The 141,984-nt window shown below is 51.1% G+C and overlaps 1 protein-coding gene across 11 annotated transcripts; it reads left to right on the plus strand.

Moving 5' to 3' along the window:
- The first annotated feature begins 2,205 nt into the window (after positions 1-2,205).
- BCOR (BCL6 corepressor) lies at positions 2,206-116,070 on the plus strand. Of its 11 annotated transcripts, none has more exons than XM_033106784.1 (15): positions 2,206-2,545; positions 91,144-91,269; positions 92,607-92,685; positions 93,639-96,479; positions 97,142-97,195; positions 97,673-97,859; positions 104,225-104,485; positions 104,945-105,187; positions 105,858-106,183; positions 106,466-106,720; positions 111,586-111,752; positions 112,740-112,885; positions 113,326-113,403; positions 113,621-113,777; positions 114,901-116,070. In XM_033106784.1, exons 2-15 carry the CDS (start codon positions 91,184-91,186, stop codon positions 115,190-115,192), a joined length of 5,172 nt encoding a protein of 1,723 aa, XP_032962675.1. In that variant the 5' UTR covers positions 2,206-2,545; positions 91,144-91,183; the 3' UTR covers positions 115,193-116,070. The 11 variants fall into 11 exon arrangements, with proteins under 11 accessions (XP_032962675.1, XP_032962684.1, XP_032962652.1 ...); XM_033106761.1 differs by having other exon boundaries at positions 2,525-2,545; positions 104,843-105,187; positions 114,901-116,067; XM_033106737.1 differs by lacking the exon at positions 2,206-2,545 and adding an exon at positions 31,551-31,701 and having other exon boundaries at positions 104,843-105,187; positions 114,901-116,067.
- Positions 116,071-141,984: the final 25,914 nt, after the last annotated feature.

Consider the following 141,984-nt stretch of genomic DNA (forward strand, 5'->3'; position numbering starts at 1 on the left):
ACGCTCCTCTTCCCCCAGGGAGAGCACAAAGCTGTTGGAAACAATAAAAAGCAGCCTGTGTAAAGGGGAGACTTTTGTCTGTGCAGTCAGGGATTGCTGCACCCGTGACTTCCTGCAGGGACATTCAGCAGCTTTGCAGATAAATAAATGCTCACATTCAGAATGACCAGCCTAGAACACTTTTATGAGCCTTTTCTCCTCCCCAGGCTATACACAGATAATAAATCAAATTAGCATCCTGAACCTCCAGTGCAGCATCACTGGTCTCCAGGCCCCCCTGAACAAGAGGTACACGAGTTTCGGCAAGGCTGTTCTCAGCTACTATCAAGCCAAGTCGGATTGAGGCCTGTGGCCTCCTTGGAAATCATCTGATGCTTCTAACCTTGGCTAGCCACACGCTGAGGCCACAGGGTCCTGCTGGTCATTCCAGACCAGGCTGTAATAGAGGCGGCCAAAACCCCAGCCTTATAATCAGGATTGGATTGTTACGTAGAGAGGAAATAAACATCTTCATTTCTTGATTAATAATGGTAGGAACATGAGCAAAATAGACAACTGTCAGAGAGAGAGAGAGAGAGAGAGAGAGAGAGAGAGAGAGAGAGAGAGAGAGAGAGAGAGAGAGACAAGAAGAAGAGGGGGCAAAGGAGGGAGGACAGACTATATTAATAATCAGAAACAGAGACCAGACATTTTTCCTCCTCTATATTCTGCCTAATGTCATGACTTATGTCACAGAGGCATTCATTCAACAGATGTTGGAGGAATCAAGTTGGAAAGGAAAAAGTTTACTTTCAGGTAACCTGAAGTGAAATTTGTCTTCATTTCAGATTGTTCAATTAGTGACAGAAGGAACAACTGATTAGGTTTGGAAAATGAAGGGGGAAAAGATAACAATACAGTATACCATGTTTCCCCCAAAATAAGACCTAGCCGGACAATCAGCTCTAATGCGTCTTTTGGAGCAAAAATTAATATAAGACTCAGTATTATATTATTATATTATATTAAAGACCCAGTCTTAGTTTACTATAAGACTAGATCGTATAGTAAACTAAGACTGGGTCTTATATTAATTTGTGCTCCAAAAAATGCATTAGAGCTGATTGTCTGGCTAGGTCTTATTTTTGGGGAAACGCGGTAGATGTACATTTTATTAGATTATCTAAATGCACAATTTTTTAAAATTGCACCCTCCCTTGAGCCACCAGCAGGGTTGGGACAGTACAGAGCACCAACAGCAGCTCTCCAAATGGTAGCTGTGGTCCCACTGACCAGCATCTCAGACCTGTTGGTTCAAGGTAGATGACTGCTTTGCGAGAGATGTGACCTCACAGCTGGTGAGGGCTGCAACTCTGAAGCAAGCTGCAGGGATGGTGGTGGTCCTTATGTGGTCCCTTAAAAACTAACCACTGAGTTGCAAGCCACGCTCTCCCCACCCCACCCCGAAGCCAAAGAGCCATGTCTGGTGTGGGTCCACTACTCTCTTCCTGCTCTATGTTCAGAATCACTTCAAATGCAGTTCCAGTCTGCCTGACCCTGAACGGAAGCCCTACAGAGAAGGAACAGGGCTGGGGGAAAATGGCTGAGACCAAGTAAAAGCTGCTTTGGGTACATGCCTCAGCAAGTTCAAGTGCTGCCATGCTGATTGGCTGGGGCATAGAGATGGGAGGTTAATATGTATTTTGACTAAGTTTCCTGTTACCTGCAAACCTTCAAAAAACAGCTCGAGATTGTATTAAGGTAAAACAATCCTCTTAGAAGAACAATGGTTGGGGCTGTTTTCTCTAAAACCACTTGCCATCAATGATTCTGTCAATTATTTATTCAGACACCTATTCATTCCACCAATATTTATTGAGTGCCTACTATGTGCTAGCCACAATGCAACATGGAAAATATATAGCTCTCAAGTGAACACTAAGTTTTGTAGACGGGTCTGTACTTTGATTCAAGGTGAGCACTTTGGGCATAATGTTTAACCACCCTAGACCCTGGGAGACCTGGGTTCAAATTCCCACTAAGTCATTTCACTAGCTGGGTGACTATGGGTTACTTAACTGACCTTTCTCGATGCCTCAGTTTCTTGATCTGTAAAGTTAGAGCACTTGCAAAGTACTCAACAAAGACCGCGGAAGTCACTGTTATGTAGTGCCATCCCTCCACCCCAGCCCAGCTCTGCTCCGGTGCCACAGTCCACCGCTTGGTGGTATTTACGAGACTGGCCAGGCCCCCTGGCGCTGTGACCCTGGAAATCGGTCAAATACTAGTCAAGGCGGCGCGCGCGCGCGCGCGCGTGTTAGGGGTGGGGGGTGGGGGGGGTCTTTGCGCGCGGCTGCTAGAGTTTCCCTATGACCTCCGGGTAGTCTAAAAACTCACTTCGAAGGAGAGGAAGGACTGTGAAGCGGCTCTTTCGATCTGAAACACCCCCTCCCGGAGAAAGCACCCCTCCCCCCAGCCCAGCGTGGAGTGAAATCTTAGAAGCTGCCGCTGCCGGGTTTGAACGGAATGCCGGAGTCGGTGGAAGCCGGAGCTGGTCGGCCCGAAGGTCAGGGAGTTGTTTTGAGTTCTCGTACCCGGAAGGGGGGGCAGGGAGGAGAGGACGCCAGGGCCCGAGAGACCCCGCGCCAGAGCAGAAATTGTTTGTGCTCCGGAACAGGCAGCTCAGCGGAAGCCGCGACGGGGGCGGGTCACGTGCGGCGGTGGCGGCGGCACAGCTGGCGGGGGAGCGGGGCTGGGACAAGGGCTGGACCGGGCGGGGGTGGCGCGAGGCGGTGGCTTTCGCAGCCGAGGGTGGAACCGGCGTACTTGGGGTGCTGAGAGCGAGCGGCGCCCCGAACCTGGGACGAGGGAGGCGCGCTTATGGAGGGGTTGGGGTAGAAGCCAGAAAGCTCGGCGCTCCGCGTGGTGCGACACTGGCGGGACGAGGAATTCCTGGTGGGTGGCGTGGGGGTACGGAAGTGGGCCTCCCAGGCCAGAGTGGCGATAGCGGGGCCGACCCAGAGACTGCGCGGGCGTCTGAACCCCAAGAATGAAGGCGCAGCTCTTGTAGTCGCTGGCCTTGTTTTCGTCTTAAACGCAAATCCCGGAACGACCGGAACCGCCATCCCTCTGCCAGTGTCCCACGGGAGCCCCTTTACGCTTGGGGGAGGCTGCATCCCGTATGGCGACTTCGGGTGGGGATCGGCCGAGGCCAGGGAGGGCTGCCAAAGTGACTCCGTGGAGGCTGCGGGCGGGAGCCATGGTGCATGCACACGACACGCACGCCTCCCCCGGCATCGAGGGAAGGCGCGGGCCACCTCTGGGGTCTCCCCGGGGGTGTGTGGCCGGGCGGGGGCTGCAGAACAGGAGAGGATGCTGTACAGAAACCGTTGCTCCTACGTAAAAGACAGGAGTGGCCTTGTGGCCGGGGATGAGGATCTCACGCTTCCCTAAAGTGGAGCATTTCTACTCCATCGTGGGAGGGAAAGGACACAAACTTAGCCACCACGCCAGAGCCCTTGAGGAGGCGTGACTTTGGTGTCCCCCCTCCCATAGTCCACGAGATTCAGGTCCAAGGCTTGGAAGAGTGGGGGGGGTGTGGCCAGGCTTCGGACGGCAAACCCACCAACGTTCCTCTTCCGTGCCACGCGGGGAAGGCGCGGAACAGTTGTCTTGCAGTTTCCTTCGGCCCCGCCCCCCCGTCGGAGAAGGGCAGCTCTTCCGGAGGTGGGGGCAGGGGAATGGCGTCGGAACGGGGAGTGGTGCTAGTTCCTTTTCCCGCGCGCGACCCTGGCGCAGGAGATGAGCACGGGCCTGCAGAGTGTTCGCGAACCGAGTGGTAGCGCTTGGCCCGCTGCGACGTTGTCTCGGAGTCGCGGCAGTGGGAACTGTGCAGACTCTGCGACGACGCCAGACTCCATTTGCATCCCCCCTCCCTCCTGCAGGTTGGCGGGGGCGGGGGTGTCGCCCGCCGCGGAAGCGTATTCCTGGCAGTGACACTGATTAGATGCTGTGTCGGTACGTGCACAGAATCCGGGTGGGCCTTCACCTCTCCTGTGCTCGTACACTTTCAGTTGGAAAAGTTGTGGGGTTCCACCCCCCACCCAGCCACACAGCTGCTGTCTCCAGGGCGGAATTAGGCGAGCACGTTTGCTCTGCCGGTGCAGAGAGGATCGCGCCGGCGCGGACAGGGCGCCGGGCCCGGGCTGCTAAAATCCAGCCCTGGCTTTACGTCGAGCTGCCGAACGCGGCGCTTACGCGGGCCGGGCCAGCCGAGGCCTGGTTTCCATCTGCCCCTTTTGCCTCCGTGTTAAGTTCGCCGGGGAAAACCCAATGATCCGTGCAGAGTCCCTCGGAGGAGAACCCCCGCCCCCCCGCAGCCCGATTCTGACCGATGGAAAAAATGACAGTATAGGTCAGGGCAGGCTCCCCGCGACTATTAAATGCAGCCTCCTTCGTTCCCGGTGCTTGGGAGGATGGGCGCCTCGCCAGGAAACCGCCGAAGGAGGAGCCACAAGGGCCGCCTGCCCCTTCCCGGGCTAGAAAACCTGGATTCTTAGAGAGACCAGACAAATGTGGTCAGACAGCTGCCCATCTATAAATACGGGTTGTCTATCTTTCAAGCAAGATCAATCTTTTTTTTTTTTTTAAGTCAAGTACACGTTCAGTCAATTATGAATACTGCGAGAACTGGTGAATAGGTAGATGAGGACCTTGCTCTCTGCCTGATATTCAACGTGTGTGCCGGAGATGCCGGCCTGAGCAGGACGCATCTTGGCACCGCCCACGTGTCTTAAGACGGGGTACTCTTTGCACTCCACCTTCGAGGTCTTTTAACATAATTTTAAAAGAGAATTTATTTTAGTTATATTTCGGGGGTTGGTTGCTTCTTGCAAACTCTTCCTGGGGTTGTTTGTACTTAGTAGTAGATGGTCCTGGGTATCAGTTTTTGTAGCTCACGTTTTTCTCTTGGCTTTTTCTTTTCCTGCATACGTGCTGCTGGGTACAGAGAGCCTTCCTCCCCACCCCCCACGTGTGCTGCCGCCGCCCTCCGACTCTCGCTGGCGCGCACCACGCGGCCCTTAAATAGAGGAAATGTAAATTCTCCGGGTGGCGCTCGAGAACTGGAGTTCTGACTTAGAGCAGCGGGTTTGTTCCGGAGGCTGGCCGGCAGCGGCTTAGGGGCCAGAGGCTGGAAAGGGGAAGCCCCGGAGGTGACCCTGAGGCTTCAGGAGCAAACCTTTTCGCGAGGCTGGCAGCCTGGCACGCACAGTTCCGATAAGGATCAAGAGAGCGAGAGCGCTCCGCCAGCACATTTCAATGATTGGGCGAACTCCGGCAGGGACGTTAGGAAAAGGCCATTTGCGTTGTCTTTGAAAAGGAAAAGGCTATCCCACCTAATGAATTATGAGTGAGGTGGGAGAGGCCAGGCCCGGAGTGAGTGGCGCCCAGGCTTCCTTAGGCCCTTCTTTGCTCAGACTCCTCCCCATTGCACAGGGAAGACCATTTCAAAGGAAATGGGAAGCTTTTTGACATTAGAAATCTGATGTATTCTATTTACATAAGTAATGGTGCATTTTTGTGTCCCTAAAATGAGGCCCACCAACAGCCCAGACACTAGGCCTGCCACATGCCAGCCCCAGACCAGTGTTAAACTCTGGCTATAGTGTACCCCCAGAGGACGTGGCTTTTGCTCAGTGCCTCCAAGAACTGATTTATAGATGGCCTTGAGCCATCAAAAAGCTTGGCCTGGGAGAGTCAAGTGGAGGTCCTCTACACCAGTGCTGTTCACCCAAGGCCTCAGGGAGAGGATGGGTAATGGTGCCTGAGCCCTGGCAGGAGCTTCCCATTAATCCAGTCTAAATGAGCGCCATTAAAGCACACATTCCCTTCTACACCACCACCTGCGCAGGCCTTTTAGGGAAAGGCCAGCAGAGACAGTGTGAGCCCATTTTGCTTTAACATTTCTTGTGGGTGATAGTGCCCTTCCCCCCTGCTTAAACCCCTGACTCTACTGGCCTAAGAGCTTAAACCTAGACAGACGTTTTTTCTTATCCTCTGTGCACGCAAAGGTGAGAGAGGATTGTAGCACTGTATGCAAGGCAAAGTTCTAGGCACTTTATGTATTAACTCATTATCTTCAAAACAACCCTATAACTTAGACGCTATTATTATGGGCCTCGTTTTACTGATGAAGACATTGAGGCCCAGAGCTGTTAAGCGGCTAGCCTAAAGTTGCACAGCTCGGGATAGGGCAGGGATTGCACTAAGGAGAGAAGTAGGATTGTGTTGCCGCTCCAGTGTTGTGTAGTGAAGGCTAGCTATTTGGGGGTGTTGGGAGAGGACTGTCTGGACTCCCACCTTCCAAAGTTAAACATTATAGGAAAAGACGAAAAGGCCCAACATTTGGCCTTTATTTTGCAAAGGAAACTTCCGGAGCGTCGTACAGAAGCACGTTGTTGTGGTTCCGCGGCGGAGAAAGGGTCAGGGAAGGCAGTGCAGAGGCCCCTTGCCCCACCTCGCCGCATAGCATCCGGCGGTCATGTCCGCCGGAGGTGACTGGAGACTGGGGACAGCGATTGCCGAGGAACTCCTTATCGCCGAGTGTCAGTGGTCCCGGGAGGCGGATCTAAACGGCCGCCTGCAGGGGCGGCTGGTTCACACCGGTCCCCCGGCGCCTGACGCGCCCCCCGGGCTCCTCCCGCGGATCTGGCCAGACGCCTGGTAGCGCCTTCCGCAGCTGCGGGCTCCCCTCCGCTGGAGCCGCAAGCCCTGAGCACGGAGTCTCAGGGCCCAGGGCCCTGGAGAGGCCAGTCAGCTCCGGTTGGGACGGCTGTTCGCGGGTTGCTCCCAATTACCCTGCCTCCCCTAAATACTTGTCTCCCTTTCCGGGGGCACGCGCGCGCACACACACACATTCTCCTTCCCTCCCCCCACTCTTGTTCCCAGCGCTCAGCCGGCCTCTGGGCCTCCGCCTTCCCTTCCTCCTCCCCGCTCCGGCACTTCGGAAGCCCGTGGCGGTTGTGTGCCGCTCGAGGGTAGAGTCGGGGTGGATGGGCCGGGCTGCCCTGCTCCCCTGCATTCCTGCGCAAGCCGGCATTCTTGGGGCGTGCAGCGAGGCCTGAGGATCCCACCCCCACTCTGGGAAGTGGCCGCGGCTAGCAGGGACCTGGGCGCTGTTTCCTGATGGCACTGATGGCCTTGGGGTCAAAGGAGAGGTCCAGGCAGTGGGGCCTGCGAGTGGATGGGGTGGCGATAAACCCCTTCTCCCGCGAAGGCTGGCTCGGCCTTCTGGCCACGTCTAGCTGGAGTTGAGCCGGCAGGTCTTGTATTGGCCGCAACTTGTCACCCTGTGTGCCCGGATCGAGTGTGGGTGTATGGGGGTGCGGGGGAGTGGGGATTCGTGATCCGAGATGGCGCTGGATGATCAGCTCCCCACCTCGCCGAGCCTTTACTTTTAGCTCTCGAAGATCCAAGGAATCCGCTGCCCTTGCCACCGCCGGGGCCCGCAGAGGGGCAGCCGGCGGGCCTAACTGCAGTTGCGGGCGTTGAGAGGGGCTCGGTGAGCCGGGCGGGCCGCCCAGCCGAGGGAAGGAGGGAGGGAGCGAGCGCAGCAGCCCGCGCGCCTCCAGGCAGAACACACGCCTTTCCCGGAACCTTGAAACCCAGGGGAGCCGCTGCCATCTTCGCGTGACGAGCAGCGAGACGCCGGTGATTAAGTGTTTCTTTCCGGCTCCCTCCCCGGGTTGCGGCGCTCCTCCTTTCTACAGGGCTGGAAGAATAAAACCTGGGGAAAAAACACAACTGCGCTCTCCACTCGAACTCCATGTCCAAACTGGTCTCCCCGGGTGCGTCCACGCGGGGCGCGGCGTCCTCTGTCCCCCTACACCACGCCTCGCGGAGGATCGAGACTTTGGGGGTCCAGGGCCGCCACATGCCTCAGTTTCCATCTACTTCGGCTTAAATCTGGGAGCTTAACAGGGAGGGGGCACATATTGCCGAAGCCACCCGACCCCCATCTCTTAAAGGGATTAAACCTTAACACGGGAATCCCCCACCCGCACCGGGGACTAATCCTGCCGCCCCTCCTGGGATTAACTCGGCTCACAGGTCCATAAAACACTTCCGGCGCGGCCAGAGGGTCTGTCTGCAGAAACACTTTAAAATTGTCCTCCCGGGCCTGGAGTCGGAATTGACCCGCTGGAGGGAAGTGAGTAAACAGACGGTTGTAAGAGACGCTTGGGGCCTCCGAGCGGTTTGCAGGCTGTGGAAGGAGCTGCCTAAAATGTGGGCGGTGGGGGCTGCCTCAACTCAGAGGGTGGCCCGGGCCCCACTAGGTACATCTCAGAAAAGGATGCAGCATATACAAATGACATTAATCTGGAGAAGGGCAGATGCGGGAAGGAGCAAGCGGGTTTCACCGGGCTCTGGCCCCAGTTCAACGAGGAAGGCTAGATTCGTGAAATTTGGAGCGGAGGAGGTGCTCAGTCCCTCCTGTCATCTCTACAATGGGAACAATAACACTTACCTGACCCCCTCAGGTGGGATTCTGAAAACTAAAGTGTTAAAACACTTTGTAAGCGGGGCATGACCTTTCCACTTTACTGTGATTAATGTTCAGTCTCACCCTAGAAAACACAGTGACTTGCTGATTAAAAAAACAAAGTGAAAACCAGTCCTTCCTCAAAATCCATGCAGAGTAAACCAGATAAAGGGAATCCAAAAGCAATTTAATATTTTGAATCTCCTTTTCTATCACTTCAAATTAAGTTTCTGAAGTAATGGGAAAATCTTTGGAATGCTCTTAAAACAAAAAAACCTCCCTGTCAAAAATTGGGGGTTAAAGGAAAAGAAAAAGGACCTCTCAATTGGGCCAAACCACATTTTAAGGAGAAGGAAATCAGATTAAAAATATATAAATTCGAAGTAGCTTTCTAGCTGTGTACCCTTCTGTTAGTCTGAAGAGCAGATGCCCTAGATAGCCACTCCACCCGACCCCAGGACCCCGGAAGTAGGCCCTGACTCAGGCTTGGTCAGCTAAGTGCGAGGTGAGGCGTACAGGGTGGGGACAGTGAGGAAGGGCAATAATTTGCTTAAAATGCACATCAGAAGAAAGACGTAGGCCTGCTTCTGCGTCCTAAAGGCCCAGAGCTGCTAAAACTGTGTGTGGGAGGGAGCGCCCCGTGACCTCCTTCCCCGCAGATGGACTCACCGCAGCGTGACCGGCCCCAGGTGGCGCCCAGGCGCGCTGGGGATAGAGGCCCAGACTGCGCCTTCACCCTGCCTCGCAGATTGCGAGCGGGGACCTCTAGCTGGACCGCCCACCGACCTTCCTGGCCCCGAAGCCTCCGGGCAGGGTCTACTCGCCTCCACCACACTGCTCCTCGTGCTGTGCCCTCCCCTCCCTGGCACCCAGCCCGGATCCCGAGGCCTTCCCCGCCCCGCAGTCCCCGTTCCTCCCTTCCTGATTCAAGTACCTAGCAGCGGTGCAGAAAGCCTGTTTACCTCTGCAGCCCAGGGCGACTCGATCTGCGTAAAAAGCCCAAACGCCGGCGCCGACCAGTAGGGGGGGATTGTCCTATAGATTATTTCTCCTCCTGGGCTTTTTTTTTTTTTTTTTTTAAACGCAATGGCTCGGTTGGAGAGGGGGTGGGGTGGCGCGTTGCTGCTGTTTTTTAGAACACAGTATTTGAAAGAGAAACAAAAGCCGTTTCGGAGGTGGCAAGGCTGTTTTTACATATAAAAGTGCAGCGAATACCTCGGGGTCCCCAGCAATGATAAACTAAATGGTTGGCCTTTTTAGACAATTAGCAGTTAATCTGTTATCTGCGATCTGCAAACAAGTTTTGAGGCTCGAAGGACAATGGATTCCGGTTCTAGTCGTTAACGGTGTGGTCAGATCTGTGGGATACCTCCGAAGCTCCTAGTTTCTCCAAATGCGAATCCAGCTTCCGCAAACAAGGGTTTCTCGAGTTGGAGGACAGGGTTGAGCTACAGAAAATTCACTTGGGCAGCCGACTAGTCCCCGCATGCATCGCACCCCCCGGGGCCCGACCTTGTATGGTTCCTATTTTTTTCAAATTGGTTTTTACCCCACCCCCAGTTTCGCGAACCTCCTAATTTTGCACGTAGTAGGCCTCCAACAAATGTAGACTGAATGGCAGAAACTAAAGTGAGGCGCTCCGCCTGGAAGGCAGCCTGGTGAGCGACCTCGCCCTCGGAAACCCCATTCCTGTGCTCAGAGCCCCCAGGCCGCGACAGCCTGCGCACAGCGTCGCCCTGCGCGGGCCGGGGCGGGCGGGGGAGGCCGGGAGGCACGAAGCGCCTGGAGCCTGCACGATGATAAATATTGCGCAGACAGCCCATAAATAATTTGCATTATGTTCAGCTGACAACGCAGGGCGATTAATTTTAATAGCTACATATTTGCCTGGGCTGCTGCTTTCGTAGGCCCGGTAATGAAAGGCGAGAGGCCGCCCTGGCTCCGTGCTCGCGGTCCCGGAAGGCTGCCGGGAGGTGCGGGAGGGCGGGACGCGGCGTCTCCTCTAGGCAGCCCCCAGGGGAGCCCCAGCCCCTAGGCCCCTCTTTCGCCTTCCGCGCCAAATAAGGGTGGGGTGCGCCCGCAGTGCCGGAGCACCCCCGGGGCCTCGAGCAACAGGAGCCACCATAATGACACTGCATATTTGTCTGTAAGGGGAGAGCCACTTGTGGGCCAGGAGACCCTCCCTGAGGCAATACTCCCCCCCGCCCTGGGACCAAGTCCTAAGTGAACTCAGGAGAGGATTTCACGTTTCAGTTTGGTGCGGGGATGCTGGTGTCAGCTGCCGCCAACTCGCAGGTGGGCTCCTGCGCGACCGAGGCTTTTCCGCCCTCGGGACTCCGGCAAGGGGCCGAACAAAGCCCAGTTGCCCATGCATCCTGAGTTCTGCTGCCCCGCGCCCCGCGGGAGGTCCCCCCAAAATGCTTTCCGAGCTCCTTGATTAAAAGGACCGTACATATAAAGGACGGAAGAATGGGTTTGGAGGAGCTCTTAAAAAGAAGGGGCGGAGAGAGGAGCGCGGCGAGGAAGGGCACGGCGCGGTAGTCGCCGCGGTCCCGTGGTGGCCGGGTGCGCGCGTGTGCGTGTCTGTGTGTGCGTTGGGATGACAAAGCCCCGCCGCCGCCAGCAAGCTCCTGGCTGCTGGAGCACTGGAGGCGGAGGGGGATGGGGAAGAGGAGGAGGGGAGCCAGCGCTTGCATAGGTAGCGGGGAATCGAAGGTTCCCTGGAGAAAGAGTTCATTCATGAGCTGGAGGAGGCCTCCTGGCCGGTCCAGGTGGAGCCACCTGAAGCCAACACCTGTGTATTTTCTTTTTTGGAAAAGGCCGAGCGCATCGATTATTACTATATTTTAATTGCCTTTCGCAAAGGTCGTCTCTAATTATGGGTTAGGAGGAGTGTTGGCCAGGGGTGTGTAGCCTTTTAGAATGTGTGTGTGTGTGTGTGTGTGTGTGTGTGTGGCCGCTGAGACAATGCGCCCAGCTTTTATCGAAATGCCAATCCGAGGGTGTCCATGCGCGCCTGCGAGGCGGTCGCGACGTGCTGGGTCCACGCAGACAGACAAGGCTGCGTACACAATAAAAGCCGAGCAGGCGGTGAAGGGCCGCGCAGACCCACGGGTTTTCTTTTTAGAAACGGTGGTGCTAAGAGACTTGACAATAATAACACGCAGCAGGATCAAATCAGGGAGGGAATAAGCAAATGCATTTTCGTTTGTAGAACCGTAGACTGTTTAACCCATCCGATCCCCAAGAGCTTTTGGTGCCCATGTGGACTCAAACGTAGGAACAGGTGGGGGGGAGGGGGGGTGCGAGGGAGGGCTGAGCTCCGGACTCCCTGATGACATTCTGGGATAGCCACTTTATTTTAATATTAATTTCTTCCTTTAATTCAGCATGGTGGCGGCCCCCCCACCCGTAGCTCAGTTGGTTAAGCGCGATGCTCTTAACAACAAGGTTGCCGGTTCGATCCCCACATGGGCCACTGTGAGCTGCGCCCTCCACAACTAGATTGAAACAACTACTTGACTTGGAGCTGATGGGTCCTGGAAAAACACACTTAAAATAAAAAATAAAAATTTCTTTAAAAAGTTAAAAAAAAAGAATAATTCAGCATGGTTGTCAGTTACAGTGACGTAGAATCCTTGAGGAGGTCTGTTTTATGGGAAAGGATACCCCGGTGGTTGAAAAAGAAAATGTTGAGGGTTTTTAAATTTTTAAAGTCTGCATTTCCTTACTTTTCATCACTTGCGAAAACCCTTGAGGCAGAAAAAGCCTATTTTAACTTGGTCTGAGGAAGAAGAGCAGTCAGGAAGGTTGTTGGAGGGTCAGGGTTCTTGGGAGGATATTTTGGAGATGAGGGGGTGGAGATTAGTGAAGAGCTGTGGGTCAGGGGTGGGCAGCAGCCACTCTGAACTTGACTTTCTCAAAGGAGTCTGGCATCTCTTAGCCACCATGCTGTTTCTGGGTGTCCCACGTGGCAGAGCTAGGGGCTGAGGTCAGGAGCCTTGGAGAGTTGGAGGATTTTGTATTGGCTCTGCTTCCTGCCTGCCCCCCACACCTGGCCTCCTGGCCTCGCCAGCAGCCAGCTCTGACCCTAGGAAGGCAAAGCCAAATGACTGGTCCAACCCCCGAGAGACCGCCTGGCTTTCTCCTCCCCTGTAATCAAAACCAGATGCACTTAAGCGCCTTTCATCAGAGGAAGCCCAAAGCCCTTTAACAGGCTTCAATAAAAGCCTTGCTAGGGCCTACCAGCTTGCTCAGCGTTCTGCCCCTGTGCCCATTTCCCAGCTGAGGAAGCCTGGGGCTGCAGTCAGGCTCTCTCTCCTCCCCTGGGGCTCCAGAAACCAAGGACATCTACCAGACCAAGGCAGCCTTTCCAGGCAAGTAGGGTGCCAGGATCTCTGCCAGGTGTGTGGGTACAGACCCCATTGACAGGAAAAAAGAGAGGCATGGGAGGGAAGTCAGCTACTAGTGCCTAAGGAAGGACTAGTGGGGCTAAGTGAGTAGAGGTGAGGTGGGAGGGCAATGATGATCAAGATATTCTGAATGGTACTCAGAACCCCTTTCCTGCTGTATTGCCCTGTTTGTCTCCAACGTTAGCCTATGAACTCCCCAAGGGCAGACACTGTTTATAAGCCTGGCACAGGGCCTGCCACAAAATACATGATCAAATGTTTGGGAGATCACAGGTATGGTAGAAAGCTCTGGAGCAAGACACATTTGGGCTTAAGATGGGAACTCTGCCTCCAGTGGTTGTGTAAACTTTCTGAGCCTCAGTTTCCTTGTCTGTAAAATGGGCATGAGAAGGGGAAAGAGTAGATGAAGTCATTGCATGTACAGCACCAGGAAGGTCATAATCATATTTTAATAAATGTTATACCGTTGTCCTTGGAGGAACAAGGGAAGGTTTGGCCTGAAGTATAGGAAGAAAGGTTCATAGGAGGACCCAGCTGGAGACAGGTCTTACTGGCCTGGGATTTGGCTCAGAAGAGAGAATTGCTTCTAAGATGTGTGTTCCTGTTTTCCTGGAAATTGGAGCCACAGGACCCTGCTGTCTAGCGGATACAAGCATCCCTAGGTGGTGAGCTCGGGGAGCTGTGCCAGCCTTTAGACTCAGGCTCTGTGGAAGGGGCAGGTCCCAGGCCCTTAGCCCAGTTGGTGCTGGCTTTCTGTGGTAAGGGGGAGAACTCCCTTCAGCTTGACCTCTGTTCCTGTTTCCTGGCTATATCTTTGGCAAGTTCATCCCTTGGCATTTGATGGTACAGGGAGGGAGTGTTGCCTATTTCTCTTTGCTACTGGTCGCATTCTGGCCTGTTCAGTAGCTCCCCCCTTTTCCTCACCCACCTCCCCACACACACACAGTTTGGCCTATTTTTCTCCTGTTCCCTGGCTGCCTTGCTTTTTTGGATGGGGGCTAGGACCTGGGCTCCCCACATCCCCCTCCTCAGTCCTCCACATTCCAAATGTCTTGCAGCTCTTCCCCAGGTCACCCCAGATTTCAGCACCTCCCCAGGAGGACAGGCTGTGAGTTCAGGTCTGGGGTTGCCTGGGCAGCAAGGGCCTGTGCATGCTTCCTGCAGGGAAGGGAGGATGGAGGAAAGGGGGAAAGGAAAGGCCAACAGCTCTGCTGGGTGATTCTGTGTGTATGGCCTAGCAAGTGTGACTCCGAATATTGTGAATGAAAATGCGTATGTCTGGAGTGTGACACAAGTGGGGTAGTTGGGGTCCGGGAATGCAAAGATGTGGGGTTTGCGGGGAAATTGGGAAGAAAATGAAGTAAGCTGACAGTCCTTCCATATTCTATCTCTCCCCATCCCTGACATGAGAACCTTCAAAAAGCAGCAAGGAGGGCCGGCCCGGTGGCTCAGGTGGTTAGAACTCCATGCTCCTAACTCCGAAGGCTGCCAGTTCGATTCCCACATGGGCCAGTGGGCTCTCAACCACAAGGTTGCCAGTTCAATTCCTCCAGTCCTGCAAGGCAAGGGATGGTGGGCTCCGGCCCCTGCAACTAAAATTGAACACGGCACCTTGAGCTGAGCTGCCGCTGAGCTCCCGGATGGCTCAGTTGGTTGGAGCGCATCCTTTCAACCACAAGGTTGCGACTCCCGCAAGGGATGGTGGGCTATGCCCCCTGCAAGTAGCAACGGCAACTGGACCTGGAGCTGAGCTGCGCCCTCCACAACTACAACTGAAAGGACAACAACTTGACTTGGAAAAAAAAGTCCTGGAAGTACACACTGTTTACTTTTTTAATAAAGTAAAAAACAAATAAATAAAGTAAAAAAAAAAAGTATTAAAAAAAAAAAAGCAGCAAGGAAAATACAGGGAGAGAAGAGAATAGATGGGAGAGCCAAGCCAGCCCTCTGGAAATGCTTGGTTCCTTCCTTCTGCCCAGTGAACTGGCTCCTTTGTGCAGCCAGTGTAGATCAAGAGGGAACAACAAATAGGGTCCTTACAACCAGATCCTTCAGGGGAAATGTGAGCTCAGATTTGAGGAGGAGACAGGTCACTGTCCTACAGGGATTCCATAAAGAACAAGATGTTGTTATCAGAGGTGGAAGATTTGGGGAGTGATCAAAAATGTCCTGCCCACCATACTTTGGTTTTTAGTCCAGCTCACTTTCTTCCATGGATTTAGCAACATGTTATAAAACTGATCTCCCCTACTTACTATGACGAAAAGAAGGGTCATAGCATGTCAGCAGCAAGGGAGCTAGCTGGGAAACAATTGCATTCTGGTCGTGGATTCTGTGGGTCCGGAATTTTTGGTGGGAAGACTCGAGAGCTGGGGGCTGGAATCATCTGGAGGCGGCCTCACCCACAAGGCTAGCTGCCAGTTGGGACCTCAGCTGTGTCCCACAGCACAAACATGGGCCCTCCCTATGGCCTGGGCTTAAGGGCCCTAGGACTTGAAGTTACTGGCAGCTCAAGGCTTCAAAAACAAAGCATGGCAGCAAACAAGATGCAAGCTGTATCACCTCTTCTGACCCACCCTCAGAAGTCACACAGCAACTTTTGTTTGTGCTATATTCTACTGGTTACAGTGACTCACAAGTCCAGTCAGATTCAAGGGAAAGGGACATAGATCCTACCTCTCAATGGGAAGAGTGTCAAAGAACTTGTGGCCATTGGAGAAAAAAAGAAAAAGGGAGGGAGGGAGGGAAGGAGGGAGGGAGGGAGGGAGGCCGGCCATGCTAGGCACTCTTGAGAACTAAGCTTAATTAGCAGTGGCTCTAAACAGAATAGTCTGTTATAATAGGAGCTTGTACCCTCTAGAGGCTGCATAAATTATATGGGGGGGGGGGGGCGGGTAGAGAGCTAAAATTAGGCCAGGGTAAAAGAAATAGAGCCACAAAGCAAATATAGATTTTATGAAAAATAAAAGATATCAAAGGACAGCTCTTTCTGTGAACTTGTGAATTGTGGGAAGGACTGAGGAAGAATTGGGTGGTGAGATCGGATGGTTTTAGGCCCTTCAGCATTGAAAGGGAAAGCAGGTAGGGGACAGGATGTGCAATTTGGCTGCCACCATCCTTCGCCCATTTTGGGGAGAATCTGTGGTAACCCTTCATTACTCCAGGTAACATTATTTTCACTATTTGCTTACAAATCACTTTATTTCTACACACAGATATCTTTATGTGGTTCAAAGCTGGAAATGTAGTCAATGCATTTCCTAAGAAAGTGTGGAAAAAATAATACATTATTCTAATAATAATACTTAATGTATTATTAATGTTTGTCCTCTACCCCCAGGTGTGGTTTTAAATATCCAGCATGGATACTGTTGTGACTGAAAGGGGGCTGGGTACATCTCTGGGGCCCCAGGTTCCCATTATCCTTGTCTCTAACCCCTGAATGGAGAGTTTGACTTCTAATTTCATGCTAGGGGTTTTGCAGGCAACATAATTGTATTTGTCTCTGCCTTTGATCTGCTGTTTCATTGTGGCTTAACTAGGAGACATAGATAGAAACATGGTGGAAAAACATGATTCTGTTTTGCTTGAGAATCAGCAGTTATTCTTTTCTCTGGCTCCCTCAACATGACACACCTTCCCGAAATCTGAAATCTAATCATTTTTCCATTTCTGAAAATCCAAAAGGCATGTGCACCCTCTGGCCTGCTTTCCTTTTGGCTCATGAAGATTTCATTTTCAGCCAGGCTTTGGGGCATGAGGCTCATGTTTTAGATCTCAATGAAAATAGAAGTCCCAGAGTTAGTGGAAAGCTCCTGGGTGAACTCTGACCTACGTGCCCCTCTCCTGACCTCACCAGGACTTCCCAGGATGTGCCCGGTTCACTCCAGCCTCCCTTCAGGTGATTTGAGTCCGTAGGGCTGGGCTAACTGTTTCTATGCTGGAAACCAAAGAAACCCAGATTCAGCAGGAACCTTGTGGGTCACAACTAAGCAATGTTCATGGTGGCCTCTGAAAATAAGCTGGCTTCTTGGGCAGGACCAACGCATCAGGTTGTGCAGTTTGTGCACTGCACAAAGGTCCCCAGCCAAGACAGGGCGTGAGGGCTGGAATTACAGGCCCATGGGTACCTTTCTCCAATTCTCACAAAGTCACTGAGTAGGCTAGTGGAAGTTCTGTTCTTGGGGCAGAGGATAAACAGATTCTCTCTCTGATCAGAAAGAAAAGAGATGGTGACATAGGGTAGGATGGGGGTCAAAAGGGCATCTTGGGAGTAGAGTGGGCCAGCCTAAAGCTGCAGACCAAGCCAGTGTTGACCCAGCAGGTTGGAGCAATAGGCCCATTGACTCACTTTGTTTAGTCACCTTTCATCTGCAAGGTCCAGCATTCATAAATTAATGGGTCCCTCCTAGGCTTTATTTAGAGTTAAAAAAAAAAAAATGACTGGGATGTCACCCTACCTAAGTGTCTTATTTAGCCAGCAAGGTGGGATTTGGGCGGGGGTGGTGGGGAGGGGGGTGGTGGGGGAGGGATATGTTTTCTTTGGTTTTGAATGTGAAGCCTTTAGCCTTTTAAGGGATGTTGTTAACTGTAGGCCTTTCTGTGATGGATGTAAGGCTGTTGAGTGTAAGACCCTAACAGGTGGTGCAATAGAGTTTGACATCTTAACAAGTTACCTGTGAACTAAAATTCACACTAGCGTGTAATGGATGAAGAGAATTTGCATTTAAAAGTGGAGGATCATCCGGAAAAAGCAATTCCTAATCAAAATTAACTCCAAAGAGGGACTCTCCTGGTGTCAGCAACAGGCCGGTAGTGGAAGCCTTTGGGAGCCTTGTACATAAGCAGTGAAAAGCTTACTCTTGTTCACTCTATAGTGGGTGGTGTTGCTATTTGAAATTCCATTAATACTTGGAAAGGTATTTTCACGGTAAAGCCATAAATGGCATGTCTCCTGGGGAGGGCAAATTGAGATGATTTGCTCTTCCTGATAACCAGGAATGTACAGGCCAGGGGCCCCAAATCCATTTACCTCTCTGCCTGTTTCTTTCCACACTTTGGGTAATTTGAGTTGTGTATGTTGAAGGAAGATAGTTTCAAAGGACATCAGTTACATCATTGGGACTGTTTGGGAGTTCTCAGAGTTTTATTTTTCTAAGTCTTTGTGTGTTTAATTTAAAAAATTAATTTGTATTTCTCAGCAAAGGAATGTTTGCTCAAAGTTTATGAAGCCAAATAATATGTGAAGGCTTGGTGCAAAAAAGCAGTTCCCTGCCTGTTTCTTCTGGAAGATATAATTCTAAGTAATATGTAGATGTGGCCTTCTCTTAAATAATCCATGGTAACTATCATCTGTTGACTTCCTAGTATGGTAGAGGAGGATTCTCACTTTCTGCATCATACTTCCCCTCCCCCATTCTCACACCAGTGCTATATTGTAATTTGTTATTAAATTCATAGCCAGTGTTTACTTTGTGACCACATATGTATTGTTTATTGATGAGGCAAATGAGCTTCGGTGATTGCATTTCCTTTCTTGTACTGATTTTTTTCCCCTAGAGTTAATAATTGCCTCATTTTTTTATTTGCTTAAGTTTCTTTGACCTGTGACTAATTTCCCCACACTCTCCAACCTCTGTACAAATCATCTTGGGACAGTGTTCTTCTGCATGTTCACGTCTTGGAGAGCATTTGCGAGTAAGCTCTTTTTGGTTTTGTGTGTTTCTTTTTTTAATTCCCATTTTTCTTTAAGTCTAAAACATTTTTAGAAGTTTCTAATCTTACCTTTAGTTTTATTTTCTAAAACTCTTCTTTTTATGAAGTGTGGTGGGAGTTCTACTGATTTCAAATGGGGGTATTACGTGTTGATGGAAAATTGTATCTCTACCACCCTGCTAATGTCAGGAGCTGAGAAAGGAATCCACGTTTCTGATTCTTGGTATTTTGCTTAGTTTAAATAAACTTTCACCATTTTTCCTAAACATCAACCTTTCAGAAGTGATGACTGTTATTCCTTGGAATCCTGGAACTATCCAGTGTTAGTAAATTTCTATCCTCCCTTCTCCTCCCAGAACAGATTCTACATTTTTAGAAGTAAAGGTTATTTTTAAAATAATTAATTGGCCCTTCCCCAGGCCATGTACTGCAGGATTCATGCCCATAGTTTACATTCATTTCATGATGCTTTTTATTTTTGTTTAGTTAGTTATTTACAAGTCTGCCTTCCCAGCTAGACTGTACATTACTTGAGGGTCAGGGGTGTAGTTTTTTAAAATTCACTTTTGTACATTTGGATTCCCTTAGGATCTAACACAGTGCCTTGCCCTTAGCAAGCTCTCCAATAAACGCATGCCCAAAAATGGACGAATAGAGGAACGGTCTTCTTCAATCAAGATCCCTTAAAGAGAGGTAACTTTCAAATCCTCTCTTGCCCAGAGACTTAGAAACCGTTTGCATGGTGCGGGACTGAGCTGCAGGCCTCGCCCTACCCATGCTGCCTCCGCAGGTGGCAGTTGGGGACAGCTGCCCAAGTTCCGGGGTGCGTGGACAGGCCGCTGTGCACGGAGAGGTGATAACGTGTCGACCGGTGCAGGAGTCCGGGCACAAGAGGTCGTTTCTCGGGGTTGAAATCTGCTCTGGTGTTGCAGTAACGACAAGCCGCGCTTCAACTAGGAGTGGCCACCCGGGGCCGGGGTCCGCCGTGAGCCGCCTTGCGAGGGGGCTTCCGAGCGAGCGAACGCGGCTGCGGCTCTGCGGTCCCACCACCGGGGGCAGCACCGCCTGCGCCAAGATGGCGGCCGGCATGCAGCCGCGCCGACCGCCCGCTCCCGGGGGACAGGGAGGCGGCAGCTCCGGGGGGCCAGTGCACTCAGCTGTGTCCTCCACCGTGGGGGCAGGCCGCTCCTCCTTGGCCCACAGAGACCCCCGAGGACCTGATCCTATGTTTTCCCCAGACAAGCGACCTACCTGGATGGTCCCTAAAGGCATGTTTATCACCCAACTCCCCCAGACTCCTGTACGAGGAGGTAGGGACAGGCCTTGGCTGAGATAAAGACTGACAGCACACGGTGGACAAAGGACCAGCGGGTACCAACGGGGTGCAGGCCTCACCCCAAGCCGTTTCCTCCCTCCTTGGCAGCCTGGCAAGTAAGCTTTGAGATACTTTTGGGGCACAGTTCCACAACACCAGTGACCGCAGGTGGGGGATCATGCCCACTTAGGACACAGGGCTCAGAGCTCTTGAAATCAGGAATGTCTTGGAAAGTCTGGTACATCTGGTTGTGAAATCCATAACATTATCTAGTAAAGGCTATAGAATGTGTGCCGCCCATCACATTTGCTCTGACATCGGTATGCGCATTGTGTAGGCTGCTTTCCTCCTAGGACACTCCAAAACCTGAGGTCCAATTTACCAGAAATGGCATTGATGAATGCGGTGCATTCTGAGTGATCTCGCCTGGGGCTCTCAGGTTGGGAGGTCAGAAGGGGCCCCCTAGGGAGCAGCTGCTGCAGGTAGAATCACAATGGTGGGAAGAGAGAAGTACCCAGAAAAGCTTCCCATTGCCCTTTGTAAACTGCAGCTTACACTTCCCTTTGGTTCAAGGTTCCTTTCAAAGTTTGCATGTTGCTTATCATCTCAGCATGAGGCTGAATGTGAACTTTTTGGTTGTTTTGGTGAAATTAATTCTTTCTGCATAACGTTTGCACAGGCTTGTTATTCTTAGGGAAAACACTTCCTCCACCCTTCTAGGCAGCAGCCACGCCAGCCTTTCTTTCCTTCTGCTGCCCCTCTTTTAATTACCTCTCTGTTGCCCCAGTTTAGGCAGCCCCCGGTGCTTTATTCAAGTACAGCAATAAACCCAAGACTGGGCCTAATCCTCCCTGGTCCTGACCTTCTAGTGAGCCTGGAGCCTGGTGGGCCCTCCTGGCCCTCAACTGATTAGGGCCAAAAATGCTGCTTGTTCTGTTTATGTATTTTCTCCCCTCTGCACACTTGGTACTTTTCAGACAGACTGCTTCACCAAAAAAGAAATCGTATACAAGAAAAAGTTCAAAGCGGCCTTTTGGAGCCAGGCGTTCGCGAGGTGTGGTGGGGGGGCATCCTGCCACCCAGCCAACCATCTGATTTCTAAACCGTAGCCAGCGCCAACGGGTTACCGCTGACTTTACGCCCACCGAATTCCTCTAGTACCGCTAGGTCGGGTGGCCCATGTGTATCCACCTCCATCCAGCCCTGTTCAGCCCCCTTGCCCTTTCCGGGAGGCGTAGTAACCATAAACTGCACGACATGCGGCCGGCTAAGCTGGTTCGGTGAGGACTCCTAGGAGACCGCCGCCTTGAGCGGCAGGCCCCATCTGCAGTGCAGCTGAACAAGTTAAGCTGCCCCGACCGTGAGCGACCCGGGGTGAGGCCTGGACAAGAGAGAACCGGTGGGAGCTTGGGCAGCCTGGGCCTCAGGATCCCCCAGTTACAGAACTGGGTGGACCTGACTCCGAAGGGCTGCGTGGGAGGGCCGGAAAACCCGGGTCAGGGGCTGGGGAGGCGGCCTTGGAACTGGGTCCAGTGAGAGGCTAGAGCTGGGGACCTTGGAGACGCAGGCGAGATACGTCCTCAACGGTCCCCCGGGCGGGGAAGGCACTTCTATGCCGAAGTAGCAGCGAGGAGCTTCAGCAACCGGCCCTCAGGCTCCTGCGACCGAGATGTGCTCCACAATACAGGCGGGCAAGGGAGGCGCAGCTCTCCGCGCAGCCCCAGGTGCGCTAAGGTTACTCGCCACCTCCGGGACGCCCGCCCCCTCCGTGCCACCCCTGTCCTCTGCTCTCGGGCCACCGCCCTGAGACCGCCAGGCTCTGCCGCGAGCGACTCCGCCTCGGCCTCACAAAGGCCGCGTGCGACTGGGGCAGTTGAGAAGCGGCCACCACTCTCAGATCTTTAATTACGGCCCTACCCTTCCCCCCACCCCATCATCGGCTTCCAGCCCTTTAATCAATTTCACGATATTAAATATTAATTTCCCGCCAGCCAGGCTTTCTTGGAGGAGGGGGGATGCAGGCAGGGTAGCTCTGAAGAAGGGACGGCTTTGTGGGGCGTGACCGCGTAGTAGGGTGCGGAGGACGCGCGGGCTCCTTAGTGACCTGCGCGGGGAACTCGGAGCCACCGGGTCTGCGCTCTGCGACTGGGGAACTTGGAGAGTTATGAACGTCAGGGTGCAGGCCTCCGGGGGGGAGGTGGCAGCGAGGTGCGCGGAGAGTCCCAGTACACTGGGCGACCGCCTTCCGCTCCAGGCCGCCCCCCCCCGCCGGCCCCCAGCCCCGAGTCAGCCTCACGCGGGCCCGCGGCGCGCAGCGATGATGGATCGCGCCTGGCGGGGGTGATTTGGTGTTGATCGCACATTATCACTGGCAGGTTGGACTGGTTGCTGATGGACGACTTCTAGCGGCGGCAGCAGCAGCGTCTTCAGACACCACGCGGGGACTCGCTTGCTCTGCAAGGGTCTCTCTCCCCCCGCCCAACCACCTCCTGCCCCACTTCCCGGAGTCAGGAGGACCTGAGAGTCCGAGCGGGATCTTGCCGCACCCAAGGCCGCCCGCCCCCGTCCGGGTCCCATTGTGGGCCGTGGGCCGGGCGAGGAGGGGAGCCAGGACGCCTCTCCCACTTCCTCCCATTCCTTTTTCCCTTGCCGCCTGCTCCCCCCGCTTCCTTCCTTCTTCCCCATCGAAACCGGGAGGGCCTGGGTCACTTGCCGGGTGGTTTCCCCGCCGCCGAGGTGGTGGGGGGGGGGCGAGCTCTCCCGCCCGGCGGCCCCAGGCCCTCTCCCAGGGCTCGCAGCACCGCGGCGCTGCGGCGCGCCCCTCCTCGCCTCTTTTTCTAAAGTGCCTGCAGATACAAAAGCAGTTTCGTAATGCCTTCCGTCTGGGAGAGCCGGAGGACCTTGGCTGACCTTTCGGAAACTGATTGCAACTGCCTGTTAACAGCCCTTACTGACCGCACCGAGCGGAGCGGAGGACAATCATTTAAGTGACAGACGGCGAGGTGGCCTCAGCTCAGTCGAGCGGCCTGGTTAAGCCCGCCCCGCCCCTCCCCCCGAACCCCCCCCTTCAGCTTCGGGCGCACTGCGGGCTGTGGCGGGCGCTCCAGCGGGCGGGGAGGGCTCGCCACGCGCGTGTGTGCCCGCGATTACCGGCCTACGGGTTAACCCTTAGCCGAGCGGTCGGCCCCTTTGAGTCCGGACGCTGCCGGCTTAATCTGCCATCTGTAAAAAAGGAATAAAAGGTCCGCCTCCGCCGACTTTCCCTAATGGGTAAACTGTCCCCTCTCTGCGTGACCGGGGCTGCGCCCTTGCTGCTGCCGGGGAAATATCCCGAACCTCGGCTCTTCCGGCATGTCCCGGCCCCCTTCCTTTCCCGCACAGACACCGACATAGGGAACAGCACGCGGACAACGCGAGGGGTCCAAAGGCTCCGGAAGACTAGCGGTGCAGTGGATGTGGGTGTTCCGGGTGTTTTCTGTTTTGGAAACTGGAGGGAGGTGGGGGGTGGGCCCGCAAGGAGAAGGCGAAGTGGGGGAGGGGAGGCTGGTGACAGGGCACCTCGGGCTGCGCTCGTTCCCTCTCTCGGGAGAGATCGCCAGCTGCTCTCCAACAGGCAGCGCCCTGAAATCTATTTAAAGAGAGGGAAAGGGGAGGAGAACAAAGGGGGAGGAGGGGGGCGGCGAGTGGAGCCTGGGCGAGAGCGAGCGAGCAGGGAGGATCCGCCGCTCCGCGGGCACATCAAGCGCTCACATCTGTACACTCCGCGATCGATGGGGAGAATGGATAATATTTGTCAGCTGCAGACCTTTCTCTTCCCGGTTCCAGAGGAGGGGAGGGGGCGAGCAAGGGGGAGGGGCGGGCAGACCAAGCGAGAGAGTCCGCCTCAAGGACAGCGCGCTTCCCGCTGCAGCCACACGGAAACCCAGAGCCATGAAAGCCTGGGGATTTTTCTCTTATTATCATTATTAATTATTTTTTATTATTCCACGGCAGCCAGCGAACGCTCGGCTGTGCCCCTCCCCCGCTCACCCGCCGCCTGTCTTTGTTGATTCTCAGCTGCGAGCGCGGCGTGCCCGAGCCGCCACCGCCGCGGCTGCCACCACCGCCGAACACGATCTGCTCTTGAGCCCTCGGCCGCAGCTGCGGCCCAGGAAGCCGGGGCAGCGTTCCCGCCCCCCGCCCCCCACGGCGCGGCAGCTCCCGCACCCCCGCCCCGCTGCCGGCCACGAGGCTAGACCAGGCGCTTCGCCGCTTCTCGCCGCGGTCCCGCGTCCCCAATGCCAAGCGGAGGCGCTGGCTGCTGTCGCCCCGAGCCTCGGGCCGCGCGGGGGCCTTCGCCCCCCTCCCCAACCCGGCGGCTGCACTCTGATGCCGCCGTCCCCACACATGGTCTTCATTTCGCACACTAGCGGCGTGCTTCCTCTCGGCTCCTCTCCTCGGGGCTTTTCGGAGCGAGGAGGGAGGTTTAGAGGAAGTTAGAAACCCAGCGAGCCCAGGGGGAAGGGGGAAAACCCTCGCTCTCGGTCTGAGCTTCCGAGGCAGAGGGGAGCGCCCCGCGGGGGTGGGGCAGAGCCCCTTCCTTAGGTGCTGAAAGGGCGAATGAGGGGTGGCGGCCGGGGGAGGACAGGGAGCTGGAAAGCAAGCGAGCTCCAGGTTTGCCTTCGCTCGCCCCCTTGCCCGCTCCTACCAGCCTGGGTAGAACTGACTCGTCCCCTCAGAAAGGCACAGCCGGCCTGGGAGCTGAACGGATTAGCGGTCATCAAATGAGACCAGACACTTAAAGACTGCCCCCCACTTTCCGCGCGGGGGAGCTCCCTGGGCCTTTGCCCCCTTTCTCCTCCAAGGTTGAACGCCCCGAGCCTACGCCCCACAGGCCCGGGGTTCAGGCCCACTCTGAGGGTGGGGTGGGGGTGCAGAAAGTTCTAGTCTGGGTTTACTTGTGGCTTCGCGCCCCCACCCCACCCGCCCTGCGATTCCCGGCCAGCTTGCGGCGGCGTCCCCGACTGCTCCGCGGTCCTGGGCAGGGCAGGAAGCTGGCACGGCCGCTGGCTGGGCCGGCGCCACTTGGCTGGGCCGGCTGCTCGCTGGAACTCGCGCGGCACCTTCGCGCCGAGTCGGGTTCCCGGGTCTCCCGCCGGGTCACCCTGAGCGGCTTTCTACCCCACTCCGTTTGTCGTCCCCTGTCCGGAGTCTGCCTGCCTTCACCCGCCCTCTCAGCTTTTCCCCTCCTCAGTCTGTCTCGGGAGCCCCGTAGCGCAGTCAACCGCCCTTCCCGAGATTCAAAAAGAAGTTTTGTGTTTCCCCGGGGGCAGCAGCCTAATGCTTCCCTTGTTTTCCGGAACAAAGCAGACATTCAGTGGGGAGGGGGCAGGCGCTTACTCCTTCCCCTCCCCGCAGCACCCCGCACCCCTGCAGGTTCAGAACGCTCGCTCCCGGGCCCCGGTGGCCTGGGGGTGGGGTGGGGGCTTTCTTTCCACAGATTCAGCTACAAAAGCCTCGCCCTCCGCGCCCTCCTCCCCCCCCCCCCCAGCCTCAGCTGGGAGCAGGAGAGAAGGCGACAGGGTGTTTGGGTGAGGTTCCCAGCCCGAGCGGGGAGGGCGCGCACGCAGCTGTTTACGGTGTGCCTGTGCTGCTGGGAGCTCACCCGCCGCCGCCAGACTGCGTGGGGCACCCGCGCGCTGCCAGCTCGGAGGAGGCGTGCAGTGGCGAGCACTCCGCCGGAGGCCTCCGCAGCCCTGGGGTCGGGGCGCGCAGGGAAGCTCTAGGTCTCCAATCGCACGTTCCTCCTCTAGCCCACAGACCGTCCCCCCGACCCCCCCATCAATGGCCTGGATCGTGTAGTATATCAAAGGCACTGGGGGGAAGAGGGGCGGAGCTCACAAGGGGCTCTCAGAGCAGACGTTGCGCTAAGGTTCTGAACAGTCCTTCCTCTCCCAGGGGTAAATTCTCTGGCCGGGGTGAGCAAAGCACTCCACTCTTGCGACTCGGATTTGCTTCGCCCACCAGATCGCGCCCCACCTGCCCCTGCCTACCCTGCCGGATGGGCTTCCCCTCGCCCCACCCCCAGGGTCCGCTGCACTAGCTATGCCCACGCGCGCCAGGCCTTCTTGTCCGCGCAGCTCTGCCTTAGATCCCGCTCCAACTCTTCCCCTCTCCCGAGCCTGTGGCCGGCCCCCGGCGCCTCCAGCGCGGCCTGAAACTTGATCCGGTGTCGGAAGGACAGTGTGTAAACACCAGGCGCGCTCCGAGAGCCCGCGGGAGGGGCCGGGCGAGGGCCGCCCCGGCAGATCCGAGGCCCCGCGCCCCCTCCCGCCTGCTCGCCCGGGGCACGATCGGCAGGGCCGCCGCCTTGCTCTCTGCTTTCCCAGTTGGCTCAGCTAATTGGAGCCGCCGCCGCTACCATCGCGGCGGCCTCTTGTTGAATTTTCTAGATCGCAACCGTTCAGTCGTGGCTGCCTGCGGCTCCCCTCCCCCTCCCACAGCTGTTAACTCGACCAGCAACTTGTTGGTAGTGGAGACCGTCCGTCCGCTGACCCTGGCCTCAGGTTCAGTGTTCATCCCAGCAGTTCGGGGTTGTTTTTCGGTTTGGGGGGGTGTGCTTGGGACAGAAGGTAGCGTCTTATCGGAACTGTGAGGTTTCGCGCCAGAATCTGAGGCTCCTTGTGGTGAATACTATCTAGGGGATCTCTCTACAGAAAGCCATCGTCCTCGCTGCCTTGCACCAGGAGGTAGCGACAGTCCTGGAGAGGCTTCAGGAACAACTCCACTAGCAACTTCAGTTCCTTCCAGGAAAACCTTATTGAAGGTTGGGGTGGTGGGAGGGGAGAGGATACCTCCTCTCTCCTGCTCTGTCCCCATTCCCTCTTGGTATTTGGGATTTGATGTGTAGGTCTTTCATATAGCAGCACTCTACTACACCTTGGGACTAGCCACCCAAATGGGACAAGGCCACTTTCCCTGTAGGTTTGAAGTACCAGGTGGGCCTAGGGGGGATGGTTGTGTAGGCCTCAGTGGTTTCTGGAGGTTCACCTCCTCCAGGCTGGGTCAGCCCTAAGCTTGTTGTGCCAGGAGGCCCTTCTGGGCCTTGGGTCCCCCCAGCTGAGCCTCTCTTCTCTCTTGGCCAGTCATCTCATACCCTAGTCACATGTCCTGGCTAGGTGCAAACTGTCAGGCCTGCATGGGTCTGTAAGAGGCCCAGAGCCTGGCCCCATGGCCAAGGTAGAAGAAGTAAGGCGGTTTGGTAGTGCTGAAGGACTCAAGAAGACGTTGCTGATGCTGCTGGAGCAGTTGCTCTGTATCCAACATCCACCTTAGAACATCTTTTCCTCTGAGAACTTTTGCTAGTGGGTTTCACAGGCCTAGGGCCCAATGTTATAAAAGTGGCTGCACCCTCAGCCTAGAAACGCATAAATACACACAGGCAAACTCCCAGAGGGCTGGGGCTTGGAACCACCACCCAGAGGATCTGTAGCAGCCAGAGTGTCAGCTTTTCCTGTTAGGGTTCTAAGAAAGGTGACTTTTCCCTCCCTTTGATGGTTAGGGAACGAAAATGCAAGGCCACTGGCTTATTAACTGTCATTTTCCAACACCTCTTTCATTCTCTTCTTTTGCCCAAATTGCCACTTTGGGGTTTTCCTGAGGTGTTCTCTCGATCTATTTATAACCAGAGCAAAATTTCCAACTCAATCCATATTGAGTTAAGCTGTGATAAAAAGGGAATCTGTAAAATTAATATTCTAACTTGGTATCTAGAATGGTACTTCTGTAGGTCAAGTTCACCTAGTTCTTTGGCATCTAAAAGCCTCCAGGCCCATTCAATCAGATAACCTAAGAGTGTCTTTTCTCTTTCTATAGTGGAAAAAAAGAATCTTCTCAAAGATGTTTATTTTCCTTCACCCCTACCTGACCAGTCTGTGAGAACCTTGTTTATGTGTAGGGTAAAGTGTATTGATAAAGAAGAGAGTAATTTGTGTTCCTCCTCAGGCCTGAAAGATAATTGTGTACAGGGAGCTTGCTCTTCTCCTGGCTCTTTAAACAGACAATCTGGATTCTCATTCTGGAGCAGAAGTGCTTCGATGTCCCAGCCTCCTTCTTACAGTAGTTGTTCCCTTCCCTCTATCAGTGCGCACCCATCACCAGGCCCGTGGGCAGGTCATTTGGCCTGAGGGTTTGTCCTGAATGCTCGTGGTGCCTCAGAAGACCCTGTATCTCTGAGCCTGGTATCAGGCATTCACATTTTACTGTGCAAAGAATATTATGAGCCATTGGAATTCTTGTTCCATCTCCTTGAAAGCTTATGCCAAGAGCTCCCCATGGGGCCTATGGTGATGGATGTCTTGAGGCCCGGGGAAGGAGCCATCACGGTGGGAAGAGTTGGGTGCTCGCCTGTAGGACCCAGACCTGAACCAAACCAAAGTATAAACTGCAACAACAAAAAAAGGCAGCTCCATCCACCTGGTAGCTTGTTCCGGACATAAATCCTACCCACCCCCCAACTAGTAAAGCCTGGGGGCATATCATTGCTTTGGCCTCCCTTTAGCTGGGCTTAGGAATGGTGCAGTTAAGCATATCAGGAAGCTGAGAGGCATCCACTACTCCTCACTTCCCCTGGTGCTGGGCTCAGCTTAGCTGAACTTGCCATCCCTGTCTTTTTAGAGGAGCTGGTTGTGTTCCCGAAGCAGGATCGCACTGTGCTGCCTCCCCAGGGGTCCTCAGCTATTGATTTTTAATATCCGTATTCAATATTGTGTATTAAATATTGAATCCATGCACGAGAGGATGTGATGCAAATCACCAGCCGTGCCTGAGACTTTAATAGTTGTTTTATTGCCCGGAAACCACAGTTGGACGCAAGGCATCCTGCAGCCGAGGCTGGGGGCGGGGATGACAGGCAGAGAGGAGAGCTGAACAGACAAGCAGAGCGGGGCCTCCCAAAGATACAAGACCTCTGGAATAGCCGTTGCAGAAGGCACAGCCAGGCACTGACAACTCACCCCTGGGCTGGCGGCACAGTGTTCCCGGGCTGCTATGGAAAGTGCAGGGGCTGTTGTGTGAGACCTGGATAAAGGAAGAGGTGTGGGGCTGTGTCCTTCCTTCCTGAACTTCCCTAACTGGACTGTTCATTCCTATCCGGCCATCCCGTTCCCCTCCACACAGATCTGCGGGGGTCGGGGGAGTGGGGAGCGGGGGGGGGGGGGGGGGACGCGCACGCGCGCGCGCACGCACTATTGAACAGGAAAGTGAACTTGGGGGCAGGAAACCCCAGGCCTCAGGCCTCCTCCACCACTCTTAGCTCTACCACTTTGGTACAGACCTCTCTCAACCTCTCTGGGCCCCATTTCCCTCCTCTGCCAATGGGGGTAATGCTATCTGCCCTACCTCCCTCACAGCCCGGTGGTGAGGCTGGTGCAAATGAGATAATGTTCAGGGGAAAGGCTTTTGTAAACTGTCAGGCCCCAAATAGGCAAGCTGAGGGATTAGTGTTGGCTTTCTCTTTATACTTTCCCTCTCCAGCGGGCTGTCTCCGGCTGGCCTCTTTCTCAGGCATTATGAGCCCCCCCCCCCCCCGCTCCGCCTCCATTACAGGCCCTATCCTCTCCCTTGGCCACCTCCACTCGGTCTTCCAGGCTCCCAGCTCAGCCGGGACTCCGCACTCAAGCTAGGCAGTCAGGTTTCGAGGACGCCCAGCAGGGAGACAGGAAGGGCGAGAACGAGTGTGAGTGTGTGTGCGCGCGCGCGCGCGCGCTCGCGGTGGGGATGGGTGCAGCGAGTGTGCGCAAAGCCAAGAGCCGCGGGAAAGCTCTCGGCTTCATTCCAGGGAAGAGAGGCGCGCTCCACGGTGGCTGCCCGGGGCTGCGGAGCCCGGAGGGTGGGGGGTGGGGGAAAAACAGTGAGAGGGGGGCGCTACTGCTGGGCCCAGTGTGCGGGCGGTGGGAAGCAGCGACGGAGAACCTGAGACTGGGGGGTCTCTTCCCACATTGCACTGTTCCTCCTTGCGGGAAGTCCAGTCTCGATTCCCGATTGTTGGAAAGTCAGGGCGTGGGCTGTGCCGTAAGCGTCTCGCGGTCGGGAAGCTCAAATGTTAATTCGGTGGAGGGTGGCGGCCCTCCAACTCTTCCAAGTCAGATAAACAGTTGCCCGAGGCTCCCCAGATCGGAGACACGAGCTCTCCGAGGGCCGTGCACCTCTAACCCACTACCTTTGTCCAGGGCTCAGGGAGGGGTGGAGACCAGAGGGATCCCTATTGGTTAAGACCACCCCAGGGACCCCGCCATCTGCTGGGGGAGACCCAAACTGACTCGTCAAGCCGGCCGAGGCCCAACAGAGACCAGCTTTGGCAGTAGGCCCCCCCTGGAATCCGCGTCGTTGTCCCTGGGGGCCCGAACCGGGGTATGCCGGGCAGGGCCTATCTGCACACGCTTCCGCGTCGGGGCCCGGGCGTCTGCTGCTGCCTGCCTTTCTGGGTCTGCCGCGGAGCCTCCCCGTCTCTTTCCTCCCGCTTTGTCTCGCTGCCAGTTTCTCGAGAGCCTGCCCTCACCAGTCTCCTGGGTTGGCGGGTCGCGCTCTGCCTCTCCGAGAGCGTCGCGGCTTTTACGCTGCCACGCTATTTGCGCACGTGCGGCCGCCTTCCCTCCACCTAGGCTTCGCCTGGCCTGTTCCCGCCGGCGATTTAGCACTGCCTTAGGATCAATACGGGTACCCACCCCTCCTGACCCCCGCTCTAGGCTGATGCATGGGGGGGGGGCTCGATGACCTCCGAGGCTGAAACGTCTCTCAGGTTGTGGTTTAGCAAACCCAGCAGGGCTCTGAGCATCCCTCGCTGCGTTTACCCTTGCTCCCAGCCCTAGGCAGCAGCTGGGGTGGGGTGGGGAGTTGCTTTATGAGACCTACTTTGCAGAGGTGAAGGGCAACACTTCTGTGGCCAACCTCGCGCCGCCTGTGGCGTTCTCTGAACTCTACAGACTGTAATCCGCCGAGAATTTGAGTACATGGTTCTGCCGCTGCCCCAAAAGTTGGCCAGACGTGTGGGTCAGGGGTGTGTATGTGTGTGTGTGTGTGTGTGCCCGGAGTGCATGTGCCGATTGCAGGGACTCTCAGTGGATGAGCCGCTACAAAGGGGGAGTAGGGGGCGCCGGGCTCAGGTGCTCGGGTTTGGGGCCAGCCAGGGGCCTGCGTACACTCTACGTATCCGGGTATTCCGAGCCTGCCCTCTCTCTCTGGGCCGGCATAAGGCCGGCCTTTGAGGTGGAAACCCTGTCTAACTCCTTGAAAGTAAACTTGTCGCGGGGGGAGCGCAGGAAGGAGGGGACTGGCTGGGGTGTCTGCGTCGGGAAGGCTTGTGTCAAGTTTCTGCCCCTGACACTCGGTGGCAAGGTGCCAAGGCCCTGGGAACGGCGGTGGGGGACAGGGCGGCGGGAGTCGGGGTGAGAGTGACCGCGCAGCGGGGCCGGACTAGCGAACCCCGAGGCGCACGGCGCGCGCTCTGGCCGTAGGCGGACGGGGGGCGGGGGCGGCGGGCGGGGAGGGGGCGCAGGGAGAGCCGCCGGAGCCGAAAGGAGCGCAGGCATCTTCCGCAATCCATTCATGCACTGGAGCGCGTGCAGAGCTGCTGATCGCTGCCATTGTTACTCGCGGGCGGTGTGGGAGCCGAGCCTCCACTCTGGCGAGAGATAAATGGCCTCTGACAGCCCCTCCTCGCCAAGAGAGCTCCTTGGATTTCACCGCGCCGCGGCTCTCAGGTCTGTGCCTTGCTCGCTTCCCGGTGAGAACCTTTAAATCAGCCTCCCAGCCCTCCCTCCTCCCGGACGCTGCCCCCCCACCCTCACCCCCCTCCTGCTCAGGCCCCGACAGGGCCCCTGGCGTGCCGCGCGCAGTCTCCGGCCTCCTCTCCACCCGGAGGGGACAAGGTGGGGAGCGCCAGGGGCAGCGGGGGGAGGCGGCTGGCGCCCCCCGCCCCGGTTCCTCACCTCCTCGGGAGAGGAGCCCCGCGCCCCGCCTCCGCGCCCACAAAATGGATCAGGCTACCGTGCGGAGAGCGGGCTGTAAATATTTAAAAAGTCTCTCGCGCGCCGGCGGTAATGGCTTTCGCAGTCGGAATGTGTGCTCGGAGAAGCGAGGAAGGGCGATGTGGGTTCACTGCGTTGCAATGTGGGGGAATTGTACCTGTGCCTTCCCCCACCCAGTCCCGGGTGGGCTGCGCGTTCCGCCTACCCGATTTCCCGCCCTCCGCCTCGGCCACCGCGTCCCACCGTAGCGTCGAGAACGCCAACCGATAGGGAACTTAAGCATGGCAGGGCGACCGGGGCCTGGGCGAGGTGACCTAGAGCCACTCTCCCCTTCGGGGTCTCCCAAGGTCCTAGGCTGCGCCTGGCCCGAGATCCCTGGTTCAGGTCCACTTCTCGCACAGGGGAGGGCGGGAGATGCACAGGTTGAAGACCCCTGAGTTTGGGTGGTCGCTGAAGCCTGCGCTAGGGTTTCCGTAGCGGGGACCTGGGCCCAGTTTGTGCCTTTGCTCTCCTCCCCATGCCTCGATCCACTCTGAAGGAGAGCCCTCCCCACCGCCCTCCCCTTCTGAATCTGAAAGTAGCTTTGTGGCTGCAGTGACCGAAACCTGGGAGGAGGCAACGCAGAGAGATGGGGGGGTGCCTAGCGCCCAGACTTAGTGGAGGTCACACGTGGATGTGGAGGGGGATCATTTGGTTCTCTGGCCCGGGTGGGCCTAGGATCTTTAAGGCCGAGCTCAGCAGGATGGAAGAGGTGGGGGAGGGGGTTCCAGCCTTCTCGGCTGGGAGAGGCTTAATGGGCCCACCACAGGGTGTGTGCGGGTGAGGCTGTCGCCTTTGCCATTGGCCCCTCCCTGGCGGGGCAGGGGCGCCGAGTTGCCCAGAGCTGGGGCGGGCCGGGCGCTGCGGGTTCGCGCGAAGGCGGTGTGGGTCCAGGCTGGGGCTGCTCCCCTGCACCCCTTCGGCCCGCCCACTCGGGGACTGGCCAAATTGTGGGTGCTGGCGGCGTGTCAGGGCGCGCCAAGGCTGCTGTCCGCGTTTGAGCGCGTGGAGCTCCCGACTCCTGGCAGCTCCGCGCACTCGGCTTCCAGGGACTTGTGCTGCGCCTTACTCGCTTGTTTGTCTCGTGTGAGTCTCGTAAACCTCCCTGATTTATTACCCAGACTAAATGCTTAATTTGTGAATATGAAACAGATTAAAAGGGGCGGGGGGTAGGGGGCTTGAGGTCGGCATATTTTAGCAATCAGACCAAAGCAGCCCGGCAGATGTTTCAAATTTGTCGACATTTTCAGGCTCATGTGGAAAGCCAGCCAGAATGGTCAAGAGGTCCTTTCTCCTTCCTTCAACCTGAGAACTTGGCAATGATCAAAAGGAGGTGATTAGTAGCTACAGAGAAAAGACACCAGCAGGCAAGGAGTTAACCGAGGCTGAGCCCTTCACCTCCAGGGTTGGGATGGGAGTGTGTGTGAGAGCTGGTCACAAAGGCTAGAGGGGTCCTGGCTAAAAAGGTCCTAGAAGCCAACTTTAAAGGACAAAGTAGAGGATCCATTAAAAGTTAATTTAGTAAATAAACTTTATTGGCGATAAAACAAACAAGAAAGATGGAAATGCCAACTTAAAATAGCTGAAAGATATAAAAATAAATAGTTTTGATGTGGCATAAACATGTGCGCACTCCTTTTGGCAGGCAGGTCCCTACTGTGCTCCGCCTGACACAGGCCTCTCAGGAGCACCCTCTCCCTTTGAAAAGCCCCCATGTATACAGGCAATGTTTTTTGGCATTTCTCATTTTTAGGCAACTTCACACATCAAAGGCGAGCTCAGTGTTCTTTTCAGCTCCCTGGTTCCAGCCGCCCAGTAAAGCAGATACAATTTCTATAAATTGGCCTTCTCCTCTGGGTTTTGATTGATCATCACCATATGAGATTATTGAAAGTCTAATGTCTTATTTCACTTTCTCCAAGGGGTTAGGAGGGGAACAGTTTATTGGAAGTCAGGCCACGTGAAGACTCTGGTGTTGTGCAATAGTAATTTCTATTAGCCTGTGTAGATCAGCCTCCGGAAACTCCCATGTATCTCCTGCTGGGTCCTTGTACAACCCTCCCCTTCCCCCTCCAGGTCTCAGCTTTAGTCGTTGTTAACAGGTACAGGACAAACTAGAGCCTTCTGGTGCCTTTGTAGTTGGAAGGAGAAAATTGTTGATTAAAAATAAGGCAACAAAAGATTAATTTTTAAAAATATCTTTATAACTCCAGAATCTCCTTTTGAGGATTGTTTCCCACTCCAAACTTTTTTGTTTCCCTTTTGCCTTGATACTGTATTTCATTTTATTAAAGTTGATTATGGTTCCCCTGTCTTGTCCTCAGCTAGACAAAGGCTTAGGGGAAGTCAAAGAACGTGTTAATTATATGTTTCTTGTAAACTGACTTTTCATTTTCCCCTAACACATTTAGTTGGCTTGGTGTTTAGTTTAACACTCAATTGCTGCAAATACACTGCTTAAAAATGCTGTCCTTATTAAAACAAATAAATGAATGCAGAGACCTTTCTAATTTCAACTCGCGTGGGCTAGAAACAGAAGAGAAAACTGAAAGCAGGGAGGGGAGAGAAAAGAGACCAGGAAACTCACGCGCGTGTGCACACACACACACAGACGCAACATTCCTTCTGCCAGCCCTCCCCCCAGCTGTGTTAAACTGGTCCGTACAATTGTCCCTGGCTGCGCCCTGCAGCTCGCCAGCCCTCCTGGATTTTCCATCATTTGATGCCTAAGGCAATCATTAGCTGAGAATGGACAACCCCTACCTCCTGGCAGCCCATCACTTACCAGCCTGGAGAGGCTGTTGCAGACTCCTGCGCTGGGGCTGGGCCCCATTTGTTCAACCTGAGAGGGGTCCTTACTTTTTGCCCCTGGGTGCGTTGGTGCCTAATTAAACTCTATCCAAGGCAACGTGCACTAAATATAAGGAGGCTGAGAGGCAGCTGGGAGGCAAAGGCCGTCATTACCTGGGCAGAGAAAGTGACTTTTCTAAGAGAGGAGGAAGGGATTCCTCTGATGGCACTTTCTGTTTACCCGCAGCCCAGCCCCTGAGTGCAGATTAACTCCCTTGCTGAAATCAAGGAGAAATGGAAATTAGGAAGGAAAAAAACCCACAGCGCACACTTAACTAAACAGGGCCTGTGTCACCACCAGGCAGGAGGGAGGTCTACCAGAGCTCCAAACAGACAATGGTGGCTGCAGAAAAATGACTCGGGTGCCCTTGTGGCATTGGAGTTATTGCTCATGTGCCACAGCCCCGTCACACGCAGGAGCCAGAGCTGTATAAATGGCTGTGAGGACAGAAGGGAGCAGATGCGTCAGGAGCCCAAGGACCAGGTGTGTGTTGTGAAGCTAAACAGACACCGTGGAAAAGCAGGGAGAGAATCTTCCTCTGAAGGCCAGGGACCTCACTAAGACCGGGGCGTGGGCAGGATTGAAATGGCCCGACCTGGGGATAAAATGACAGCTGGCAAACAGGAGTGTGTAGAGATCTCGGAGAACGGCTGCCCGTGCTTTAACTGAGCCTCCATTTAACCCAGCTGAGGAAATTGGTTTGGAGGGTGAGAACACTAGCTCAAGGTGACAAGTTAGTGGCATAAGTAAGACCAAAACCCAGAGCTCTCTACTTTGAGTAACGAATCAGAGGAGGAAAGTGACTTCTGGTTAGAGAAAGATCCAGGGTGTTCTTGGTCACTGAAGAAGGCTCGTGTTTTAGTCATTGAGCATTTATTAAGCACTTGCTGTGTGCAAAGCACTATGCTGGACATATGAAGCCACAGTGCCATGAGCCCTCAAAGGACTGAGCAGGGTGACTAGGTGTTTCTGTGCCTGGTAACAAAGACCATGAAGGACAGTGGGTAAGAGAGCTGGAGAAGGGAAGGAGGAAGCCAACCACTTGCAGGGTTCTGCTTTTAAACAAAGCCCACTGTGAGGTTTACAGGAGGGCAGCCTGGACATGAGACTGTTCTCCCAGGGGTGGAGGTACGAGAGAGGCCATCTGGGTGGGCCAGGGCCCTTTGTGCCACTTTCTTTGGAGGGCCTGACTGTTTCTCAAGGCCAGCCAGGAAAATGAGTCTAATGCAAATAGAGGAGGCAACTTGTCTAGCTTGAGTACTCATTGCAGTCTTCTCTCTTGCCCTGGACAAACAGAAGAGTGTAGCTTATCCCCAAAGCTCCTGGACAAATGCAGGCTCTCCGGGGGAGCTGGTAAGGGAATACTGCCTCCCTCAACAAAACAAACCCAAGACTCTCCAAGGTTTAGCACTGGAAACGGAGTCTCCCAGCAGAGAATGGGGGCTGGCTTCATTGCTCCCTGCTCTGTGCCCCCCCAGATTCCACCTGCCCCTTGGGGCACTCGCAGTGTGATCACAGGTACCCTCCCTGCAGCCATCTGGCCTCAGCCCAGCCTCTGCTCTTGGTTTCCCTAAGCAGAGGCGAAATGCTGGAACCTTCAAAGCACATTCCTAAACACTAAGGGAGAGCTGTGGGGAAGTGAAAACAAAGAGGCCAAGGAGCGTTGGAGCAGTTCAGCTTACAGAGTCTGTGGGCCAACAGGGCTGGCCCACGTTCAGTCAGACTTCCTGGCTGTGGGCCAGCCTTAGCTGGCAGCATGCCCTTCCAGCCCACCACTCAGGCCCGTGCTGCCCCCCAGTCCTAGGCACACCCTTGTACTCAGCCCAGGCCCCAGGAAGCCCTGCTGCCCCTAAGTCCCCCTCTCCCCATTTAGGTTACTAGTTCCAGAGCCAGAATGGCCCCTGCAGTCCCTTAACCCAGCGCTTCCTAAGACTGAGTGGGCTGCCAGTGGGCCAGCCCCTCAGGGTGGCCTGGTGTGTGGGGGGGTGGCCCAAGTCCCCTGACTGGTAGCTTCAGGCCTTGAGCAGCCATGTTGGGCAATTGTTAACACTTGGTCACTGTTTACCGTGTGTGCCATAAAGATATTATCACCTTCTCTGTGTGTCAAGACGGAGAAGCACTGCTAACTTGTGATAAGTGTGACATAGGCCCCCAGAGGTAACCACACGTATAATGCGGAGACTATGAGGCCACATGGCCCTTTACGTGTCAGTCATTCATTGAACAAGCATCTGATCCAGCCCCCTTGACTGTTGGGCACTGTGCTTGCAGCCTGGGGAGACCCCAGGCTACCAGGCCCCGGGCCCCTCCTTATAGAATTTAGTCTCACGGAAAGAGATAAGCTCCACAGGGCTGAGAACCTCCATGTGCTCACATTAACTAAAGCCAGGAGAAACAGCCGCCCTCGCTTTCTTCCTCAGGCATATATTTTTCAAGCCAAAGGGCGGATGGTGTGTTTCTGCCCACTTTCCACTTACAACTGGATAACCAAAGAGTCCCCCAAACTCCGAGTGCTGACTACTGAATAGGGACTTGGGAACTGGGAATTCTCTGCTTTCTTTCTCGAGGTTCCACCCAGAAGACATCACATTAATGGCAGACGTTATGAGTAACACCTGCATGTGGCACACCGTTCTAAGGATATCAGAGGGAGTGCCAAGGAGAAGGAAGCCTCTCCAACCCCTTCTTCAGTCACCCAGTTTGCCTCTCTATGGCCAATCACTGCCGCTGGATTCTGGCTTACCCTCCCCAAGATAGTCTTTTAAGACGATGTGGGGACAGAGCCAGGAGTGCAGTTTCCAGGCTCTCGCCCTCACGTGGAAAGGTGCTGGCTTAGGTAGTAAATGGCCATCAGCTGTGGCTAGTTGGCCGTCAGCTGTAACCAGTGAGCCATTGGCCACTGATATAACTGCCGTGGCTAGGCTAGCAGCGAATGGGGGCTAGCAAGAAGATGGTGGCTGAGCCTGCAAGAGCGGATTGCAGAGAGGCGGATGCCGCGAGCGAGAATATAGTGATATGACTCCCCTACTTATAGCTCCGTGGGTGTTCCTTTTTGGCCTCACCATGTCCTGCTTCTTATGTGGGGAGCGGGAGCAGAGACCCCGCAGGCCGCCCCGCACGACAGGCGATTTCTGAAAAAATATATATATTTTTTATTTTGAAAACTCCCAATCCCACAAAAAAATCGAAAGAACAGTACAATGAGCACCCAGTTAAGAAGGCTAACTTCCAAAAGTACTATATTTATTCAACATGCCTACCCTTGGAAAGAATTCAAAACCCCTTCCAAGATCTGATTTAATTGAACTTTATCTTAACATGTTACTTAGGAATACTTTGCTCTCGTAGATATGTTCCTTGTTCATACTCCGTCCCCTCAGCCCCCAGCACCTTATCAGTGTGCCTTGTTCACAGTAGGCATTTAATAAAGGTTGTGCATTCAGTAGCAAAGACTGCGCAGTAGTTGGTAGGGTGGAGCCAGACTGCCCAGGTTGTGAACCTCGCTCTGCCACTTGACTAGCTGTGTGGCCTCAGGCAGTGACTCTCGGTGCCTCACTTTGCCCCTCTATAAAATGGAGGGTAATAATACCACAGATTCCAGAATGTTGGGAGAATTAAATTAGTTGATGGACATAAAGCACTTAAAATTGTGCCTGGCATATGAAAGGTCCTTAATAGGTACTAGGGAGACAAATACATTTGGTATCAACCTTGCTTTAGTGATTGCACGTGAGTCATTTGGCCCTGAGTTCATGGCTTCCGAGTTTTCTTTGGTAACCGCAAGAGAGGCCTGAGGAAACCAGGAATGTGGCTTCATAATCCTTCCCCGCCTGAGAGAACTGTCTGCCCTCAGCTCCGCTCAGAGCTGAGGCAGAGTGGCATCTAAGTGGCAGGGGCTTCCTGGGGACAGTTTCCACACTCATGGAGAGTTTCTAGCCGTGCTTATTAAAAAGACATTTGGAGGGAAAGTTTTTTTTTTTCCTTCCCATTTTCTAGCCTGGTTAGTTGCTGCCCTGCTGATAGAACCATCTTTGAAGAAAGAACTAGCATTTACTTTAGGGACAGAGCCAGGAATGAATAGTCCTTCTCCCTCAGGGAGATCCAAGCTCACAAAGGCCATTTTCAGGCTTGAGTCGAGGGTCAGACGAGCAAGTGGGTGTGGTCCCAGGAGCCTGCCTGTCTGACAAGCTAGAGAGGGTCTTATGAACTCCCCAGACAAAGTAATCTGGAATGCTTTTCACACAGGAATGGAAGAATGGATGTTTTAAGAGCCAGAGGCAAGAGAGGACACAGGAAAGATAAAGAAATTTGTTTAAAGGTATACTTTGCTCTGTGCTATAAAATACTGCTCCTAATGTTAGGTTTTGACTGCTGTAATATCTGACCTTGACATTGTAGTGTTTCTGCCATATAATTTAATTAACGTGTGATGCTGGCGTGATGCCAGAGAGTCAAACGTTCTGACAGTTCTTGGAAGCCACATAAGTCCCTTTGAAGTTCCCCCCAGTGAACTGACACATGGAGAAATCTCCTAAGGTTGAGGACAGCCCCTGATAGAGGGTACAGAAATTTTGCTGTGTTGCAGTTACACTGGATGGCACTGGCTAAGTCACCTGCTGACTTGTCACAGTTCTGGAGACCTGCTGTAGTTTCTGAGGGCCCTAACCACTGTGAGAGGCTCCTTGAGGAAGAATAAGTCATCCCTCATCAGGGACAACATGCGGAGGTCTCCTGTTTGCAGATTTTTCTCCACAAAATGTTTTCTTCTTCCCCAACTTTGCCTTTCGCCACGTGTTGAGCTACACACAGGAACATAAATTAGATAAGAGACATATTAACTAAAGACCAAAAGGACTATATACATTCAGTCCACACATTAGTATTTAACACCCACTACGTGCACCTACCAAGGCTTTGGGCATTTATAGCAGAGGACAAAGCAGTGTCTCAGCCATCATAAAACTTCATTTTACTGGAAATAGAAAGAGAATAAATGCATGCGCCACATATATATATATATAATATATACATATATTTTTATATATGTGTGTATATATATATATTTTATATATGTATATATATATATATTATGTAATGTATATACTGAGGGTGCCAAAAAATGTATACACATTTTAAGAAAGGAAAAAACTGTATTAAAATTGTAATACTCAATATATACCGATAACAAAAGATAAATACAAGTCATGTGTATACATTTTTGTGGCACCCCTGGTGTGTGTGTGTGTGTACACACACACACTATTTCAGGTTGCAATAAATGCTATGAAGAATTAAGAAGGGTAAGGGGTTGGAGAGAGATGGAAAATCCTTTTAAATGGTAGATAGTGCATTATGAGTCTTGGGTTGATGGAATAAAGTGCGTAGGTGGTTATCAGTCAGTGCTTGCCACAATAAGGCTGTATAACAAACCACCCCAAAACTGAGTAGCTTATATCAATAAGCATTTATTTCTCACATATGTGTTGTGGGTCACCTGTGGTTAGTTGACGTAGTCTGTGCTCAGCTGGGCTTGACTCTAAGTGTGGGTTGGGTCCAATCTGCTCCATGTGTTTCTCATCCTCTGTGGACAAATGGACTATGCAGGACATGTTCTTTTCATGGTGATGGCAAAAGTGCAAGAGAGTAGAGTGGAAACACAGTGACTCTTAAGTCCTAGACTTAGAACTTTCACACTGTTACTTCTTAAGTCCTGGACTTAGAACTTTCACACTGTTACTTCTGCTTACATTCCGTTAGCCAAAAGACGTCCTGTGGCCTGACATGATGGGATGGGATGGGGAGATACACTCCACCTCTAGCTGGATGAATTGCAGTCACATGGCAAAGGGCATAGATATAGTGCAGAGTGAAGAACTGGGAACAGTAATGCAATCTGAAACAGATGGTTCAAACCAAAACTATGTATCTAGCTGTGACATTTATATATACAAATACATATATCAAATGATAAAACCGCCTTCGCTGGAATCTTCTGTTTTAGATTATTTTAAATAAATCCATGCAATAATTACACATTAGCGTCCCTAAGGTGGTTTATTATGGGACCAGAGGCTTCTGGGTCATGGCCACCAACTTCAGGAAACCTGGGAAGATGGACCACAGGCCATCCCAATGCTGAGAGAGAAGAAGGCCACGATGGAGACCTTTCTTCCTGCATGGGCTTCCCATGCAGGGATGGTGCAGGTGGGAGAAACCAGAGGAGACCCCAGACCCAGCAAGTGTCCTTGCTGGTCTCTGAGCAGGTCTTGGAGTGACACAAATCTGTAATAGGACCCAGGAGGTGTCACCACTGGGCCTCACTCTACTGCAAACTAGACCTATAGCTAGTTTCATTGGCTGTCTAGGACATACCTTTCATGCATTGTATAAGGGTGTAGGTCGAAGATTCCAGCTCTTTCTTGCAGCTCCTTACCCCCTAGTCCTACTCTACCTTTCTTATGCCGTCCTTGAGTAATGTGGGTGGGATCCATAAGTGCCTCTTCAGAAAGTGATGATGTTTAAAATCTGGCCTCCCTTCCATGAATTCCTCCAGGGCTATGCAGTCAGCCAAGTTCTGGAACCTGGCCCTTTCCTTTGGGAAGGAAAGCTTGCTGTTCAATTGATTCCAGGGGTTAATGGAATCTAATCACCTTTGCCCAGAGTGATTCCAATCAAAGGAATCCACCATATAAAAATTAAACGTGGCAGCATCTTGTAAGCAGAGAGAATGGAGCGCTGGGCCAAATGTTTAATGTGGGGCCCCATGGGGATTTAGACCATCTCTTTTTTGGGGGAATTCTGGCTCCTGTCTCCAAAGGGGTTCAAGGTGATCTATCTTCTGGAACTAATCCTAGCCTAGAACTGGAAGGGGGACCCCTTAGACCAGTCGCCACTATGGAGTGTGGGTTGGGTAATTCCTGAAACTGCAACTTCGTCTCTGATTTCACTGGTGACTTGACTTGATTCACTGGGTCCATCTTGAACTTCTCCATGTTTGAACTTCCCTCAGTTTTTTTTCTTTGTCACTCTCAGTGTAACTCTCTTCACAGCTCCCCCAGAGGCCCTTCTGTGCTTTGCCTTCATTCCCCATTAGATGATGATGATGATGATTTACTTTTTACTGAAGCAAAATAGCTGCACAGAAAAGCACACACATCGTAAGTGTAGGGCTTGAAGAACACACCCATATAACCAGTACCCAGATCAGGAAACAATACTCACTAGCACCCCGGAAATCAACTCATGCCCCCTTCCTAGTACTGTGGCCCCAAAGAAAACTGCTATCCTAACTTCTAATAGCATTGATTTGCATGGCCCGATTTGGTACTTTATAGAAACGGAATCTACAATGTGAAGTATTTGTGTGACTGGCTTCTTTTGTTCCACATTGTGCTTATGAGATCCATGCATATTGTGTGCTGTGGAGCCCATTCATTCTCTGCTGTGTAGTATCCCACTGTGTGAATACACCACATTTTATTCTACTGTTGATGGGCATTTGGGCAGTTTTGCTTTGGGGCGATTACTAATGTTGCTGCTATGAACACTTGTGTACATGCCTTCTGGTAAAGAGATGGATACATTCCTGCTGTGTGTATGTAGAACCATGAGTTGAATTGCAGGCCATAGGTTGGGCCTGTGTTCAGCTTTAATAGATAGTGCCAAAGTTTTCCAAAGTGGTTGTGCCAATTTATATTTCCACAGCCGAGTATGAGAATGCTCCTTGTCAGCACTTGAAATTTTCTTTTATTCCTTTTAGGCATTCTGGTGGACCCTGTTAGATTTCAAGCTCTTAAAGGGCAGAAACAAAGTATTTTCCTTCCTTGAAAATTCTCCCAAGTGTCTTCTGGGGAAAATGCTAGCTGACACCCTGGGAAATAAAAGCCTGTGGTTTTCTTTTCATTTGCAGGAAAATCTGAAATTTGGCCCTTGATCTTTAATGACAGTAGCTTTTGGAAACTGAGAAAAATAAAAATTTGGATCCAGCTTCAAGGCGTCCTCCCCTCCCCCCCGCCCCCATCTGGTCCTACTCTGTTTTTCACAATCCACAAGCATACTCACTGGGCAGCCCAAGGCTTCCTGGTGTCCACCCATGCCCTCCTGCCTGCTCTGCCCTTCTGGGTCCCCATCTGGAGTGACATCCTTGCTCTCACCCTGACGCCCAGGTCCAGGCACACCTCCTTCATGGAGCCACTCCCAAACTACTGGTTGAAGTCTAATTCTTTGTACTTATTGTCACAGCCACAAAACTTATCATTTAGTTGCTCTGAAATGAGTGATACCTTATCTCCTGTGTTCAGTTGTAAGTTCTTAGAGGGCAGGGACCACAGAGCCTCGCAAGGTGTCAACACACACCTTGCCTACAGCATTGCCCATAACGTACTTATTGATCTATTGATCGGATACGCTACCATTAGGTTCTGTCACTTAGTTGTGTGGGGCTGGAAAAGACTTCTCAGATGTCAGGGTCAGGAAAGTCCAAATTTAATCAGATGAGCACATACCATGAGTGATTTCCTGACACTGGGTATATTTTAAAGAAAAGCTGGCTGGTCCCTTCTAATTGTCTGCAATAACCTGGCTGAGCAGCAGGGTCCTCTAGCTGGTTCACTCACTGACTGTGTCATTGTCACCTGGGGTGTCAGTATAGAATGCAGAATCCTGGCCCCACGCCTGAAAAATCTGACTCAATAGGTCTGGGTGGGGCCTGGCAATCTCTATCTTTAACACTCGCCACAGCTGACTCTGACGCACAGCCAGGTTTGGAAACTAGTTTAGTCTGAAAAGAATGTTCTCTTCTAGGAAGTGAGAAAACATCAGGGGGCACAGTGAGAAGGGGCTGTGAAATAATGTTTTGGATTTAGAGAGGCTGTGTTTGCATCTCAGCTCTTCCACTTCTGAGGTGTGTGACCATGGGCAAGTCACTCAACCCCTCTGAGCCTTCATTTCCTCTTCTGTGATGTGGAAACAACACAATGGATCTGTTTCGTTGCAACAAATTACCCCAGATTTGTTGGTAATTTACCAACAAATTACATCTCCACTTAAAACAACTGCTTTATTTTGTTCACAATTCTGTGGGTCAGGAATTCTGAGAAGGGCTCAGCCGGGTGGTTCTCTCCTGGGTTTGCAGGGGCTGCAGCCATCTGAAGGATATCCAAGATGGAGCACTCACTTGGCTGTCAGTTGATGCTGGCCATTTTCTGGGAGCTTGGCTGGACTGCCAACTGGGGTATCTATCTACCTGTGACTCCCCAGCATGGCAGTTGACTTCTTTCGGACTTCTCCTAGAATAGGTGCCCCAGGAGAGCCAGGAGGAAGCTGCGTGGTCTTTTTCTGACTTAGCCTTAGAAATCTCACAGGATCGTTTCTGTTGTGTTCAAAGTGGTCACAAGACCCCTCAGATTTCTAGGAGTGGGGACATTGACCCCACATGTTGGTGGGAAGAGTGTCCTGTAACCTTCAGACATGTTTAAAACTGCCACAGTATCTCATGGGGTTGTTGAGGATTAAGTGAGATGATTTCTTTGAAGTGCTGGACAAATGTGAACTTCCCCTTTAGTTTGAGTCCTGGGACCTCACAGGGCAAAGTCAGTGCCAGATGCCAGACTTCCATTTGCATTTGGTCATGTCTGTAGGGATGGAGTGAATCTTTCTCAGTTTCTAGTCATTTCTAGTCCCTTTGGATAGTTTGCTTGTACAGGGCAGCAGTGAGGTACCTTCTCATTTCCCATTGGAGGTTGTTGGGTACACAAGGAGTTGGGTACACAAGGTCTCCCATGATTTTCTGCCACCCCATGTCAACCCTGCCATATGCCTGGAAGCTCTTTGGGCTCCGAATGGAAACACCCAGGTGAGGACACAATGTCAACACATTCAGGACACCCTGGAGTGGGGCCCTCGTGGCAAAGTGTTGGGATGGTGAACTGAATGGCAGCTGGAGAAAAGGCAGTTGCAGCGCTGCTTTTGTAGGCATGGCTCTTCCACCTCCCTTTCAGGACTGAGTCCTTTCTCTGGCCTTGTTTTCTTTACCCCAGGTCTGGAGAGAGTCGGGCATCTGAGGAAAAATCAAAGGGAGACCATTCAGACCAACTTTTGCGCTCCCAAGGGAAGGTGGGGGATGGGTTGCCTCAGGATGAGGCAGCATTCAAAGGGCGGCTGGACTCCAGTTGGTGCCAGAGTGGGTGGGTTTGCACAGTAGGCTGCCTTGGGAAGGCAGTACAGAACAGGGAGGCGCCATTATGTGTCTGCTACAATCTGCTGTCATTTGGGAAGCGGGTGCTTGAGAGCTCTCTCTGAGAAGAGGGCCCATGTGCCCCTCTCACTCACACTCTTATTCCGGAAAAAGGCAGTGAGGCCTGTGTTTGGCCGTCTAAAGAAGCTGCTGTCTCTGATCCTCCTGCTTTTCCTTCTGGGGCTCCTTCACCTTCCCCATCACCACCATTAGCCTCACGTTGGGCAACTGTGTTATTCAGAGTAGGGTGGGGTGAGGCTCCAAGCTACACAGGAATGTAACAGTTTCGCTACCAGAGCTCACAGCATGGGGCTCCTTCTATGTGCCCGACCCCGTGCTGAGGGTGAGAAATGGTCCGTAGACCTCCATGGTGCCAGGCAAGGAGCATACACCACGTGCCCAAGGGAGTGACACACGTATGTGAGCACCTCAGGAATCTATGGCAGGCCAGGTCTGGGAGGACCGCGGAGGCTAAGAGAAGACTCCTACACGGAGTAACTAGGCAAGGCCAGACTGCAGGCTGCCCATCCTCTCACAGCTCCGTGCCTTAGTTTCCCCATCTGGAAAATGGAGGTAACAAGGTACCCACCTCAAAGTGTCTCCATGAGAATGAAATGAGGGGCTACTGATAAACACTCAGCAGGGGCCCAGCATAGTCAGCCCTTAATCAGGGTATTCTTCACTTGTGGGGGATTTGCATAAACAGGAGGGAAGAAAAAGCCTAGGGGTGCCTGGGGGGTTGCTGGGAAGGGTGGAGTCCTTGAGAAGCCAGGAGGCCAGAGGGAAGGTCAGGGAGGGACAGCCTGCTCCAGGGGTGGATTCTGTACATCTGGCTGTTTGGGGGGGGGCCGGGGCCCCCCTCTGGACAGCATTAGAGCTTCTGCCCTCACCCCTACCCACACCTCCCCGAGGCCTCCCAACGCCTCCCTCCCTCCCTTCAGACTGGTTTACCTCCCCGAGGCATTTCCTGGCAGCTCCACCCAAGGTTCTGCCTTCTCACAGACCTGGCCTGGCTCCAGCCCCACCAGTGAGGCTTGGTCCTACCTTTATAAGACCAGCTCCTCAAATTTCACCTCACTGGGGCAAAAATCTCCATCCTCCTTATATCACCCCCCCCTTAATTGTCAAACCTTGGGGGAGAGGAAAGACCATCAGTTTGGGAGTCTAGACCCACACGCTTTGTGACCTTAGGAGAGCTACTTAACCTCTGAGCCTCAGTTTCCTCATCTGCGCAAGAGGGTAAGAATTGACTAGTGCCTTGTTTCTGACCATCCTTCCATGAGGATTAAAGAAGTGAATGTATTAAATATATACTTTGTACTTAGTGAGTGCTTACTAAATGGTGCCTATTTTCATAGTGATTCTATAACTGTATCCAGAAGGTATTTGATTGACATGTGGGGATTTGACTGGTATAGGTGGCCACTTGTTCTAGCGGGCAGAGAGAGACATGAAGATCTTGTCTCTTGACCATTCAGGGAGAGTGCTCCCTGCCTCCTTTCCCTCCTTGGAGGTACCCCACGCTGTGCCCCAGAATTAGAAAGTGCAGGCTCGGTCACAGTGGGGGTCTAACCCAAAGGTAGTTGGGAAGCCCTGAATGGAGAAATAATTCTAGATAAAGGTTTTTCCCATTTAATGGACGGCTTTGCCCAATATTCACAAAAACATACTTCTAAAACTTTTGGATGGAAACCTTTCTGCAGGATGTTTCAATGAGATGTATCAGTTTATTGCTATGTAACAAACCATCCTAAAACATGGCTTGAACAATAGTTTCTTCTTCCTTGCTGTTGGGTGGGTTGTCTAGGCTCACTCCTGCAGCTGCAGTCAGCTAGAGGACAGCAGGGGAGGCCCAAGATGGCCTCATGCACAGTTTGGCAGTTGTTGGCAGCTCTTGGCTGGAGTGAACTACGGCTCTTCTCCCTGCCACCTTGCATCCTCTAGCACTCAAGACTGGCTCCCTTACGCGGCAGTTTCAGCACTGCTTGAGAGGGTGAAGCAGAGAGCTATTATACAAGGCTTTGCCTCAGAAGTTACACAGTGTCACTTCTGCCACATTCTGTTGTTCAGAGCAAGTTACCAGGCCAACCCAGATTCTAGGGGAGGGGACACAGATTCCACCTTGTATTAGCTTGCTCGGGTTGCCATAAGTACCACAGGCGGGGTGGTTAAACAACAGAAATGTACTGCCTTATAGTTCGAGGCTGGAAGTCTGAAATCAAAGTGTCATCAGGGTTGGTTTCTTCTGAGGCCTCTCCCCTTGGCTTGTAGATGGCCACTTTCTTACTGTGTCTTCACATGGTCTTTCTTCTGTGTGTGTCTCTGTGTCCTTATTTCCTCTTATAAGGACACTAGACATAGGATTAGGGGCCACCCTGATGACACCGGTTTAACTTAATTACCTCTTGAAGATCCTATCTCCATATACAGCCACATTATGAGGCAGGACTTCAACCTAGGGGTTGACTTCAACATATGGATTTGGGGGGGAAGGGGACACAATCAGCCCATAATACACCCCCTTGATGGGAGGAGCTTCAAGGAAGTTGTGGCCATGTTTACTATGGAAGATTATACAGTGCCCGACCGTAGTAAGTGCTCAAACATGCCAGCTGCAAGTGTTACTGTTTCTGCTATTTTATTACACTGTGGGGTCAGTGAGGAAAATCTCCAATTCTAGGTCCTCAACCCTCTAGACTCACTCTCTCCAGCAAACACATTCCCCAGGGCAGCTGCCCGGAACACACCATTACTGGGCACACAGCAGGCTGCAGGGACCTCACCTGCCTTAGCCACCTGTCTTCCCGTTCGCTCAGCTGGCCTTGAGTGGACTGTGGGGTACCCTCTCAGAACAGGACAAGCCAGGCTGGCCCCACCTGCCTTTATCACCGCCATGCAAACCCCTCTATCTTCTGTCTGACCTGACATTGCCCACCAGGAGGCTGAGTGTCTCTTCCAAGGCAGTCTCCCTTTATGAGCACACATACTCGTTCCCATAGCACCTGACCTTTGCATCGGGAGTGCTCAATAAGCATTGGTAGAATAGGATTGATTTCAGAGTTTTCGTGGTCCTCTTAAGCTCCTAGCTCAACAATTCCCCCCAAGGCCTCAAATCCCAAAGTCACAAAGAGCCCATTGGGGATTCAGCAGGTTTCTCCTAGCACAGCTTCTCTGGTGCTTATTACCCCACCCCTGAGTCCATTCCACAGCTGCCTTTCCTCACCACGTGGCACCCTCGAAGACACGGAGTTTTGACATTGAACCTAACTTTTATCTGCTATGGATTGGTGGAACCATGGTGCTGGGAGAGGGGAAGCATTTCTGCTCCCCAGCCCCCCTTTACACACACACACACACACACACACACACACACACACACACCAGGGAGCTGTCCTCCTCCCCATCTCGCACTTCCAAAGCTGTGGCCCTACACTTCCAGAGCCAGAGAAGTGAAGGAGAGAAAGACACAGCTGCAGGTACAGCCAACCCAGGAGAAATGAGAAAGTGGGGGGAGAAAACAAGAAGAAATGGAATGGAGTTGGGAGAAGTCAAGTGCCATACTATTGGCAGCTCTGATGGCTGCACAGTGCAGCTCAGGGACACAGCGGGGGTGGCAGCCCAACAACAGGCTGACAAAGCCAATACCCACTGCCAAAGCCTCGGCTCTGCAGCGCAGTCAGGCTAGGTCTATCTCTGGACACCATTATGAACTGATGATGAATATGCAGAAACTGTCCCCCCAAAATGCACTTAACTGACTGCAACCCCCTTACTGACTCTACACAGCCATCCCCGCCCATGATGCGCTGGTGGAAGGTCCCCAACACCCTCTTTCAATCCCCGTCCCCACCCTGCCACTGCATATAGCTAGCTTGGTGGCAGGCCAAACATGACATTGCTTGAGAGTGGGAGAAGTAGGTTCATCGAGGAGGGGGATTCACCCAAGGATTGATTTCAGAAAAGGGCCAAAATGTGGATTTCTGATCCCCATAGCCCCTTTTTTTTAAAATCACTGTTTGACCCACAGTGCATGTATTGAAACCTCTCTCTATAAAGGAATGTTAGCAAGTGTCCCAGACTCTCAGGCCTCAGAGTTGCCCCAGGGCCTAGGAAAGAGGTCAGACGTGCTAACTGCCATGCTGTGGCCAAAAGGTCCTGCGGCGTGGAGCAGTTCTGCTAAGCCAGACCATGTTTTCCAAGCAGTCTGGCTGGCTAGTCAGGCCCAGGGCAGCACTGGGCAGCAACAGGCTAAGTGTGACACTGGGCTGTGGGCCTTTCAAACAAGCTTCACTCAGCTTCACTCTGTATTCTGAGTTGCCTTCTTGGATAGTGAGAACATCTCTGGCCTGGCGGTGAGGGATCTAAGCCCTGGTGACAGGGGAGTTGAAATTCTCAGGACGGTTGGCCAAAGGCTGCTAAGAATATCCAGCCACAGGCCTGACCACAAGCCAGTTAACGCCCCACATGGCAGCTTCTGTGGTCCTTGGGCATGGGAGAAAGGAGCTTACTGGGCTGCCAGTGCTCGTGGAGTCCCTCAGTTGGAAGTGTGTTGACACGGAAGTGAAGAATCAGGTAAAGTAATATTTAAAAAACCCAACAAGCGCATCCCGCCCTCAAGGAATGTATAAACTGAGGAGGGAGGACATCCCTGCCGTGAGGGACTTACTATATATTACAGATAAAAGCAAGGACACTCATACAGAAGGGGCCAGAGGTGCACCACCTCCCTTGAGGCTGTGAGGCTGCAAACGCTAATGACAGCCCACACTAGCGTCCTGCAGCTGGAGCAAGTGGGTCTTGCGGCCTAGCAGCTGGTGGCTTGATGGGCGGCTAGGGATATGCAGTCCCTCCTCCCGACCTCAGTTTCTGCATCTGCAAAGTGAGGGCTTTGGATCACTGTTTCATAAACTTTTTTGAGGGTCAGGTCTCAGACCCTCTGGAGCACTGATGCGTGCACCCCCAGGAACAGGGACACAGACACCGAGGTCACCATTTTCACACCATTTCAAGGGGTGGCCCAGACCCACACAGACCAGCCACAGATCTCAGGTGAAGGCTCTGAGGTTTTGGTTTGGGGGAGGGAGTGTTCTTGGAGGTCTGGAGAGGGCTTGGGAAGAGTTCACAGAGAAAGTGGGATTGAAGGAAGGGCAGACCTGAAATATCGACTCCTTTACTCAACAAATGCAATGAGTGTCAACCATGAGCAAGCACAGTGGGTGCAGCTGCAAAGAAAACACAAGGGGTCTTGGGTCTTGTGGGACTGTCATTCTAGCTGGACAGACAGCTGTCATGCCGGAGACCCTGCTCACTGCGCCATTTGTCGTGTGGGGCGGCCTGTGGGGTCTCTGGTCCCACTCCCCACATAAGAACACAGGATATGGTGAGGCCAAAAAGGAACACCCACGGAGCCAGAGATAGGGGAGTCACACCACTATGTTCTCTCTAGCGGCCAGGCGAGACACACACAGTAGTAGCCACACGATTCGCAGTCTAGTCATTCACGTCTCTGCCTGCCAACCAACCAATCAATCAATGCAGCCCCGCAGTTACATCAGTAGCCAATTGGCTAACCGGTCACAGCTGACGACCAACCAATCACAGCCGGTGGTCATTCACCACCCGAGCCAGCACCTCCCCACGCCAGGCCGAAAGCCTGGAAACTGCTGTCTGGGACTCTGTCCCCACACAGCCCATTCGGCTCCAGCCATACAGGCCATCCTTCTCTTCCTGAAATAGTTTGTCAGTCCGACTTCCGGGCCTGTTCACTTGCGCCTCAGCTTCCTGGAGCACCCTTTCCTTCATACTCATACAGCTGGCTTCTTCTCAGCTCAAAAACTCATCCCCTGAATGAGACCTCCCCGGCCATCATGGCTAAAGGTGCCCCTCGCAGCCACACTGCCCTGTTTCATCTTCTTTGTAGCGCATAGCATCATCTGATGTTATCTTCTTTATTTGCTTTCTGTTTATGGTCCATCTCCCATAGGATAGGGACCTTGTCGGTCCTGTTCTCCATGGTGCCCTGGCACCCAGGGCAGTGTTTGGCACAGAGTAAACACCTGTCATAAATGTGATGAACCAAATGAACTAATTATAGACTTAATGATAGATTGCTGTGAACTGGTAAGGCCTGTGGTGTAGGGGAAGGGCAGGGTGGTTTGAGAGGGTGAAACTGGGGGACTAACCTGGTTTGGAAAAGGTATCTTGGAGGAAGTGTTGTTGGAATAGAGCTCTGAATGACTAAGCAAAGGGAGTGGAGTGCATTCAGGGCCGGTTCCTGGCAAGGCCCTAATGTGGGAAGGGGCTGGAAACAGACTCCGAGAGCAAAGGTGCAAAGGGCAGGGCCTGGTGAGCTGGCTGAGGGTTTTCATCTGAGCTATCTTGAGAGAGACAGTTGCAGGAGCACGATTGCTCTGGCTGCAGGAACTACCCTCCATGACTTCCCTGATCCATCCTCCTCTTTTACACTCTGGAATCCTGGTTGTGTCTTACTCACTGTAGGCACTCTCCCCCTACAGAGCCTGAGCACTGGCTATGCCTCTGCCTGCAACTCTCTTCTTCCGGAAATCCTTTAGACGCACTCCCTGACCTCCTTGGAGTCTTTGCTTACATCTCACCTTCTCAAAGAGACCTCTCCTTATCACCCCTGAATCCTGCAAACTTCTCCCCACCCCCTGCCCTCCTGATGCCCCTTACCTGCTTCCATTCTTCTTTCCATGGTGCATATCACTAGCTACCTGCTGAGGTAACTTTATGACCGATTACCTTTATTGTTTATCATCTGTCTCTCTCCTGCTGCAATATAAGGGCCTTGGGGGCACGCGCCGTTCTGTTCCCCAGAGTGCCCCGAGGGCCTGGAAGGGTGCCTGGCACCTCGTAGCAGTCGATCTTTGCAGGGGTAGTTGCTGCTGTGCGGGAAATGGACTGCAGAAGGGCAGGAGTGGATGGAGGGGTACCAGTTTGGAAGTCAAGGCCATGGCTTAAGCAAGAGGGAGAGGGCATGCTAGGCAGGTGACGGAGACAAGGGAAGGGATGACTCCTGGAGCTGCATAGAGGAAAGAAAACAGGATTCGGGAATGGGTCAGGGTGGAGGGGTGAGGTGGTCAGAGAGGTCAAAGGTGACCCCCAGGTTTCTGAATGGTATTTTATACATAACTGCATACCGTGTTTCCCCGAAAATAAGACCTCGCCAGACCATCAGCTCTAGTGCGTCTTTTGGAGCAAAAATTAATATAAGATCCGATCTTACATAATGTAATATAATATAATGTAATATAATATATAACACCCGGTCTTATATTGATTTTTGCTCCAAAAGATGCATTAGAGCTGATGGTCTGGCGAGGTCTTATTTTCGGGGAAACACGGTATACAGCTTGAGGAATTTTCACAAACTGAGCCTACCCATGCAACCAGCATCTAGATCAAGATGCAGAGTATTCCCAGCCCCCCAGAAGCCCCTGGTGTGCCTCCTTCCAAGGGGTATGCCCCACCCTGTAGTCCCCCTTCCTCCACCGCGGCCCCTCTACTGACTTCTGACACCTCACATTGGCTTTGCCCATTTTAAAACTCAATGTAAATGGAATCAACTTGTGCGTTTTTTTTTTCACTTACTAGATCACCAGTTTATTATAAAAGGATATGACTCAGGAAGAGCCAGATGGAAGAGATGTTTAGGGCAAGGTATTGAGAAAGGGTGAGGAGCTTCCATGCCCTCGCCAGGACTGCCATTCTCCCCAAATCTCCAACCTGGAAGCTCCTCTTGTGCATGTTTTTGAGGTGGCCTTCCTCTTGTGTAATTTCATTGGTGGAATGTGGCCATGTGCTTGCATGTGCTTGCATTTAGAAACTGTCTTCCCAGCAGCCTCCCATTTGAGGTAAGTGATAAGGACTAAGCCTCCAGAGCCCTTCTGGCTGGTGGAATTCTTCAAGAAAAATGTGGAGAAGCCCTAGTAGAAGGCAGTAGAGGACCAATGGAGTCTTTGGGTTGGGGGTAGGATAATGTGGGTATTTGAAGCCGATTATATGCTAAACATTGTGTTGGGTGTTGCAAGGGGAAAAAAAATGTGGCAGATGTGGTTAAGAGATAAGGAGAAGGGAAGATGAGACTGGATAAAGAGAGTTGAGCCAGGTTATAAGAGGGTCCTGAACTGCAAGAGGAGGAAAGAAAGTAACTCACACCTGAGGAAGGGAGAGAGAGAAGGTCTGCAGGGGCATGACTCCCTGCCTCCCAAGCAGCTACCTCTCTGCTCTCCTGGAAGATTGGAAGGAGTGGGGGTCCTTGCCTTGGGGGAAGAGGCAATTCAGGTTCCGTTCTCCCAGTGTCTGGGAAGATTTCTCTATCTATCTATCTATCTATCTATCTATCTATCTATCTATCTATCTATCTATGGGGTGGGGTGCAAGGGAGGGAGGGAGAGAGCATTTGCTTCCTGGGAACCCATTTCTTTAACAGTAATTCCTAGGGGGGCCTCATGCCAGATGAGCAGTGCTGGCTTGCACCTGTGTGATGGTGAGAGGGAGGAGGGGGCCTCAGAGATTGGGAGAGACATTTGAGAATTTCAGAATCCAAAGTCCAGAGAGGGTGAGTGACTTGCCCAAGGTCACACACTGCAGGAGCCAGCGTTAGAAACCAGATCGCTTGTCCCCTCCAGGGTTCTTTCCATTACTATGTACCACCCCCTCACTTTACAAAGAGCCTAGTGTTGCCACCAAAAGAGCTGAATTACCTCATTTTTGAAAGGCGTTATGAATTCAGTTCTATTATGTGGACTGGGGCATGTTGTGAGTGGGCATGACATTGTAATTCATGTCCCGCTTCTTCCATTTCTCTTTGCTGGGTTTTGTGTATCATTGGAAGCAGCCTTAAATCATTATGGGAACAAAGTAGGGAGAAAAATAATAATATATAATCACAAATGAGGAATAGACCATGGAATAGATCCTATTAATTGCCTTCCGTGCAATCCTTATTTTTGGTATTTGCAGAATAATTAAAAGATCACGCTTCCATCGATGGAGATGGTGGGTTAGCACAGAACCCTAAACAGTCACATCACCTGCTGCAGGAATGGCCTGGTGCCACCTGCCGCCTGCGATGCTTTCTGAGTAACACCAAGGGCTGTGCTCCAGTCTGAGTATTTCCTCTCTTCTGAGGAGAAACTCTGGCAACGGCTGTAAAATAAACTCCAGAGCAAGGAAGAAGCTGAAGAGAGGAAATACTCAGCTGTGCATTAATCATAGTCGTCAGGCCTAGAGCAGAGGACAGAGGCTGGTTCGAGGAAAGACAGAACCTAAATTATCTTGGAGATTGATCTTCCCTCCCCCGCACTCCCTGTGCCAGCAAGCAGGTCAGAAAGGTCCCTGCGCAGCCAGTGGCATTGAACGGATGAGGGCGTCCACCGACTGACCAGCATGCTTTGTCAAAGAGAGCCGGGCAGGGATGTCCACACTGTCGTGGGGATCATACCAGAGCTTCCACTTGCCCAGAATGGGCTATATCTTGGAAAGCTACCGAAGAGACCTGTGGGACAAATTCACTGCTGTCGTGTCCTCAGGGGACATCGCTTGTATGCCAGGATGCAGTGAAGGCCATTTCCTCCGGATCCGAATAAAGCACCCAATTACAATGAGCCTGTGAATTGGCCGAGTCACGAAGCTGACCACAGTTGTCTGGAAAGTCTGAGAGACTTCTGTAGACAAATGTTTGGGCTCCAGGAATCGGGCAATGAGTGTCCAGGCAAGAAGGCAAGTTAATTATCCTCCAAGCCTCAGTTTCCTCATCTGTGAGATGGAGACAATAAGAGTACCTTTATTATAGGGTCATTTTCTATACGAAATGAAATTATTAATACATATAAAGTGTTTAGAACTGTGCCTGGCTGATAAAGCCCTTATTAATTCTAGCTATTCTTCAAAGAGCTGCAAAAAGTTAGTGACCCTCCACTCCCCCCATCTCAAGAGCTGTCTGGCTTCAGAAAGTCTATGTGGTGGGTTCTTCCCATAGCATCTCTTCCCTGTTCTAGCTCTCCCCGTGGTAAGAGCATAGTAACCTTTATCAAAGCTCAAAAGCAAGAAAAAACGTTGCCTAGAAGTATGAAAAGGCAGGTGGTTTATATTCTTGCCAAAGGCTGAGCCATAATTTAGTATTGGTGGAGGTGCAGAACTTTCCAAACAGAGCTAGAGAGTCAACATGTTCTGGGGAGGAAGTCCTTCCCTTGAACTTGGCCCCACACTTTTTCAAAGCTTAACTGGGAGGAAGGCAACTCTTCATTCAGATGATAAATTCTTAAGTTCCCATGGTGAACACAACAGTTCAGTTGAGACCTGCTACCAGAAAGAAACAAACTCCTTTTTCGATAGTTACTGCAGTTGGTGAGTTGCCAGGACAATCCTGGAGGGACATGATTCTAGAAGCTCTGTAGGATCTGATCCCAGAAATAGTTGAAGGTTTGGGGGAACAGTGCATGTGTGTGGGAGGCAAACAATATACTTGACTGGAAAGAGCCCAGGTTTGGAGTCAGAATCTCCATAGCCAAACTCGGCTAGATTACATATGTATTTTAGGAGGGCAATTGTAAGAGCTTCAGTTTTCTCAACTATAAAATGTGAATTATAATACCTTACCTATAGGGTGATTTGGGGGCTTATGTGAGGTAACTTGAAAATGGACAAAATAGAGTAACTGAAAAGAGCAAAAGCCCTCAATAAACAGTAGCTATTTTTCTCATGTAGGAATTATTCCTTAAAAGACTTGCTCTGCTATCAAATGCTTCATAGTGACACAGTTGCTGTTACAAGTCAAATGTCATAGAATTGAGAGAACTCCAACTGTCCAAGGTTAACTGTGGCCAGAACCCACTCTTCTGGTTTTAAAGGGTCTCGAGAAGAAAGACGGTCTCACTCCTTTGCCACCAAGTAAGGACCAAATAGTTGGCAAAAGGCAGGTACTCTAGGTTCTGGTTTTAGCTCTGTCTTGCTCTTGGCTAGGATGTCCCTCTCTCATCTCCTGGGGATGATATTCTGTGGCACGTAGCAAGGATAGGATGTCCAAGGCCTGCCCCCAACATACACATCCAGGAACCTTGGCTCCTCTGACAAAGCCCTGTATACACGCGTCCCACGCTTCAATGGGCCTCCCTTGGACCTCCTCAGATGATAGTGGCGCCCAGCTTCATACTTTCCTTTCCTAACTTCTTCCGCTTCAGTCCTCACCAGAACTACAGAGCCAATCCCTGCAAGCCCAGGCACTCCCCTTTTCCTTTAGCACACACCCATAATTGTCTTGCTGTCTTAAACTTGATTTCTTCTCTGGCCATGGTATAGAATGTTGATTCAGTTAGCAAAAATGTATTAAGCATTCAGTCATTCATTTATTATCAAGTTTTTTTTTATTGAGGAATATTGGGGAACAGTGTGTTTCTCCAGGGCCCATCACCTCCAAGTCCTTGTTCTTCAATCTAGTTGTGGAGGGGGCAGCTCAGCTCCAAGTCCAGTCGCTGTTTTCAATCTTAGTTGCAGGGGGTGCAGCCCACCGTCCCATGTGGGAATTGAACCTGCAACTTTGTTGTTAGAGCCACCCGGCTGCCCCTCCTTTTTTTTTGTTTTTAGCAGCTGTATGTGTCAGGTACCACGCTAGGCAGTATGGGATACAGCCACGAACATTATATTTATTCATGTTCATTGCTGGACATTGATGCAAACTTAGTTCACAGCAATGATATACCCTGTTACAGAGTATACAGTCTTGTTGGGGAGATGACAGGCCAGGGAGGGACACTCAGAGCGTATTAAGGAGCTGACAACCAGGCCTGTAGGCTAGCCCTCAGAGGGTGAGGTAGACAGTGGCAAGCCATGAAGTGGCAAGGTTGATAAACCTTGTTAAGGAGTTTGAGTTTTGTTGCAAGTGCAGTGGGAACTGGTGGGGTAGTATCCTGTGACATGTTTTCAAAAGACCTTTCTAGCTGCCATGTTGGAATGGGATGGGTTGGAATGGGGTGAGCATAACAGCACAGAGACCAGAAAGGATAATAATCCTGTATACTAATCCAGGCAAGAGAAGATGGTGGCCGGGCCTCAGGGGGATGTGGGAGAATGGGAAGGAGTGGGTTTATTGCATAGAACATTTGGAAGTAGAATGAGTTAGCCTCGCCATTGGACTGGAGGAAGGTGAGGTGCCAGATGAAGGTGACAGGTCAAGAATGACTCCCCGCCTGTCAGGATTCTGCTTTAAGTGGCTGAGACATTTTCTCTGACAGGGAAGGGAGCTGGGACAAAGGGCAGGTTCCAAAGGAAGAGCTCTTCTCTTTCTTTTTTTCTTTCTTTCTTTTTTTGGAGGGCGCAACTCACAGCGGCTTATGGGGGGATCTAACCGGCAATCTTGGTGTTATTAGCACCACGCTCTAACCAAGTGAGCCAACCGGCCACCCTGACTTCCCTTTTTTAAGGGTCAGTTTGTCCTGCTTTTGACTGTTTTCCCAGGGCCTGGCATTTAGTAAATACCCCAAATATTTGTGTATGAACTCATTCTTTTAGGAATTCAATTTTAGGGATGCTCTGTGGCAGTGAAGCAGTGTGGCTAAGAATATGGCTTTGGAGCTACCGTGTTTCCCCGAAAATAAGACCTAACTGGAAAATAAGTCCTAGTGTTTTTCAGGATGGCATCCCCTGAACATAAGCCCTAATGGGTATTTTGGAGCAAAAATTAATATAAGACCCGGTCTTATTTTCGAGGAAACACAGTAGGACTGCCTAGATTTGAATCCTAGCTCCACCATTTTCCAAGTGACTTTGGAATGTTCTGTAACCTCTCTGTCTCAATTTCCTCACCTGTAAAATGTGGATAATAATTCTACCTTCCTTATAGGGTTATTGTAAGGATTAATAGTTAATTATAGTGCTTAGAAGAGTGCTGCCAGCACTCTGCAAACGTTAGCTATTATTATTAAAGTGGACACAGATTGCCAAGTTGAGATGTCAGGTCTGCAGTTTGATATGGGGGTCTGGAACTGGAAAAAAAATTAAGCGTCATCAGCAAATAGGTGGTATTTAAAGCCAGGGGCCTGGATGAGATTGAGGGGAGGAGATGAGGATGCAAGTCCAAGGCCACTAGTAGAGCACAGAGAAGAACCTAGAAAGAGGCTCAGATGTAGGATGAAAACCATGTGTATGCAGCATCTGGGAAGCCAAGAGCAGCTCAAGGGGGGAGTGGCCAGGGGGTGTTGATGCTTCCAAGACTAAAAGACTAAAAAACACCCCCCCCCCCACTTACGGCAACAAGAAGTGATTGGTGATCTTGAGTGCTTTCTGCAGAATGGCTGGGGAGGATGGAGGTGTGGGTTGAAGTGTGATAATGTATCTATCTATACAGTGGAATTCCAGGAGCCTTGGCACAAACAAGGCCCATCTCCATGTGCTGATAGAAAATGATCTGTAAGATGTAGCAATATGTTTCAGAGGTGAGGTACAGAACAGCTTGTGCAGTGAGTTCCCATTTCTGAAAGTAAAAGGGAGGATGTGCATAGACAAAGAAAGTGGTGGTGGTGGGGGGTGCTCCCCAGCAGTGTAGAAGATGTTTAATGCACATACAAATAAACATGTGTCTACATTCTCTGCTATTTTGTTTTTACATAAACTGTAACATACCCAAATTGTAACAGACTATACCAGTTCATTCTGCACCTTATGTCTTTCCTTTAATAATAATAGAGCTTAGGGGTCAATCACAGAGCAGATCTTTATTTTTCAAATAGCTACAGAATATTCCATTATGTGCATGTACCATCAACGCCATTGCCAGACATTTAGGTTGTTTCTAATTTTATGCTGTTGCAAAGCTGCATTTATCCCAATATCTTAGAATAACTTCAAAACTAGCTGATTTTTAGAGTGCACACAGGTAAGGAAATGGAGGTGCCACATGGATGTAGACGCCTCTTTCCAGAAGTACAGATGTGCAGGGGAGCAGACAAATAGGGAGCTGGGGGAGGAGATGTGCGGTCAAGGAAGGGCATTGTAAAGATGGGAGATTCAAGGGAATGAATACACAGGGTAATTCAGTAATTCAGCCAGGAAGAGCCTCTACATAATATTTTAGCAGATGTAGGAAAAAGACAAAATGGTTTGAGGCCCTGTGCTGGGTGCTGTGGGAATACCAGGATGGATGATGAACACAGGCCTTCAGCAAGGTTCCACTCCAGCAGGGAAGCTATAATGTTTCACAAATCAGTGGCAATACTGTTGTTAGAAAGTGGTTGATTCTGTTACTGAGGTATAAAGATCTACAAACTTCCCATTGGGGTGCTTGCTGGTGGAGTTCGCTCACATTTCCACTGGTTCCTTGGGTTGTCCATCCAGCCGCTGGGGGAAAGAATGACACTTTGCCGGAAATTTGTATCTTTTCCCAATGGGATTAAATGACATGCGTGCCCTGGAAGGCTAAAAAAAATCGGAAATAAATAAAAATCCTAAGAATTTGTTTTCCTCATGGCTTTGCTTCTGGTCTTGTAAATTGTATATTTAATCAAAGGTACTCCACTGTCTTTTTTTTTTTTTAACTATTGAAGAGCCATTTAAATGTCAACATAAGTGATTCCCTCCCAAATAGTGCTGTTTATACATTACTTCCCCTAATAGACCATAATGATTCATAAGGAGGCATTTTGCGCCTCTAAATTGTAGGCCTATTGAAATATAAATTAAGATGATAAATAATTTGACCTTACCTGAGAATACTGAGTATTTACATGTGTCAAATACAAAATTACCCTGGATATCAGGGTCCCTAAAAGGCAGCCTTCCACCCCTGGCTTAATTCAATAAATAAAACGGTTTAGAAATTTCCTTTAGAGTGTGGAGGAAAGACAAGGGGCATACACAAAAGAACGGGCCCGGGCACCGGCCATCCCCGCCCTCCCGACTTCCCATTAGGCTGCGGGGGACGCTGACCTCTCTCCCGGGGAGTGACAGGAGGGTGCGAGCAGCCCCGGTGCGCCCCCGGAGCTCTCCCCCCAACTCCTCCCGCAACGCGGCTGGAGTTTCTAAACATGGAGTTTTCACGGGAACTTTGCCAGGCCGAGTTCGCAGCCCTCCCGGGTCCCCGCAGCGGGATTCGCCAAGTTGCCGGCGCCGCGCGGCCTCCGCCCCTCCTCCCTCCACAGGGAGCCTCTGACCTGGCGGCCTCCTGCAGCTCTGCAAAGCCGCTCCGCCGGGTTCTGCACCCTAGAGAACGCGGAGCCTCCCGCGCTCAGCACCCCCTCCCGACCCCAGAGGGTGGCAGCTGGGCGCCCTCAGCCGGCCCGAGCCAAGCCGGCCCGCGGGGCCTGTTTGTTTGCCGCCGCCGGCGCTCGGAGCCCGGGGCTCGGCGAGCTCCCCACTCCCGGGGCCGGGACCGAGACGCGGGGGTCGCCGAGGAGGAGGAGGGGCGAAGGCAGCGGCCGGCCCAGGCTGGGTGTGTAGGCTGCTGGCTCTGGGTTTTTGTTTTGTTTTGAAGCTGGGTGTGGGGGAGGGGCAGCACCTTGTCAATGAGAAATTTCCTGTTCGCAAGACTACTCTGCTTGCAGTTTCTGTCCTGCCCTTGAACTGACAAGTAGATCTCGGCAGCACCGGCCCCCAACAGTCCAGCCGCGCGCGCGCGGGGGTGGGAGCGGGGTCACCCGCGCCGCGGCGCCCAGGCCCGGGGAGCCCGGCTAAGCGGGGCCGACGCCCGCTCTCCCGGTTCCCGGGCGCACTCGTGAGCTCGGAGCAGAGCGGTGACTAATCTGCGGCTCCGGGCTTCTTGGCGCGCAGCCCGGGCTCGCCTTCCGCCCCTCGTCCCTCCCCCTCTCCGCTGTCTTCCCGGCCCCGCAGCGCCTAGCTCCGCCGAGAGAATCGCGCGGGCCAGCGCCGCCGCCGCCGCGTACCCGGGAGTGTGGGAAGCGGGTCGAGGCGGGCGGCTCTGAGTCGTCTCTCCAGTCAGTCTTCTTAGACCCAGGCCCAACTGTGCGTGTGTGTTCACTCCTTCCCCATAAGCACTTTAATCTGCGCTTCCTCTGCGCCGCGGAGGAACCAGGACGAACCAGTATTTTTAACCCCCTGCGTGCCGCCCCACGGTGGGCTCCGTGGGGAGGGCCGCGTTGGAAGACTGGTCGACACGGGGGCGATCAGTTTGGTTTGGCAAGCCAGAGTCTGTTGGAGCCCGACCGGATCCGAGGAGCTTGCCCAAGCGCGGCAGGCTCTCCCGGGGAGAGCAGGCCGCGAGGCCCGGGGCGTCTCGTTAATGTTCAAGCCCGCCCTGGGGCAGCGCAGTAACTCGACCTGCCCGGCGAGGCGAGGTGCGGGCTTGAAAGGCCGGGCAGGCGAAGGCTTCTGGAGGGGATCGGGAGGCCCCGGGGGAATCGGCCTTCACGCACCCTGCCCACTGGTGCGTGAACCGCTCCCAACCCCGGGAGGGGGCCTGGCGCCCGCCCCGCAGTCTCGCCTCTGGCCACGGCTCCCTCCCCTGGCCTGGTCTCGCTGGGGAGTTAATGATTGATTTACTGGCTCCGCAAGGCCGGCGCCCTCCCAGCTATTTGTCCAAGCTGAGGAGTTGCTGGCGAGCGGCGCAAAGGCCGGGAGAGCGGGGGTCGCGGGAACGAGAGGCCACTTGATCAGCCCCCCACTGAGCGGCTCTAGCCGTGTCCTGGGCGAACCCGCTGGAGGCCCGGGCTGGGCGAAGGGAGCATTGGGAAGCGCCACACGTAAACGGGTTGGCAGCTGGTGATTAGGCCGTCCGGTTTTATGAGTCATAATGGGCCGCCCGCCTGGCCCTCAACCTGCTCGCAGTGGACCCGGCGCTCCGGGGTCCACGGGGTTGACTGTTCCGCGCTGCGCAGAAGGGGATGCTCTGGGGGGCCCGGGCCGCCGAAGGCGTTGCGCAGGATTTCCTCATTTCTCGCAGAAGGCAACACAAACACCCTAAATCAAACCGCTCCGACAGCCGAGGGCTCCACACAGACACATCAATAAGGATTTTCGCCTCCCGCGTTCGAACGCACTGAAACACTTGTCCTATTTTTATGCAAATGACACCACACAAATAGATCTCGCAGGCCTGGGAGTGGGGCGAGAGGAGGAGGGGCGCCGCCGCCCCAGCCTGGGGGCTGCCAGGGGGGAGGGAGTCCCAAGCCTGCACCCTGGGGCCCGCGCCGGCTCGGGCGCAGCGGGGGCTGGTACTGGCCAGGCGGCCCGCCCCGCGCGCGGTGGCTCCCTGCCAGCGCCAAGTCGGCCGCGTCCCCAGGCTGCCTGCAGAGGCGGATTAGGGAAGGAGCGAAGCGAGCCTGTGACTAATCGCGGGGCCTCGGACCGGAGCACCAAGGCCATGTGCGACTGACAGGATCGACACTAGCAGAGGACACGGCGACGCCTCGCTTAATTGCAGGCTTAAAAAATTGCCGCCTGAGCAGCTCAGGTGCGGGAGCCACGGCGTGCGCGCTGAACTGGGGAGCGCGCCAGGGGGGACCTGCGCTCCCGCTCCGGAGAGGGAGATTTGGTGTCTCCTGGATTCAGGGACCTGTCCCTCCTGTCCTACACTCTCCAGGAGTGTTGCTGAGCAGGCCAGTAGAGTACGGTCCAGCTCCCAGGCCTAGGATTCTGACCCTTTCCCCATGGAGCCCACGGTCGCACTTTCTCGCCCTAGATCCTATAAAGGAGGCTGTGCAGTTGGGGATGAGATATTGTAACAAACTCTGAATATAAAAATCACACACGAACCACTTCTCTTCCCTTCCTTCTCCACCGGCTGATACAAAGCCCGGAATGACCAAGAGAGGAGGTAAGTCAGGACTGCCAGGAGCCAGGTCACCACCAAGTGCCCAAAACTTGGGGCTCACAGACATGCACCCTAGGCTCTTCACCCCTGGTTACAGTCCCTCTGGCCCAGACCTTCTTCTTGAAGCGCTTAGGCCTCGGGGGAGAAGGGGGAAGCGTGGATAGGCCGCCTGGCGCGCGCGTGTGCGCGCGCGCGTGTGTGTGTAGAGTGTTAGGCGGGGTGGCGGGGAACCCAGTGAGAGAAGTTTCCACCACGCTCTGGTCGGTTGCTGCCAAAATCCCCGGGCCCCTCCCCGCCCGCACCGCCTTCCTTTGCCACCACAAGTTTGGTTTAACGAGAGCTTGGGACAAAAGCAAACGTTTTCTATAGATCCCGAAAACAAAGGCGAAAGACGCGCGGGGCCGCGGAGGAGCGGCTGCTAGCGTAATGGTGCCGGGCCGACAGCAGAGCATTAGAACTGCAAAAGCCGCGCGGGCGGGAGGAAGTGCGAGGCGGGAGGCGGGAGCGCGGGGAGCGCGGGGAGGGCGGACGGGGGAGGGGCGCTGCGCCATGTTTCCGTGTCACCCGCCGAGTCGCCGGCGCTGGGCTCGGCCGCCGACTCCCGCCTGCCTCCGTAACAGCAGAAAGCGTGCGATTAGCAGCCAGCCAGACAGGCGGGGACTCCGGGCCCGCGGGGCCGCCGCACACGCCGCCCGCGGCCGGGGCCCGCGCCCCCCCCCCACCCGCCCGCCGGGTAATCATCCTCCTCGCTGCAGCGCTGTGTGCACTCTCATTAGAGCAGGGAGGCTTTTCTCTGCGCACTCGCTCGGCTCCCGCTGGCAAAACAACGCCTTCCCCGGCCGGGCCCTGGGCCAGGACTGCTGGGGAGGGCCGGACGGGGGAGGGGTTGGTGAAGCAGGGCGAGCAGCCCAGGTCATTTGGGCCGCCCGATCTCCGAGCACGGAGGAGATGGGGAAGAGTCCTTCGGCTCTCCCCACGTGGGGTGGCAAAGCCCGAACCCCGTACCAGACCTTTCGTGGGGGAGGGGAGTTGCCGGTGCCGCCATGACCTACTCTCGTCCCCAGCCCAAGGCTAGAGTGGGGGCCATGGGGAGATGAGTGTGTCTGGTTTAGAGAGCGGGGGAGGACACCGGGAAGGCTCCCAAAACAGGTTTTGCCCCATCTGTCTTGCGAACGACCTCTTAAGGCCAGGAGCCCCATCCCACGGGAGGTGACCGTTCAACCCTCAGGAGACCCCAGTTCCTAGGATTCAGGCTTGATCTCACAGAAGGGGTGAGAAATGGGGGCGGCCGAGGAGGGGCTACTCCTGACCCTGAGCTTCGGAGCCCCATTTTCTCCTCCGCGATCTCTACACACTACAGTAGGCTGCCTCTCCCGGCACCACGCTCCCAGCTGCAGGGCCCGGGAGCAGGTGTTCCTGCCCGGCCGGAGTGGCGGCTCCGCGCCCCTCCCGTCCCAGCTGCGGGACCGGTGGGTGGAGGGGGGGCGCTTATGGCGATTGGTGTAGAGGGAGGTCTGACTGGAGCCCGAGAAGGGTCCTGAGGGCTTTAATGGGGATGCCCCAGGGCGAGTGCGGCCGCTGGGGCCAGGAGGGATCGAGGATGAAGTGCGGCCGGCCCACGTCAGGAACAGCCCTGGGGGCCAACGGACGCCGCTCTGGGTGGCGCAAGGGCTTCCGGTCCCGGTGACTGCGGCGGCGGCGAGGCGGCTGGGAAGTTCCCGGGGCGGCCGCGAGGAGCACCCTCCCCTGGCTGCCGCCGCCTCGCAGCTTTCGGAGCGGCGCCCTAGGAGCCTCTCCGAGTCTGGCAGCGCCAATCTGGGCTGGCGCGGGGCTGGGGGCTGCGAGGTGGTCCCAGCCCAGCCCCCAGCGGGGAGGAGGAGGCCGGGGCCAGAGACCCCGCGCGAGCTGCGGCGCTCCTCCCTGCCCCTCCCCTCGCCGCCGCCGCTGATATGGCGGGCACGTGAAGCGCAGCTCGGCGTCTCGGCGCCAGCCAGGGAGCGGCCTGCCCCGCCGGCTCAGCTTACCCGCGGGCCCAGGAACGCGGAACCGAGCCCGGCCGGGCCCCGCAGAGCCCGCGCCCCCGCCCCACTCCCAGCTCGCTGCGGCCCCGCACCCCCTCTGCGCCCAGCCTTGGGGCCGCGCCAGACGACTCGCCCGAGGGGAACTCAGGCTGACTAATGGGTCGCTTGTGGGCCTTACGTGAGGCCCGGCTGTCAGCGGATGCCCGCTAGCTCGGCGCCTACGCCGCGGTCTGGCTCTTCGGGGAAGGGCGAGAGGAGGGGTTTCCCCGCTCGGCGGTTTCTGCTCCCCGGGGACAATCCGGCCGGCCGAGGCTGGCCTCGAGCTTTAGATTGTGCAGCCCGGCCCAGAGGGGGCAAACTCAGTGTATGCCCGGCGCCAAGGTGCGAACCTGGGAATGGGGGATGAGGTGGGAGCTTTGGAGCTATGAGCCGGAGGTGCGCGCGGAGGCTCATCAACTTGGTCTGGGGCGCCGGCCTTGATGTTAGCGATCGGGGCCAGCCTCTGGGGCTAGGGATAATTTACTGGCCGCCCTGCGGGCTTGGAGTTCAATACCGAAACCTCCCTCAATACAAACTCATCCGGAAACCCCTTCGTGAGATTTTTGTGCGGAAAAAGGATTTTTATAAAAGTCCCCGAGAGTCCAGTTCGGCCAAGTTAGCAGGTTCTGGAACGCGTGATGCCTTCTTCCTTTCTAGGGGCCTGTAAAAATCAGTTTCTTATTATTTCTCATTAACAACCACTTTGTGTTGACGTAGTTATAGGACTCTCCCAAATATAACTACCTGTTTAGTTTCAACACACGAGCGCGATGGTGAAACACAAACACCTAAGAGTAGGAAAACCCGGCTGCGAGCTTGGGGCTGGATGCAGGATAAATCCGCATCACGCATCCCTGGTTTTATTCAGCCTAATTACACTAGTAATCCTGCCCCCCACGAGAAAGCCTAAAACCCTGGAGTCGAGGTGCGACTTTTCCTGGAGAGCCCGGCCAATGGGAGGAGGGCTGCAGGCGTAGAGGTGGGTTTTAAATGTCACTTCCAAATGAAAATGCTTCCCTTCAGCCTTTTTCTTTTTTTGATGCAGTTTTTTGAAAGGAGCATTTTGGCGAGATAAGAAGTGACCGATCAAAATCGCTGAGGGGAGGTTGTAAGCAGCCGCTTTGCCCCAGCTTAACGTTATCTTATCTTTCGCACTTGCACAGCGGAAAAAAAATTGGCTTATCTTCATCCCCACCCCCTTCTCGCCTTAATTGCTAAAAAACACTGGTGTGTTAAACCGGGAGGAAGGAGGTCTCTGGATCGTCAGTGGAAAAGGAAGATTCAAAAATGTGGGCGCCTGATGGAAGCAAGGGGGGCAGGATTTATTCTTTTCCCCAGGCCTTTCCTAGTACATCGTAGAGGAGCCAGTCGGGGTGGAAGGCTCGATGGCCAGATTTTGGTGTGTGTGTGGGGGGGAATTTTGGGGGTGGCCTTGGGTCCTGTGGCTTCCCTAGGCCTCACTTTCTCGCGCTGCGTTTCCCAACCTCTCCTCCCCTTCTCCTCTCGAAAGCTGGCGGTGGGTTTCGGATTGAGGCCTCTCACTCTGCCTTCATCTTCCCTCACACATACATCCTCCTTTTGGGGAGAGGGATGCAAGACTGGGATGCATGGCCTGCTGGAAATCATTAAAATATATGCGAGTGTCTGCAAACACACTTTTAAATCATGGCGTTTCCCCTCCACGCTGGTATATTTAAACTCCAGAGCGAGCTGGATCTCCTCCCTCTCAGTCGTTTGTCTGTGTCACCGACAGGCCGCTAATGGCCGGGCTTCCAGGCGCTGTGCATTATGCATTAGCCTCCTCCCTCCGCCGCACACAGAAGGTTCTGTCAGGCCTCGCAACACAAACCACCTCGCGTGCCCCCACCCTCCGCACTCGCGGCTGGTGGCTGCACGGCTGCTAACGCACTGGAGACACAGGGATGGGGAAGCATCAAGCGGGGGGGGGGGGGGAGGCAAGGCAGAGCAGAGTGGTCCCAGAGGGGGAATGGGAACGGGTAAAAGTGCCGTGGATTAGGCCGCTTGGATTCCTCTCCCTTGCGCCAGCCCCCAGCTTTGCTCCTGGCTGCGACCTTCCTGAGACACAACCACCCCGCGCCACTCACCTCTGTGCCTGACTTGGTGGGGACCTCAGAGGTATTTAGAGACAGATCAGCGCAGCGTTTCCATTTGCTAGGCTGTACTCCCTTCCTGCCCCGAGCGAGGAGTTAGCGGGGCCTTCTAGATGCCTCCAGCCCCCCGGGTGGTGCGCCTCCGCAGGGGTCCCGCGGAAGTGGAGGAGTTAAACGGGATCCAAGATGACTGGGACGGAAGGCCGGCGTGCTGGGTCCGCGGCCGAGTAGTTTGATGGTTCTCAGCCCCTCCCCGCCGTTTCCCCCCACTGTCCCAGGGCGGGTAAAATAGGAGCTGGGGGCGCCTTGCTAAATAAGCAGCCAGGGCAGGACGCGGCGGCCGGGTTTATCTGCAGAAGCGCGGCGGCTTCGAGGACTCTTAAGCTGGTACCAGGTGGAGTGCAAGACCGGACCTCCCCGAAGCCGTCTACGTTTATGCTTATTCCGCTGAAACCCATCTACCCAGCAGGCCCCTCAGTGTAAACAGCAGTTCACCCAGTGGTCTCTGGGTTTGGGGAGCTCAGAGCCTGACACTAACGGAGCCCAGACCAGAAATTCCGAGAGGCAGCTGCTGCTACCACGTTGGGCCTGCCTTTTGGACCCTCCTACCCAAATAGCCCAATAACCCTTCAAAAGCTAGGCAGAAAGAGCGGCCATATTCAAGCTGGCCATCCCTAAGTCTAGAGGTCTCCATGGAAGGCAGCTACCCTGAGATGTCCCGGATAACTGAAATTCCTATGACGAGGATGCCGTATGTTTGGAGCGTGGGCCAGCTGCTCTTTTAAGGACCACTGGGTAAGCCCTGAGTTCTTTTACAAAGTGACCAGAGAACATTGTTAGTGTGTTTCTTAAAATAGTTAACATTAATAGGCTGGCTCACAGTAAAAATATGTAAAGTAATGTAAATATGTAAAATAATGTGAAGTAACAATACATTATCTGTAATCGCCCAACTCCCATCTATTCCAATAACCAGTGTCATAAACGAAAGAACAGCCTCTGAATGGCACCATTGGGGGCCTACAGAGCTTTATCATTTAGATCCTACACGTATGTTACAAACACCCCCCCACACACACACACATAATGTTGGGATTCCAGGGTCCCCCAAACACTAGGTAAGGTCCTCACCATGGGATGCATGGCCATTTCCCTAGGCCTGGACGGTGATTCAAAGTGTGGAAAGAGGCCTTGGCAGGCCTTGCACAGTCAGCCTGGCCTGAAAAGGGCCGCCAGGCTTCAGGCCTGCTCCCTGACTTGCCTACCTGCTTGTCCAGTTGCAGAGCCTGGATAGAATCTGTAGCAGGAGAGTGCCTGAGAGCCTGAGGTTGAGCCCTAAGTTATAACCTGGTAGACCCTTCCAAGGGGACCAGAGGTGGGTGGGGGAAGGGTGGCCCACCACCGCTTAATTCAAGCACCTTTCCTTTCGGAGCCTATTTCTTTATTTCTCTACTGCCTGTGCGGCCTCCCTTCCCTTGCTGGTACTCGCTGGCTCTCTCCGCCTCCTCTGCTTTCATTGAAATCCTCCCCTTGCTGAGTGCCTGGTATGGCAGCCTGACCCCCAGGTCAGCTCCCGAGGGGCTCATAGGAGAGCTGGGAAGGAGGCAGCAGGGTAAGGCCCTGGCTGCCAGAACACGCTGCAGGCTCCTCAGTGTCCCAAGTTCCCAGAGCCCCTTCCTGAGTGGGACCTAAGGCGGGACTGCCCTTCATGAGAGTTCTGCTTCTCCCTGGAACAATTCCAACTAACTGGACCAATAAGTATAAACTACCTCCCTTCCCCTCTCCCCCTCTGTCTTGGAGCACCTCGGGGAAAATCTCACATTTTAATTCCCAGTGAGTCATGAGCACCCCCCCCCCACAAACACACACACACACACACACACACACACACCACACACTCATGCCTCTTAGGACTCCTTTAATATTTTTAAAATCCCACAGAGTTGGAAAATGTGTCCCTCGGAGATGGAAGAGAAACCCCTTAATCCCACCAGCCTGTACGAGTATACCTTGGAGGCGAGACTCCTTAAAAAAGTGTGTGAATGCTGCAAATTACGTCAAAGGCAAATTTACTGGCCTGTTTGTCTCCAGCATCAAATTTCTCCCACAGTCAGCCCTCCTCTAGGCCCCTTCGCATTTACAGTGTGCCCCCTCCCTATTCATTTTAACCTTAGGACTTTTAAAGTTAGACAAACTGGCCCCTTTGTCAGCAGCCCCGGGAGGCCACAGGACTCCAAGAGACTGCAGGCTCTGAGCTCTCGCTTGGTTCCGGGATTTTTCCAAAAGTTTTGTACCGTTATATGCAACTGTTAACTCCGGGAAAACGCTGTTCCGGGGCGAGAGATGGGGAGGCATGGGAAGGGGAGAGAAGGTGGCCAGGCACAGGGCCAGGGTCTCTGTGGCAGCCTAACCAAGCCGGAAGAGCCTGGCATGGCTCCCCACGAGCGGCTCACAGTGGCACAGGGGCCTTCTTGCCTGGAACCACATTCAAGAGAGTTCCCCCACAAATACCAAACTTCAGCCTTCCCGGTTATTTTAGATTTGTTTTGAATAAAAGGAGTCGCTTCAAAAAGAAATGCTGCTACAACACATAACCAAAGGCCTTTTCTCCAGCTGCGTCTGTAACTCGCATGCGTTCAGTCTAATAACTTTTAATGTCTGGCCCTAAAATGTCTTTATAAAAAATAGCTTTACAGCATAATAGTCCAGGTGTCTTTCTGCTTGTTACCGGAGATTAAAAAAATGTGTGGGTTAGCTTTCAGAGACATCCACCTCCAGAAGGACGGGAAGGAAAAGGCGTGCATTCCATCATGCAGGCACAGGTCCTGCAAGTGGTGGTGGCCCAGCAGGGCTGGGCACTGCTCGCAAGCGCACTTGCCTGCCTGTCTGTCTTTTGCATCAGTTGTTATAAGCAGCTCTGGAGCATAAAGATTTAATTCTGCTCAAAGTTTCAGGTTTCAAACGGTAGAGATGTTTCACTTCTGCTTTGAAAGGGGCTGTTTTTATAACTATGTGCTGAGAACTAAAGCAGAATAAATAAAATCGCACCTAACACCAGTCCTGCAGTCAGTATTAAGTCTAATTTTTAAAAGAGATCAGCTAGCTAGAGCTGTCTTGGCCTTGACCTTGACTTAGTAATCAACTTGAGATGCTTTTGATTATTTTTGGCATGGAGACACTCCAGGATATTTTAAAACTTTCCGTGTGGATTTACAAGCCACCTCCATTTCGGATTGATGTTCTCATCGAGCCTGCACCATCTTGTTCTTAGGCAGAAAGAGACTCCCCATCCCCAGCTGAAAAGACCCTAGCGAGGAGCCTGATGGGGTCACCTTTTGCCGCGACGTCCGGGTCCGCCGTCTGGGTGCGGTTAGGCCGGAACACCCCTCCCCCACTCCCACCCCTTCCCGCCAGCTTCTAGAACTGGGCCTTCTCGGCTCTCCCCAGAGGCTCTGCGCTCCGGGGAGGCCGGAACCTCGCCTCTCTGCTCCCCCTCCCGCCTGCCTGACCCTGTCCTCCCCCCGCGCCCAGCGCCGTGCCGGGTGCGCTGGAGAAGCTCAATACGTGTCAATTGAATTAACTGCTGCGGGCGCGGGCTGTACGATCAGCACGACGTTACCAAGTGGAAATTTATGGGGCGAATGGTGTAAGCCAAAAGTTGCTCCAGGTCAAGGAAAATAAAACGCGGGAGATAATCTCCCGAGGTGGAGGTTAGGGGCCAGGACAGACCCTCCAGCCATCTGAGGTGTACACTGTGAAATGCCCGCGGACACTCGGGCAGATCTCCGCTCCCCTACGGTCCCAACCCCTCCACCCCCGCCTCCTAGGGCCCCAAGGGCTGCCTCTTCCACCCCCCACCCTCGCCTTTCCAAACAATTCCCATACAATTGAAACGTCCGGGGAACTCGGGTGCGGAGTTCGGGCGGAACGGCCACTGGTGCCCGTGGCGGTGTTTTCAGGTAGCTCTCGACGCCGAAATGGAAAAGGGCTCCTCCGGGAGGAAGGGGCGCCCCAGGCAGGGAGTGGGCGCCGGCGGGCTCTCGCCAGACTCTGCTTGGTCTCGGAAGGGACGCGCGGCCGGGAGAGCGCAGCGCTGGTGGCGAGAGGCAGAGGCGGCTGCCACTGGGGTTTGACAGCTTTGGCTGAGCAGAGTGCGAGGCGCTTTATGGTAATTGCGGTCCTCCACTGGCCTTCTGGGTAGCGAGGGGAGTCTCGGCGCGCGGCTGGGAGAGCCACCCCCGCCGCCCCCCATCTCCTGGGCTCGGGATCTTCGGGCCAGCCTCGCCGCCGCCGCCGCCCGAGTCGGTTTGGGGCTCGCCCGGGACGCGCGCCCGGAACGGGTGTGCGCAGCCAACTCGGTTCGAGCGGGGGCGGAGAGGACCAGGGGCTTGGGAGCCACCACCCAAGTGGTCCGAGGTTCGGACCGCGAGAGGCGAAACGCGCCAGGCCGGGAATCGGTGACGTCTGGGGCAACTCAGGAAAACCTTTCCTGAGGAATCACCCCTCCGAAAGCTGACAGCCTAGGCGCCGCAGCGGAGGGTGAGCGGAGGCTGGGGGAGCTCAAACTTGCGAGAGCTGGAGGAGGCGGCGGGAGGGCGGCTGTCGCCCGAGCGCTGCGCCTGAGGGGGGAGGGGAGGCGGCTGCTGGGAGGGAGGGAGAAAGGGCGGGCGGAGGGAGGAGGAGGAGGAAGAGGAGGGAACGGGGAGGGGGGACGCGTTGGGATCGCGGCGTGCGGCGGCAGTCGGAGCCCCGGCTCCCAGCGGCAAGGTGAGGCAAAGCTACGCTCCTGGTTGAACGCCGGCCGAGCTCAGCGGCTGCGGAGGAGACGCGCCGGAGCCCAGACCGCGACCGAGAGCGGGAGCGAGGCGGGCGGCGGCGGCGGAGGGGGAGCCCGCGAGCCGCCGGGCGGGGAGCCCAAGCCGCGCTGTCGCCGCGCAGGGACGACTTGGCCAACACACACACACACTCTCACACACACACACACCCAGCCCGAGCGGGCGCTCGCGGCGATCCATCAACATGGCGCTGGGGCTTCTGCCCGAGCGCGGGCGGCAGCAGCACTGGCGCGGGAGCTGCTGAGCCCGGCCGAGCCCGGCTTAGCTGCGGGAGCCCGGAGGATCGCTGGGGGCCGTCGCCACCTGCCCGGAGGCTTTGAGCCCGCCCCGCCCCGCCCCCACCCCGCTCAGAGCCCACCCCTCCGCGGGGCCGACCCCGAGGGCAACCGGCTGGCAGCAGACGGCGAAGGAGGCGAGCGAGCCAGGCGCCGCGAGCAGGCTGCGAGCAGCCGGGGACGGCAAACTTTGCTGCTCGCCCGCTTCCCCGGCCCGGCTCCATCTCCGCTCGCTACTGTAGCCACCCCACTTTCCCCCCACCTCGCACACCTACCCAGCCGCCCCTGGCTCCTTGCCGCCTCGACTCTGCTCGGGGGGGTAAACTTCAAAGCGCCGGATCGCAGGCTCTCTGCTTACTCCCCGGCCAGGGATTTCAGGTCAGTGCCCGGAACACCTTTCCCCGGGGAGGGCGGGAGGGCGGGCACGTCGCGGGCTTCAATCGGCCCCCTTCCGTGGGGCCCCCACCCGCCGCCGGCTGCTCCTCCGACTCTCTCGCGTACCCCACGAAGCTTTCGCCTTGCATTTCCCTTTAGCTGCTGTGCTCGCTTTCGTTTTTATTTCTTAGGTCTAAGTTATTAAAAATGCAGCCAAGTTAAGCGGCCCCGCGTGGGCACCAGGTTAGGGGCGCGGCGGGGGGCCTGCCGCCTCCCGGGGGGCCAGGAAGAGAGCAGGGAGTTCGGCGAGTGGAAGTTTGCAGCCTGTATGTCTGCGTGCGCGGGAGCGCGGTCGCCGCTGAGTGCTGCGAATTGGGCGCGGGAGGGAGGGGGGAGAGCTGGGCTGGAAACTGGGAAGCTCGGCTCAGCGTTAGCTCGCGAGCAGGAAGGGGAGGGCGGCGGGCACCCGTCTGCTTTCTTTTTCGACTCGGGAAAGAACTGTAAAAATCCCCAGCCGCTGCCGCTTCGTCTCGCCTCTCCGGGGGCCGCTCGTTCCTCCTAGTGGAACGCGGCGTGTGCGGGCGCCCCCGCCGAGCCGAACTCGACCTGCTGCCACCGCCGCTCAACTCGAGAGGGGAGTCCCGGGTGTTTTGGGGTTTTTTTGTTGTTTTTTTGGTTTGCCCAAAAACGCAAATCACGTGGACTTAAAAAAAGAAAAAACTACTAGGAAATCGACCAGAGCGAGGGGTTCCGACTCGGCCAGTCCACCCGCCCGCCAGGTCAGATGCTTTGTTTTGTAAATGTTTTTGTAAAATCTCTATCCGCGATCCCCTTCCACCTTCTCTCCGCTGCGGGGTAGGTTTTAAGTTCTGAGCCCCCAGGGTTGGGGGTAGGATGTGCGGGGGCGGTGGAGGGGAGGGAGAACAGGGCGGTGGGGGGGGGGCGAGACCTGAGCCCTCTGCTGGGCCGCGGGGATGGTGGGAAGCCCTGTAGGGCATGTGCGAGTCTGTGGCCGAAGGAAGTTGGTCCCACTTCGAGGGCGTGCGGCGCTGAGGCGGATGGCGAAGAGGAACTTGCGCACCCAAGCGCGATCCTCGGCCGCGGCGGGGAGGGCGAGGCGCCGCGGGGCCCGCGCTGGGAGCAGGCAGGCGGCTGCGCTGCAGAGCCTCCGCCAACTCGGGGGCTCCGGGCGGCGGCGACGTGCGCCTGCTGTTTACGAAGCAAGCCCTGGGGCGCCGAGTGAGGAGCCCGGCGGCTCGCGGCACGCGGGGTGCCGGCGGGCTTCCCGGCGGCTCGCGCACTCGAGTGGGCACATCCCCGGGTCCCCGAGACGGCGGAGTCTGGTCGCGTGTAGGCCGAAGCCGGGCGAGGCTTAATTTGCTGTTAATGAATCTTTTCCAGAAAGTCCGTGATCTCCAGCTAGAGGCTGTGAGAGTGCCTGCGCGCGAGGGCGCGCGCTGCCGGCGTCTGAAGGGTGGGGGGTTGGGGGAATGGCAGAGCGAAGGAAGGGGGAGGGTTATGTGTATTTAAAAACAAACCTTAAAAAGAAACCAGCGCTCTTCAAATAGGTATTCGCACAGCCTCACTGTGTCTAGACTAGACAGCTCAGGGTTTTAGCTGGGTTTTTTTCTTCCCTTTTTTTTTTCTTGGGTGAAGGTTAGAGGAGAGGTTCTGGTTTTAGGTTTTCGGGGTAGCCTCTTGGAGAAAGATCCTTAAAATTAAAATGTCCTGGGAGTAAAACTGGGGAGGAAATGGCCCACCCCAGAAGGTGGTGGTGGGTGGTGAACGCAGACAGACTTGGGTATTTCTAGCCGTCTGACACTTCCTGTGGCACTGGAAACGGACACCACGGGCCGAAATCAATCCTTACGAGGTGTTGGATTCGGTTTTGCCAATAGAATTGCTTGTGGAAGGCATTTTGATTGTCGGCCTCGGAGACTCCTATACGTGGACACTTGGAGAATACCTTTGCTTCTCGACCCTTTCCACTCCACTGCCGACCTGTTATCTGGTCTGGGCTTTACAGTGTTGGTTCTTGTGTTTATTTTGGGCATGATTTCACCGCAAAGAGGAAGAGGGGAGATGGCGGTGATTAATATGCCGTCCAGGTTTAAACCGAAGCTCGCCTTCAGTGTGCGGGTATATGCCGCCGCTTACCAGGATCGCCTGGGGTAGTTAGGGGAGCGCGTGGGGTTCGGGCGCCAGGCGTTCGGCGGGCTGATCCGGGCTGGGGCTCGGACGGCCCCAGCGCTGTCCTTTGAGGCGCTGTCACCAGTAGGTGACTGAGAGTTAATTAGGAAGTGTTCTCCGGATCAATGGGCCGCACAGCTCATTAGCGATTCTCTCCAGCTCTTTGCAGGGCCGGCCGGGCCTCTGCCTCCCACACAGGCCGGGGCCCTGCGTCCCGGGCTGCGGAGAGTGCCACTGGGAAGTGGGGAGGGCTGGGCAGCCAGAGGCGACAAGGAAGCCGAGTGTAACTTCGTCGGTGGCGTGTTGCGTGCGGTGCCGCGAGGCCCACGCAGCCCGCTCTTTCTTCCTGCTGTTGGTCGCCTCGACTGTGTCTTTAACTCGCTCCGGCTCGCGTCGCTGCCTGGCTGCTCCTCCCCGCCTCCCTCGCCTATCTCTTGTTCTCTAAGCTCGACGCCTGTGCTCCCCGCCCAGTTTGGGATTAGACAAGATAAAAATAGGACTGCCCAGCGCGCAGAGCTGTGACTGTGCCCCGGCAGCCGGGCTGGCGGGAGCTCGGGGGGCCGGGGAGGACCTGCGGTGCGCTCGGGGCGGCCCGCGCCAGTAGGCTGCCCCTTCCACCCCGCAGGCGCGGTCACGCTTCCCAGGCTCTGTCCGCCGGGAACCGTGCGGGCAGGGGGACCTGGGCAGGGTCTCTGCGCTCTCGCGGGTGTTGTTGGTGTGCCTGTGATAGATCGGTCTAGACAGGCATGCAGGCTCCCTCCCGGCTGAAGGACGGGAAGGGGGGGGCGGGCCGCGGAGGCGGCGGCTGACTCCCGTGAGCAGCGAGTGAGCGAGCCAGCCTGCGGGCCCAGCGAACAGGGTGGAGGGAAGGCTGCGAGGGTTTCTCTTAACCCTTTAAAGGCGGTGGGGAGAGTGTATCGGGTGAGGGCAAAAAACCTAGCAGAAGAAATTCCTGGAGGCATAGTAGCGGGTTGTGGCGGGGGGTGAGGGGGGTGCAGGAGTCTGGGCCTAGGGTTTTCCTTTCTCCTCTGCTTGCACGCTCACATCCTGGTGCACTGGTCTCGATTCTTCGACAAACCAAATGCAGCTGCTAGATGATCTAGTTTGACCCGGTACTTCTCAGTGGGTGTGTGTGTGAACACAATGGGCACCCTCACTTAAAGGAACTGAGTTTGGGAGATGGCAGATGTAGACCTTAATGAAGTGGGAGATCCAGTATGGGAAGGTCTGCTCAGAGCTCTAGTCAGTCGGGTGGGGCCTCTGACCAAGCCTGCTGCAGACAGAAGAACCTAGCCTGAAATGCCAGGCCACTGTACAGGTATGCATTGGAGGGAGCAAAGAGGTCCTTGAGTTGTCTGTATAAATACACACTTTTGACCATGAAATTGTGGGGAGCTAGAATCAAATATGTGCTGGGAGACCACCTCCAAACAGGAGTTGGACAGTGGTGTGTGTACAGGATCTATCATTTGTATATACATACATGGGATCAATATTGAATGGGCCTAAAAATTTCATACAGCTCTTCAGTCATTGGCTTAGTTCTTTCCAGGGGTTGAAATTGGTGGGTGGGTTACCCTATGTATGAATAATTAGTAGCACTCTTGTGTCCTTCCCCCTCCTCTCTGGGTTTGTGGTCTAGGGGATCTTCTGGTTACATTTAAACTATTGGTCTGGCTGGAAAATGAGTTACCCTATAGGCAACACAAGAATGTAAGTAGTGAGGAGGTGTGTGTGTTAGACAGGAATGCTCAGATTAAGATGTGTAGCTGGATGACATGTACTGAGACAAATCAAGACACTTGGGCTCTGGTGCCCACAAGGAACAAGAGACACATAAGAGATAAATAACTGGTCAAAAGAAATGTAAACATGGATTTGCACGTACAGAGACCTACGTAGCGATATTCTAAGAGAAAATCCCAGATTTTGTTGAGCTGGAAACTAGGGCAGAATTTCTGTAACTGTTCCAGAGACAAAAGCCCATTTAAAGGTGTGAAGAGGGTCCCTTGGAAACAGAAAAAGTACTTATTTGCATATATGCTTAGAAACACAAGCTGAATGACAAAAACTCTGTCTGAGGAGGACTTTCCTGAGGAGTGGGAACGTCTTCGGCATGGAAGTGTGGACCACACCACTACTTTCGCACCCTCATTCACAAGGAAATAATGCGTCGTTGGCTAGAAGGGACCTGAAGTCAAAGCAGCCTAGCTAAGGGTGAATGGCCCTCGATTATTAAGATACTTCTGGTTATAGTTTCTTCCCATCTAGAGCGGAGAGGGAATGTGTTGTGCAGGTAGGAGGATTTCTAAGAGATTTTGAGTTCTTGACCTTGAATGGATGGAGGGTGGAGGAAAAGAGGAGAGGAGCTTTCCACTTTGGGTCAGGAGAGAGGAAGTCGCACTGCTAAACTGTTCGCTAAGGTGGTGTAGGGCCTAGTGGACTGATAAAGACAGAGCCATAAAGACAGAACCGGGAGAAGTGGGAAGTTCCTTTCATTTTGGTGTGCTTTCATTTTTTTTTTTTTCTGGAGGAGACCTTGCAGGGACAGCCTGCATAGCGTGGATTAGCAGACATCTCTGTGACCCCAGACGCACACGTGTAAAGTAGACTAGGGTTTGGTTTGCCCGTGGTGTTGATTTGCCGCGGTCCCTCTTTGTCTGAACCCAGCCAGGAATTCCAGCTTTTATTGGGAAGACTGCACTCGGGTGGAGCCCTCGAAAGGTCGGGCGGGGCAGGGCCGGGCGGCCGGCTGGGAGGGAGGCTCGCAGGCAGCACCGAACCCCAGGACAGTCAGGACAGCCCTCTGGAGCGCCCGGCAGCCCTGACAAAGCCACCTTAATGGTTTCCTCGAGGGCGCCGGGAGGCCCGGCGGGGTTGGGGACCGCGCGCGTCCACTTCGGCCGCCGCGCCTCACCCCTCCCCCGCCAGCCAGAGGCCTAAAGAGATCAGATGGCCCTTTGTTAGGCCCCAGGGTCACACCCGTGCCCTGGGGGCCTCAGAGGGGCGGGAGGCCGGTGCTCCAGACGAGAAAGGACCTTTTTGCTTGCAGGCCTCGGCCTCGCCCAGTTCGGGGAGGCAGAGGCCGGCCCCAGCTGCTTTGCCAGTGTACACCGCCCGCAGGATCCGTCTGTGTGCAAAGACGGCTTCGCTGCTGGGGCCTGGGTGGCGGCGGCCGAATTGAGAAGCAGCAGGGTCAGAAGTGGATGGCCTCCTCAGGCCGCCTTCCGGGGTGGCCAAGCCACCTTCGTGGCCTGCACTTGGCCCAGGATGTCCACCGACCTCCTGCCTGGCCCGACGGCTTTCGCTAGTTGTTCCCAGTGTATTCCTCAGGAGGGGAGATCTGACTTGGTATTGGATGGAAATTGGTGAATGATGCTTTTCACCATATTTCTGTAGAAGGCCCCCCTTCCCAGCACAAGCTCATCTCCGCCTGCCCTCAATGGGGGGTCTCAGAAATGGGGGTCCCCACTTGATATGTTTTTAGAGCCATGTCTCTCCAGCCAACAGCACCTGTCAGCATCCACGGGCTCCTATCCCCGCGATTAGACTAGCGGGGAAGTCCGCTAGGAGAAGATCCTGACAGCATAAAATATAATTTGTGATCTAAAAGACAGTTTCCAGTATAATCTCATTATGCACCACAGACTCCCGGTGTTATTTTGTGGAAGGCGGACAATGATCAATTTACATTGACCCGGGGCTGGGCGAGCTTTTAGATGGTAATTGCCATATTGATTTGCATGCAAAAAGGAGACCTGCTAAAATTAAAGACCGGAAGCTAAATTAAACTAAATTTATTGTCTAGGTGCAAACCAGAGGAACTATTGGGGGAGGAGGATGGATGAGTCAGGTCTGGGTGGGGGGGGGGGGCGAGGGACAGAGCAGGTGAGAGGCCCCAGAGTTTCAGGTCACAAATTTGGGAGCAGTGTTTGCCCTTGTGGTTTCATAATGTGAGGAGGGGACTTGTTTAGGGTGTGGGGCCCCAGCGGGAAAAAGTTATGAACAGGCACTATTGCATTTAAGGCACTGAGGTCTTTTAATACTAATAGTAACTGCGAGGGAGAGGAGAGGTTTATAGGGTTATAGGGGTCTTCCTGCACCATTTCCGGCACCCCCCCATTTCTATTGTTCTACCCGATCGCTCGCAATCATGCCAGGGACACCCAGAACTCTTCCATCTGAAGAGTTAAATTTTTTTAAAAGCCTCCCATAACCCTTGCCGTCTCACTCCCTCCTGCTCCCTCCCTTCCCTCCCCCTTCCTTCCCGAGCGCGAGGTCCTTCGGGGAACGCGTGAGTGTGGGGTGTACTGCACGCGCGCCGCGGGCAGGCTTGGAGCATTGGAGGCTGCGGAGTTCCTCCCCGGACGCAGCCATCCCTGGCTCGGCGGGACGCCGATCTCTTGGAGAAGCCGTCGGCTCCAGGTGTCCCAAGTGGGGGAGGGGGCGTCTGCCCGGGCCACAGTCTCGCGGTGCCGGGGGTGGGGGGGTGGAGGGTGTCGCCTCCCTTAAGGTTGGAAGGGCCTGCACCGAGCTGGGGGGTGGGGGCGGGAGGCGGGGCTGGAAACCCGGTCCCGATCGCCGAGGCAGAAAACTTTGAAAAAGAGGGAGAGCAAGCCACTCCCAAGCCGGGAGCCGGGGGAGACCCGGCCGCGGGGGCGTGTTTGGCGAGCTAGCGGGGTGAGAATCTGGCGCCGCCATCGCCTCGGTCCCTCCTGCTGCGTCCAGGCCCTTGCCCGTTCAGTCGCTCCTGGAGCCATTTCGCACATCCGGAGCCTCAGCCTCTAGAGGAGCAACCGGTCGGATGCCCCTGCGGGTCCCCGTCCCCAGCGAGCCGAGCTGGAGACAGCCGTCGGGTGTGGGTAGTTCCCGGAGCATCTGAAAGCCTGGGGCAGACCTGGAAATTGGGGATAGGCACCGACACCTTGCTTTTGGGACGAGAAATTGGGGAAAGGAAAGGCTTTTTTTGTGAGGACCCCCGGGGTCCAGTAAGGCTCGGCATCTTGCAAGCCACTTGCATCTTAATTCGGTCCCCCACCACACTTGGGCCCCAGGAGTTTTTCTTTAAAACCCTAGGAAAAGTAGGAAGGTGTAGGCACTCTTTACAAAGGGCTCTTGCTCTATGTAGATAATTTCACTTATTGCTTTACGTGGCAAAACTAGGGTGGCAAGGCGAGTTCTAGTGCCAGGAGCCAGCACTTTTTGCAGAGACCTGAGAGTAGACACCTACCTACTACCCCTGCCTATTCTGGGCTCCTGGAGGAGGAGAAAGTGGAGCCTTGTAGGTTCCAATGTAGGGAGATGGGGGAGGGAGGAGTGTTGCATAAGACTTCAAATGGCCTGAAAGGTGACTAGGTGTAGGAGCATCTGGGTTCCAGGCTCCTTGTGGACCAAGTTGCCTAGGTGTTAAAGGTTATCCTTTTACCCTGGAGTTGAGTAACAAGGCCTAAGGAAGCCTTCCGATCTTCTAGGGGATTTCAGATGGCACAATTAGACCAATAATTGGCTCCTCTCCGCAACTCCAGGACTGAGTTTGACCGTGGCCCATTTTTACTAGCTGTGTGACCTTGGGGGCAAGTTATTTATGGCCTCTGAGCCTCAGTAAGTTTCTTCATTTGTAAGACTGGGAATAATTATCCACCTTAGGATCAAAGAAGAATGCTTGGCACATAGTAGGCCCCCGAGGATTAGTGACTGCTTTGAATGACTGGTCAATGTTCCTATGGGTTGCTCTTCCAGTCCCCTCTGCCCCTGAGAGCAGAGTCTGGGGACCGAGGACGCAGGTTAAGTTCCCCTCCCAGGGTATCCCCAAGGATATTTCTCCAGCTCCACCTCCATGAGTTCTCTCTCCCTTTGTTACAGTTCTTTGCATTCTGCATTTTAAAGGGTTCCATATGAAAGGACTTGGATTTTTTTCCCCCTAAGTGGGATCATTAGATGGTTCGGAATTGATTCCAGAACCAGTATCTGGGTGCTCTTTGGCGAGTCTTTCCATCCTTTTGGGGGAGGAAACAGCAGTGGCTGGAAGGGAGAGACCTGGTTGGAAGAGGTGAAAGGGGGTGGCCTGCTGCAAAGGCCAGAGGTGCTGTGGTTTGTTTGATAGGGATTAAGTCCGGATGTTATGAGGGCTCAGTGTGGTTTTCAATAAAGTCTGCCAGGGATTGCTTCTTTTATATCGATATGTATTTAAAAAAATTACTAGCATGAGAAGAAAACCAGACCTGTATGGATCCAGGCCGGTAGTAAGCTACTGTGATCAGGTTTCCTACTCAACTCCCAGAGGGGAAGTCAGCGTTTGATTGAAGCTACACTTGGTTCTTGACTCTCAGGGGATGCCTGCTCTGAAACAGGAGCCCTCCCCTTCTCTCCTCCTCCCCCCCCCCTTCCCTTCTTCCCCTAAAAGCCTTTGTGCTGAAAGAGCTTCAGTAGGCACGAATCCCTGGTCCCTCTCTAAAGAATGCCTTCCAGCCTTTGCTGACATTGTTTCGTGAACAGTGGGTTTTACCAGGCCAGCAGTTTTACCCCCATCTTAGCTCACTATTTTAGAGGTATAGCATGTCCAGGATGTGCCTAACTATGGTGATTTCCACAGTGTGTAACCAGGGCCTTGCCTGTCATCTGAAGACACCTTAACCTTTGCCCTGGGTGCCCCCAGAGAGGGGTGAAGGTGGAGAGAGGGAGGACAGGGGGTTGTTGTTGAGGGTCTGTTTGTTTTTTCAAGCAACAGAGGCTGAGGTGGAATGAGGCGAGTCTGAGAGTATGTATGTTCCAGCTTTGGTGTAAAACTTGGTTTAATTGGAGAAACTCTTGGGCATTTAACAGTTCTGTACAAATGCAAACTTGAAATAGCTCTAGGCCTAGGTCATTTAGGAAAGAATAAATGAAGTACAGAAATCTCCAAACCATGTAATTCCTCGAATTGTCTGCCCTTCCATAAACACATGACAAGTGCCAAGGCATTGCCAGTCAAAACACCCATGGAACCAACAGCCTCCACCCTTTGTATTTATTATTTTATTAACAGCATTTTACACAGCATTTAACAAGCACAGCCTGCTTGCTTTGCACCCAGACTCTTAGCAGACTAAGGGGTAGAAAACGTCTGGGGGTGGAGAGGAGTGGTCTCTAGGGAAGTTCTCTAGCTGGAGAAATCTATCAGATGGGGAAGGAAAAGTAGCATTTGGGGGTGGTTTCTGCTGACCCCAAAGAGAAGACAAAAGTAATGCTTTGGAGGAAGACATCCCCTCTCTCTTCTCAGGAGGAAAGTTTTGCAGATGTGGTATATCTAGGCAACCACAGATTCCAGAAGGTGAAACTGGGTCTGTTTCATGATACTCTCTGCCCATCAGTTATTGGTGGTTTTCAAAGAATAAGTATTTGTCTGCTATCGTTATTCTATATCCTGGTGGAAAGTTTATAACGAAAAGTAATGCCTTTCTTAAGTCATAAAATGAGCCTTGTATGATTATTTAATTAAAATCTATTTAAGGACCGATTAGGCGTGTAATTTGCGCTAATAATGACGATTATGGAAATGTTCGACTTAACCAAAAATCATAAAGGAGACATTTTGATCAGTGGGGCGGCCAGTAAGTATTCAGGGAGTTGGACAATTTTCGAAACACAAGGGGCTACAGAAAGCCCAAAGCTGCTTGAACGCTGTGACATGGCAGGAGAGCTGCAGGCCTCCCTGCCTAGACCCCAAGCATGGCCTGGGCAGGCCAGCCCATGCTTTGCTGAGCACGGAAACCGACCCTGGGAGTCTGAACAACCTTTATTCCCAGCTGAGGTATTGGGGGAGGGGTGCTTTCCCAAGCCACCAGGAAGAGAAAACTCTGGGAGCAGGCTGATAAACCACACCAAAACCTCGGTGAAATGGCTGTGCTCTTTTGCTTTGACAATAGTCAGCGACAACCGCATACTGCCTTGGCTAGCCTTGGCTGAGCCTGGAGGGGTGGGGGGAGGGGGGGTCCCTTGTTCCGGAGAAACCTGCCAGCTGCTGGGCTTGGTGCGAAGGCCGACGAGGCAGACACAATGCTGCTGTTGTTGGTTTGATCTCGAACTGTGGATTGTTAGTCTGGCTTTAACTATGTGGTAAGGGGGGAATGTGAAGGCTGTTTACAGCGAGTGCAAATAATGTGACAGCTGTTGGTGCACGAGCAGCGCTGCGCCTCCTCGGCACTTACACAAAGCGCACACTATGCAGGCCCTCCGAGAGCTGCAGAGGTGGCCACCACTTTCTGGCCAGAGTGCGTCCTCAGATGAGAGAAAGCTCAGCAGCAAACCCCCCCTCCCCCGCCCCAACACACACCTCTGGCTTCCAGGATTGGGGTGGAGGTGCAGGATGGTTGGTGTGTTGTGCTTTAGGGAACTTGTTAGGCAGAGGAACTTGTTAAGAGGAGAAGGCTCTTGGGGTCATGAGTGTCCCTGTCTGGAGGGGTTTGGCCAGGATCCGTGGACCTCTGTCCTTATCCGCTTATGACAGGATTTTTAAGATTTGGGGAAATAACTTTCAGCAAGCTTGTTGGGAAGAATGTATTAGTAACTGAAGGCTTTCTGGAAATTGCAGAGGCTCTGAAGACCGTTGTTCCCCTCTGAAATAGCCCCGTTATTTGACAAATTAGAAAGACAGGCAGGCGCTATGTGGACCGTTTCCCCAGATTGGAAATCAAAGTGTGTGGGTTTGGAACCCAAAGGGGGGTGTATTGAGTAGTAGGGGTGCAGGTTGGGTTCTGATTACCCACATCCCCTTAACCTTCCCTCCCAAGCCTGCCCAGTTTCAAGAGGGCATTTGCCTTTAGCTGCAGGACTCAGAGGTGAAGTCCTGAGGTCTGCCCACAGCGCCACCCCCTCTGTGACTTAATCAACTAGAAGTCCACAGCCATGGGCCTTTTCTGAGTTCCTGGTCCCCTGCCAGGCACTACAGGGAGGCGCCAGGGAGGGAGGGAGAGCAGTTGGTGGCAACAGTCACCCACCTGGGCCAGTCCTGGAAATGCCTGGATGACCAGGAAGGTGGGTCTGCCTCTTGGCTGTCCTGGGGCAAGCTGGGTGTAAAAATAGCTCTCCACCCCCCACCCCATCCCAAGGTTGAAGTCTTCGCGGCTCTGGCCCCTAGGGTTTGGGGGGAAGGGTCTTTTAGAGCTGACTTAATTCTATATGCTGACCTTTTCTATGTGACTTTGCTTGATTCGTGGGTGTACAGCCTACAGGATGTCTGCAAATTGAATCCCCCCGCCATGCCCCACCAGGTCTCCACTCTGAGTTTTAATGTGGACTTCTACATCTAGTTGGGTTCCCTAGTGGGGAGCTGGGAGATGCTTCTGGAGTGATACATGAACTTCGGTGCCAGTTCTATAAATTGGTCTCTTTTTATGACGTGTGCCATTTTCTGTAGGAATGTTGCTTGCAAAACGAGTTTCGCCTTGGAGGAAAGGCGGAAAGATAAACAAGCCTGCAACGCCAAAACACTGGCAGTCTTTCCCTCCTTCCAGCTCTCTTAAAGCAGCCGGGCTGTATTTCCAGGATTAGACTCCGCGCTTGTGAGGAGGGACTCTGGTTGGCTTTTTTTTCCCCAAGCAAATGCAAATTAGAGAAAAATAATTTTCTTTCAACGATATGCAATGTATTAGTCACTTGTTATCGTGCTCTGAGGCAGGCCTCATTTGCGCGTCTGCCAGCTCGCTCACATCTGCTTGGCGCTGTTCGGGGCATTTTAACCTTGGCGGTGTCGTGTCTAGTCCCACGGATCAAGGAGGAGTAATTAAGCTCTGAACAGCCAAAAAATTCACGGGCCCCCATTTATGCCACACTTGTTCCACACCTTTGTTTGGGGTGTTCTGAGTTCCAAGATTGAGTAGCAGACATGGGGTTCCCATTGTTCCTTGTAAAGAAAGTGGGTACCCCTTTCCTCCTCTGACCCTTACCCCAGCCTTCCCAAGACCCCCACGCTGCTCACAATCAGCAAGGAACACGGGTGCAGACCACAGGGCCCTGTGTTTTATGTATCTTTTATTCATAAAAAGTTCCTTTGTGCTTCCTGTGTGTACTAAGGATAGCTGTTGTTAATAGCCTTATGGTATAGCTTGTTCCTTGGGGGGGGCATTAAGTGTGTTTTATAACTGCAAAGCTTTGGTGGACACTCCTTCTGGAGTTGTGTGGATCGTTTATTCTGGATTTGCCCCCAGGTTGTGTAGATGCTAAGTAGGAACCCAGCTCTGTAGAGACTAGACAGAAGAGGGTGTGGGGCTTTGGGGGGAGAAGGAGGGGAGTGAGGGTGATCAATTGCATTCAACCTAGGTTTCCTGTCCTGGGCCTCCTCCTGTTGGGGACACCAGCTTCCACATGGGCCCCCCTCTTGCCATTCACACATAGTTGTGTGTGGCACAACCATAAAAGAAAGTGAAAGGAACAAAAAGCCTGAGCAGTGGCCTGGACTGGTCGGGTGTCTGGGGGGAAGGGAAGGGGAAGTGTCCAGGCGCTGGTCCCTGAGCTGACCCGAGGCCATAGCTCTGCCTGGGGCGGGGGTTGGGGTGGGGGGGGTGCACGGTGACCAGCCCAGGTTGGGCAACAAGTCTCTTGGTCAATGGTCAATCCTTGCTGGTGCCCCCCTCCCTCTTTACAGCTGATTACACTTGGCTTGCATCGTGTGGGGGGAGCATCCACGGAGAGCAACACTCCAGTCTGGTCGGAAGGGAGCCCAGGATGATTGCGGGAGGGGTGTGCAGTACCCGTTCCCTGGGTGGGCTTGGCTGGCAGCACACCCTGGTTCTCCATGCGCCCACCCAAAGTTGCTTTTTGTCAGAGACACAAGCTGGGACAGAAGGTGTGGCAGGGGCTCAGGAAGGGGACCCACAGAGGAGGGGGTTGGGGGTGGGGAACTAGTGGTTAACCTGGGTCGGGATTGCCCGGTTTCTGGAAGGCCAGTCCCAGCGCTGCGGCGGCGGCGAGGCGGCGGCGAGGAGGGGCGGGCCCGGAGCCACCCGGGTGTGTGTGGTGGGAGAGAAAATCCCTTTGTTGCCGACTGATCCGCGCTGGGGCTGAGGCGGGGGAGGGGGTGCCCCTCCTCTGCTCTCACTGCCGCTGCTGCCCAGAGCCAAGTTCACTCCCGAAGGACCTGAGTGGCTCTCTGCTCTGACCCAGGCTCCGTGGGAGGAGGCAGGGAAGGTTCTGGTTGCTCAAAAAGGTCAGGACCTTGCGATTTCCCCGTCGTCCTCTCCGTCCCTCCCTCTCTCTCCCTCAACCCCCCTTGCTCTGCAGCTCAGTCTGTTACTAATGCAAAACTTGGGGCATGGGTGGGGATGCCCCCAGAAGCAATGGCCATGGCTTGGAGTGTGCCAAGAGACAGTGCTTGGACTAGCTGGATCATTCCTCCCAACGCCCATGTATTGCAGGAGGAGAGACCTCCCTCAGCCACACCCCTGGAAGCCTGTGGCCCTGCCCAGACAGGAGTATAGGGGGGCAGCCTTGGGGTCCCCCACTCCCCGATGCTATGCACACAGAAAAAGCAGCTCAGGAGGACCTGCCCCAACATACATCCGGAAGAGCTTTTCTCATCTCCCACCCCCACTCAGCCCCCCCTTCCTAAAATAACTTCTTCACCACAACCCTCTACGTACACACACACACACACACACACACACACACACACGCACACTTCTTTGACACCAGTAGAGAAGTGCCGCTGTGTGTGACTCAGTCTGCACTTGGAGCAGCCCCAGGAAGGACTCCCGCGTGGTTAGCTTTGGGCTTCGATGAAATCCACACAACTCTGCTGAAGGTCACTCCTCCCTGGCCTGGCCCCCTCTGTGTCCTTGCCTCAGCCTTCTCACTGCCACAAAGAAACTATGCAGCAATTCTGGGGTTTATTACACAGTATGTTTAGTGGCGTCAGATGCTGTTTAATGGGGTTAAACGTGACCTGTACCAGCTATTGCCAGGCGAAACTCAAGTCCATAGTGCAGTTTAATCCTCTGGGAAACATGGTGCCAAATATTTACAGATGAGGGAACCAAGGTTGAAGGGGCTCGGCCACCTGCCCAGAGACACACCGTGCAAGAGGGTGAGAGCTGTCAGGATGCGGTGACCACATTTTCCCATGTTCTCCGGAGAACCAGCCATGCAGTGAGGGAGACCCCTTTCCTCAAAGAGGTCCCCAGCCCACTGTGCACTGGCTGGGATCCCTGATGCCTGCTCCGCCTTCTGAGCCAGAAGCTCCCATAAACCTGTCCGGGTCTTCTTGGTCACTAACTAGATAATTGTGTGACTGGGCAAGGGTTCCTACTGAGAGAAACCGGAGGAGCACCATTAGTGCTTATGTGCAGCATGGGGCTTGGGATGGTTTGGTGGTGATGCTTTCCATTTTGTCCGTGCCATTTGAGAAGCGTGATGTGCAGACTTGAACCGATTGGCACCTTAAGGGTGGAGGCAGTAGAAAGTGGCCTGGTGCCAGGAAGAGCCGTGGTGGAGAGAAAGGAGAGGTGCCAACAGTGGCCTGGTGCTGCCTCCCCTCCCTTCACTCATCCCAGCCTCTCAGAGTCAGTGCGCCTTCCTTTTCAACCTGCTCTTTGTTGTCTGCCAGGCTAACTCGCCTTTAAAGAAAAAAACATTCCCTCCTTTTCCTCAGTCCATAATGGTATATTCCTGCCATGAGGGATAAGCGAAATGGTGGTGGTGGGTGCTGCTTGGGGCCCATGTGCCCCCTCATGTCTTCACAAAGGGTGGAAGTAGCCTTTCTCCGGGATGCTAAGGTTGAGGTGACAGCTCCTAATCTTGGTCCCTCTGGCCTCTTTCTGCCAATCAGGCCCTTTTCCCCAGTGTCCAGGCCAAGCTCAGATACTAATCATAGCTCTTGGCTTCCAGAGCAGTTGAGTGCCCAAGTCTGTCCAGGGAGACCCAAGTTCTCCTGTGCTTTCAATTACCGACAAACCGAGTCAGAGACCCCCCGGTGTGTGTCTGCATTTTTCTAGCCAGATCTCTCCCCGGAACTGGTGTTTTAGCAGGCAGCCAGTACAATTCCTATCTGTTCTTTAGAAACCAGACACTCCTCCGTTTCCCTGTCTGACCTCTTCTCTCAGCCACCTTCCCGCTTCATCGTGATCCGGCATCCTAGCCCCCTTCTCTCCACTACTGTAAAAAAGGGTTAAACCCCAGAGCCAAGGTATAGCTACAGAGCTCACACTGCAAACAGGTTGGTGCTTGTAAAGTGCTTTTCATGAGTGACTTCACACATCTTGGCACTTCTAGAAGCATAGTCTGCCTGTGGAAGAAGTGGCGGGGGGGGGGGCGCGGTGTTGAGAAATAAGGGCAAATGAGTCTCTTACATATATCAGCAAAGTGCCTGCCCTGTTTGTCATCCAAATCACATCATTGCCCTCTCCACTGTGTCCCACGGCCAAGGGTCAGAGAAGCCAGTTTTGAAGCACTTCCCCTTAGAGGTTAAAAAAAAAAAAAAAGCCCCCAATTATTTCAACAGCCGCTTCTAGAAGTGGAGTGGGATGACTGTCACCAGTTCTCTGCCTCTCGGTCTCTTCATTTCGTACCCCCACTGTCCTGTTTAGTAATACATCCCGGAGAGATGGCGGAGGGGAACCCCCAATCTTCAGTAATGGTGGGGTGTACATAGTGTGGCCTTTGCTTCAGGATGTCCGTGCCAGGGATTTGGGCTGCTCTTGTTTGTCGCCCTGGAGAAGGGCCTCGTGCCAGACCGGGCCATTGCTCATCGGCCCTTTCCACTCAGCTCCATCTTTGGCCAGGAACCTGAAGAGTTAAAAGTCCTTAGCTTGTTGCAATGAAATTATGGCTGGCAGTGGCGCCGCTGTTTGTTCAACAGACCTCCACTTTTAAACAGTTCACAAAAAGTTCATGGGGCAGCTAAAGATTATAAGTGTGCGTGTGCGTGTTTGTAGTCAGCAGGATCCAACAACGTACACCCCCCCTTTCTGCTGCTTCGTGTTCAGCCCTGCCTATCCCCCTGCTCCCCCCCCCCCCCCCGCAACACACACGCAGATGACACTGAATCGAGCTCTGGGCCTCAACACTCCATCTGACCCTGTGCATGTGAGAACACTTCATTCTGACGCCTGGTGTCATTTATCTGTGCAGCATTAATATTGAAAACCCCACAGGATAAGCCCTGGAGAAGGAGAGAAGCTTTGAAAGCACCCAGTGGTTCCAGATGTCTCTAAACTACATTTCACCTTTCCGCTCAGTCCAGGCTGCCCTTTCTAATGAAAAGTCCTTTTAAAGGAAGGGGGCTCAGTAGGGTGATTGAGGCAGTACCCTTCCTATTTCCTCAGGTGCTTGGAGATCCTTGTCACAAAGTGACTAGTAAAGGAGGAGTGTAGGAAGGGCTTGTTTAAGGGGAGGCCAGTTTTGAAGACTGGGACACCGGGAGATGGAGGTTTTGTAGGCACACACTTTCTTCTTCCCTCTTCCTTTTCTTAGAGGTTGGATTGAATGACCCTTTTGCTCCTCATGTAATTTCTGTATTTCATCATGACACACAGCTCTGGGATGGTACGGTATGGTCCCACTGCTGCAGCCAAGGACCTCCTGGTCCTTGCTTGCACCAAGGAATGTTGCTCTCTCTACCTTCTACGTTAGGACACCCAGAATGTCTTCCTTTTGTTAGAAGGGGTGGCAGGTTAGGGAGGGGACACTCCGTTGAGTGTGCCTTGTGGTCGACCCAGCACAGGTGGTGGCTTCCCCCCAACTTGATTTGTATATTTGGAAGATGGAAGAAAAGGCCACGAGTCCCCACAGAACCTTCCTCGACACCCAAGTCTGTCTTTTGGGGGCACTATGGCTCTCGCATTGGAAACACCCCCAGTCTGTGTAAGAAAGATGCTTCCCAGAGAAATAGCTCCTTCAGAATACCACCAGGCCTGCCACACTCTGCAGATGTCTGCCTCTTCTTTCGTTCTGTAGCTTCATTTGTGAGCTCTGACTGTGCGCAGTGTGTCTGTCCCTGTGGCTCTTGATTACTAGGCGGTGTTCTACGTATAGGGGCTGATGGGGGATGCCGGTGGACAAAAGGCCTAGTTAGGACAAAGAAATGCCCAAGGACGGCCTGGCTTTTGGATTCAGGTCTCTCAGGTGTTCCCCCCACCCTTTACCCTCCAAGATTCTCAGAAAAAGACTCCCTGGACCTGATGCCTCCAACCCAGGCAGGCCTGGCAGTCTGCTTGTGTGCTAAAGTGTAAAAAAACGAGCATTTGCATATTTTTTCTTGCTAACAAAGGAAATGTGTCGACTTAGGGAACATTTGGGTTTTCGGAAACTGTGTGGGTGGGTGTGTGAGGGAGGAGGAGAAAGAAAAGTTCCCCTGATGATCTGCACGCCAATGATTTCACACTCAGGTTTGGGTCCCCTGGTAAAGACGCAGTGGCCAGTCCAGACAAGGGAGCTGGCGATGTGATTGTGAGCAGGGAATTGCCCAGGGCCATCGGTCCCAGGCATTAAAGGCTCCCCTACTTATTAACCCAGCATTTAACAGCAGGATATGGGCTGAAGCGCAGTCAAAAGAAACGGCTCAACCTCCAAAGAGCAATTAAAATCCTGCACGAGGATAAATCACGCGCCGTGATAATCCTGTTAATAAAATGCAGCTTGTCCTGACCCTTCACTCATGCAGCAAACTAGAATGTGGTGTGGGTGGGGGTGGTGGGCAGAGAAGGTAAGGAAGTATGTGTGGGTGGGGGAGAGGTGCTCTCCCCCCTGGCAGCCTCTGCCTCCTGCCTCCTAGTACGTGGAAAATGGGTGGCTTTTGGCCACTCCCAGAGTGCCAGTGTGCCAGCGGCTGGCAGCCCAGCAGACTGGGCTGCTAAGACTTCTGCGCTCGCTAATGATTTCTTGTCCCTAGCGAGCAGGCGTCATTGAATTACTCAGCCGCCTCCCTCTGCAGCTCCCAGGCCAAACCACCCTGGTTCTGTGCTTAATCTAATCTAGGGCTGGGGTGGAGCTGCTCACCAGCCCACCAACTCTTTTTAACCCTAGAGCTGTAAGTTGCACATACCACAGCCCTGGAAATGCATGATGGTGTGGGCCACACCTGACCGGTACGCTTTCTACCCGCTCTGATCCTTTCAACCCCAGGAAGTATCAGTGTGGGGCTCCCTGGGATCCAGCACCGTTCCTTCCAAGTGTAGTTTCTCCAAAGGCTGGGAAAGGGGAAGGGAGGCCCACCAGTGGGCAGGGGGCTATACCTTGGATGGTGTGGTCGGTGGCGCTTTAACCCTCTCGCCTCCCCAGACCTTCAGGTCAGGTATGTGCCTTCATTCGTGGCCATCTGTAGAACATTGAGCACAATCTGCCTCCCCGAGTCTGTTCTATGTGAATTGCCTAGAAAGAGGGCTTCTCTCCTTTCCTGTTTGGCTCTTCTTTATTCAACCTCCTGGGATTTTGTTGTTGTTGTTTTTTTCAACAGACTAGACGCTTGAAGAAAAGCTGCCATCCAAGAAGACGACATGCTTTCAGCAACCCCCCTGTATGGGAACGTTCACAGCTGGATGAACAGCGAGAGGGTCCGCATGTGTGGGATCAACGAAGACAGGTGAATGTGCCTGTCTGGCAGAGGCCTGGGGAGAGAGCGCAAGGGTCTCTCCCCCTCGCCCCCCCCCTAGCAGAGCCAAGTTCCCCCCTCACCTTCTCACAGCCAGAATGGGCACAAAGGGGGTGGGGGAGAGATCTCCTGCCTCGCTGGCGGCCCTTGATTTACAGTTTTAACAGGCAACCCAGCTCAGCGAAGCATTGCCGCCCTTTAAAAGATTAGCCCCTAAAGCGGCCTTTCAGTGCACTTTCGTCCTTAATTTATTATTTCATATTTATGAAGGAGAATTAATCCCAGTCTATATGCTGCTTTAACTCTAAATGTCAAGAGTGTGGGCCCAGGTGGATCGGCATTCGATGTGCTTTTAAAACAAATAGTTTGCTCAGTAATAACTGGGGAGATAGCCACCCTTTACTTCGTTTAAGCCCAGGGTTTCTCGGCGTCCTCTGCCGCCCATTCGGCAAGGCTATTGGCTCCTGCTTTCAGTCACCTGACAGCTCTGTTATGTTTCCTACTCAGTAATTTTGCAGTGTGGGGTAGAGGCAGCTAAGCAGTAGGTGATTGAAGCTGCTCTTCGGGGTAATGATGAAACTTTCTTCTGCTGCTTGTCAGCGATTTTATCCTGGGCATTTGGAAGTTGGCACCAGGCGCTTTCTTTATCGATGCTCTCTGATAACAAGTCCCAGGGCAGCCGCAGCAGCCTGGCACAGATGTGTGGCTTCCTCTGGAGCCTGGAGAGACTGACATTTGTATGATATTAGTGTGTATCCCCCATTGTTTTGATAAAGCAAGTCAAATATGGCTTCATTATCACCATGGAAACCAGTTTCAGAGGACATGGTACCTTACTTTGGGAAAAAGTTTGGAAAACCTGCCCTTGTAGGTAACAGAAGTTGTTGATGTGGCCAGCCAGTGGACTCCAGCTTTGTGTCCCCTAGTGACTGGTGGGATATGTGCTTTGGTCTTTGGCCATTGCATCATTTAATGTCTGTCTTCGGTAGAAGTTATAAGCGTCATCTAGGACAGCAGAGTCCAGTTCGGCCTACTTGGCATTCTGGAGAAAAGATTGTGCTAGAGGAATGGTGCCTAATTTCTGGTTTACCCAACTCGGGGGTCATGTTTGTGATTTCATGTCCCTGTTGGCCTGCCTTTGTTTCTCCCAGTCCAGTTGAATCACCATTTGGGGACAACTTTCAATATGGGCCATTGGGGAGGAATTTCTTTTTAAGGGCAGTTGAAAAAAATGGAGTTATTAGAAACTGGTCTGTTCTGGGGGTGATCTATGAAAGATGGATTAAGTGAGGAATGCTTTCATGAAGTTGGTGTGTCCTTTTAAATAGGAAAATTCCTGTAAATGATGGTGACGCTTCAAAGGCCAGACTGGAACTAAGGGAAGAAAATCCCTTGAACCACAACGTGGTAAGAGATTAATGGCTTCTGTTGATGTGCTATCTGAATCTCAGTGATCTGTAATCAATCGTGTATTAATTTGCATACCATTAGAGGGCTTTTCAGGGGCAGGGCAGGGGTGTTTCAGGACACGGCTGAGTGGAAAGCCCCTGTCTGTTGCAGGACGAGGCCCTCACCGAAGCTTTTCCTACCTCAGGTTCTTGGCCACGTACTCCTTTGGACATACTTGCCATTTATGTCCACGTCCCCTAGTGACTGGTGGGATATGTGCCGCCTTTTCTTCGCTAAGCTACATGCCACATCAATGCTCCCAGCTGGATAAATTTCCAACCTCCAAGTAGATCCTTAGGGTTTACCTTTTCCGTAAAATATGAAACACAGAACCTTCTTCAGACACCAGGGAGAGGGAGTCAAAAGACGTAACCACAGTTTGACCCATGACCTCTTTATTGATTTAGAAATGAGACAGCTAAAGTCCTCTGTTCCTCCTGTCCCACTGAAGATTGTTTCTTGTTATGTTAAATACATCCAGGAAAACTCCGGTGAACATTGCCCCCACCCCCAACCCAACAGGCCCAGGGAGAGTTAGTGTTCATTCTGGACCCCCATAAGGGTGGTGTTTGAAAGCAGTGGAGTTGGTGTGTCTCAGTTGTAACAAAGAATTTTTGCTGAGAAGGTGGATTTTCCAGAGTGAATAGATAACTGAATTAATGTGTGAGCCTCAAGTCTAAAGGGAACAACATTTTCCAGGCTTTCAGGGTAGTTGAACAGAGGTGAGAAAAATGGGCAGCAAAGGGTTTCGGATGAAGTGGGAGGGGCCAGAGACCCTGTGAATCCTTTTTGACTCTTTCTGCTCAGTTGTTAAGGTTGATGTCATTTTGAGCTAGTTTGAGGTTTCTTTTCGGGACGGGCCCGGCGCTTTGAAGGAATGTCCTAAGTAACACCCGTGTTCTTCTGCAAAGGTGGATGCGACCGCGGCCCATCGGATCGATGGCCTTGCAGCGCTGAGCATGGACCGCACTGGCCTGATCCGGGAAGGGCTGCGTGTCCCAGGCAACATCGTCTATTCTAGCTTGTGTGGACTGGGCTCCGAGAAAGGTCGGGAGGCTGCCACAAGCACTCTAGGTGGTCTTGGGTTTTCTTCTGAAAGAAACCCAGAGGTGCAGTTCAAACCGAATACACCCGAGACGGTGGAGGCCTCCGCTGTCTCTGGAAAACCCCCAAATGGCTTCAGTGCTATATACAAAACACCACCTGGAATACAAAAAAGTGCTGTGCCCACAGCAGAAACACTGGGCTTGGACAGGCCTACCAGCGACAAACAGAGCCCTCTCAACATCAATGGTGCTAGTTACCTGCGGCTGCCCTGGGTCAATCCTTACATGGAGGGTGCCACGCCAGCTATCTACCCTTTCCTTGACTCGCCAAATAAGTATTCACTGAACATGTACAAGGCCTTGCTACCTCAGCAGTCCTACAGCTTGGCCCAGCCGCTGTATTCTCCAGTCTGCACCAATGGGGAGCGTTTTCTCTACCTGCCACCACCTCATTATGTCAGTCCCCACATCCCGTCGTCCCTGGCTTCGCCCATGAGGCTCTCGACGCCTTCGGCTTCTCCAGCCATCCCACCTCTGGTCCACTGCGCAGACAAAAGCTTGCCCTGGAAGATGGGCGTCAGTCCTGGGAACCCAGTGGATTCCCATGCCTATCCCCACATCCAGAACAGTAAACAGCCTAGGGTGCCCTCTGCCAAGCCAGTCACCAGTGGCCTGCCGGGGGATGCAGCTCTCCTGTTGCCCCCCTCGCCTCGGCCTTCACCCCGAGTCCACCTTCCCTCCCAGCCCCCTGCAGACACCTACTCCGAATTCCACAAGCATTATGCCAGGATCTCCACCTCGCCCTCTGTCACCCTGTCAAAGCCATACATGTCGGTCAGCAGTGACTTCCCCGTGGCGAGGCTTTCTAATAGCAAGTATCCCAAGGCTCCGGAAGGGACTGAAAGTGCCCAGCCAGTTCCTGGGCACACTCGGAAAACAGTGGGTCAAGACAGGAAAGATGGTGGCTCACCTCCTCTCTTGGAGAAGCAGACGATTACCAAAGACGTCACTGATAAACCACTGGACTTGTCTTCTAAGGTGGTGGATGTAGACGCTTCCAAAGCCGAGCACGTAAAAAAGATGGCTCCCACAGTCCTGGTGCACAGCAGAGCTGCCGGTGGCTTAGTGCTCTCTGGAAGTGAGATTCCAAAAGAAACCTTATCTCCTCCAGGCAACAGCTGTGCTATCTATAGATCTGAAATCATTAGCACGGCTCCCTCGTCCTGGGTGGTGCCCGGGCCCAGTCCCAACGAAGAGAACAATGGCAAAGCCATGCCGCTGAAAAACAAGGCCTTGGACTGGGCCATACCACAGCAGCGGAGCTCTTCGTGTCCCCGCATGGGCGGCACAGACGCCGTGGTCACTAGCGTTTCGGGGGCAGTGTCCAGCACGGGCCGCCCAGCCTCCGCGTCACCAGCCCCAAATGCCAATGCAGATGGCAGCAAGACCAGCAGGAGCTCTGTGGACACCACGCCATCCGTCATTCAGCACGTGGGCCAGCCCCCAACCACGCCTGCCAAGCACAGCGGTAGCACCAGCAGCAAGGGCGCCAAAGCCAGCAACCCAGAACCGAGCTTCAAAGCAAGTGAGAATGGCCTCCCGCCAAGCTCAATATTTCTCTCTCCAAATGAGGCGTTCAGGTCCCCACCAATTCCCTACCCCAGGAGTTACCTCCCTTACCCAGCGCCTGAGGGCATTGCTATAAGTCCCCTCTCCTTACATGGCAAGGGACCTGTCTACCCTCACCCAGTTTTGTTGCCCAATGGCAGTCTCTTTCCTGGGCACCTTGCCCCCAAGCCTGGACTGCCCTACGGGCTGCCCACAGGCCGGCCAGAGTTTGTGACTTACCAAGATGCGCTGGGGTTGGGTATGGTGCATCCTATGTTGATACCTCACACTCCCATAGAGATCACGAAAGAGGAGAAACCAGACAGGAGGTCCCGCTCTCACGAGAGAGCCCGCTATGAGGACCCAACCCTCCGTAACCGCTTTTCTGACATGCTGGACGCTAACAGCACCAAGTTACATTCAGACATCCCCACCGACAAGAACCTAAAGCCGAGCCCCAGCTGGAATCAAGGGAAAACGGTTGTCAAAAGTGACAAGCTTGTCTATGTAGACCTCCGGGAAGAGCCAGATGCTAAAACTGACGCAAACGTGTCCAAACCTGGCTTTGCAGCTGAGAGTGTTGGCCAGAGCGCTGAGCCCACCAAGCCCCCCGCTGACCCACCCCTGCAGCCACACCGTGATTTCATTGCCCTGAGAGAGGAGATGGGACGCATCAGTGACTTCCACGAAGCTTATACTTTCAAACAGGCTCCAGGCCAGTCAGTCTTCAGCTTAAGCAAGGAGAACATTCCAGCAGGAACCAACAAGGAGAACCTGGGGATGCCAGTCTCCACTCCATTCCTGGAGCCAACTCTGGCGAGCGATGGCCCTGCTGTAACTTTTGGTAAAGCCCAAGAGGATCCCAAACCATTTTGTGTCGGTGGTGCCCCACCGAGTGTGGACGTCACCCCCACCTATACCAAAGATGGAGCTGACGAGGCAGAATCAAATGATGGCAAAGTGCTGAAACCGAAGCCATCTAAGCTGGCAAAGAGAATCGCCAACTCCGCTGGTTACGTGGGTGACAGATTCAAGTGTGTCACTACTGAACTGTATGCAGATTCCAGTCAGCTCAGCCGGGAGCAGCGGGCATTGCAGGTGAGCCCCCCCACCCAAATGTCAGTAATTTTACCAGTTGTCAGTTTTTTTAATGTGTAAAGAGGACTGGGGGAGTATGATAGGGAAGGACACTGAGCAGATATGGTTAATGAAGCTTATGGTAATTTAAATGTATGAAATGTGGCCAGTAAGGGGATATGAGTGGTAGCACTTAGGAGGTTCATGTGTCTGATTATTTTAAGTTATTCTGTAGATTTTAAGAGAGCTCCACTCAAATACTGATGAACGGAAGTTTTAATTATTGTGAAAGGCTATCTAAAGACTGCATGACATTTACCTATCAATTGCTTTGATTTCTCTGCCGTTACTGTACGTTAACAAATATACCTAGAAGTGCTGCTTAGAATGCCTTACATGATACTTGGTAGAGGTGTGTAGCAGCCGCATGTCTGTGGGATTCGTGCAATTTTTTTTCACCAAAAAAAAAAAAAACAACTCGCTTAAAGGGATAGAGTATGTATTTAACTTGCTAGTGAATGATAGATGTTGTATAGGAATTTCCTTAAGATATTTTACTTTTAATTAAAAGATAAATAAAGCCAAATTGTTTTTGCAATGTTAAGAAAAAAATTTAGTTTATGCTTATAAAAATGGATGAAGTTATCTAAATGATCCATTGAGTGCCCATTTTAATTACATAGATGGAAGGATTACAAGAGGACAGTATTTTATGTCTACCCGCTGCTTACTGTGAGGTCAGTTCTTCAAATTTTTATTACTAGAATCTTACATAAACCTTTTGAGTTAAATTTCATTTCCAAATATACAAAGGGAAGTTTGTGGGCCATGGTCGTCTTTATTCATTGTGCATTTTGTTTTCTTTTCTGTTGTGTTTTTGTTTTGTTTTCTTTGCGTTGTGTTTTTGTTTTGTTTTATTTACCTTCAAAAGAGAATGTCTGTCTCTATGCAATAGTGTATGTATGGATATACATACACACCGCATATATATCTATACATATGGCTTTATGAATAAAGAATGTGTGACTACTTATATATAGATACTTTTAAATTTTTATCTGTTAAATTTAAAAATATCTCAGTTGTATCATAAATTGTGGTTGGTTTTGGGCAAACTTTTCTTTGAAAATACTTTCCTTTAAGGTAAGACGAATGAACTAGCTTTTATGGTAAGGTGTTGTTTTTTTTTTTTTCCATCTCCGTTCTCTTTCTAGCGTGCAATGATGCGCTTCTCAGAGTTGGAGATGAAAGAGAGAGAAGGTGGCCACCCAACAACCAAAGACTCCGAGGTGTGCAAATTCAGCCCTGCTGACTGGGAAAGGCTGAAAGGAAATCAGGACAAAAAGCCAAAGTCGGTCGCCCTGGAGGAGGCCATTGCTGACCAGAATGACAATGAGAGATGTAAGTAAACCCAAGCAGCTTGTGTGTGGTACCACATTGGTGAAAATAGGCGACTGGTGAAAAATGAGCTGAGGGAAGTGAGAGGAAGCAATTCACTTACAATGGCCCAATGTCTAGTTAGCGGCTGCTCAGAGGAACAGGCCACTCTTGCCATCCATGGAGGGAAGGGCTGATTGTCCTTTGGAACATTGTAGCATCCAGTAAGGAGGCGCCTATGAAACATTATTTCCTGGGACACATCTCCTTTCCCAGATTAAAATTGGTTCTGTGGTTATTAACAGTCTAATACAATATAGCAGAGGAATGGCAGTGGAACGAAGTGTAAGTGTGGCACATCTATGTTCTACTTTGTAGCGGGTACAGATACATTTTTTTTGTAGCAGTGGAATGACACTTCCAGCCAGAGGTTATCCCCACCCCCCACACTGACAGTCTGCTCTGGAATGGAGAGTACTTATAGTCTTCCTCCAAAGGCAGAGGTTTTGTTTAAGTGGATGAAGGATGATAAAGGCACCGCAAAGATGAGCGTAATTATTTTCTGTGGCGGATTTGTTTGTCATCATTGGGAGTTGACAACACAATCCAAGGACGTTGTATAAATGAAAGGGGTTCTTCCCACCAGACAGAGTGCATTGTGTTTTGGAGGCAGTATGTTGTGAGAAAGCTTGTGCTTTCCTCGAGTCAGTTTTCAGGCCCAACAGCTGTTCCCCCACTGTGGTGAACTTTGGGGTTTGCTCATGACACCTCCCTGCCTGATGAGATGTGTTGGCAACAAGTGGAGGTCTTTCTCGTCATTTCTTAAATGCATGCTTGAGGCCTGAAGCATGCTCTGGCCCTCAGAAATGGTGGTGGTGATGGTGAATTAGGGCGTCTGGGTGAACACTGAGAGAGTGGGTGCAAAATCCTCCTGAGACAGGACAGTCAAGGATGATGGGTGTGTTTGCAAGCTCTGGGCCATTGGATGTCATAGGTTTGACCTTCCCACGCACACTTGGTTCATTGGTGCCTGATCAAGTTTGGGAGAATTTGTGGTCTGGGTGTGCATGCTTCTCGCTGCCTAGAGCACAACCCCCTTCCCCACCAACCCACTCCCAGCTCTTCTTAAGTCAGACAAATGCCTGTGGCCAGGATTCTGGGTTGGCCACACCAGGACCAGTTTGTTCTGTTAGTCACGAAGAAGAGAGCTTCTGTTGCTAGTCAGTGGCAGCCTTACCTGAGTGGCAGGGATTCTTTTCTTTTTTCTTAAACTTTTTATTTATTTAAGTGTGTTTTTCTAGGACCCGTCAGTTCCAAGTCAAGTAGTTGTTTCAATCTAGTTGTGGAGGGCGCAGCTCACAGTGGCCCCTGTGGGGATCGATCCGGCAACCTTGTTGTTAAGAGCACCGCGCTCTAACCAACTGAGCTAACCGGCAGCCCCGAGGGATTCTTGATGTACCTGAAGTAAAGGTGTCCTTACTCCTCCATGCCATGGGATTGACATGGGAAAATGGAGAATCCAGGCTGCTCTTGAGTTAAGCAGCAAAGAAAGCTTTCCTCCTCCCTGATGCCCACAACAGGCATGTAGCCCTTGCCTTCTGGGTGCGTCGGAACGCCAGCACTTGGGGAAGTCTCTTGGGAAGACCTGGTGGAAGTGGGCAAGGCCAAGTTAAAGGGTAGGTGCTTCTCTGAGGAACGGGAACTGCCTGCGAGGTAGATGCCCTCTGTGTTCTGGGTAGATGGTGAGGGAGGCTGGAGGAAGGGAGCAAGAGGCTAGGCAGCCTCAAGTCTTCTTGCCTTTTCTCTGGTTTTCCAGTAATATGGCCAGACCCAAGGTGGCCCATGTCCTTCATATCTCAGTGGCCTCACTGCAACTTTCCTCCTAGAGAAGTCTGTGTCCTTCCCCATCTTTCCTGCTGAACTTAGAGATGAGAACTCAGTGTGGCCAGTGGGGCGCGAGCCCGAGCCCTAGATGAGTCGGAAAGCCCTTCTCTCAGCTCCAACAAGCCATAAATGGCCACTGAGGGCAGGCGAAGGGTTGGGGAAGGTGAGAGCCTCAGTTTTAATTAAAGACTGGGACAACAAAGGAGGTGAGTCACCATCCCCCGTTTCCCGGGGGCTTGTGGCTTGTTGTTGGTTAAGAGGAGGAACCTAGAGGAGCCTTTTTCCTTGCTGCCACCTCATCTAGAGGACAGCAGGGGCTGGATCCGTTCAGCAAATTAAATGGACCTTATCTTTTTGGCCCTTGTGTCTTGAGCCCACATGGGCTTGGGCCCTGCTCCATATTGGTCCCCTTCTCAAGTTCTCTTCTCATGAGTGTCAGTGTGGCCAAGAGTCAAGCTTTGAGCACATGGGAGCTGGAGCAGGCAGGGCTCACAAAGAGTGTACAGGACGCCTTCCAGATGCCGTGCCTCTTCCAAGGCAGACTTCCACTCCTAGAGGCACCGGGAGCACCTAGGATAGTGGGTGCATCTTGTTGGGAGTGACTGGCTTAAGAAAAGCGAATTAACTTGAAAACACAATGTCCAGGATTTTCATTTATTCTTTGTGATAGGAGTGGCTGAGTGAAATTTTTATTTTAGAAGTTCAACAAATGAGTCAAGAGGCTCCTCAGACTTGGAAAGTTATTAATAAGAACCATCAGTGGCATTTTGAAGATCGGGAGGGACAAGGAGGCATGAATCCCTTCTTTCTCAGGCGTGGAGTGACTGACCGTCTCCCTTGCCAGCCACTTGGCTGGGGCAGACCCAGGACCTGCCCAATGGCAATGCCTGGGCAGAAACTGGAGGAAGCCTGGGTCAAAGGGCTTCACAGAACCTCTTAGTTCAGGAAACTTCTTTTCTGGCCAAGCAACCTGCTTTGAGTTTGAAAAAGACATTGCCTGGGCCTCTTCTGTAGAGGGTGTAGGTTTTAACAAGGTTAGCCTTTGCTGGGGGGTGCTACAGTTAGTTGCCTGTGATGGAGGGACTTTCAATCGTGAGTAACCCTCCCATCTTGTTTAGGACTCACTGGGTCAGTGGTAAGGGTGCTTTGTTGCCACAGTGACTTGTAAACGTTGCCATGGCAATGCTTCTGTGAAGTAATGCCGTGGCATAACCATGATAAATTATGGGGTGTACGTGCTGAGTCATATGACCACGCTGCAGGGAGCAAGTGTTAAACCACGAATAACATGGCTACAGTCACATCTGCTTAGATTGAGTGACCAAGGGCACATGGCTTCCCACTTTTAGAAGGCCTGAAAGTAGCAACAATGGCGGAGTATGATGGTTAGGACTCTGTCTATCTATCTGCATCTCCCTTGCCCTCAAGGGTATTCCTGCGGGTAGCAGTTGGGATAGCCTCATCCAGGAGTTCCACGTCTGATGTGCAGGAATATGACCTGGAGTCTCTCCCCCATAGCTGGTGGCCATGTGTATCTTGGGCAGTCAGGGTGGGTGTTCTTCAGGATTACTACTGGTCTGAGTCAGGTCTTGGGGACGTCACTGAGGGGAATTTGGGATCTTTGCCCTGAGAGAAGTTCGGGGGCTGGGGAAAGGCTGGATGGACATAGTTTGAGAAAACATCCTCAGGAGAAATGGGGAAGACAGTAGCTAAACTGTATGTGGGTGGGTGATTTCAGTCTGGGATGAGGAACTGCAGACATCATGCTGCTGAGCCTCTGGTGACAAGGCAAGAGTGGACCACCTGGAATGTCAGGCATAAGAGCGCCATCCCTGGCTGTGCCGGAATGGCGGGGGTGTGTGTGTGTGTGTGTGTGTATGTGTGTGGCGCGCTCTCTGTCCTGGCGGGTGAAGGGGCGCTCTCCACACCCGGGCAGCTTTACCAGATGGGAGGCCCAGAGGAGACAGGGCTCGTCTTGTAGGGGTGCTCTTGTTCCACCAGGAGCAGGGAGACAAGGTCCCTAGTCAGTCACTGCCTGCCAACACCTGTGAAATAAGTCACTGTAAGTCTTCCAGGTGGTTTTCTGTGGTGGGCAGTGTGGGCCCTGTGGCAAAAAGTCAGGTGGGTGAGATATAAAGTAATTTCACTGTTAGAAAGGAAGTTTGCCGTGAGGGGGGAAACCGTCTCCTTGAGAAAGATGCCTCTTTCGCAGGGTCGGGACTATTATAGGCTCAGGTGACTCCAAGACCTGGAGCTAAAACATAAAATGGAAGTGATTTTTTTAATCGGAGTGGGAGGCATCTCAGGTGTGGGCAGAGGTGGCCGGGCAGAGCAGCCCCATTCTGGGTGGGGCCCCATGCCAGCCAAGCTGCTGCCTATTTGTGACCCTGGAAGGCACTGTCATCTTTCCTACCTATGTGGGGGTGTTGGTGGGAGAGTACACTTTGCAGTTAGTTCTAGAATTGCACATGGTGGTTCATAAGATAGCTCTTACGTTTGGACACTGATCCCCAGCCTCTCCCAACAGGGCTTTCTGGGACAGCTGATTGGACCAGAGAAGTCAAATGGTTCAACAAGAATGGCTCACATCTTAAAATTTCATATACATGGGGGCTAAAATTCCAGCTGCTCTGAGAGTCTTGGCGTCCTTTTGTTAAAGCGATTTCTCCCACTTTGCCTTTGCCGGCTGGACCTGTGTTTATGAAGCCCACCCTGGGAGGTGGCTTGCAGTAATATTTCCCACTTTACAACTGAAGGGGTCGAGTTGTAAAGTGGTGCTGTTACTGCCAGAGCTGTTAAGAGGGTCACAGAGCAGCCCGAGTGAGAGCTGCAGCCGCTCCCCGCACAGGCCAGAGGTTTGGGCGAGCTACAGGTTTCCTCTGGCTACCCACCTGCTTTGTGTTGGAACGCTGCCATGACGGAAGACCCGCATAGTTGGGGCAACTCCACCAATCCTTTTGCAAGAATAGACCTGGCCCCATCTGTCCCATATGAAGGTCCCTTTGGAAAGGAGGTGAATGCGCTTCTTCCACCATTAAGAACACACGCTAGCCAAGGGCCAGGATGACACTTGTCCCCCAAACCGACTGCCACTCAAAGTTGGGAAAGCCCCCAAGTGAAGGCTGACCAGGGGTTCAGCAGGGCTGGTCAGAAGTGGGGGATGATATTTGAAGTAGACTGGGGAAAGGAGGAGAAATGGGATCAGCGTATAAGGAGTGTGTTTATGATTTCATCTGGACAGGGACTTGGGCAGCTTACTTAGCGCAGTGTTACTGCAACACGAAACTTCTTCCCCTGGTGATGTGCAGTTATCTTGGGGGAACACCTGTACATCACCACGATGGCTATGGAATTCTTTGTGTATTAGAAAAAAATGCAAGCAGCATAGCAGTCGATGAGCTGTTTCTTAGGCCAGAGCAAAGTAAGGCGAGCTGTTGGGCTGAGGCGATTTAAGGAAAGGCCCCAAGTGGGTATCAGGTTGAGCGGAAGGAGCAGAAGTGGCACAGGTGGTGTTGGAGTGAACAGTTTAGCAAATGCTGGCCTAGTGTGGAAAGACATACCGGTACCTGACAGTGAAGGGGGAGGTCTCTTGTCTTTGGAATGTCCTTAGATGCTTGCATATGAAGGAGTGTCAGGTGGGGTGACTCCGTACTTGTGGGTGTGCGTGGTGTTACCGGGGTGCCAAGGCCTTGTGGGCTTTCTGCCTGAACAGGACATAGGAATATCCCCTTGGTTGCAGTGATACGCTTCCCCCACCCCCACGAGTGTGAGAAAGAGGACAGAGGCATGTGCAGGTATCAGGTTGAGTTCTTTGCCATTGCCACTGACCCTGTGCATGCACTGAGCTCCTCTTCTGAGTGCCCTTGGCCTCCCAGCTTCCCTGCCTCCCAACACCCTCATGTCCGTCTTCCTTCATCATCTTCCCTGTTGCCCACGTGAACATTGGTGTTAACCCCTTCTGTAGATGACATTTAGGGGACATTTGGTCTCTCTGTTACACCAGCTTTCCTTTTATTTCAAAATAATGACCTCAGCCAATGTCGCCAGAGAGGGTCAGCTCTGGCTTGGTTGGCTCTTGTTGCGGGGTCACCCATCCTCTGGGAAGGGGCCCTGGAGGAGATCCAAGCACCATCAAAGTTGACCGACTAGGATGTAGCAGGTGGGGGTGGGGAATTCTTTCATCATGTGTTTTTTTTAAAAAAGATAGTGTCGATGCCTCATTTCGATTGTCTCGTGCCCAAACTCTAAAAAGGTATTGAAAGTTGTGAGTCATAAACACCGCACTGTCTGCTTTTACTACTGATTGTCTTCATCTGACCTTCCTGTGGGACATGCTGTTTCTGAGGTGTTTGTTCTTCCAGTGTGTGAGACCCCCAGTCTCCACAGGACGGCCTGTTGGTAGCAAATTACCTTGGGCATCGAGGGCCCACCTGCTCCCCAAATCCTGCCTTTCTTGTGGTGAACTTTGGACCTTAATTTCTGTGTTGCTGTCTCCCCTCCCCCAGGTGAGTATAATGCTGGAAACAAACATGACCCCTTCGAAACCCCGGAGGACAAAGACCTGCCTGTGGAGAAGTACTTCGTGGACAGGCAGCCCGTCATCGAGCCACCCATGGAGCAGGCTGCTGTGGACATGCCGCCCAGCCCCACCCTCCGGCTGGACAGAAAGCGCAAAGTCTCAGGTGACAGCACCCATACTGAGACCACTGTGGAGGAGCTGCCAGAGGATCCTCTGCTGAAAGCCAAGCGGAGACGGGTCTCCAAAGGTGAGCTTGGTCGACTTTGGCTGTCTGCTTAGCGGCCGAAGGTGGACAGGCGAGCACCCACCCTCACCCCAGGGCTCCCTGGGGAAGTCACAGGGTGGGGCAGTGGATGTTTCCAGTCCCACCCTAGAGCCCTGGGGAAGCGCTCACACCTCCCTCCCCCCAAAACCAGAGGCAGGAAAGATCTTGTGGCCCATAGGGCCAAAGACAAATAGGCGCCTCCCAAGACTTGGTGAGAATCTCCAACCAAGACCGTGACCACTCCCCACCCCTCCCCCACCCCCATTAGTGATGGGTAAGACAGTTTGTTACCCCCTCCCCGGGGGCTTTTTGATTAATTTGTAGTTATTTCTCCATTAGATGACTGGCCTGAGAGGGAAATGACAAACAATTCCTCTAACCACTTAGAAGACCCACATTATAATGAGCTGACCAACCTGAAGGTGTGCATTGAATTAACAGGGCTCCATCCTAAAAAACAACGCCACTTGCTGCACCTTAGAGAACGGTGGGAGCAGCAGGTATCAGCAGCAGAGAGCAAACCTGGCCGGCAGGGCAGGAAGGAAGTGACCCAGGCTATTGAGCCTGAGGTCACTGCCCAAGGCAATAACATCTCTGAAGAGAAACCCGGCAGGAAAAGGGCAGAGGCCAAAGGCAACAGAAGCTGGTCAGAAGAATCCCTCAAGTCCAGTGACAATGAACAAGGTACACAGAGGCCACTCTGACTGCCTGCCCTACTCCTGGAGGGTGGGGGTCACCCGCCCATGGGAAAAGGCCCTTGAGAGGACTTAGAAGTGCCATAGAAGTTGAGTGACTACAAGGTGGCAGGCAGCGAGTTCTTTCACGATGCCCTTCCAACCTCCATACTTACTTCTGGAATGAATGGTGAGGAGGGCAGCTGAGAGGAAGGAGCTTGACTTCCTGGGCTGTTCGTCACCCAGTCTATGGCTGGGCAGGACATCTGGGTGACCCCGGGGGCTTGCCAGTGCACTCACTTCTGCTTCAGGCTGTGTCTGTTCACCAGGTCCTGAGCGCCCAGGCTGTCCATGTCCATCCTTGGGAACGTCCTAAGTACCCAGGGCCAGTGGGGTGGGGATGAGAGAGCACAAGGGGCTGGCTTCTGCCCTCTTGTCCCGGGCCTTTGAAGAAACTTGCCACTTGGTATTTTGTGGGTTAACCTATTTGCCATTTGAATGTGGGGTAATTAAAATATTAATGCTTTGAAAACATAATTGGTATATCTTTAAAAACTGAAGCCGCTCCAGTGATCAGTGCTAACAATGGGCTTTTCTCTCCACACTGGCTACAACTGTGTAACGCCTGCTTCTTCTCCCCCTCCTTTCCTCCCCTCACCCACCACCCCCTCTGGATTTAGGCTTGCCTGTGTTCTCGGGCTCTCCGCCCATGAAGAGCCTTTCATCCACCAATGCAAGCGGCAAAAAGCAGACTCAGCCAAGCTGCACACCAGCCTCGAGGCCGCCTGCCAAACATCAGAAAATTAAAGAAAGCCAGAAGACAGATGTGCTGTGCACAGACGAAGAAGAGGATTGCCAGGCTGCCTCCCTGCTGCAGAAATACACCGACAACAGCGAGAAACCATCCGGGAAGAGACTGTGCAAAACCAAGCATTTGATCCCCCAGGAGCCCAGGCGGGGCTTGTCGCTGACGGGGGACTACTACGTGGAGAATGCTGATGGCAAGGTACCTCTGGGCCTGGGCGCATCCTGCCTGCCTGCCGCTCTGCTTCTGGGGACAAAGCTTTCCTTTCCCTGGACTCCTCCCCCAAATGTCACTCCCCCTTCCTAGGGGGAACGTCTCCTGGGTGGTGGTAAAGTTTCAAACCTGTAAGAAGAAACCCCTGCTCCTAACCCCCCTCCCCGAAAAGAAGGGAAAACGTGCCTCCCTCCACTGGGTTTGTAGCTGGGGTAAGAGGCAGCTATGGAAGGTGGCCTTAAATGTGTACACTGCCTGATGTTGTGATAGGTGACCGTCCGGAGATTCCGAAAGCGGCCTGAGTCCAGTTCCGACTATGATCTGTCACCAGCGAAGCAGGAGCAGAAACCCTTTGACCGTTTGCAGCAACTGCTACCAAGTTCCCAGTCCTCACAGCTGCCACGCTCAAGCTCCCCTCCAGAGGCCACCCAGTCGCGCCCGATGCCCCCAGAAGCACGGAGACTTATTGTCAATAAGAATGCCGGCGAGACCCTCCTGCAGCGTGCTGCCCGGCTTGGCTATGAGGTGAGTGTCCTTGGGGGTGCCCTGGATTCAGAAACCGCAGGCCGTTGCTCCTTGAGGTTGACGGGGGCACGGGGCAGAGATGAGAGTCAGAGCCCAGCGCCCTCCACATCAGGGGGCCGGGCTGGGTGTCCCACAGGATGTTTGTGTTAGCCCCGCTCCATTGCCTTCTCTTTGGTGGCTTGTTCAATCGCGGTGTGAAAAGAAAGGCCTCTCTGATGTTCAGTTCATGTTCAGGCAGGTAGGCTGCTTGGCATCCTCCCATCTCGCTCACTTATCTCTGATATAAAATCTGACATAACCCAGGGCTTGGCGACTGGGGGAATTTTAATGAGCCCTTTGGATTCTGATTAGCAAGGGGGAGAGAAGTTGTTAGCTCTGTTTTGGGTTGTGGGCAGGAAATGTCTGTGCAGGTAGGAAGGGGTTGGGGGAAGGACCTGAGCCGTCTTTTTCTGCGAGGGCAAGGGAACCTGAGGACTAGGGGAGGCAGCGGGGACTCAGGCTTTGCCCCAAACTCACTGCTCTTGCCCACATAGCCCCACCTAGCATTGCCGATAACAATAGCCTATATTGCTGTAGCAATATAGATGGAAAGATCGCTTATATGTTTCTAAGCCTGTATGATCTAATGTAACTCATTTCACCCTTTCCACATCTTCGTGTGGTAATAACTAGCATTATGCCACTTTCAGATGAGGAAACTGAGCACCAGAGGGGTTAAATGATGACTTGTACAGGTAGCGATCCAGCAGTCTGGCTCCAAAGCCCAGCCCCCCACCTCCCACCCCTCCTCCACCCCACTCCTCTCCCAGACTGGCTCACATTGCAATTGCCCTTTGTACAGTTCCAAACCTCTGTGAGATAGATGACTCCCTCTGCCCCGTGCAGCTCCCCCACCACGCTTGTCAGTTGAAATTGTGATGTAATAGCCCATAGGGCAAAGGCATTTTTTTATGCTGGCATCAGCCCTCTGGGAGTTGAATGGTGAAAATAAAATGCGGCTGAGCAGGCTGAGTGTGGAGGTGTGGATGAGTGCCTGGGTGGCAGGACTCATGCTGGCACGGGCTCGGCTGAGGGCTCATAGGGTTTGTCCAGAGCGCTGGCTCCCACAGCCTGGCCAGCACTGTGCCACTGTGCATCGTGCAGGAAGCCCTTTGTGGTGTGACTGCCTCCACCCCTGAGGCATGACTGTGTGCGTAGGAAGTTGGAAGCCCGAGTGCTTTCTTAGTTTGGGGGTATTTTTGTTTGTTGGTGGTGCTGTTTGTGTCAACGTGTCCCTTCTGGAGATCTCTGGATTACCTGAAGAGAACTCTGGAAGATTTGGTAGTTAACTCATGAAATCCAAGTGGCAGCCAGTTGGCTTCCCGTGAGCTAAGAGCAGTAGATGTTGCATGTGGCACTGAGCTAGACCCCTCATGCCAAGCGTTCGCTAGTCGTGGTTGAGAAAATGGACTGTGCTTCCAGGAGACACTGGAGATGAGGGGATGGGGGCGGGGCAGGAGGGTGGACTGCGGGGTTCCTGGCCTCACCAGTGATCGTGGCATCTTTTCCACCCATGTCTCTTTGGGACCAGAGATCTCAACAGATCCTTGTTGGCCCTCTCGGGGAGTTTGCCTTTTGGTTTGCATAGAGCCAGTGGGTCTGAGGCCTGGACCAAGGAGCACTTGATCCATCTTTATATAGGCTACCAGGCCTTTCGTGGCGCACAGGAAGCCTTAGGAATGTTTATGTCAGGACAACTGCTTCTTTTCCCCCCTTCAAATGTAAATTTTAATACGCAAATTGCACAGGTCACCAGTTTTGATACTGAACATTTAACTACTGAATGAAAGCTTTCGATTTTGAACCCAACTTTCTAGGATTTCTTTAGGCAGAATTTAAAATGTCAGGATGATGGCCGGTCAGGAGATGTGGCAATTTAAACCTTTTAAAGTTGAAGGACAATTTGCTTAACCTGGTGAAGGGATAAAGGTGTGGCTTGAATGCACGCGTCTGGGAGGGCTCTCCTGAAGTTAGTCTTTCCTTGTTATTTTCTGCTTAGCTAACGATACCATGTGCAGTAAAAAGGCTGTCTGAGCTTTATGTCGTGTTAATCTGATTCTTGAGGTTTAGAAACACCCTCTGTGTTAAGTGGATGACTTGCATGGCCAGAGACACGCAAACCTTTCCCTTCCAGTAAAAAGGCTTCTGTTTCTTAGGCTAAAAGGCCAGTCTGCAACCACATGCTTGTGCGTTTAGTGGTGATGGTTAAATTTTCTATGAATTGAATAAATCATGTTTTAAAAAAGTTAATGAGGCATTTAATTAATTAACAATGTCGGGTTTATGGCCTTTATGGTTACATTTTGTGGTTAATGGCATTCGGCTTATAGCCGCTTAACAGAGAACTGTCCAACAAAAACAGTTTGATTTTGTTTGGGAATGGGTGGGCTGCCCTTCAAACACTCCCATTTCTAGCGTAGAAAATAAACCAAGAAATGTATTGGGTAGACAGACTTGGCTGGCCCCTTAGCCATTCTGTGCAACTGTTGGTGACAGTGATTGCCATCCGTTTAGAGGCCATCGCCCTCCCAGCCAGGAGAGCCTAGTTAGCCCACTTGATTCCAACAGAGACGGCCGGTGGGGTGCTTGTCACAGCTGGATTGCATCTCTAGCTGGGGCCCTCTGGGGCCTTTTGAATCTTTCCAGCTGCCCAGGTACCAAAAGACTTGAGTTCTAGGTCTAGCACTTCACGTTAATTGAACTTGGGCTTAACCTCTCTGGGCCTCAGTTTCCCCAGGTGTTGAATGAGAACGGCGGTACCACCTTCCCTTCCTGATATCTCATAGGTCACTGTGGGATACCAAAAGACATACTCATTTGGGAAAATGAGAAATGCTATGTAAATAGTGGCATCAACATGGCTGAGTTAGGACAGCCCCTGGCAAAATGTCTGACCTGGCTGTGGGTTACTACTGCCTCTGTCACCGTCCTCCAGGAAAAGAGTTGGCTTACCCATCAGCTTTGCCGTCCTTTCATTTCTAGGTACCCTCTCATCAGCCCTAGTAGCGATGAAGGTTTCCAGGTGAAGGCCATAATTGTCAGCAAATAAACCCTGGGTTGACCGGACACCAGGCAGGCCGCTGGGACCCGGGTAAATTGATCTGTGCACAGCAATCGGTGGTGCTCAGACCTGATCCCAGAGCCACGTGACGGGGCCTCTCCCGGGCTGGGGTACACGACTCATTAGCTTGCAGCCATCCACTCGAGTCTGGCTAGTGAGGGCCTGCTAAAAGAGCAGCAGCTTCATGCGGTATCCTGGATACCAGGGCTTGGGGCAGGTGGCCTGGGAGCCCAGAGGATTGTGGGCTTTCTGGCAGGTTAGGATCTGAACGAAGAAACACATCTGTGGGCATGCCTTCTCCCTTCCTCCTGTTTCAGAAGGGAACTGCCCCAGTGACCTGAAGCAACAGGGCACCGATGGCCAAGTTGACTAGCATGCAACATTAGGTTCACAGGGTGAGTGTATGGAACATTCTAGTTAGCTCTCAAGTGAGTGGTCATCTCTGATTGACGTGTCCCCGAAAGATCATTAAAAGGTTTTTCAGAACCCACCTCAATATCTGTGGGTAAATAGAATGACCCCTGTTTTAGGTTTAACAGGTGAGTTATTTAAGAGTTGTCACAGGGCTGCCTGCTCTGACCCTATGCAGCTTTCCCTGACCAAGTGGAGTTTGTGTTGGGCCACCTGCAGACTCTGCCTACCCCAGCTCTCAGAACCTGACAGCTCTGCTGGGCATGACTTGTAGGAAAAGAGAAAAGCTTGTTTTTTGGTGGCAAATGCTGTTCTATGTGTTTGAAAACTTTCTGAATCAACGTAATAAAACATTGAATAAATTACTGCTCTGCTTAGTGAGAGCATTTCATATTAATATTTTAACACGCCGAAGAAGTAAGATTAATACAGTGACTGTAATGCAAACTGTTGACACAGAACACCTTCTGAAAGGGGGCAGGGGTGGACCTCTTTTATTTAGTTCTTGAAATGTGTAGGTTGAAGTATCTGGTATATCAGATCACTGTCATTAACTTAAGTAAATATGAAAATGTTACTGATTGGGGCGGGGAGGATGAGGAAAAATAGAGGGTGGGGTTATTTGAAGCGTTTTGTGTTGTTTCTTGGTGATGTATGTGGTTCATAGAGAGAACCTGTCTTTTACTCTACTTAACAAACTCTACGAACAGGAGCTTTTGTGCCCCAGGCTCTGTTTTGGGTTCTTCACAAGCTTGTGAGGACCTGGGTATCCCTCCCTCCCTCCCTAAGTTCAGGAATGTTCTCCAGCTGATTTAATCTCTCCTTATGCATCAGTCATCCATACTTGTATCTGAACTCATGTTGTCATCCACTACCACCTGCTGAATGGACCCATCGAGTGAGAATGTTCTCTGTACTTGTCTATGTGTTATCTAAGATGTTAGCAGCCGGACACCTCTGTGCTGGCCATGCTCGCCTCTGGGCTGAGGGCTTATCTATCTGACTTGCATCCGCTCAGCCACCTTATAGAGCCTCTGTTATTCTCCAGTCTCACAGAAGAAAATGGACACTTGGAGAAGTTCAAGGGTAACTGGCCCAGGGCCAGACTGCTGGGGCAGCAGAGCCAGGTTTCACATATAGTCACCAGCTTGTGGAGCCCAGATGACACTGTCTCCATCACCAAGCCACTCACACATGCTCTTGCCCTCTCACCAAGACATCCACCACCTGCCTGTGCCATAGTGCGCTCTCAGGCCCGAGGATGTATGTCTTCGGAAGGCGCTATGGAGTGGTCACCCTTAAAAGATTCATTGTGTGGTGGTCTGATGGCATCCCCCTCATCCCCCGCCCACAGGAGGTGGTCTTGTACTGCCTGGAGAATAAGATTTGTGACGTGAACCATCGAGACAACGCCGGATACTGTGCTCTGCATGAAGCTTGTGCTAGGGGCTGGCTCAACATCGTGCGACACCTTCTTGAATATGGCGCTGACGTCAACTGCAGTGCCCAAGATGGAACCAGGTCAGTGGTGGGTCTTGGCTGTCAGCCTCCCCCTGCTGACAGGTAGTGGTTCTCCGGGTATGTGGGAAACCCCAGAAGGAAGGACAGAGTGACATGGAAGCACATTGATGGTGGAATCCTCTAAAATGGAATCGACCAGACCTTTCTGGCAAATTTAGACAGAACTTGAAACGTTTGCAATGCTCCCAGGGACAGAAGTCCCTGAAAATGTTGAGCCTGCCTGAATAATTGAGAATGTTGCCTTTTAAGACCCTGGACTCCTCACCAGCATCTATTAAGTCACAGTATTTAAAATATATGGGAGTCGACAGGACCAACTGCAGCTGACTTGGTAGGACCTGCCTTGGCCAGCCACCTGCCCGGGCCCGGCCCCACCCTGTCCTTGACGTCGGCTCGCGGATCAGAGGCTGGGTCTGAGTTAGCCAGATGTCTTCCGGGTTGTGTGGGTGGGGTGGTACCAGGAGGCGGGATGGTAGCCCTACCTGACAGTCATACCATTAGTAACACTGTGGTTCTGGGCCAGAGGGTTGATCATTGATCTCTAAGCACTGGCGGCTGGCTTTCAGGAGCGGTCCCACTTCGCACCTAGTTTCTTTTTAAAATGGAGTAGGCGCTTTTTTTTTTTAATGGTATAAGAATTGCTTATTATATTGGCTTCCATAATGGTGGGGTTTTTCCCCTTGTAAGTTATCTTACCTACTCCAATTCATTGAAAACTATTTCATTTCGGCTTGCGTTCCTCTGTAGGCCCTGGATTAAGATAGATATGCACTTGAGAATTAGGCCTGAAATAGTAAAGACTTAGGTGTTGCTTGACCTTGGGCCACTTACTGCCTCAGTTTCCCTGTCTGGAATGACAGTGACCGTACCTGCCTCCTCAGTGAAACATTACTCCTAGGAGGCTTGGCACGCACATGCCTAATTCTGCCTATTGTTAGACGTAAGCATTGTGTGCACAAGTTGAATCCCTCTGCGTGTGTCTTCTAGGCCTCTCCACGATGCTGTCGAGAACGATCACTTGGAAATTGTCCGCTTGCTCCTCTCCTATGGTGCTGACCCTACTTTGGCTACATACTCAGGTAGAACCATCATGAAAATGACCCACAGCGAACTTATGGAAAAGTTTTTAACAGGTACGACAAAGTTCATGAAATGGTCTTATTCAAACATCTAGATGGTGACTTCGCGCACTTCCCAGCCAAAGAATGCCACTGAACTCCCTGGGCCCACTCTCGTTTACCTTAAGTTCCACTGACTGGGCAAAGCAGCGGAAAGTTAGTCTATCAGAGAAGAGATGCAGAATACAAAGAAGAGATACATACTTTATTTTTGCCTGGGAGGACTGAAAAGATTCACAGTTTGCCAGTCTAGATTTTGTTGTGGCGGGCTAGGGTGGTTCCTCCATCAAGAGGGCAGGCGAACAGCTATGTAGGTTATGGTCAGATATGACAGAGAATGGTGTTGGAAAATGCACAAAGGGAGTGTCATGGGGTGAACAGGAAGTGAGATGCCCCCTAACTCTGCCAGCATTAGATTCTCACTAGCAGGTTTTATCTTGTTTTTCTCTTTCTAGATTACTTAAATGACCTACAGGGTCGCAGTGACGATGACTCCGGTGGCTTTTGGGAGTTCTACGGCAGTTCCGTGTGTGGTGAGCAGCATTGCTCTTTTAGTTGAATGGGAAGTGAATGAGTACAGAATATGTAACAGAATGTATCTCCCTGGTGTGGGTGAGGAGTGGCGGGTGGTGGCTCTGTAAGCGGGGCTCAGTTGGGCAAGAATCTTTAAAGGGTCCTTTTTTGACAACAGCTAAAGTCTTGCTGTGGCTTACTGATTCCTTTCTCTCTTCCTTGTTTGCCTTCCATTAGAACCAGATGATGAAAGCGGATATGATGTGTTAGCAAACCCCCCAGGGCCAGAGGACCAGGATGACGACGATGAGGCGTACAGCGATGTGTTTGAATTTGAATTTTCAGAAACCCCTCTCTTACCATGCTATAACATCCAGGTGTCCGTTGCACAGGGGTGAGTTTGGCTGTCATGTGGTTGACAACTAGCTCAGCTGCTCTTGGGGTGGCAGGAGTTAGAAATCCCTTGAAGTAGATGAGAATGGGTGGGTGAATGAATGCCTGTGTGTCCGTGGAATGCAGTGGATCTTTTCCAGAAAAGGTGTAAAGAGTTGGCAGCTTGGATCCTTCAGTCACTGACGTCTTTGGGAAGGGGTCCTTCCTAGGAGCCTCTTCCCCACAGGCCACCACAGGAGCCTTCCAAGGCACTTGAGGTCTGTTGGACTATATTGATAGTATAACCCCTTCTCATAGAAGATTAAGAAAAGTATTACATGGCACCTGGAATCTTCTGTGTTGTCAGATTTGGTCAGATCCAGTCTGGCTCCATGGTTGGGCCACTGTGCCCCTGTGACCAAGGCCTTGGGGTGTACATGTCAGGAGACCAGATTATGCTGTGTGTTGACCACAGTGCTTAATGAGTAACATCCTCCTTGGGCTCTGAGGCTGTAAGCGTGGGTGTCGTCACTGTGACATTTTATTAGTGATAGACACCATCGAGTGTGGCAAGGGTGTATGTCAGGAATGTAATGCCTTCTCAAAATCATTGAGGGCTTGGGGTTGGAGGTGCGGGAAAGGAAAAGAGAGCGAGCTAGCCTTCTGTGTGTATAATCCTCTATTAGTGAGCGGCGGAGAAGAAAAGAGATCAAAGAGGTGATTGTGATGACTGGCTGGGCTGTAGACTGGCTTTCCCCAGTGACTAGAGTGGGGCACTCACTTGGAGAGGGGTGGCTCGAGCCGAGTGGGCAAGTCATTACCTGTCGGTTTCCATCAGCACCGGCAGCACTGAGGGCAGCCTGTAATGTGTCTCGTTCAGAGGTGTTACTTCTGCTTCTGGCTAAGGTGGTTGGTCCTCCCTAGGTGGATGGTTTCTTAATAAGTCCAGATGAGTCCACAGTTCCCACCGCTAGAAGTAGATTGCTCTAGGTATGGTGAGAAATGGTGGGGGGAAGGTGTGTCAAAGTAGAAGTAAATGGCCCTTGTTTCAGCCGGGGACTGAGCTTGTTGGAGTGGAATTTAATAGTCGGGAGCACTTTTAATTTTCCCAGAAACTTGAACCACTTTCCTTTTATCTTTTGTAGGCCTCGAAACTGGCTGTTGCTTTCAGACGTGCTTAAGAAATTGAAAATGTCCTCCCGTATATTCCGCTGCAATTTCCCAAATGTGGAAATTGTCACCATTGCAGAGGCGGAGTTTTACCGGCAAGTTTCAGCAAGTCTCTTGTTCTCTTGCTCCAAAGACCTGGAAGCCTTTAACCCTGAAAGCAAGGAGCTTTTGGATCTGGTAGAGTTCACTAGTGAGCTTCAGACTCTGCTGGGCTCGACCGTGGAGTGGCTACACCCCAGTGACGTGGTCACCGACGACTACTGGTGAGCTCACCAGGCCCACCGTGTATAGTGTGTTATAGTGTTAATCCTTGTGCATATGTGTCATAATACGACTATTTCTGTAAAGAAAGGACACTATTACATATGAAAATATCTCTTCTTTATATAAGAGAAATGACTCCAGTCGGAAGGACTTAGAAACATGTTTTGTTCTTTTTCTTTTTAAACTTTTAAGTCAGTTTTTACGAAGTTGTTATAATGTTTCTTTACTTTTCAGTGCACACACGCTTCGGAATATGTTTGTTTTTACTTGGAATATTTGTTTCTTTTCTTTTTTTAAGGAAAAAAAAATGAGGAAAAGGAGCTCCACACTTTGACTTAATTTCATACAAAGCTCTGATGACAGAGGCCGTAACTATTTAGAGTGCGGTCGGTCGGAACTGTGTGGTTGGTTTCGGGGAGTGAATTCGGTGAAGGCACTTGGCGACGTTGTTACTTTATGTTTTGTTTACAGAGTACCTGCTCTGGCCAGGTAAATGCTATTGGATGTAATCCAGTAGCGTGTAATATAAATTCAAACCATATCCACACACAACAACTAATTGTATGAAACTTTTATATCCTAATTTAAAGCTGTGAAATTAGTTTTCACGCATCAACCCGGATTGTTTATATGTTTAAACATTTTATGCTCTTATTTAAAGAAGACTTTGAGCTATTTTTTTCTGTACCCTGTAAAATATTGAAAACTAACATAATATGTTGAGGTTGCTTGAAAATGTACATAAAACTAAAATTTTCTGAACTGTGTGTTTATGTTTGAAATCTGTGTTTTAACTTTGTAAGTAAATTCTCTGCCTTTGTATTTATATTTTACAAAAATTTTCTTAAAAGGCAATAAACCTGTTGAGGAAAGGAGAATATCGAAGTACGTTGTATCCTATGTATTCCTAAGACATTGTCACTGATTTCTTTAAAGTGATGTTGATGGTCATAGTCGCTATGAACCAAAGCAGATGGAGGATTTCAGGGGAATTATACTCAAAATACAATTTGGAGTCCCATCTTGAAAGCTCCATTTGTGGACGTGTATAGTGATGGCTCTCAGATCCTGATCTTCTTTCCCCATCTCCTTTGAAGCCCTAATAGGCTGTTACATTGCCTTTGGCCTTGACGGACTGCAATAGCTCCATTATGGCCAACCCTATCTTTAGGAGTGCTTTTCCAGAAACGAGGTTTTCATTGTGTCACCTCTCCTTCCAGACCCCCTATTTTTCTGTTACTTTTTAGGTCAAGTCCAAACTTACCTGGCCCAGTAGTCAAGGCCTGTACCTTTGACCACTTTGCTTCTCCACTGCTCTTATTTTCCAGCAGTATCCATGTCACTGTCAGTTGGCTCTTAATTTCTGTGCCACATCCTTTTATGTCCTTCCTTCATTGCAGAGAGTAGAAAACTGAAAACTACTAGATTCCCTTGCAGCTAGGAATCTGAATGTCTGTGCAGTTTAGAAGTCAGAGTGAGGTAGAGGCATCTTCCTGCTCTAGTGGCTGCTGATACGACAGGTCAGGGAGACATGCTGGCCAGTTGGAGTGACTAACCCAGACTTCCAACTTTGGTTCTTTAGCTTTGTGGGTGATGAGAAGCAGTAGTGGTCATGACAACAGCATTCTGATGCCTGGATGACAACCTCAGCTGATTGCTGTTGAACCCAGCGGTTGCAGTGTCTGATTTTTTGTATCAAATTCATTTGTGCTCAGAATGCCTTGAGTGCTTTCCACAGCTGCATTGAATCCTGAGAACACCAAGGCAGAGTAGATGGAAGGGGCCTCTGGGGTCAGGGAAGAGGCTGTGGCGACAGTGTACTTGAGTGGGGTCTTGAAGTATGTAGACTGGGAGGGGTCAGCAAACTGTGGCCTGGCAGGTGGAAAAGCCAGGCATAGTTGGGAATGGGAAAATCCAGCGCTGTCAGATAACCTGGTATGTGGAATGAGAGAGGGAGGCCCTTTTGGGGGAAGACTTGGGGGTTAACCAAATGAAGTTTGGGATATATTCTAGACACAAAAGGCAGCCAACAAGTGTTTTTGAACTATTGATTTTTCCTATTATAAAAAGAGTACACTTTTATTGTAAAAAACACAAAACAAAAAACGAATTCAAGCATTTTGGAAATAGAGGCTTGTTGCCATCCCAAGCCAAGCTTTCCTCCCACCTCCACTCTGGAGTTAAAACCACGGTTAATAGTTTGCTGAATTTTTGTTCTTTAGGAAGTCACCTCAGGCAGCAGGTGGGAGTGATGGAATGAACAAAGCAAATAGGAAGACCAGTAAAACAGATCCGCAAAAATGATTTAAGCAAAAGAAGCCAGGTGAGGCAAATTACTATGTAGACAACAAGTAGAGCCCAACTTAAAGCAAAGAATCACTCCAAGATATTCAGCTCTTTGTATTTGTATTTGGGCTGGAGGCAAAGGGAGGGCGCAAGGCCAGCTGAGGTTCCATCCTGGGTGAAGGTTATTCTTTGAATTCAGCCAAGAAAACAGGTGGAAGCCACAGGTTAAAGGGGTGCAGGCAGAGTAATGAGCTTGGTTTAGGAGACCTTTAAGGTTGTGGCTCATGCAGTTGGAGGAGCTATTAGAGAATTAGAAAGAACATTTATTGTAAGCACTATCAGGGTGTTTGAAAACATGGATAAAGGAGAACTAAAGAACTGACTGACCCAGGGTATAGATAAGATGACCATGACCTAGAGAAGTTTGGATGTCATGGAACTCCCCATGGGTAGAGAAGAGATACCACTGGTGTAGAAGCACCCCCACCCCTCCCCGTGGGAATAAAGGGAGCGCAGGTAGATCACGTCACTCCATTGTGAAGAGACCATGTAAATGAGATCCCACTGGCTACAGTCGGGGTCACAGTATAGATTCACTCATACTGCTCAAGCTAGAGCAGAGCGTGGTTCATTCAACTTCTGAAGGGGTCCCTAAAGATCAAGGACATGCCCTTTGTCTTTGTCCTGTCCCCTCTCTCTCCTGGCTGGAATGTGGCTGTGACAGCTATTGCCAGAGCAGCCACCCTGGACCATGAAGTATGGAAGTCAAGCACTCAACGCGTTTAGAGGAGCCTGGGTCCCTGAGGACCTAGTGCAACAGAGCCACCTGCCCTGCCCGCCTTTTATTTTAGAGAAAAAGAAACAATTATGTTGAAGCCACTGTTACTTTCAATTTTTCTAGTACTCCAGCCAAATCTAATCTTAATACGTTTGCCTCATCTTTGTGAAGTTGGCCACGTTACTCTTTTAGCCTTGTTCTTCCTCTTTTGTCAAATCAACCTAACAGTTGTAATAGCACAAGACTGAAAACACCCAAATCTCCATTAGCCAGGCCCTGGTTGAATTAATAATGATCTGTCCACACGGGGGATACTATGCAACTGTACAAGGAATTGAAGACTAGCTTTCTAAATTGCTTTAGAGTGTTCTTCAGAGTATATCATTAAAAGAAAAACAAGGAGAAGAAAAGTATGCATGGTTTCCTGCTATTTAAGAAGGGGATAGGGAGTTAAGCATATACATAGATCTGCTTTTTAAAAATGAAAGAATAAACACCTCTTTAAAAATGGTTACCTCTGGGGAAAGAACAGGCTGCAAGGGAAAGGGATGAAAGCTACACTTCTCTGAATGTCCTTACAGACTTGACTTTAGAGTTTACATAATTATAAACCTAAAGCGATGCCTACAAATCAAAAGGCAGAATGAAACAAACCTAACTATGTATCCAGTTGGTAGCATGACCACACAGAAAGGAACTGTTTCTAGTGATTTTAAAACAATAAATTGATTATATATAATCCCTAGTGGATCTACTCTCAGGAGAGAAAAATGTAAAAACATTCTAAATTGTTTTTGGTGATTCTTGATGGTAGTTTCAGCATTGTTATACTGAGGTTATCTGTTTTGTGTTGCGAGATAAAGCAAAAAGTATTTGGTATTGTTGGAAACTGGGATTTTCAGCACGGGAGAAAGGAGATGCAAATGTAGGAGTGGGATGCTTGGATAAAAATTATGTGGTCCTGAACTTGAATTAGAAGTATCATTGGAGCTTCTGGGTTGGTGAACATGGGAAGATTCAAGGAAAGTGGTGCTTTCAGAGAGGATGTAGAAGCTCCGGGCCCTGTCCTCATGCCTTGCCCTTTGCATCTCTTCCATCTGGCTGTTCCTGAATCATACTCTTTTATAATAAACTGGTGCTCTAGTGAGTGAAAAAAAAAGGTATTACTACCGTGTTTCCCTGAAAATAAGACCTAGTCAGACAATCAGCTCTAATGTGTCTTTCGGAGCAAAAATTAATATAAAACCCGGTCTTATTTTAACATAAGACTGGGTCTTTAATATAATATAATACAATATAATACTGGGTCTTATAATAATACAATATATATATTATATATAAGACCAGGTCTTATATTAATATTTGTTCCAAAAGACGCATTAGAGCTGATTGTCCAGCTAGGTCTTATTTTCTGGGAAACAGGGTATGAACTCATGATGAATTTTATCTTAAAAAATATTTCAACTTTACTAACAATTGTCACCCCAATAAACTTAAAAATATATATATTTCATAGCTGTGTCCACTGAGAAAGCCTAGAAACAATGACCAATGGAAATGAGCACCACTATGCCCAGGCTGTGGTTTCTAAATACCTTTTCCCACTAAAATGAGATTCCTTCGAGAAATGGTTGATTCCGGATTGAAGAGGGCGAAAGTCAGAGGGGAGTACGGATATTCAATAAGCTGGTAGGGCTGAGTCAAAAAGACTGGGCAGCCAACGAGGAGAAGTCCCCATTGGGTAAATATGGGCTGCTTTGAGCATCAGTGAGAATAACTGCAATAACTATAAATAAATACAAAATACATTCAAATCCATGAGCTCGTAAAGGTACACAAAACAAACTTACCGATTGCCTTTGGAGGGATGTTGGGGGAAACCGCATCATTTGGAAACTGACAAATGAAAGAATCAAGCATTTTCCCTGCCTTTCCTATATGAAAGGAAATGTTACGCTTTACAACAGTTTTCCAGCCGGTATACAAAGAAATAATAGAATGTTACCTTCGATCTATTTACAATTTACAGGAAATACAGGGGACAGATGAACATGTTAGGACACCGGATAGATACTCAGCAAAAGTCAGACGGGCTCTATAAAGCACATGACTTGCTTTCTTCCAATACATTGTAAAGGGGAAACGGATGGAGGGAGAACCTATAGACTAAAAGAGACTTAAGAAAAATATCAAGAGATGCAAAACATGGATCTTTTAGACTGATTTGAATAAAAAATATTTGTGAAAACCAGGTAAATAGGAACACTGAACTTTTTTTTTGGTAGAGTCCTTATCTTTTATAGGCTGAAATGTTTATGGATGAAATGATAAGATAGCTGGGATTTGCAGCAGTCATCCAGGAAGAGGGGGAAGGACGAGGTGTAGACGAAACAAGTTTGATCATCAGTTGGTAATTGTTGAAGCAGATGATGGGCACGTGGGGGTTTATCTGCACTGTACTTTTCTCTACTTTTGGGTACATTTAAACTTTTCCACAATAAACATTTTTTCAATGAACATCGATACCTAGCTTTTAGAGTGCTGAAGGTTAAATGAGATTATGGCATGTAGAGCACCAAGCACAATGCCCAGCAGGTCGTAGGCACTAGGTAAGTGTGTGTAGCTTCCTCCTTTAAAAAAAAGGTGTGTACTTTAAAAAAAAATTGGATCCTGAAATGAGCCTGCCCCTTCACACACAGTTTGCAAGTTCCTGCAAACTAGATTTGTGGTTTTTTTTTTTTATCTCTACCATCTGCTAATGACCTATTCACTGGGAAAACTGGAAGAGAAAGACACTATGGCAAATGCCAGCTCTCAATGGCAAGGGCTAGAGGGGTCAGGGATGGGGCAAGACAATCTGTGTATGCCAATTATATAGTTTTTAATGGTTTAAAGATCCAAAAACAAAAATAGATGAATAGGGCAAATGCTGAATTTGAATATAAACAAGAACAAGTGAACCTTTGTATCATTGACCACACAGAGAAAAAAATAGACTAAGTAAATTTTCAACATACCGTGTTTCCCCGAAAATAAGACCTAGCCGAACAACCAGCTCTAATGCATCTTTTGGAACAAAACTCAATATAAGACCCAGTCTTCTTTTACTGTAATATAAGAGTGGGTCATAATATAATATAATACAATATAACATACATAATACTGGGTCTTATATTAATTTTTACTCCAAAAGACACATTAAGAGTTGATTGTCCGGCTAGGTCTTATTTCCGGGGAAACAAGGTAGTACACAGAATGTACATCCTTAGTGGAATATATTCTAAGGACAAAAATAACTGAAGATAGTTGAAATCAGCAGGTCTCTTATAATAGTATTTGCATTGTAACTCTGAAAGCATTTTATACGCATTGTAAGAGCAAACGATAAGTACATTGGTAATGTTGGAAACCACTGTAAGAAAGATAGGAATATGCAATGTGGGGAAGCAAGAAAGATCCTTGTGGTATTGGGTTTGCATTGTCAACTCAAGATTTAAACAAACCAAATACAATGTGGATTTCCAAGCTCTGCCCACTAAAAGGGCCTAAGAGACATTGATACCCCAGTAGCAATGAGCACATCTAACACCAAATTCTTGGTTTCTAAACACCATTCACTGTCAAGAACCAGGGGCGACTTGAAGAAATGGCTAACCCCGAGTCTGTAACGGGGTGAACAAGATGAGCCTCGCCAGTAGGGGCACAGACTGGTACCATACACCTCCCCATGTGAGGAACAAGAATCACCTCTGCAGTGTTTTTTTTCATAAATTCTATTGGGGAATATTGGGGAACAGTGTGTTTCTCCAGGGCCCATCAGCTCCAAGTCGTTGTCCTTCAATGTCCTTCAGTCTAGTTGTGGAGGGCGCAGCTCAGCTCCAAGTCCAGCTGCCGTTTTCAATCTTTAGTTGCAGGGGGCACAGCCCACCATCCCATGCGGGAATTGAAGTGGCAACCTTGTTGAGAGCTCGCGCTTTAACTGAGCCATCTGGCTGTCCCTCCGGAAGCTCAGTGGCAGCTCGTTGTCTTCAATCTACTAGTTGTGGAGGGTGCAGCTCACTGACCCACATGGGAATTAAACTGGCCACCCCACTGCCCAGAGCTCACGCTCTAACCAACTGAGCCATTCGGCCTCCCCGTCTGCAGTATTCTTGTCAAAAATGTGTAACCTGGGTGGCCGGATGGCTCAGTTGGTTAGAGGGCGAGCTCTCAAAAACAAGGTTGCCAGTTCAATTCCCGCATGGGATGGTGGGCTGTGCCCCCTGCAACTAAAGATTGAAAACGGCAACTGGACTTGGAGCTGAGCTGCGCCCTCCACAACTAGATTGAAGGACAACGACTTGGAGCTGATGGGTCCTGGAAAACACACTGTTCCCCAATATCCCCCAATAAAAAGTTTTTTAAAAAGTACAAATTGTTAGTTACAAAAAAGTCAAGGGGATATAAAGTATAGATAGCATAAGGAATATAGTCGATGATATGGTAATAACTATATATGGTGTCAGAGTTATCTGGGTGATCACTTTGTAAGTTATATAAATGTGTAATCACCATGTTGTATACCTGAAACGAATATAATATTGAATGTCTGAAAAAAGTATTTAAAATAAAGAAACTGGTCCAGATAACAAAAGCATGGCAAAATATTAATAATTGGTGAATTTAGGTAAAAAGTATGTTAAATTATTCTTTTGACTTTTCTATAGGTTTGAAATTTTTCAAAATAAGTTGATGGGGGAAAAAAGGAAAAAAGTATAATTTTCATCTGCCACTCTTTTCAATGACTCTCATAACTGCTTCCTCAGAGAAAGATGAAACAAAGACAGGTTAAAACATTTACTACTTTGTCACACTTCTCCCTTTTCTAAAAGGTATAGGATCCTTTCAAAAACAGAAGGACCAAGAGGTTTCACAGCCCCTCCCCAACCAAGACCCTTCCTGAAGCCCAGGTTCAGAGTTTGGGGTTTGGATTTGGGTTTGGCATGGGGGAGAGGGCTGTCTCTCCTTCTCACACAGAAGTCACCCCCTGTCTTAGTCAACTCGAGCCGCTGTAACAAAGTACCATAGACTGGGTGGCTTATAAACAACAGACATTTCTTTCTCACTTTGCTGGAGCGTGGAAGTCCAAGATCAGGGTGTTAGCATGGCTGATGCTGGTGAGAATCCTCTTAGGGGTTGCAGCCTTCTCCTTGTATCTTTTTTGTATCTTTACGTGGTGGTAAAGGAGCTAGCTAGCTCTCTGGCCTCTCTTTATAAGGGCACTAATCACATTCATGAGGTCTCCACTCTCATGAGCTCATCACCTCCCAAAGGCCCCACCTCCGAATAAATACCAGCACACCGGGGAGTTCAATATATGAAACTAGGGGGTGAGGGCACAAACATTCATTCCGTAACATCTTCCCGGAGCCCTCCGGTTTGGACAAATGGAAGGATTGATCAGCCAGGTCTTAACCTGAGCAGGTAGGTCCTCATTAAGCACCTGCAAGCAGGCAGCCAGAACCAAGCTGCTGGCAAAAGGCACTGTGTCGGTCATGAGAACATACTTGTTCAGACCTGACTTGGGGAGCATATTTCATGGAAGACCCCAGCTACCTTCCTGCTGCGGATCCACTACAACGGTCAGGCTAAGGCCACACTTCTCGTGGGCTGTTCTCAGCTAGTGACTGAGTATAGCAGCAGTGCTCAGGCCGGCTGATTCTGGCAAGATGTGGGGCTCCTCCAGTGGGAGACTTTCTTAAGCCCTCTCATGACCTGGACCTATCTTGGAACTACGCTGCAGTCCGAGAGTCTTCCTACCTACACACTTCCCTTCTCCTTCCACAAGTGTCAGACCTGATCGAGGTCTGAGGATTCTCCTTACCTTTTCCTGCTTTCTTCTCCAATGACTCATTTTCCTGTGTAATCCCATCTTGGCATTCGCTTCTTGGCCGAACCAAATACACACACTTACCCTCTGTCACACGTGCTGTGAAAGACTAGGGCCAGAGTTACTATGTTTCCCCAAAAATAAGACCCGGTCTTATATTAAGGTTGGCTCCAAAAGACTCATTAGGGCTTATGTTCAGGGGATGTCATCCTGAAAAATCATGCTAGGGCTTATTTTCCGGTTAGGCCTTATTTTCAGGAAAACACAGTAGTAGGGGCCAGATTTGCTTCTGAAAGCTGGTCTTTTCCCTCAGTTTGCATATATTAGGGAGGAAGAGGAGGAAGAAGAAAGAAAAAGGGCTGCATCAGATGGGTGGTCAGGTCAGAGAAAGCCTCCCTGGGGAGGTGGTGTTTGAGCAGGCAAGTGGATAAATAAATTGGCTCATCAACCAAACCAACGAGATAGAGATCCCAGCTACACCGACCAAGGCAGATGCACATCACAAACAATACTGACCAAACTAGAAGGCAAATTACAGGAGCGTGTGTATAGTGTGACTCATTTGTATAACATTCACAAATAAGCAAAATACTATGCTATACACTTAATGGGTTTCTGATAGTAGAGGTATAAAAGCAAGAACAGAAGCGATGCATACCTAATTGACGATATGTTAACTCTGGATGTGGAGGCAGTGGAAAGAGGGAAATCGTTACCAGAAAAAGGAGGAAGAGGGGTAGGAAAGGGAAGGAAGAGAAAGGGAGGAAGGGGGATGGAAGGTGGGGGAGAAAAGAAACAGAGAAAAAGAGAGAGAAGAATCGAGGGAGGGAAGGGGAGAGAGAGAGAGAGAGAGAGAGAGAGAGAGAGAGAGAGAGAGAGAGAGAGAGAGAATGCCAAGGATACGAACTTTGGAAGCAGAAGTATCTTTTGACTGAAACCTGTGTGGTGCTTAAAATAACAGAAGTAAACAGTTTCTGGTCTTCAGGCACATCCTCTGTCCAACCCTGGAAGGGAAATCACAAGAGTTTGCAATGATTCCCTATCTGCCTGGATTTCCTCTACAGATTAATCTTGCTAGCTAGCTGGTGGGAGCGTGATCCTGAACACGTTTTGGAGGCAACTGTGAGCCTGGCTGATTGGCCCAAGGCTTCACTTCTGCCTCAGCCACCCCCACCCCCAACTCTTTGAGATTTGCAAGTTCTATACAAGTTCTAACAATGTCCCCAACCAAAGTCTTCAGGCTAAAAGGGTGGGACCAAGAAGGACAAGTTTAAAACCTTTCCAAGTTGGCCTAGTTGTTCTGCTATGCCACTAGATTTCAGTGCTCAAGAAATGAGCAGTCCTCACGGCCCCTTCCCTGGGGTGAGAAGATGGCTGCTTATGCATGTGCAAGGCTGACATTTTTAGGGTACACAAATTCAAGCCAAGAATAGGATCAAGAAGACTCATAAAGAAGCAAGGAAGTTCTCTCCTTCCTTCAGCCTTTCTCCTTCCCCATCTTTTATTTAATCTCTTCCATCCAGTCTCCTCTCCCTGCTGCCTCCCTGTTCCAGTTATGATGGCTGCATAAAAGTCACCCCGAAACTTCATGGCTTATACTGGCATAAGGACGCACATGTAGACCAACAGAATAAAATAGAATAGAATAGAATAGAATAGAATAGAATAGAATAGAATAGAATAGAATAGAATAGAATAGAATAGAATAGGAGAGCCCAGAAATAAACCCTCACAGATGGTCAACTGACTTTTGACAAGGGTGACAAGACAATGCAAGGGGGAAAGGACAGTCTTTAACAAATGATGCTGGGAAAACTGGATCCACATGCAAAGGATGAAGTTGGACCCTACCTCATATCATAACCCAAAATTAACTCAGAATGCAGCAATGGCCTAAATGTAAGAACTAAAACTATTAAACTCTTAGGAGAAAACATAGGAGCAAATTTTGGTTAGGCAATGGTTTTTTAGATATGACACCAAAAGCATAAGCAAGCAAAGAAAAAATAAATTGGACTTTTTCAAAATTAAAAACTTCTGTGCTACAAATAATACCATTAAGAGTGTGAAAAGACAATCTACAGACTGGGAGAAAATATTTACAAATCATAGAGGTCGGGCGATTAAATTTGCAAACTTGTTGCAACGATGTTGCTAACCTTTTTTTGATATCAGAGGGATTATTCATTATGAATTTGCACCAACTGGACAAACAGTTAACCAAGTTTACTATTTGGAAGTGCTGAAAAGGCTGCATGAAAAAGTTAGACGACCTGAACTTTTTGCCAATAATTCATGGCTCTTGCATCATGACAACGCACCAGCTCACACGGCACTGTCTGTGAGGGAGGTTTTAGCCAGTAAACAAATAACTGTATTGGAACACCCTCCCTACTCACCTGATCTGGGCCCCAGTGACTTCTTTCTTTACCTGAAGATAAAGGAAATATTGAAAGGAAGACGTTTTGATGACATTCAGGACATCAAGAGTAATACGATGACAGCTCTGATGGCCACTCCAGAAAGAGTTCCAAAATTGCTTTGAAGGGTGGACTAGGTGCTGGCGTCAGTGCGTAGCTTCCCAAGGGGAGTACTTTGAAGGTGACCGTAGTGATATTCAGCAATGAGGTATGAGCACTTTTTCTAGGATGAGTTCGGGAACTTAATTGTCCAACCTCGTATATTGGATAGGGGACTTATATCCAGAATATATAAAGAACTGTCATGACTCAATAACAAAAAGACAAATTAAATTACCCATTTAAAAAAAATGGGTAAAAAATTTGAATAGACATTTCTCCAAATATGATATATAAATGTTCAACAAGTACAAGAAAATATGTTCAATATCATTAGCCATCAGGGAAATCAAAACCAAAAGGAGAGATGACTTCACACCCGTTAGGATGGCTCTAATCAAAACACAGACAATAACAAGTGTTGGTGAAGCTGTGGAGAAACTGAAACCCTGTGCACTGCTGGAGGGAATGCAAATGGTGCAGCCACTGTAGATAACAATTTGGAAGTACTTCAAAAGGTTAAGTAGAGAATTTTCCAAATGCCCCAGCAACTCCACTCCTAGGTATACACCGGGGATGCCAACAAAATGTATACACATTTTAAGAGATGTTATCTATGTATTGCTTTTCGAAGTTGAATTGAATTATGGTAACAATGTGTAGTATGACATTCGCTCAAAAGATAGCATTAATCAAATGAATGCTAGCGTCACCATGTGGCAGGCAGGACAGTCAAAGACAATGGTGGGAGCATGGTTGTTGTTTGAGGAGCGCAAGACCATTTTGAAGTGGTATTTGAAATTAGAGAACGTTCTCCTGACTTAACACCCCTTGATTTCTACCTATGGGGGACCTTAAAGTATGTGGTGTACCTTAGAAAACTGGCTACACTGGCAGTACTTCGGGAAGAAATTGAAACGGCATGTCCAGTGATGCAAGTAGACATTTTGGTCAACGTTGCTCAAGCAGTAGTTCACCGTAATCAGAAGTGTCTGGACTCTGATGGTAACCACTTTGAGCACCTCTTGTAATTGCAGAAGTCAAATGGGACTTGTATTCATCTTTTGTTATTGGCATATATTATTACAATTTTAATACAATTTTTTCCTTTCATAAAATGTGTACACATTTTTTGGCACCCTCTGTGTGTATACCTAAGAGATATGAAAACATATGTCCACAAAAAAACTTGTACACAAATATTCATAGCAGCATATTCATAAGAGCCAAAAAGTGGATAGAAACCAAATGCCCATCAACTGGTGAATGAATGTAAAATTGTGGTCTATCCATACAATGGAATATTACTTAGCAAAGAAAAGGAATGAAGTACTGACACATGCTACAACATGGATGAACCTTAAAAACATTATGCTCAGTGAAAGCCAGACACAAAAGGCTACATATTACATGATTCCAAAAGGCTACATATTTCCATGAAAGGATACACATTTCATATGTATGAAATATCCACAATACAGTGGTACCTCGGTTTTCGAACGTAATCCGTTCCGGAAGACCGTTCGAGTTCTGAAACGTTCGAAAACAGCCGACAGCTGGGCCTCAGGGTCTTGCCCTCAGCGGAAGCCGCGTGACATGTTCGCCTTCCGAGGCGTGTTCACAAACCAAAGCACTTACTTTCGGGTTTACGGCGTTCGTAAACTGAAATGTTCATCAACGGAGACGTTCGAAAACCGGGGTACTACTATAGGCAAATCCACAGAGAAAGAAATTAGATTAGCTGTTGCCAGGGCCTGAGGGAGGGTGGACGGTGGAGGAAGGGGAGTGTGGGGCTTTTTGGAGGGGTGATGAAAATGTTCTAAAGTTGTGGTGATGGTTGTACGACTCTGAATACACTAAAACCATTGACTTATACACTTTAAATGAGTGAATTTTATGGTCTGTGAATTATATTTCAATAAAAACGTAAAAAAGAAACTTTTGTTTCAAAACAATAACATTTATTTTGCTCATGAATCCATAACTTGAGTGGGCCTCCTTTGGGACAGCTCACCTATGCTCCACTTGGCGTTACTGGGGTGGCTCAAAGGCTGGGGCTGGAATCGTCTGGAGACTCTCCTTCACTCACATGTCTGGTTTGGCAGTTGATGTTGGCTGTTGGCTGGGACTCCAGCTGGGGCTGTCAGCTGGAACACCTACACTCTCTGCATGTAGCCTGGGACGCTTCCCTACATGGTGGCTAGGTTCCACGGGCAAGCATCCCTAAAAGAGAGGGGACCATTCAGAAGTTGTCTTTCCTTTTATGACCTACCTCTGAAAGTCACACATTGTCACTCTCACCACATTCTATGTGTTAGAAGCTAGTAACTGAGGCCAACCTGTATTCAAGAAGAGACCGATTAGACTCCATCTTCTGCAGGAAGAGTGTCAGAGAATTTGAAGGCCTGTTTTAAAGCCATCACACTCCCTTTGCCCCACACATGTTCCAAATCTTTACAGACGGGAAACCATTCCACGAATGTAAACTGAGGGACCCCACTGAAATGCCTGCAGAGACCACAAGGCCACCTAAAGGAGAGGTTTGGGCCAGATGCTCACACGTGCCTGTCTTGGGGTTACCCCAGAAGATGACAAGGGCTGTGCAACCTGAGCAGTGTCCTGTCCATTGCTGCGCTGGGGCTCTGGGTTGCCGGCTTTCCTGACTTTTCAGAAGAGAAGCCAGAAATCTGGATTTTTATGTGAATTCTTACAATCACTCATGACCTTGATAAAGCATTGTGTAGGCTGAACAAAACCATCCCTGTTAGTCCCAGGCCCACCAGTTTGCGAGCTCTGGTTTTTCACTCACACAGAAATACGGAATAAAAGTTCAGAATTGTGCTCTCCCTTGGTCCCCATGATTCATCCCCTCTGTAGGGACAAATATACCATTTCAAGAGGCGTGGCTGAAAACACTCCCCAGAGAAACAGTGTTGTGGGGCCACTGAGCTTGGGGTCCTGGTTAATTTCCTGATAACTAAATAAGTGAAGCCAGTGCAGAGCATGAACTTAAAAAATTCTTTTAATTTAAAAAATTTTAATTTTTTATTACACAAATGAACTGTAAGCCCATGGGAGTAGGGAAGGCAAGGTTTTGGTGACTATCTTTTCAACTTTCTTTTTGTGTGCATATATCTGTGTTGTTTTGTTTTGTTTTTCATATCATACAGGTATGAAAAGGTATGAAAAGTTTTATAGGTAGCTTTTTACACATAATAAACAGTGAACATCGTTCCACATTAATAAGTATACTTCTCTGTTATTATTTTTGATGGTTAACATGGTGATGTACTGTACTATGATTTATTTAATCAATGCCTTACTGTACCAGTCAGGAATAGGTTTGGATTTGAGGGCCAAAACCAAAAATGTGAACAACCACGCGTGAATGAACTAACAGTGGCTTAAATAAGATAGAAGTTTAAATCTCATTCACACCAGGGAAGGCTGGAGGTGCCACGTTGGCATATCGTCTCTTGGCTCTGCCTCTCTCAACACACCGCTTTCATCTCATGGGTCTTTAAAGGGAGAGAGTGTAGGTGTTCTGAGCAAACTGGATGTCCAGGAGCCCTTAGGTGAGGCACCGAGTCTGACCTTAAGGAACTCTCTGGAGACTGGAAGAACACCATTTTCCACACACTAGTTCCAGTCTCAGCCTACTTTCCCACTACCAACTCTAGCCTCTCCCTGACTGAGAAACATGTGATGCTTTGGAGTCCTCAGCTCAACCTGGCCTCTCTGTTGAGACCCCAAAGTCAAATACCTCTCTCCCCCACAGGGTTCACCTACCTCCAGTCCCACTTGTCAGCTCATGTTCACAGCTCTTCCTTCTCTGAGGACCTCCAGGTCATCCCCTAATACAACCTGTGTTTGGCTGCAATGTCCCTCAGAACCACTCTCCTCTTATTCCCCCCAGGCCCAAGGCCAGAACCCAGGCCCTTCAGTTCCCAGCAGCAAGGCTGGGTGGCCTCAAACACACGAGCCCTCCACCATCCTTCTCTCCCTTTAAAGCTTCCAGGGCTTCTCCTTCCCCATTCTTCTGTTAGACTACCACCACCACCGCTTCTACACCAAACTTCCCAAATCTTCCCTCCTCCCAGAGGTGTAGCTTCACCCTCACACCTGCCCCCTCTTTCAGAAACTTTCCCCAACAGTTGCACTTCTAAAAAGACATAACACAAAACGAGGTCAAATGTAAACCACTACCCTAAATCCATACTTAAAATGACACTTCCGGAGAGTTAGGAGGGGCTCATTTCTCTTCTGGTCAGGCATAGGGACACTATATTTCTGCCCTGGGATAGTGTAAATTCCTTGAAAACAGCCATCAAGGTTTTTGGCACGCTCTTGAGTATGGAGTCTCCTCAGGTGTCAGCACACAATGGCCCCTCCATCGAGGCTCACTCTGAAGATAGCAGCCACTTTGGATTCAGGCGCTCTACCTGTAAGAATTTGCATTGTCACTAAATTGCAAAACCTTTGAGGCTGGAGAGTGTTTTCTTTGTATTCCCTCAGCCTTAGCACCAGGCCCAAGTTAAAGCAGGCCTTAACTGAATACACAGAATTATACCTCCCTCAGGGAAGCCTAAAGCAGGGAGGCCTATACTTTTATTTATTTGTCTGTTTCTTTGTTTGCTAGTTAACTAAACTATCTAGAATCCACAAGAGGTCCACCCTCATGGCCGTCAGACTTTTGAAAGAAGCCTCATGCTACATTCTCCTCAGACTGCCATTCCCTTCCTGCCCATTTGCATGCTCCCCCTACTTTGTCCTGTTCCCTGTTTCCTATCTTTTGAATGGGCAACCATTCTTTTCTCCAAAGGTACAGTAGCACCAAAATAAACAAACAAACAAAACAACAACTCCCACCCCCAGGTTTTCTTGGATTTTATTGCTTGATTTTAAAACAGCTAAAAAAGTATGCATTCTTTTGCATTGGAGGGTGTTAATTATAGTTTTTAATTACAAAAAGGAAAAAATATTACCTCAAACACTACTACCTCAAACATAGCCCAACTCCTGGGGTTTGGGGCACTTTTGTGGCCTAGCCAAATTCACAGATATCTCTGAATTACCAGGTACCAGGCAAAGGTCACTACCCACTGTAGGACCCATAGTGCTTCTTTCTCAAGAGCTCACATACAGAACTAGGCCAGACAGGCCCCGTCCAAGCGCATTTCACAACCTGCTCCAGAGAGTGTGAAGAAAAGATCTCTGGGAACCCGGAGACCAGAGTCTCAACTGCTTGGTGTGAGATGCTATATTAGTTTCCTAGGGCTGCCATAACATAACAAAGGGCCATATCTGCTGCACTTTGTTATTGTCTCACAGGTCTGGAGGACAGAAGTCTGAGATCAAGGTGTCGGCAGGGTTGGTTCCATCTGGGGCTGTGAGGGAGAATCTGTTCCGGGCCTTTCCCCTAGCTTCTGGTGATTTGCTGGCAATCTTTGGTGTTCCTTGGCTTCTAGAAGCATCACCTCCATCTCTGCCTTCATGTTCACACAGTATTCTCCTTGTGTGCGTCTGTCTGTCTCCAATTTCCCCTTGATAGAAGGACATCAGTCATACTAGATTAGGGCCCACCCTACTCCAGTTTGACCTTGTCTTAACTAATTATATCTACAAGGACCTAATTCTGAAATATGGACATTCTGAGGTCCTAGGGGCTGGAACTTGAACAGATAAATTTGGGGGTGGAGTGCAATTCAATTCATAACAGAAGCATTCTAAAAGAGGTGACAAAATACCTAGGTCCTGAAGGACAATGACATTTCAAAGGCAGAGCCTGGGAGCAGAGGCAGGAGGCAAGAGACAGAGGCAGGAACACAATACAACTCACAGAATTTCTTGGAGTCTGATATTCACTTTATTCAAGAATTCGTTATTGAGCCACTTGCTATGGATCAGGCACCCTGTCAGGAACGTATCAATGGCAAACAGACAATTCCCAGCTTCTTGGTGCTTACAGTCTAGTGGGAGAGCAGATCCCAGAAGACGCTGGGTTTGAGAGCAAGTGGAAAGAGACAGAAATGGAACAGTAAGACCTTCTTTTCCTTCCTTCCTGCTGGTGGAATGCAAGTATGATGGGTGGAGTTTGAGCAGCTGTATCTTGCCTTAGATACTGAAGCAACAAGATAGAAGGAGACCGGATCTCGGACATCGAGCGCCATACCAGCCCTATCTATGAGTATCTTTCAATGAAAGAAAAATAAGCATCTCTCTTGTCAAGCAACTATTATCATAGCCTCTTTGCACCACATAACAAACCTTAATACTAACTGATATAGCAATGTACCTTACTTAAGAACGAGTAGTAGAAAGAAAAAGTAAAGAGAATATGGTCAGATCTATCTCTCAAGTTGGATCTGAGTTCAAATCAGTTGCCTCCTCTGTAAACTAGAATAATGACTAGAGTTGCTATGGGGATTAAATGAGATCATACAAGTAAATTCCTTAGAATGACGCTTAGCACTGTTAAATGCATGACAAATGTATTCAGTTCTAAATACATGATAGTTGCTGTTATGATTGCTATTATTTTCACAGGTGTCTCACACTCAAACTGTTCAACATTGCCCTCATGATATTATTTCCTCAAGGGCTCCTCCTCCAGGGCTCCCTGTCTGATACACGGCCGCACCAGCTTCCCGGTTGTCCATACCAGAAACCAGGGGGTCATACTCTCCCACAGGCAATTGGTCCCTAGCAGACCTTACCAACTCTCCTTCTTAAACATAATCACTCCTGTCCCTTCTGGACACCTGTGCAACTCCCTCAGCTTCATCCATTCTCCATCCACCCTGCTTCCTGGGAGGTCTTTTCAAAGGCAGATTCCATCCATTCACTCTTGCTCTCAACTTTCTAGAGCTTTCTATGGTTTTTACGGAGAAGTGGGCCCTAAGACCCGCATGGTTCTGCTCTTGTCCACTTCTCTTCACTCATGCTGGCCCCCTTTCTGTCCCTGGAGACCTTCATACATGTAGTTCCCTCAGCCTGGAAACACTCCCTCCCACTCCCATCCCCCCAGCTTTCTCACAGAACTTCAAGGCTCAGCTTAAGTTTCCTTTTCCAGGGAAGCTGTGCCCGACTCCACTATTTCTCTTTATAAACTCTCTTGGCCCCGCATATATTTCTTTTTAAATAAGTCAATTATCATGGACACGATTTCATAGAAACACATGTAGTTGTATGTGTGTTATCTGCCCACCCTGCGTGACAGAAAGCCCTGGGAAGACAGTGATTCCCTCGTCTCCTTCTCACTGTATCTCTTTCACCCAAGTGCCACACAGCCATATTTTCCCTCAGAAAGAGGGAGTTACCTTAGAGTTTTTTCATACAAACTGTTTTATTGAAATGTAACATACAAAAAAGTACACAGATCATAAGTATACATCTTGATGAATATATGAATTTTCACCAACTGAGCACACCATGCCACCAATAGCTAGATGAACCAGAACATGACCAGCACCAAGAAGACCCCTTGTGTCCCCTTCCAGTCACCTCCCCACCAAAGGTAACACCGAACTTGTCTTCTAACATGATAGATTAGTTTGACCAGGCTTTATAATTTGTATGACTGGAATGGAATCCTACTGGGCATATCCTTTTGTGCTTGGCTCCTTTGGCTCAACATGTAATTTATGAGATTCCCCCAGGTGGTCATGCGTGGTTATGGTTGGTTCACTCTCATTGCTATGTACTGTTCCATTCTGTGAACAGCCCACTACATATTGACCCATTTGAGTCCCAACAAAATCACTTGCTTTGGAGGACACTCTCAATGACTTGATTTTGAACAACAAAGTGGTATTTGGGGAAGACCTATGAACTGAAAATGGCCTCAATCAATGCTAGTTTGCAATGTTTAGAGAGGTCACCTAACAGAATGGGTTTACAAAAAGAAAAAGAAAAAAGGAAAAGAAAGAAAAAGGAAGGAAAGAAAAGAAATGACGCTGTCTTCGTCTGTCCAGGCTGCTATCGCAGAATACCATAGACTAGGTGGCTTATAAACAGATATTTATTTCTCATAGTCCTGAAAGTTGGGAAATCCAAGATCAAGACACCAGCAGATTTGGTGTCTGGTGAGAACCCACTTTCTGGTTCTTAGATGGCCATCTTTTTGGTGTGTCTTCGCATGGTAGCAGGGACCAGATTCCTCTCCGGTGTCTCTTATGATGGCACTAATCTCATTCAGGATCACCCCACCCTCATCACCTCATCACCTCCCAAAGGCCCCATCTCCTAATATCATCATCTTGGGAATTGCGATTTCAACATATGAATTGGGGGGAGGCAAAAACAGTCAGTCCATTGCAGAGACAAAGGAAGAGAACTAAGATTCAGTCATTCCTGGTTACAGACACAAATATTGAATTTTGTTGTGAATAAGCCCTTTAATGTTTGCTTTCAAAAGCCAGTCAGCGGTTCTATTGTGGAGATCACAAATGCTCACAGAGAGAAGGCACGAAAGAGACAGCCTAATGGCAGGGAAATGAGTACTTACAGTGTTGGATAAAATTTCCACACAGAAAGTATAAGGTTTCAAACTACTCAGTGAGCAGGGCAGGCAACATGCTCTGGAAAGCTGTGTCCAGTGACAGATGCGGTATAATGCTGATGAAATCACTAATGTCAAAGATTTGTGGGAAGTTTAATAAAATAACTTTGGTCTGTGACAGTGGAAAAGACAATATAATCTCGACTAATATGTTGTTTTAATAATATGTACTTTTTTTTTTTTTAAAAGATTTTATTGGGGAAGGGGAACAGGACTTTATTGGGGAACAGTGTGTACTTCCAGGACTTTTTCCAAGTCAACTTGCTGTTCTTTCAATCTTAGTTGTGGAGGGTGCCACAACTAAGCTCCCTCCGTTCAGCTCTGGGTCCAGGGTCCAGTTGCCGTTGTTAGTTGCAGGGGGCACAGCCCATCATCCCTTGCGGGAGTCCAACCGGAAACCTTGTGGTTGAGAGGGCGCACTCCAACCAACTGAGCCATCCGGGAGCTCAGCGGCAGCTCAGCTCAAGGTGCCGTGTTCAATCTTAGTTGCAGGGGGCGGAGCCTACCATCCCTTGCAGGAGTTGAGGAGTGGAACCTGCAGCTTTGTGGTTGAGCGCCCACTGGCCCAGGTGGGAATCAAACCGGCAGCCTGCGGTGTTAGGAGCACGGAGCTCCAACCGCCAGGGCCACTGGGCCGGCCCTAGTAATATGTACTTTTAAATACATATAGGTAACTGTGATGGTTTAAAAAATATGTCCACACATTCTTTTACACTTTTCCCTTCAAGAGGTGGAGCCAAATTCTCTTTCCCTTGTTGGTGGGCTGGACCTGGTAGCTGGCTTCTAATGAATAGAGTAAAGGGGACATGGTGGTATGTGATTCTGAAGGCTAGGTCATAAGGCACTGTGGGCATCTGGTTACTCCTTCTCTTGCTTTCTCTTAGATTGCTCTGTCTGGGGGAAGCCAACTGCCATGTTGGGAGCTGCCCTATGGAGAAGCCCATGTGGTGACTGAGTGAGGGAGGCCTCCAGTCACCTCCAGTGAGGAACTGAGGCTTGCCAACAACTGCGTGATTCTCCAGCCCCTTCAGCCTTGCAGCCCTGGCCTGCAGCTAATATTCTTGGCCTGAAATTTCAAGGTAGATACAAAAGGTATTTGGGAGTCTTCTCATTAGAAAAACATGGGATCATTTTACATTTGGTCATATAAGACATTTCATTTGTTGACTGGACGGATGGATAGATGGATGGATGGATGGATGGATGGATCTCGGATTAAGAAAGAATAGACTTTGGAAGAAGAATTTGAGATAGAAGAGCCCAATGGCAGAAGCCAATGAGGGTGCCATTGTAGTGGTCCAGCAAGAAAGGATGGGAGCCTGGGTCCAGGCTGAGGCTGTGGGGAGTGCATGGAGGAAGATGCTTATAATCAGAGGGACATTTTGGAGCACACGTCCTCCATCATGGACCCCTGTGCCAGTCTGATAAAGTTTATGAACCCCTTCTCAGAATAGTGTTTTATAAGGCATATAATAAAACAATAGGATTACAAAGGAAACCAATTATATTGAAATACATTATCAAAATACCAAAACTCCACAAATCTCTGATATAGTCACGTGTCCACAAATTCTTTGACACTTCCCCCATTGAGAGGTGGGGTTTATGTCCCCTCCATTTGTATACAGACTGACCTAAAGAAGAGATTTGCTGGACCAGTAGAACGTGGCAGAAGTGACATTCTGGAACTTCTAAGGCTAGCTAGGTCACAAAAGTCCTGGTAGCTTCTCTGAGCACTTTGGCGCTACGAGCCACCATGTACGAAGTCCCACTACTCAGGGGTCGCCATAACGGAGAGTTCACTTGAACAGATGACATGGACAGGCTAGGAGACTGCCTAGAGGAACAGAGAGATGGAGATACCTAAGGATTCTCCAGTCATTTGGGTCATCCCATCCGAGGCCTCTGACATTGCCTGGAGACCAGAGGAGACAGCCCGCCAAGCCCTGCCCAAATTGCAGGTTCAAGAACAAAAGAAATTATTATTTTCAGTCACTAAATTTTGAGATAATTTGTTACATAGCATAGATAACTAGAACACTAATGGATGTATTGTTTTAATTACAGATTAAATAATAAGATCTAGCAGCAGACTTAACAAATACGATAATTTCGAATTAGTGATGAATGTGATCAATACATTGAGAGATTGGCATTATCTGTAATATGATATGAAATTATCTGTGATTTTGATTGGTAACCAAGTCATAGGTGCTGCTAATACAATTGCAGTTATTTGCCTACATGCATGACCGAAGGACATGCTAAATTTCAGTTGAAGGTTAGTGAAAAGAAAAATAAGGGGCGGCCGGATGGTTCAGTTGGTTAGAGTGTGAGCTCTCAGCAACAAGGTTGCCGGTTCAATTCCCAGCATGGGATGGTGGGCTGTGCCCCCTGCAACTAAAGATTGAAAACGGCAGCTGGACTTGGGGCTGAGCTGCCCACTCCACAACTAGATTGAAGCACATTGAAGGACAACGACTTGGAGCTGATGGGCCCTGGAGAAACACACTGTTCCCCAGTATTCCCCAATTAAAAAAAAAAAAAAAAAAGGGGCTGGCCAGGTGGTTGGAGCACCGTGCTCCTAACGCCAAGGTCGCAGGTTGGATTCCCACATGGACCAGTGGGCTGCGCCCTCTACAGCTAAGATTGTGAAGCTAGGATTGTGAGCAATGGCTCTCCCAGGAGCTGGGCTGCCAGGAGCAGCCGGAGATTGGCGTGAGAGGCCGGCAGCCAGCATGAGCGACCGGCAGCCGGCGAGAGCTGCCGTGAGCTGCTGTGAGCAGCCGACCAAGGACCGGAGACTGACTGCCTCAGCCTGGGGGGGGCGCAAGACTCATAATACCAGCGTGGGCCAGGGAGCTGTGTCCTACCAACTGGACTGAGAAACAATGACTTGAACCGGAGTGGGGGCGGGGAGGCGGAAGAAGGGGGAAAAAAGAGTGAAGATGGTAAATTAAAAGAAAAAAAAGAAAAGAAAAAGATTTTCCATCCCAGTTCACAAGTCCCGTGAATTCTATCGCAAGTTAAGAAGCCCTATTTTAGAGAGAAATCGGGGCATCCCTTTGATGATTGATTCTGCCCTTAAGAATTCAGTGAAGCCACTTCTATAGACAGCTGAACAGACTGTATTTTTAAATGCGTTTTACTGAAAGCTTTAAAAATACCCCTCCTTTCATTCTTCTCCTTACTCTCTGATGTTCTTTCTCATTTTTCTTCTACTGCAGCTCTTGCCTATCTCTTAGTGTTCTCTGCTCCTCTCCATCCCCAGAACCCAGCGGGTTGGGCCCCTATGTCCCTGGCCTGGACAACCCAGAAGGTTCTCTCAGCCTTCAGTCATGTCTGTTGCCACCCACCAACTGCCGTGCTGCCAGAGGGAGCTTCCTAGAATACAAATGTCATCTAGTCCTCACCATCTCCAGCTCCCAAGTCCACACTGGTGAGCAAAAGAGAGAAAAGCTTCTACGATAAAGACATTTCAGAAGCAGGGCCCTCTCTCCTGGCCACTATAATTTTGCGACATTTCCCTTATAGTTCCCCAGTGCTCAGGCTGCTTCCAGCCTCTCTAGGTTTGCTTTTGCAGTTCTGCCCTCTCTGAACACCTTCCCACATTCATCCCCAAGGTTAAGGCAGACTTACTGGTGAAGACCAAGCCGGCATCACCTCCTCCAGGAAGTTTTACCTAAGCTCCTCACCCTAAGATTAACTAACTACTCCTTCCTCATTGGCCCACCCACTCTGTGGAAGGGGTTTTTTTTTCCCTTACACATTTTATTGAAGGAAAGCACACATACAGAACAGTCCATATAAGTGTATTGCTCAATGGATTTTCGTAAACTGAAGGGATTTGTTCTACTTGCACGTAAGCAGCACCCAGAATAAGGAACAGAAGCTTCCTGGTCTCCCAGAGGTCCCCCATGCCTCTGCCCAATCACTACACTCCTTCCCCTAAAGGGTAACTATTGTCCTCACCTCTAACTGCAAAGACTAGTTTGGCCTGGTTTTAAACTTCAGATACATGGAATTATACAGTACGAGCCTTTTGATGTCTGGCTTTCCTTGCTCAAGATTATGTTTGTGAGATCCCTTGGTATTGTTACGTGTGATTACAGAATGCTTATTCTCACTGCTGTACAGTATTCACTGTGTGAAGACACCACAGTTTCTTTTCCCATTCTGCTGTTGATGAGCATTTGGGTAGTTTCCAGTTTGGGCCCATTACCGAAATCACTGCCGGTGAACCCTGCTTTTTGGTGAACATGGGTGTATAATTCTGGTTGCACGTATACCTAGTAACTTACAAGACGTCTTGAAGCAACTACAACACTTTATGGCATATCACTATAATCTGTGTCCCTGTTTCCTTCTCCTAGACTGGGAGCATCTTTAACAATGGGCTGGCTATATTTTACGTATTTTTTAGCATCGCCACCTAGCTTATAGTAGCTGTTCAATATATATTGCTTAAATGAATGAATACTGACAAATTGCTAGAAAAAAAGTATGCCTCCTATGGCCTTCGTATTGTCTCATCCTTCTATTCTTAGTTTCTCCTAGTTTCTGGTTATTTACTATTTATATCTTTCTATCAGTTCGTTACATTTTTATTATAAATTTACTCAAATCCTTTGTGGAAGAATGTGAGCTACACACACACACACACACACACACACACACGCAGCTTCCCTTTTTCCGTCTAAGCTCACAGAAAGGAGTGGGACTTGGGACTAAGTAATTTGAATATGTGATGGTCTCTCTACCTACTCTTTTCCAGGAGGACAGTCTTAGCTACACTACCAAGTCCCTGTTCCTGGGACAGGAAACTACCTGAGTTATTTAGATCACACTGCAAATGTTTCATCACTTTAGTTGTTGAAAGCTACGATCGATGCACAGAGAAAGGAAGTTATTTTACCTTTAAGTGGCACTTTGGGCCATACCGATAGGAGATTCGCTTCTCCAGAACTTAATCATTCCAGTTTTGCTTTTCACACTTTTGGTGGCTTCTTGTAAGGTATGAATGTCTGTTTTGTTTCGTTTTGAGTCTATCTCCCAGAATAGTTCCTCTCTGTAAGTGAAATGGTAATGAATTCTTATAAAGATCTGACTTTCAACTGCAAAGTGATCAAAAGAACTATTTGAAACTATTTTACTTCTCCTGCTAGTTTATCATCACTGTTATTGCCGGAAACATTATTTTGCCATACATATTTAGTTTACTCTTTTCTTACTCCCAGCAATGTGATTTAAATTATTCCTCATGGCTTTTAGAAAATGGTTTTCGAGGGTGAGAAAAATTAGTGGGCATCTTCCTTTGGGGGTTGAAAGAGGCACAGACACCTATCTAGACAAAATAGAAAAGTGTTTAGTGTTATTAGAATGGTTTAGAGGTATGTCCAAATGCAAGATTGACTCATGTATTTGTTATTTATGGCTGCATAACCAATCACCCCACAATTTAGTAGCTTGAAACAACAAACATTTATTATCTCAGAGTTTCTGTGGGTCAGGAATTCAGGAGCGGTTGGTTGAGCTGAATCGTTGTGGCTCTGTGACTCTCATGAGGTTGCAGTCAAGTTGTTGGCTGGGGCTGCAGTCATGTGAAGGTTTCACTGGGGCCACAGGATCATCTTCCAAGATGGCTCACTCACATGGCTGCTGGCAGGAGATCTCAGTTCTTCAACACATGGCTCATTCCATAGGGCTGCTTGAATGTCCCCAAGACATGGCAGCTGGCTTCCCCCCATAGCAACGAGGAAGCCACAGTGCCTTTTATATCCTAATCATGGATGTTAAGAACAGTCACTTCTATCACATTCTATTCATTAGAAGTGAGTCACTAAGCACCACCCACAATGAAGGGAAGGAAAATCAGGCTCCACCTCTTAAAGGGAGGAGAATCAAAGAATCTGTGGACATATAAACCATGTTTCCCCCAAAATAAGACCTAGCCGGACCATCAGCTCTAATGAGTCTTTTGTAGCAAAAATTAATATAAGACCCGGTGTTATATCATATTATATTATACCCGGTCTTATATTAAAATAAGACCTGGCCTTATATTAATTTTTGCTTCAAAATACGCATTAGAGCTGATCTTCCTGGTAGGTCTTATTTTCGGGGAAACAGTATTTAAAAACCACCACAGGTGATAAATAGATTAATTGAATCCAATCAAATGTTGGGGCAATGTGGGTGGTAGCTACAAATTTCCCTCCCCTCCAATCAGATGACAAAGTGGAGAGAGGTAAGAGGTTAGAAAAGAATCAGGGTAAGACTTACCTTGAACTTGGAACCTGGGGTTCAGAAAAAAATTCCACCAGAAGGGTATGGTCTTGGATCTTAAGTTGTCATAGCAACTATAAATGGGGACTTACAAGGGCACTGTGGGTATGTCTCGGGTGTAAGCAAATTCTCCCTGGAGATTTCTAGGGCCCATAACCTGCATCCTGGTCTCCAATTTCTAGTTGGCCACAAATATGATCTATATAGTGTGGTGGACCGTTGACCAATGTTAAAGGGTAATTCTCAAAAGAAGGCAAAATCATGACTCTCGTGCAAATTTACAATGAACACAAGACAAAGGTTTTATTTAATTCATTGATTAAGTGAAGGAACGGGTAAAGATATTACAACTGGTTTAAAGGAAGAAGAATTCCAAGAACAGAAACATTTCTAGATCAGAAATATTGAAATAAATTTGCAAGTGACTGCAAAACTGGCTTTTGGGGTGGGGGTGGCGGTGGTCCCTTCCCCAGAGGGAAATTAGTTGCTTGCCTAAAG

The sequence above is a fragment of the Rhinolophus ferrumequinum genome, chromosome X, assembly GCF_004115265.2.
Source record: "Rhinolophus ferrumequinum isolate MPI-CBG mRhiFer1 chromosome X, mRhiFer1_v1.p, whole genome shotgun sequence".
Lineage (NCBI taxonomy): Eukaryota > Metazoa > Chordata > Mammalia > Chiroptera > Rhinolophidae > Rhinolophus > Rhinolophus ferrumequinum.

Bases quoted from the DNA above. Each gene is read 5' to 3' on its own strand.
- BCOR (XM_033106761.1), top strand. From the start codon at position 91,184: ATGCTTTCAGCAACCCCCCTGTATGGGAACGTTCACAGCTGGATGAAC. The intron at 91,270-92,606 runs GTGAATGTGCCT...CCTTTTAAATAG, and splicing joins TGTGGGATCAACGAAGACAG to GAAAATTCCTGTAAATGATG. The intron at 111,753-112,739 runs GTCAGTGGTGGG...TGTGTCTTCTAG, and splicing joins AGTGCCCAAGATGGAACCAG to GCCTCTCCACGATGCTGTCG.